This window comes from Rhinolophus sinicus, chromosome 6 (genome assembly GCF_057876585.1).
Source record: "Rhinolophus sinicus isolate RSI-liver-muscle chromosome 6, RSI-T2T, whole genome shotgun sequence".
Classification (NCBI taxonomy): Eukaryota; Metazoa; Chordata; class Mammalia; order Chiroptera; family Rhinolophidae; genus Rhinolophus; species Rhinolophus sinicus.
Genome location: NC_142506.1, coordinates 66516880 through 66640761, shown reverse-complemented (window position 1 = coordinate 66640761; position 123882 = coordinate 66516880). Strand labels below are relative to the sequence as shown.

The 123882-nt window shown below is 38.6% G+C and overlaps 3 protein-coding genes across 5 annotated transcripts; all 3 read left to right on the top strand.

The window, feature by feature from the left end:
- Positions 1 to 31686: 31686 nt before the first annotated feature.
- Positions 31687 to 62116, top strand: ZBTB41 (zinc finger and BTB domain containing 41). Of its 2 annotated transcripts, none has more exons than XM_074317072.2 (11): positions 31687 to 31845; positions 32480 to 33723; positions 39003 to 39210; positions 39932 to 40001; positions 41351 to 41498; positions 45878 to 46007; positions 49247 to 49342; positions 50901 to 51007; positions 52426 to 52531; positions 54564 to 54652; positions 55889 to 62116. In XM_074317072.2, exons 2-11 carry the CDS (start codon positions 32601 to 32603, stop codon positions 56542 to 56544), a joined length of 2733 nt encoding a protein of 910 aa, XP_074173173.1. In that variant the 5' UTR covers positions 31687 to 31845; positions 32480 to 32600; the 3' UTR covers positions 56545 to 62116. The 2 variants fall into 2 exon arrangements, with proteins under 2 accessions (XP_074173173.1, XP_019606493.2); XM_019750934.3 differs by lacking the exon at positions 31687 to 31845 and adding an exon at positions 31868 to 32260.
- Positions 62117 to 63582: 1466 nt separating this feature from the next.
- ASPM (assembly factor for spindle microtubules) lies at positions 63583 to 103416 on the top strand. Its single transcript, XM_019750944.3, has 28 exons — positions 63583 to 64069; positions 65886 to 66029; positions 66194 to 67688; positions 69005 to 69109; positions 69490 to 69636; positions 70936 to 71181; positions 71456 to 71523; positions 73556 to 73697; positions 74251 to 74381; positions 74869 to 75044; positions 77137 to 77282; positions 77367 to 77452; positions 77876 to 78097; positions 79012 to 79219; positions 79334 to 79476; positions 79575 to 79703; positions 83255 to 83449; positions 89092 to 93399; positions 94456 to 94622; positions 96076 to 96172; positions 97320 to 97529; positions 98504 to 98653; positions 99323 to 99514; positions 99990 to 100182; positions 100323 to 100477; positions 101788 to 101964; positions 102443 to 102612; positions 103162 to 103416. The coding sequence occupies exons 1-28, from the start codon at positions 63794 to 63796 to the stop codon at positions 103259 to 103261; spliced, it is 9978 nt and encodes a 3325-aa protein (XP_019606503.3). The 5' UTR covers positions 63583 to 63793; the 3' UTR covers positions 103262 to 103416.
- A 7245-nt stretch (positions 103417 to 110661) lies between these two features.
- Positions 110662 to 122482, top strand: F13B (coagulation factor XIII B chain). Of its 2 annotated transcripts, XM_019750942.3 has the most exons (12): positions 110663 to 110841; positions 112603 to 112803; positions 113595 to 113780; positions 114525 to 114701; positions 115043 to 115219; positions 116832 to 117011; positions 117099 to 117284; positions 118170 to 118352; positions 119594 to 119794; positions 120494 to 120676; positions 121011 to 121224; positions 122203 to 122482. In XM_019750942.3, the coding sequence occupies exons 1-12, from the start codon at positions 110778 to 110780 to the stop codon at positions 122234 to 122236; spliced, it is 1986 nt and encodes a 661-aa protein (XP_019606501.3). In that variant the 5' UTR covers positions 110663 to 110777; the 3' UTR covers positions 122237 to 122482. The 2 variants fall into 2 exon arrangements, with proteins under 2 accessions (XP_088655303.1, XP_019606501.3); XM_088799177.1 differs by lacking the exon at positions 114525 to 114701 and having other exon boundaries at positions 110662 to 110841.
- Positions 122483 to 123882: the final 1400 nt, after the last annotated feature.

The window sequence follows — 123882 nt, the reverse complement described above, 5'->3', positions numbered from 1 at the left end:
CTTCTGCGGAATCTTTATGGCAGTCAACACTTTCCCTCCAGCACTTGTGCACAGAAAGTTTACATGTTATCAGGAGGGTTGATTTGAGAGCAAATCTTTTCTGTTCCCTGTGGGAAAACTTGGCTAATAATCATCCTTTTGCTTGAGATGTTTTTCAGATGCTGGATATCCTCTCACATCTTCAAATGCATGACTGGCTTCTAATTGTTCATGTCACTTCCTGATAAAAGCTTTCTCTGAATGCCTTTCCTACACTCTTACTGTTTTATTTTCTATGACACATATATCTCAAATGTCCTTATTGCTTTGTGTATATGTCTGTTTGTTTGTTTCCTATTTTGTTCATTAGAATGTGAGCTCCATGCAGGAAGGGAAGAGACCTTGTCTCTCGTTATTTCCTGGATCTGTAACGTCACCTGTCTCACTGCAGTTGTTTGATACGTACTTATTGGAAAGAAGGGGGCCAATGTCACAAGAAAAACAGGGACCATGTCGGGCAATCACGGGGTCAGGGAAAGTGTGCCAGGAAGAGCGTCATTGAAGGAAAGGTACTTGAGATAGGGTTTTAAATGAATGCAAGTGAAGGAAGGGTGTTATTTGAAGAAAGAAAAAAAGCTTGAAAGGTATTGGCATTCTGTCACTAATAAAATCACTGTAGGTAGATTTGTAATCTGGTCACACACACCCCATCACGTTGTTTACATGTACACTTGGAGTTGTTTTCAGTACTAGTTTTGGACAAGGTCAACTAGCAAGCACACCCTTTCACTAGGTCCCCTCTGTGGTGGATGGCGTCATTGGCACCATTTCCACCAGTGGCTGCCTGGGTTCCTGGGCATGTTTGAAGGCGGGATGCTAACAGGCCCTACTGGAAATATAGCCCGTGATCTCGGCCTATTAACTGATGCATCAGCTGACTATACTAAACACACAAAGGCAATTGCTTGTCTGAAAGGAAATTATATTTTTCAAACATAAAGGAACTACAATGTATGGACTTATTAAAAACAACGAATTAAATAAAAGCAGACGGAAGTAAGGGTTATGCTTATTCCAGTTAAAATGAAAAATATCTGCATATATTATCATATTGTACCTATACAATATGTGTACACTCAGTGGACAATAAAATAATTTTCATAGTGGTAATACCTTTAGAACAAGACTTAAGTGGACACACACGCAAAGCTGTCTAAGACTATTTGAAATTATAATTGGAATTTAGCTCCCAGGGAAGTGGCCATAGAGAATTTCATTTCCAGGTTTAATAGGAGACTTAGACACAGGGTGAGAAACCGCTGGACGTGAAATGGAACTGACATTTTCAGACCAATTTATATAGTCTGCCAAATTGTTTCCTTGCAGTAAAGTTTGCCATCTACTGGATATTGTAAGAAGTTCTAGAACACTGGGTTTCGGACTTTCTTTTTTTTTCTTTTATTAAGTGCAGCAGAAATCCTTCCAGGAAAATGTCACGAGTAATCCCAGTACACAAAATTGGAATGTGGACCAGGTCAGCTTGAGGAAGGGAGGGGCCCATGCAGCCCGGTCACTCGGCTTCCTGCCCTTTCTGGGGACATCTCCAAGGAGCCCTAGGGGTTGACAATAGCAATTTGAAAACCTCTGTTCAAGAGAAAATGAAGTATTTTGTATAGTTACTGTAAGCAATTCTTTTGTATTTGCTATTTTGGTATTGTTAGTGCTAAAAAATATATGTATACATTTTAATATAAATATACATATAAATAAATTTTATATAAATATACATATATGTATATATGTATATATATATATATATATATATATATATATATATATATATATATAGAGAGAGAGAGAGAGAGAGAGAGAGAGAGAGAGAGAGAGAAGCAAAAACTATTTTGACCAGTTTTAAAGATGAGTGCCCAAATGTTAAATGTTATTTAGTGTGTGTGTGTGTGTGTGCGTGTGTTTTCTAATAATTCCAGTTACTCGGAAAACAGCCATAGTGATAATGTACTCATTTACAAGGGGAGGATATTTATTCAGAGCAACGAAACATGACAAGGTGATTTCGGGGAAGAGCATTTTCGGGGAACAGTTTCTCAATGACTATTATAAATAGTATTTCTTCCTCTGTCCTTGATGGTTTCAATGCACTAATCTATAAAATAGGTAGGTAATTCTCTGATTTAAAAATCATCCATGAAGGAAAAGTCTGAAAATTTTGTCAAATGGTTTTCTATTGTCAATGTCAATATTTTGGGCAACATTTGCATAAGTCAACCATAGGAATTTTGCCAGAAAGAGAAGGAATAGTGCAGTGGAAAGGAGCAAAGTCCTTGAGGTACTGCCACTCACAGCCTCAGTTTCCCCAGCTGCAGAAAAGGAGAGAACAGTAGAATGAACTTCTTAGGGTTTTTTTTTGAGAATTCAGCCACTAAATTTAAATGCTTGGCAGACATACGATAAGTGCTGAGTAAATGTTAGCTCTTACTGTTGTAAGATACTTCAAGTTTGGGGTTCCTAATAGAAAATTTACTGAATTGGCATAAAATACAGCAATAACAGTAATAACCAAAAAAGGTACAGTTCACTCACACATTTTCACGGCAGGAATTTTATTTTAGGAAACAAAACACAAACCCATGTCCACCCTGATGTAAGATGCTTGGATGGACTAATTCAACATGCCACGGGCATTTTCCCCATAAAGTACCCAGACTTGCTCGGAATCAAACGAAGATAAACGGGGATTAGACTCAGAAAAGATCTGTTCTCTGGGGTTTGTTTTTCACAAGAAAATTGTTAACGTCTCACTGTGTAGTTTGAGAGCCGTGTAAAATTTTGGGTCGGAGGGAACTACCTTGTGAAGTGAGAGCTGTGACAAAGGCTCACCTGTTCAGAGGACCTGATGTTTCTGTCTCCACACAGCACCTCTGAAGGCAACAAAGGCTCAGGATGTGTGTCCAGGGTATTAATTGTCACAAGCATGGCCCTGGCCTCCAAGAGTTCCTTGTGGGTTACTTGCATATGTGTATGTACACGCGTATCAATAGCCATTGACCCTTGTTTAATTTTATATTTTCTATTTACCTCTCATCCCAACCATTTTTTGTCTTTCCCTGGAAGGTACTGCCTCATTCTCAATAGATAACTCTGACCAGCTCCACCTCTGGTCCTTGTTTTCACTGAGACTGACTTTAAGCTTCAAGTGTAGCCTTTCTTAGAAGAAAAGGAAGGGGGTGGATGGGACTATCCGTTACTGCTCATGTCTGGGTTACAACAGTCATTGGTAATAGGCCCCATACTTGGCTAGATCAAACTCTCCCCAGTGGCCTCCCCCAGGTCGGATAAAGCTGGTTGGTCTCATTGCTCTGAGGCATGGACTCAACTGTGTTTTCCTCAGACGGTGGGACGTGGGCAGGGACCTGGGGAACTGCTGGCTGGAGTGGAAAAGAGGGAATGCTAGCTGTGGTGTGGAGTGATTTTTTAAGTGTGCAAAGGCACAGACCCTTCTACTTAATTCTATCTTTCATATTCATTTAACCCGATTTTGCCTAAAGAAAAGTGGGAGAGGAATAGCGGCGTGGTGGACGTAAAATGTGATATCCCCAGCCACACCTACTGAAATGGTTGCTGATATTCTTTCTTATAAAAGATCTTTTTCCTACAGATGAGTTAAAAAATAAGCATTTGCCAGTGAGTCACTTTGTTAATCTTTTTATTTGCACTTTTGTTTTGCTTTCATTCAAACAAACTCTAGTGTCTTTACATAGACTTTTTGTTTATATCCTTGTTGTTTTTAAAATTTAACATACTATAGTATTTTTATATTTCACTAAATTACATCTCAAAAGCCATTGCTGGTTTTTATAAATTAAAACAGCCATTGCCTTAATAAAGAGGACTAATTCAGCTGTCAAAGAAAAATGTACTCTTTATTCAAGATGTGCTGTCTCCTCAGCTCCATTCAGAAATGCGGCAGATTGGATGGCCCTGGACATATCGGTCAACCACCTAACAATTTCAATCGTAGTTTGGATTTTTGAGCAGCCACTATTTGGGACCTTCCTGGTTTCAAATCAGATCCATAATGAGCTGCTTTTAGAATCAAATAGAGGGTATAAAGGATGTTGTTGGCGTTAGAGTAGAAATGTCCAGATCTAAGAGTTTCCATTTATAAGGGGTAAGTGGCTGGTTGACTTGTCTTTAGCCTGACTTTCTGCGGAGAATGAAACTTAATTCCAGGGGAGCCAGCGGGGGGAGGAATGTGTGCCGGCTGGTGTATCTGTATGCAGGACTCAGTCAAAATGGTTTGCATGTGGTGGTGGTGGTGGTGGTGGTGGTGGGAAGGGGGGGGGTCACTATGGGGGGAGGTTTGTTGAATAATGAATGAGTGAGCAAGGAAACCCGAATTCTCATTTAAGCCTAGCTGTGAAGTTCTTCCTTTCACCTCTTTTGATAAAATCAAGCGAATCAGAGCAAATCATCAGGTCAGTCACTTACTTTGATGTCTGGTGTGACAGGATCCTCAGGGAGCAGTTAAAATGAGAAGGAGATGGGTTCTTTTAGACCATTCTTTTCCTCTGCATTCCTAGGGCCTCTAAAAAACTAGGCACTCACTGTCTTTTGTGTAGTTACTTCTACATACGTGGTCTTAAATACTAAGGTGAGGCCAGTTTCATGTAATGGCAAGAGTAGAGTTTCATGGCAAAACAGTGGTTTAGATTTTAGTTCTGCTATTTGCCATCTCTGAGATTTTAGAAAAATCAGTGTCACCGAACACTGGAGTTCTCGTGAATAAAGGAGATAATCCATAGCCATATGCATCGCACTTAAGGCCAGGGACTTCCTAGCGTGGGTTCAAATCCGGGTTCCGCCACTTACTGAGTTTTACGCAGATACTTCACACCTCTGTGCCTCTGTTTCCATTTCTGTAAATATGATACCTACTCATAGGTTTATTGTGGACATTAAGTTAATGTACATAAAATGCCTGACAGAGCCTGGCAGAGAGTGAGCATTACAGGTCGTTATTCTTGCTGTTGTCATATTGTGACGATCATGGGGGCGAAAAAGATAAAATACATAAAGTGCTTTGCAAAAATCTAGAATAAAGTCCTTATCTAGCCAATAATATTTATCTTTCCTTTCAGTGCAGTGTCCCTAGCACGTATGTCTTGGTAGTTGTGTATTGACCAGCAAAGTGCCGTGTATACAGTTGGTGCTTGGTACCTGTATGTTTAATCAATGAATGAATCCAGGGAAAATGAGGCTGTCCATTGGAAAGAGACTTTGCGTTTGGGGAGGCCTGGGAAGCACAAGGTTATGGTCAGCACACGTTGTCTGCGAAGATTGTGGCCCAAGTTCCTTGGTGCCACCAGTCTGTCACCATCCCTGTTCTACTCTAACCTCCTCTGCAGAGGGTCCACAGCCTCACTGAGAAACGTTCCCATAAACGTAGTACTTTCAGCCCTTGTATCTGATTGGCATTTTGCGGGATGCTTTTATATACAGTCGTCATCATTATCACAGATGAAATCAAGGCCTGTTCCTCCAAAGATTTCTTTGGCTCTCAAAGCCTCCCCCCCAAGAATAAGAATAAGCACCTCTGGGTCCTCAGGTATGCAACCCACACACCTAAGCACAGGGTCCAGATTGGATCAGGTCTCTGTCACAATGGTCAGGGTGACAACCACGTGTGTGCTGCCCCAGGCTGCAATCACACCCACTCACCTCATAGAAGAGGCCCCTTTGTCATCCTTAGGACATGACTAAATGATGCAAATGGTGAAGGTCATTTTAACTAAATGTCATCATTGCAAATTTTAATGAGGGTCTAATTACATTCGTTTGACATTAAATTCATTTAAAGCTATTCAGGCATGGATCGCTGGCCTTATTATAATCTGTGTATATACGCAAATGATGACAGGCTTTTCAAAGACCCCTTTTACTTAAGGAATAGACTTACATTTGACTAGCTCCTTTGCCTCTAGCAAGTTGAAATCCCCACAGGAAAGCTAAAAACATTTTAAATGAAAAATCAGTTTTCTCCCCACTCCATAAAAGCACCAGTATTTTAAGTGATCAGTGATCAACAGATATAATTTCAAGAAATGTAGCTACACAGCATTTTTCTTTTAAAAAGGGGCCTGAGAGTTTTCATATTTTCTAGAATTATTAAAATGTGAAGTATATTATACAGAATTAATGTTAAGTAAGTGTATACAATTAAGGTTAAAGAAAAAAAATTAAGCAAAATTGATGAAATAATTAAAAACAGCCCTTACAAACTTTAGCCCATTGCACTGTGCACCAAAATAGTATGGACGATATAAGAATGAAAAAAAAAAAGAATAATTTAATTTTTCAATTTTATTATTGATATTATAAAAATGCCTCCAGTTTATTGGTTCCTGGGGATATGTGCATAACCCTTAGTGTCTCATTTAACCCTGTAGAAAAATCATGGGGTTGGGGGGTATTATTATATCCATTTTAAAAGTAAGGAGCTCCGGTTCAGGAATGTTAAATAACTTCCCCCAGTTTTATGCAGCTAATATGTGACAGATTAGGGTGCCAAGACGACTTCAAAACATTCATTTGGAAAAAAAATCCAAATACAAAAGAGACAGAATCATAAAAAAGACCTTGCATGTTTCCTTTTATCTAGATCAGCAATATCCAAACTTTCTTGTTCAGACGAACCAGCGAGGGTCTCATGAAATGGCCGAGTCGGTCGGCAGTTCCAGGGTGAGGCCTGAGATTCAGCATTTCTGATCCGCTCCCAGGGACACGGTGCCCATGTACATGGTCCAACGACTACACTTTAAAGACAAGACTCTGAATCACTGTTGTCGAATGGAAGTATCTGAGCCGCAGCATGGAATGGTGAGTCCTCCAGAACAGAGGAAAATCAAAAAGTAAAAGCAAACAAGTACAACTCACTTAAATAACGTATTTTATTTAACCAAATATTGCTAAAACATTATCATTTCAGTGCGTAATTAGCATTAAAAATGGATGAGATAGTTACAGCACCTCTCCGTCCCACCTACGCCACGCGTGACCAGTGGCTGCCCTCTTGCACAGTGCAGATTCTGACAGCTTTCTCGTATTTGGGTCCAGAGAATAAAGCCTAGAAAAAAAATAATGTGTGGTGATAGCTACAAGGAAGGTATTAGTCCTCCAAGCTTTAAATGCTCTTTAACTGACATGCGTCCCGTGGTTGCCATGAATGAAGACATTTCACATGTTTTCTAAGAGTTTACTCATTATGATGTATATTCAAACTGTGGGCACGTCCTTACAAGCCTAATGCAAAGCGTACTTCTTTCCATGGATCCTGCCCACATCGCTGCATTCCTGTTGATCTCCTGGCCCAAACAGCCCCAGAGCTTATGGTTGTTAAGACACAGCTTCACACGTATCTATGTGTTTCCTAACTTGGTCTCCGTTTCATGTATGGAGATCTGTCTTTACAATGAGCAAATGAGCTCTTTAAGTTCAGGAGCTACAATAATATGCGCTTCTTCAGTATATCTGCAGATTTGTTCTGTGGGTTTGGTTTCGATCACACTTGGAATATTAGCTCTTCAATGGGGCAGCAAATGTGTGCTGATTGGTGCTTTGCTGATTAATCGGCCTCCCCCCAGGAAAGTTTGTTCCGCTCACTTTCTGGCTCACTAGGCTTGCACAGAGAGAGGACTTGTTTCTGTCAGGTCGCTCTAAGTGCTGGGCCAGACTTGGGGAAAACCCGTTACTGTGTTTACTGGGTAACTTGGAAGCCATCGTGAATATATTTCCTTTTGTCCTTATTCAGCCCAAATCCCATGGCACCGAGTGCAGCAAGTACAATGCCATCATGCATTTGGTCTGGGTGAGATTTGGGAGCGTTGACGACTGGCTTCCTGCCCAGTGTGTCCGAGCACATGGCGTCCCCAGCGGGACGGTGGTGAACACAGACAAGCTTCAGCTCAACGGCACAGCCCGCGACACTCCTGGGAAAGGGCCTCATCTGCCAGGGACCCATCTGACAAACTCCACGCCACTATAGCAAGGGCATATACAGTGAACTCTACAGCTTCAGGACTGAGCACAGAATGCCAGGGAAATGAGAAGCGCACAGCAGTGGTTGGAAACCGCAAGGAGATGCGTGGCGGCTGACAGCCTTCTGAGAGCTGAAAGAGCACGTCTCATAGTGGCCATCGGCAGCTTCACTGAATAGAAATCAGTGAAAGTGTAAGGATAGCCCTACTGTAGAACACGCGTGGAAGTGAACTTCCTGTGAAGACAGAAGACATCGTACGCTCCATGAAAGCACCCTTGCTCAGTTATGCCCATCATCTTCTCTTTCAGGATGGCATGGCTACACCTTTGCATTGAAACTATTTCAGGGGGGAGGGGGGAAGTAAGGAGAGAGGGACAAATTTAAGCAAATAATTTATTCATTTCAAAGCAATACATTTAACAAATTAATATTTTGTTTCAATATGCAGTGTTTTTATTTGACATAATTAAGTTTTTAAAATGAATGACATGTATTATTCATCGTTGTGTATACCTCCAGTATCCAGCATACAGTAGATAATCGATAATTCATTATTGAACTGAACCAAACATGCTGAATTCCCATCTCCCTAAATTTAATTGATTGTATGACTGCGTTTAAGGTTTCCATATCTTTTTTTCTTGAAAAATTATATGAGCCTATCACCACCTACTTGGGTATCGTATTCCTATCATATATTCCCATTGATCTTTCAGTTATAATGGGGTCCTAAATGCCACACGTATGTATTTCATTTTCTTCTATATCATTTTTTTTACTTTGCTAAGACCTAATAAATTCAGAACCACTTCAGTAAAGTTCCATGTACAATATCCGGTAAATTATAAGTCAAATAGGAACCCTGCCTAATCCGAAGGGCAACAAACAATAAATATTCAGGCTCCATCGTTAGAGCAGGATCACCACCCATCAGTGAGCCCAACAGGTGTAACAATAGTGTGGGCCAGGTCGGTCTCTCTAGAGCAAGAGCCTTTGGGTGACCTATGAGAGAATTAATAGATGTTTTAGTGAGGCATATTTACTGACTTGCACATTTGGGGTAATACAATGAAAAGAGCAGCTTTAATACAGTTGTGATTTCATGATGAAGAAACCGAGTGAGCATGCCATCACTTATTTTCCAAAATGAAGGAGCCTAGATCCTGTCAGCTGAAGACAGGTCTTCATAGAACAATCCCAGTTTGATCTTTACAAAATAAAAATAATATTTTTAAGGCTTCCACCAAACAAACCGATTAATATCTATCCTCCAAGAGGACGCTAATTCTGTGGTGTAAAGGGGGTTGAGAGACCCCTGAAGGATCTATTTACCTCAGGTCTATTTCTAAAGCCCCCTATCATGTTGTTATAGAAACCAGTTGCTGCTGAAAAATCTCCCATTATGATTATTGCTATAGTAACCACCCAAAAGACAAGAAGCTAGTTTTTCTTCCATTCGCCATCTTTCCTCCTTTACCCAAAATAGTTTTGTTTCTAAATGCTTCTATGTGGCTGAAACAAAGGTGAAAAAAGAGTAAATAAATTTAGTGGAGAAGAAAAAAATGGGAGAGGGAGAGGGGGAGAGAAATTAGAGCACACTACAAGCAATAAAGAGACCCAAGGTATTTCACTGATACTTTACAGAGAAAAGAAATTATAATTAGACAACCAAACCAGCTTTTAAATTGGTGGCCAAATCTCTTAATTTCCATCTGTTTAGACTCAACGTAGTAAAAATTAGATGTAAAACATTGCCATTGTTCATATTTTTTAAGATACCATTGAACATTTCAGAGAATTTCCCAATAGAATATATGCCTTTGCATTGTGTTGTCTCTTCTAGTTTAAATCAAATTAAATATATAAGGTAATCTTCTTGTAATATTTTCTTATAAGATATTAAGTTGTAATATGGTATCATGTTTTTTGATAACCATTAATTTAATTAATCTCTTTCCCCATGAGCATGTAATCAATTTTAAAATTGTAATGTAATATTACATTTTGGCACTGTTTTGTGGAAAAGGGCTCTATATAAGTCAAACCTAGTAGAGTTGTTCTTTACTCTCTTGCCTCAGTTAATAAGTAGCAAATTTGTTAGTTGGATTTTATGGGTTTTAAGACCTTTGAAATAGTTTGGAATCAGAGTTTCTTGAAGGAAAACTCCTGTGCTGAGAAGATGACATGATGATTATGGCAATAGTGTTCACCCCAGTGAAGATCTTAGAAGTATCTAGGGTTCCTTCTTAGATCAAAACCGGAAGCAAAATATGTTGGGCAAGAAAAGGTTGTTGCCAGATCAAAAGCTAATAGTCAAATACATGAAGTCAGGATAAACTCAGTTCACTGCTGTTGACTTCAGGTTACCTCTCCTGTTGTCCTTTTAGAGTGTCTAGTACAAGGAGCAACTGTTATCATTATCTAAATAGTTTATTTGGAAAGGAATAATTTAGATCACTAAAAGGGAGTGGTGGCTAAAGTAAACCCAAAACAAACATAAAAATGCACCTAATTAATAACTCAGATAAGACCACAGTACTTTGTACAAACTGAACAACTCAACTCATTGTGCCTGAAGGTTATTTTAATTAAATACATTCTTTGGGGAAGTCTATGGCAAATATGGGGGGTGGGGGAGGCGGGGAAGGACAAATACAAGGAAACTGATTCAGCTGGTTGTCTTGGGGTATTTATATTCATGAAGTATAATTCCACTCTTAGAGAGTTTATATGAATGGAAAAACTAAATGATGTTAATGATACTTTTCTCAGCACGTGGATTTTTATAATCCTCAGCACTGCGTATTTGCTTCCCATGTGCTTGTTTTCACTTTGTTCAAACATAACTTTGGAGTGGAGAGAAGGAAATTCTCTGAAATTCTGTCTTTGGCTGAACTGTGTTGACATGATATTTATATTCAACCCCAGGCTTTTTCTAAAGTGGTTCCAACACAATAATCAACAGTGTATATGTGTCAAATAGTGTGTAACACAGATGGGGAATATTTAAAACCACTTTGTGTGGGATCAAAACCTAGTTTGGTATTTTGATTGAATCATCAGGTACCAAACGCTTTTCTGTGATTATTCAAACTAACTTAAAAGTCCATACTCTCTGTGATCATAGGCAGTGCATGTATCTTTCTTATCTAATCTTGAATCACATTCTTCATACACCTGAACATATTAAGCCAACTTGTTTTTTTCCATTTGTTAAGATCCTACTGAGTGTCTAATAATTTTAAGAGACAGCTGCCTTTCACCAATGTCCAGTTCTGTTCAAGACAGAATAGCTGGTATGGGACTTACTCTCCGAGTGTAAACAGTTTTAAAACGTGAGCAATAAGTAACGATTTTCAGGCATTGAAACAGTTAGTGCAGAACTATGATTTGTGTTAGAAACAAAATGAAACACCTATGATCTCCTGGTCTTTATGCTTGGAGTGACTTTAATGCTGAGAGAGGAGTACGATCAGAGAAGCTGCAATGTCTCTAAGATGAGATCAGAATCATGGACTGCAGACGCTATCAGAGTTTGCAGGTCAGAGCATCTGAGAACAAAGAGACACTCAGATGATGGGCCCAAAATGTCCGTTATTCATCATGGGTCTTTGGGAGGCTTACCAGAGATCATCTGCTGAGAGACTGAGACAAATGAAAATAGCAAGTATTAGACACTTGGAGTTCCAGCTCAGCCACAGAAGAGAGACTTTGCTGAACATCTCAGCACTGAGAGACTAGAAAGGCCTCGCTTTAGGAGTAAGGACCACACGATAGAAGAAGGAGGATGCCATAAGTTCAAAACCAAAATAGAACCACTTAGACAAAGACAAAAAAAAACAAGAGTTATAGACAAAAGAACTTTATAACTGCCTGCCAGAACAAAATTCCAAATCTCCTTCCAGCTTGCTCCATATTGTCAGTATCACCTTGGAAGAAGTTGTACACACATCTGGGACCCCAGCGTTTGTGGCTGCTGCCCAAGGGATGGGCCCCTGGTTCACCTGGCTCTGATAGGCAATAGGGTTTGCATTCATGAGTCCTAGGCTACAGCAAACAAAGAAACAGTTTTTAATGAGTGTAGCCCCCACCTCCTGCAGATTAATTAGACAAAGGTCAAATTACAAAGAAAGCGAACAAGAGAGAAAGAAAAGAACAAAGGAATAACGAACAACCAGAAAACAATTAACAAAATGGCAACAGTCAATCCATACCTATCAATAATTACTTTAAATATAAATGGACTAAATTCCCTAATCAAAAGTTCATAGATTGAAAAAATAAGACCCAACTATATGTTGCCTACAAGAGACTCACTTTAGCTTAAAGGACAAAGACAAAGAGAAGAGATAGAGGAAGTTATTTCATGTAAATGGAAGCCAAAAGAAAGCAGGAGTATCTATACTTATGTCGGACAAAAAGTCTTTAAGCCAAAGACTGTACCAAGAGACAAAGAAGGTCATCATATAATAATAAAGGGGAGAATTCATCAAGAGGATATAGCATTTGTAAATTTATGCACTCCACATAGAAGCACCTAAATATATAAAGCAAATAATAACAAATGAAAAGAGGAATAGGTAGCAATAAATAATATTAAGGGACTTCAATACCTTACTTTCAGCAATGGAGTGATCATCCAGAAAAAAATCAATAAGGAAAAGTTGGATTTGACCCATGCTTTTCTAACAGACAAATACAGAACTTTCCATCCAACACCAGCAGAGATTCCCTCATTACCTGTTATCATTTATCCTGAAGTATAGTTTGTACAGGAAAAGTAAAACAAATGCTTTATTTTTCCCTTTATTTACCAGTTTTCAACATGAGTTGGTACCCTAGTGTTTATCTCTGTCTTCTTCGTTTGTAGGAGCTCTTTATCTGTTAAATATACTGTACTCTTGTCTGTCTTTTAATTTTTGAACAATGTCTCTTTTTTGGACAAAAGTCTTTAATTTTATATAATCAAACCTTGCTGTTATTTTGATTGCTCGCAATTACTCGGGAAGTCTCTTCCTTCCTTCCTTCCTTCCTTCCTTCCTTCCTTCCTTCCTTCCTTCCTTCCTTCCTTCCTTCCTTCCTTTCTGTTCTTTCTTGCTTTATTCTTTCTTGCTTTTCTATAATAATCTCATTTAATAAGTGTTGTTTCTGGCCAGAGGGACAGTATCATGCCTGCTCTCCAGCTGAAGTACAACATACCCAGTTAGTGTGGAAAGGGACACACACCCCAAGCCAGCCATAGACGTTTTTTGAAGAAATGTATATGGAAGCCCTTCTTTTGAAAACAAATGATAAGGTCCCTGAGTCTGGACCAGCAAGGAGCTTTCCTTGCTGCCACGTGGAGGAAAGCCTCGCTGAGAATGAAGACAACACAAACACAGGGAGGGACGCAGATCTGAGAGATGGACAAAAGATTTGGGAGATGGAAAGAAACCAAGTTGTAAGAGAAGCTCAATAGGAACAACCTGGAGGGAACAACCTGGAGGGAAGCAGAAAATCAAAATTCACTGAGACAGTTTCAGTGCTGTCTAGATGAGGCTCTTCGTTATGTAATCAGTACGTGTTTCCCCGGCGTGACCAGCTTCCGGTGAAAGTGGGCAGTTTTGCCTCCCCTCTGCACAGAATGTCTCGTGTGGTGGGCTGCTCCTCACTTTGCTGCCAGTCACCACCTCAAACTTCTGGCCTGTGACCTCTCAAGAAAATCTTGTTCCTAAACCGGAGCGATTTCAGTGTGGGTAGGAATGACCCTTCACAGTTTAATGACCTTCTCACACTTCAGTGATCTTCACCCCCAACCTATTTCAGCCACCAGCACTCAAGACCACAACTTGTCCCCATCTATCAATCCCACTGCACTAAATTGTTAAAGTCTGCTGTGATAATCACTGACCTGCAACATAATATGATTTGAAGGACAGATACGTTTAAATTTGTTCGAAGTGGAAGGGTTGTGACAGAGGCATAGGGAGAACCTTTGATTTCAGCCATGATCATTGTGTAAAATCATCAACGAAGAGGAGATATTCCAACCAAGCAGTGGATTCTCTTGTCTTTTTACAGCAATGATAGTGTTTTAGTGAATACTTGATGGATCCATTTTTAAAAGATGAATGCAATGATTGTAAGATTTTTATTTTCTTACTATGTGTCTGAGCATTTTACATACTCGAAAAGAAGGATGAACATCTCTTTCTTTGGCCTTTTCTGTTGAGTCAGCCAAGCCTGACGATTCGACCTTTAGGCTTTACAGCAGCCACTGAGGAGTAGGTAGAAATTTACCTCAGACGCAGGATCAACGAGAGCCCCATGTACCAGACTCAGCATTGTAACTCACTGTCATGGGGAACTGATGAAATGGAGCCTATTCACATAACCCTGGGGAGATGTGATTAACCAGTTTCATGAATGTGGCTCAAAGGGTCTCAGAGCAGATGGCTTCCTCCAGCTAATGTGTCCAATCACCTTGGTTCCTTGCGGCTACACGCACCCACTGTGCAGAATGATTGGGGTCCAAGGCCTGCCTGGGAATCGTGAGACCTCTGCTGTGTTGTTGTTGTGTGTACCACAAGGCTTGTCCTGCCAACTTTCTTAAAGATAACCAGACTTGGTGCTTGATGAAGCCGATCATGAACCTTGAGTTTGATTGTGAATCTGAAGTTATGACCACAGCTCCTGGTAGAACAGGCTGGGCATTGCACATACGTTATTTTATTGAATTCTCACAATATTCCAGTGCAGTTGGCAATAATCACCATTTCCACTTTGCAGGCTAGTGTTTTGACTAGGAAGGCAATATCACCATATCTTGCCAGGAAACATATTAACACAGATAAAAGTCTGCCTCCTTAAACAAAATGAGACTTCAATTTTAGTGTCTTAACTAATAAAAATATTGTACAAGACAATAAATCAAATAATGACAAAATATTTATTTAGAATCTGTCAATAAAATCACCCATTCAGAGAAAGAAAAAAATTATTTGTGTATAACTATGGGTTCACAGTTATGAGGCCCTTAAACAAGGAGATGCATACTTTAGGGGTTACACAATCATCTCCTTAAACGTGGACTGCAGCAAACACTGGGAATTTTCATATATATTGCGTTGAAATTACGAAGTTCTGTGCTGAAAAATGTATAGTAAACGCAGTTCTCCTTGCATTTTTATGTGCCTTATTATTTCTTTTGTGCCTTTCTCCTCTCACCTGTGCACCTCTACGTAACACTTCCTTACTGCATATGGCCCAGGGTTCACTTTAATTTTCAAGGAGAATGAATAACTACTTCAATAACAACTTTTTTAAAAAACAAAAACATCACTGACAAAAAAGTCCTCTCTCTGTCTCTTTCTGTGTTGCAATCAGGTATTTTATTGTTCCGTTACTTGAACTTGGACTTGCTTTTCCTCTAATTGCCTTCAGGTCCCCAGCTATAGCATTGACTGCTATTTTCACCTGCTTAGCTATACGCTCAGCTGTAAACCGTACATGTCACTATCTCGCTGGTACAGCCACAGAAGGTGACCCGGAGTACACGACATTGTGTGCTCATACCAAATGGGTTTGCTTGGCAGCAGCTTCTCCAGGTTTCGCCCTGTTGATACTCAGACTCAACAGACACAGATCCGAGGCCCCTTTGAGAAAAACACACACTGCCTGTCTTCATTGTAAACATGTTCGGGAGCCACCATCCCTCACAAACCTAGAGCTGAGGCCATGCTGTCTCCTCTGATTATCCAGGCTGCCACACATCTGACAAGATTATCCCAGAAACATGACTTCTGTGTGTATGTGGGCATTTTGGGGAGTATAATATCTTCATTTGTAAAGCGCTAGCACATACAGTAGAAAGGAAGCCCATTTCACTCTGCAAAAGAGATGCTTTGAACCATTATTCTTTGGGAAAAATGTCCCCTTGATAATGAGACTGTGAGCAAATATTGGAATACAAAATTCTTTAAAAATGGAGATAAATACATGTATCGGGAAGAAAACGCATTATAGCTTATGGTGAACTTCCTTTTAGAGTATGTCAGTGATAAAGTGTCAAATCTGTTTTGTAAAAGTGTAAACAACAAAATATCTTATTTTCTATGTGGCCATTTCCATCGTCTGCCACACAGAAACTCAAAGGGTTAAGAAAGAACATTTTCTATAGCTAAATACTTATTGGAAATCCCAGAATCAGAAAATTGTTCACACCAACCGTTTAACCCAGGACACTTGCTGGTGCCAAATTTGCTTCTTTTTTCAAGCATTGTGTCCCACAGAACATGCATGACATTTGAACTATGTGCAAGAAATACTTAAAAGTCAGGAAAAGTACCAAAAGCTCAATACATGGGAAAAGCTTACTTTTTATGCAGATGAGCAGTGAGAAACTGAGGTTGCAGATGAGAAGGTAGTTAATTTTCTTCGGCGCCGTGGTCTCATTTAGAGGACATGCTGTGTGTGTTGCTGTAGTCTGGTGCCAGTCCTGCTCCTGACCTCTGAGTGACTCCGAAAGGAGCGGGTGCCTCTAAGTCCCCAGGTGCCATCTCAGCCCCTGGCAGCTTAGATGGAAAAAGCACTGGCTGCTTCTTAGCATCTTACTTTCACAGGGGGATGGGGTGAATTTTCAAACCTGGTGCAGAGTTGTTTCCAGCTGGACTGGATTCATTCTCCCTGAGGCCTTTTCTTCCATGAACAATGGCTCCTCAAAAAGATCTACGTCAGGTTAGTGTCTCCGGTCAACTCTAATACAGGAATTAATTTCTGAGGACTGTCTTGGCGCACAATAGTTATGATCTGACAACTACTAAGGGGACACCCTATGTGGCATACATTAATGTGCATCTCCAGAACACGATTCACAGACGACGTCAATGTTTCTCATTTCTCACAGCGCAGCCAGATTTCTGGGGTGGATACAACAGACAGAGTCCTGGAGATTATGTAGGAGTAATTTCTTCCACAAGCCCAGGACCCGTTTTATCCCCTGCTAATGAATGACATGTACATACTTTGGGATTTCCTGACTTTTTGTTTTACTGTAAATGTGGAATGAAAACACATTTGCTTATTTTTTATATATGCTTATCATACAGACTACAATATTTTTCTTCAGATTACTTGTCCAAGCCCTTAAGATTATATTGTTTTTGGACATTTCATGGAAACATCTATTAGTTAAAATCGGAATGCTTTATTTTCTGACTGGAGAATACCCTTTATCCACTGTTAAAACTAATTGTTCGTTACACTTTTTTATATGACAGATTTTACGAAAAGCTTGATAGCTCTGTCAGATATTTATATATTTTGAAATCTTTATGTTTGCTGCACATGTATCTAAATGGGGAATGATATTTTGATAGTTAGCATTAATGTTTTCTGCTAATGTTAATCTCTCCTCTACTCCCAGGGGATTTCCCCTGCCATAGTGGAGTTTATCCCTTTAAAATTATTTATTTTTTTACAGAGTTCATGACAGTTATTATTTTTAAAAGATTTCCCCCCATTGTGTAAACCATTTAATTTGGGCAGTTTAACAAGCAGAGTAAAAGAAAGTCAGATTAGAGAGACATTTCTCATCCTCGACTCTAATCCCTGTATTTTACCAGTTGGAGAACTGAAACTCACAGCAGTTATACTATCTGCCTGGGGTCACCCAGTGAGTTAGTGGCAGCAGTAGGACCAGAGTCTCCCCATTGGTTTCTAGAGCATTCTTTCAACAAACCCTATGGATTCCTTTTCCATATTTATTCTTAGATATTCCTTCACCTTTTTTGCAATAATCCCACTCGGGGCAGTCCACATCTTGGACCAACACAGTCTTCCATCTGTACTAAAAAGGCCTCCAGGGAGAGATAAATAGACAGAGCACAGAGGATTTTTCAGGCACTGAAAACACTCTGTATATGATTAGGTTGGTGCATAAGTACTTGCGGTTTGACAGGTTAAAAATAATTGCAAAAGCGGCAATTGCTTTTGCACCTACCCAATGCAATGATGGATACATGTCATTATCCTTTTATTCAAACCCACAGAACGTACACCACCAAGAGTGAACCCGAAGGTGACCTCTGGACTTTGGATAATTATACTGTGTCCATGTAGGTTCATTGTTGGTAAAAAGGTACCATTCCTGGGAGAGATATTGATTATGGGGCTCTGCCCGTGGGCTTAGAAGAGAAATCTCGGGACTTACTCCTGACGTTGTTGTAAATCTAAAAGCGCCTTTTAAAAAAGTCTTTAAAATATGAAACAAGAAGGCCTCCACCATGGACCTCAAAACTAAGGCAGCGACACCATAGAAAGCCAGTTGATAGACTGGAGGGGAAATTAACTGAAAAAAAAGTCAGGCTTGGAGTCTGAGGGTGTTCGAACACTTTCTATGAAGTGTGTTTAGTTAGGAATGTCACAATGAGACAAAAAAACTTCGATTTTTCAAAAGACAAAGGTATCAAAGATAATAAGTGGTTGGGAAAATGTTTATACAAAGAATGCCTGAAGGAATGGTATATGCTGAGCTTAAATATAGGAAAATTAGGGGGATATGGCCATCAAACAAATGACTGAGTGGCTCCTCTGTGTCAGATTTGGGGCCATTCAGGAGACCTTTACTAAAGATGTGGTAGTTAAGCTGAGTTTTCAATCATAAGTACGAGTGCAACACATAAATAGAGGGAGAGTGGTCTTGAGGGCATTTCAGGAAAATGGGACACATGTGGAGACATTAAGGGATTGGGTGGGTCAGGAACTGCAAATATTCTGATGTTGCAGGAACATGAGCATGAAGAGGAGATGTCAGCTCCTGAGACTCAATAAACCACAAAATCAAGGTGGTTTAAGTTTCACTATGAAGGAAGGAAACCATTCACGATCAGATTTGCATTTAGAAAGAGACCCCCTAGTGGTAATGTAGGAATGGTCGGAAGAGGGCAGACTAGTGAGAAGCATGGGAACCAGAAAGAAGGGTTTCCTGCTGCTGTAGCCCTCAGGAAAGATGATAAGGGCCTGAGCGGAAGTAGAGACGGTGGAGAGGCAAAGAAAAATCAGAACAAAAGTCAGCGAGGGGGCTCTAAGGGACCTATGTGGGGAACAGGCAGCAGGAAAGCTACCGTTGTTACCAGCGTGGGTACTTGGGCGCATAGTAAGGCCACTCACAGAGATGAAGGTTACTCAAGGGTTTCCAGACAAGAAGCTGCAAGCTCTCCCGGGCAGGTCAGCCCATTGATATATATACTCATATACTCTCTGTGGCATCCTCTTTATCTATATACCGAGATGTCACGTAATAAGGTAAAGCAATTATTGGCATATATGAACTCCCTTTATTGAAACCCTGTAATTGCCTTTAGAAATGATTATATTTCATTTAAACATATCTGAAGACACCTTTTAAAAAGCTAATTTACTGAGGTCATGTGGCCCTGCTGGTTCATCTATGTCCCGACTCAGAAAGTAAAACCTAGAGGCCTTGTTGCTCCGTTTCCTCATTCAGTGGTCACCACCGCAGAGAAGTAGAAATAGCAACAGAGCCTGGGATTTGAAAAAAATTCGGTTCACATCATCAATCATGGTGACACTCCTAAGAAGAGAACACGACCAGTTCTGCGTAGTTGTCACCAATGACATCGACATGCATGTCTAAAATCCTTGGTGGACTACAACCTTTAACACTGTATCTTGGTACAAACAATGATCGCATAGAATTTTGTGTGCATTGCTTCACGCCAAGGGAGGGCCGCCAGGAGTGCGGGGAGATGTGTGGGCAGACCTGGTCTCAGGGACTCTGGGTTACCATCCCGGCAGAATCCTCACAAGGGATGCAAGCCTGCAGAAGCTTCCAGAAGCTTTTTATCAAATCCACGTGCTGTGGCTTTCGTCCCATGAATTATGCTCAAATCTGTACATCAGTGTATCTAGCCTCTCTGTGGAGAAGCAGAAGCGAGGTATGTGAACTGGGAGGCCTGAAGACTGCTAAGAAGAGACTTGGGCTTCAGATCAATAGTTGCCTGAAGCTTTTTCACCATTCGCATCCCTGGGTCATTTGGGATGAGCTCTGAGAATATTTCTGTACCCAAGTCCTTATTACTGTAAAAAACTCCCCAAACCTCAGATTAACAATTGTAATCTCACTGGGATTCTCTATAACTGGTCATTGAAGCTATTATAGCACACAGAGCTGCTATTTCTTTAAAACCTTAATAGTTTTAGCAAATTAAACCATAGCCTTAAAAATTCAAACCCACTAAGAAAAAAGTTCAAAACAAACTTTAGAGGGAATTTTAGTTTACCAAGCGATTCTTTGCTTTGCAAATGAATAAACCCATACACTGTTTTCCTCCCCAAAATGTTCTGTGTATCTTTTTTTCTTTGTTGTGAAACAAATTTTGTGCGAAGCATCACAGATGTGAGCACTCACATCTAATTCTTTTGTTGTAGTGTTCAAAATCATTTGTCAAGTCCCAGATATATAAAAGGTTTTGGGAAAACAAAGATACGTTAACCCAATCTCTCAATAATTTTATTTCCCTTTGGGAAAGACACCTGGGTGGCTCGGGAAGAGGGGTGAGTTGGAGTCTTTTCATGTCTTTTTATACTTCCCCTTTTTCATGTTGAAACTTATAACTGTAGTACTTATTTAAAAATTCAATTAAGAAAAAGTTTCATGATTTATTCTGAGAGATTGGTTTTGTCTGCAGCCTGTAATCCCATTTTGTTTTAAAAAATAGCATTTAGGTTTAATCCTGTACCAGAGTCTAATCATTAATGAAGACATTTCAATCAATAATGAAGATCCAAATTAGAGTTAAAAATCACCAACCTGTGGGTAACTCATACATTGGCAGACGTGTAGGCAGTGCTAACTGTATCATACTTTAATCCTCACCTGATTGTTTTTACCATTTATTTTAACATCAATTTCAGCAACATTAAAATATAAGAATAATAATTTTATTATAAGAAATAGAGAATTTTTAAGGCCCAGCCAAGTCTCAACCCAGTAGGCCTTTTTCCCGTCTCATTGATCTTCTTCCCTCTTTTGGTGTTTTTCTGTATTTGAAATATTTACCACACAATTTGGAGTTGGTTACAGTAATCACCGCTTACCCCAACCTTGAATATTAGGCACTATTGTCCTATTTTACAGATCATGAAACTAAGGCCAGAGTATTTAGGTAATGAAAAGGATTCAAAATCAGGTTAGTCTGACTCCAAAGCCTGCGGGATTCCCTCTCTGTTATATTTTGTTTTGTATAATTTCTAATTATTTCTTTTGCTCAATTTACAAAAAGTTAGCAGTAAGCCCTTTGCAGGTGGGGACATTGGCAGTGCTGATTTTTGCCCTTCACAGCCCCAAGTGCAGCTCTGGGAACTTAATCATTCTTCATAAAATGCTTTCAGATGACAAGGGCATGTTTTGTTGAAAATTGCGACATTTGGGAAAAGAGCCATTAAATACACATTTATAATTATAATGTGAAAATATCCTTTCAGGCTTAAAATATGCGATTTTGATTGACAGTAATATAGTAATCCTTTTGGTGTCACAATATTTAAAAGTGAAAATATTTACAAGAGTTTATAACACAATTATTACATGGTTAATAGCTGAGTCTAAGCCTGTGCGTATATGATTTAACATTGACCGAAGCACTCACTAGTGGTCAATTCGATTATTTAAGGTGCAGATTCACATGATGGTTGTTTTGCGCAAATTCTGAAGTTGAAACTGTTTTTCTTTAACATGCAAACTTCCCCTGAGCATATTGCATTTTCCAGACCAAACAAACTTGATTCCTATAAGACGCTGGCTGCTCTCAGGGGAGTTCCTGGAATCTATGGTGTGTGATACAGCACTGTGTACTGTTGATGAATTTCTCCACGAAGAACATGTTTTCTCTGGCGTCCCTGTGGTTGCCCCCACCAGGGGGCAATTCCACTGTCACTGATGAATGCTTGCTGGGTCAGACCTTGTCAGTGTGAACGAAAGTCTTGTGATTAGTATTCTGTACCTTCTTAGTAATTAACCTTCTAATCATGGAATCTGTCTGGACTTAATAATATTCTAACTGCTAAGTGCCCTTGAAAGTTTAGATAAGTGGAAAATGGAACCATTGCTTTTTTTTGTTTTTTTGTTTGTTTGTTTTATTCCCTTGCATCATGCCTTTCAAATTTTAGTTTTGGAACTGCGATGTATGACTCAGGATTAGTTAGAATTGGTCAACATCATGACAGTGACAACCTAGATTCTAGGATTCCAACATGCAAACAGAAGCTACAAACACACAAAAACATGTATACTCATAAGAAGAAATATTTTTTGGAAGCATTCTAGCTTCTTGGGAAACATTGTGACAGTAGGAAAAAATGTGTCAGACTATTTATGCCAGACTTTGCTAGAAAATCATTGACGTGAAAGAGTATTTGCACTAACAAGAGTTTAAAAAGAGTGATTTTGAGGTCAGTGTTTAAGAAATTATTCAGTATAAGCTGAGTAGCTTTGGGCTTACACTCAAGAATGTGTATATTCTGAATTGTGTAAGGATTTATTTGTGATTGCTCCAGACCGATGACATGTTTCATTAAATCTAAGACATCACGGTTGTAAGCTGCATCTCATTTTATATGTCACTAAGAAAGAAAGAAATGCTGCCTGTTAAATTACGACAAGGTATTGACTATAAATCACATCAGAGATGTCAAAATGTGCAAAAAAGTACTTCTTAGGCTTAATGAGCTAAAGAATTATATTAGTTTTGTAAAAATTATGAATACTAGGTACTAGCAGTACAGAAAACCTTCCATGGCAGCAGCGTCTTTCCAGACCAACGTTTCCACCAAACCTGTGTTCGTTCACCAGGGCCTAAAACTGAGAAGAGGCTACCTGACTTGACACGTCCTTCTTTCTTTTAGTTTTGATGAAGGAGGTACTCTGCTCAGCTCTATGAATAGAAAGCTCTGCTAATAATAATCCATTCCCTCATGGAATCCAGGAGTTAGCAGATTTCGATAATGGATCAGGCAGTAGATATTTTAGGGTTTGTGACCCTCACAGTCTCTGAGGCAACTACTCAACCTCAGCCATTGTAGCGCAGAGGTAGCCATAGATAACTAACACTTTGTTTATAGACACTGAATTTGAATTTCATGTAAGTCTCAGGTGTCATGAAATTTTATTTATTTATTTATTGCTCTTTTTTCAATCACTTAAAAATCTGAAAATATTCTTGGGACCCCTTCCAGGAAAAAGGAGTAGACATTGTGGGGACAGAGTCCCAGAGAGCAGTTTCCAGGCTCTTGGCCTCACATAGAAAGGTGCTGGAGTAGATGGCCATCAGCTGTGACTAGTTGGCCATTGGCTGTGGCTATTTGGTTGTCAGCTGTAACCAGTGAGCCATTGGCCACTAATATAACTGCCGTGGCTACATTAGCAGCAAAATGGGGGCTAAGCAAGAAGATGGTGGCCGAGCTAGCAAGAGCGGATTGTAGTTAGCATGGTGGATTGCAGCTAGCAAGTAAGGTTGGTTGGCAGAGACAAGTGGACAGCGGATTGCGGAGTGTGGATTGTGGATTCTGTGGCTCCCGCTTCCTGTGTCTCCAACCCAGGCGTCAGCGAGGGTATAGTGGTATGTCTCCCCTATCTATGGCTCCGTGGGTGTTCCTTTTTGGCCTCACCATGTCCTGTGTTCTTATGCGGGGAGCAGGACCAGAGACCCCACGTGACACCCTGCATGACAGACATCCTTTTCCCTATTCCTTTTGCTAATGAAAATGAAAAGCCCCAGCCATTATGTATAAAGCAAAAGTAAGGAGGCTGAACGACAGAAGAAAGCAGACTGGCTGATGAACTCAGGACTCAAAAAAAAAAAGAAAAAGAAACGACATAATAATAAGCTCTCTGGGTTTGGGGGGTTTTGCTTTGGCCTCATATATCCCAGACTTAGAACTTAGTCCATATATCCTAGAATTAGAAGGAGCCAGCAACTCAGAAATACTAATGGATATAGGCCCCCCCCCAAAAAAAAACACAAAAAACCTCCAGTAAAAGCCTGATGTCTTTAGCCAAAGGACTGTGAAAGAGACAACCTAACAAGACAGAAAACTTTTAAACAATAACCACTCAACTCCAGCCAAACACCACAGGGAAAAAAAACAAAAACAAAACTGTGGCCCCAGCTCTACCCGGTCCAGCAAAGGCCAAGCGGGAGGCCTACACTTCCATCCCACTGGGCTGTAACGAGTCACCCAACTCTGCCCCTGGGTATTGATTAGCCAAGAAGGCTCAGAGGGAATTGGGACTTGCAGCCACTAGGGGGCATTGCCAATGGAGACTATGGGGAGGCTGGATTTCCAACCACATTCCGCAGTTTGGAAGCTCCCCTCCCACTGGGCTGCTGTCCTGGGAGCCCTACCGGAAAGGTAGGACCTTTGTCCCTCGCCTGGTAGTGATGAGGCCACGCCCACTGCCGTGGGTCAGTGGAGGCTGCATGGGAACAATAATAGGACATTCTTTTTCCTCTTAGACCCGGAGGAACACCACTCTTGTGTGTCAACAGGGACTACCTGAGGAAGCTGGGCTTCTACCCCACCTGGCAGTAGAGACAATGCACCGGCACCTTTCTCATGCACGGGGCAGGTCAGAGGCAGCCGGCTAACTCAGAAGGTTTAAATAACACCCAGAGTCTCTTCACATATTATGCAAAACTCCAGGTTTCAATTAAAAAAAAAATTCCTCATTGTAGCAAGAACCAGAAAGATCTCAAACTGCATGAGCAAAAATGTACCAGCAAAATATTGCTGCTCCGTGACTAACAGGGAAGGAAAGAAGGGCTGCTGGGGTAGGCAATTGAGGGTCTGTGCCACAAGCTCATTCGTCTAAGTCGTAATTAACAGGAGTTGCAGCACTTCAGACCAAGCAAAAAAAAAAAAAAAAAAAGAAAAAAAAAGAAAAAACAAACCAAAACAAAACAAAAATCCCCACAGTATTTGATAGACATCCTTGAGATATTAACTTACAATGGAAATTGCCTATCTAAGTGTCTAAAATAAAAATCAAGACATTACTTGATGAATAGCAGTGGTTGGCATCAATAAGTTTAACACTGTTATTAAACAGTGATAAAGTCTGGACCACGGAGTCAGGCCACATACGTTGAGTCCTGGTATTACCTGTATGAACGTGAGGAAGTCACTTGACATCTGAGGTTCCTCACCTGGGAAATGGGGAAAATGGTATCCATTTGCTGAAGTGGTTGAGAGGATTAGGTAAGTTAAAAATGGAAAGTTAATCAATATAGAACTCTGCCTGACACCTCGTTGGTGTTCAATAAATATTGGTTGTTACTATAACTCATAGTGTATTAGTAGTTTATCTAAGGCACACATTATCTAAATTTTATACTATATAAAAAGTATACAACTAAAGCATTTTTTCAATTAAATGTATATATTAGTTTTATGTTATTAAAATTACTATTAATTTTAGACCACACATTATGACTGTGTATAAAGACTAATTATAGGAAAGTGATCTATATTTTATAATTTTAAATACATAGACTGCTTCAGAAAACAAATCCAGAAACTTCATAATATTAAAGGTAGAACTGTATTTATCTTCATTCAAAATTATTAGGATACATTTTTATAGTATTAATGACCAAGAAAGTCATACATGGTATCCAAAATAGGAGAATAAAAGAATAAAATATGTTCAGCCTATAAAGCACTTGTTCCTAATTAAATCATAGGTACATTATAGAATAAAGCCCAGGTTCCTATTAGTGACATTTCATTTATGTTGTTCCACGAAATCTGCTTAGCATCCTACATTAGTGTCTTGGAAATAATCATCTGTCTATTATTACTTATAAAGTATACTCATTAAAGGAACTGTGGAAATCTTGATCCACTGACAAATTGGGAAAAGAAATGTTTATCCAGAACATTTAGTGTGTTTCTGCACGGCAGGTTTGATATAATCAAATGTGCCTCTACCTGAAAAAATTTTACTGCAATTATGTTTTATGACCGACACTGATGTATGTCTATCACTGCTCGTGTCCTGTGGGCTTTCAGGAAGTTGCTCTGAATATCAGAGTCCATTATGTAAATAGGACATTAAATGTTGGGCAAGCTGAAAAGCCCTTTAAAAAAGTGTTGTTGTTTTTTAAATAAAAAGTAAAATCAGGCGACATGCAGATACATATATTGAATGTTTTCTAAAATACTGTTCTTGACTATATTTCACATAGCGACATTTTAGATCGATCCTACCATATCATCAGACAAATGTTTCATTCTACTTCAAAATGTATATGTTTTTTTCAATGTAAAAGACGTGAATCACTGTTAGTAAAATTATCATTTCTTTCAGAAAGAACAGAAAGACTGACCCCATCTCTCTCTGTTTCATTCTGCTTTGGAAGCGTGAAAGTGGACACTAACCGGATGTGAAAAGAGGTATGTTTTCAACATATATCAGTGGGCTCCCAAACCGAACTCGTTCCACAATATTCTGTGCCAGTTACCCCTTGCTCTAGCTTCTCCAGTTTCTTGTGAATCAGTGGCACACTATCAAAATCAGGCCGGGGACCACCTCAAACTGAGGTCCTTTTTGTAACATATCTCTTTGTAATTCCTCTGTCCTCGGCTTTCCTCTCTCCTCTGCAACATGGCCTCTAAAACTCTCTTCTATTTCCCTAATTCTTCCCTAGTCTTCACCTTACATACACATCCCAGGCAAACAAAAGCCTCAGAAAACACCTGTGGAATCTGCAGCCAGCTTGGCATTTTCCTGTCAGGTAAAGTTTGTTCTCATCCCTCTGAACACCTTCCTCATTCTAATTCAATGCTTTCATGTTGCCGGTTCCAAGTTTTATTTCTACTTCTATGTTGTTTATTTACTTCACTCGTTTTACTTATTTATAAATGTTTTCACTTCATTTTCCTTAGTTCTACTTTTTGGTTATCTCTTTTAAAAATGTAACTCTCACTTTCTAAACTTCTATTGGTTTTATTTTTAACCCATTACTATTTTTTTATCCCTTTCTTTTCTTTACCCATGTTGTCACTTTTTAACTTTTTTCTTTTCTTCTTTTTTGTAACCTCTCCATGCTAGATAGTAGTGGAGAACAAAGATAGAAGACTGCCTCTTACTCGTAGGTCTAGTGGAGAAAAACAGATATTAATTTTTGAAAGCACAAATAAAGTTATAGCGATGTTAAGTGCTACAAAGGAGAGATGTTTTTTATGAGACCATATGACCAGGTTATTAGCCTAGTCAGAGAAGTTCACAAAAGCTTCCCTAAAGAAGAGATGACCTGAGGCCTCAAGAAAACAGGGAAATATGCAAGGGCGTGAGTGCCACGGAGGGATGGCAGTACAAAAAAACCGTGTGACACAGGAGAACGCGCAAGCTGATTTGCAAGAAATAAAAAAGGGCCACTGTGGCTGAGGCACAAGGTAAGGGGGTATATTTAGAGGCAAGTGGGGTTAGGGTCATACAGGTTTTGTTCAGAATTTTGACACATATCTTAAAAACAAAGAGACAGCGTTCAAAAGTTATAGCAGCGGTGAAAGGTGGTGTAGTGAGATTTACATTTGAAGTCTTCCTTCTCTACACGTTAGCCATGGGACATGACTGGGCAAGTTTCTCAACTTCTCTTTATCTCATCTGTGAAATGGCAATAAAAGAGCCATTGTAACATAGTTTACAAACAGCAGGGATGATGATGACGCTTTGTGGAGCATGTACCTTGTGTTAAACACTGTTCTCTGTCTCATGCCTGGCCTGTTTCGATCCTATTCCCTTATTTTTCCTATTCCTAGCTCCCTTATTTTTCAAATGAGCAAAATGAGGTACAGAAAGCAAGTGACACAAATGTAACAGCTAGTAAGTGTTAGATACCTGCTTCATAGGATAGTGTGAAGGTTAAAAGAATTGATGCAGCCATGTGCTACATAATGACCTTTAGATCAACGATGGACCTATTAAAACGATGGTGGCCCATCAGATTATCATGGAGCTGACAAACTCCTGTCGCCTAGTGTGTTGTCTTAGCTGTCGAAAAGTAATGTCACAGCACAACGCACTACTCACGCGTGTGACGCTGGTGTAAACAAGCCTACTGTGCTGCCGGTCGTATAAAAGTATAGCTGAGACAACTAAGTACGGTCTGTAATACTTGATAACGGCAATGAATGACTATGTTCTGGTTTACGTATTTACTAAACTAGGCTTTTTATCCTTATTTTAGAGTGTACTCTTCGTACTTATAAAAACAGAGTATTTTAAGTCAGTCGTCCTGGTACGCCAGCAGTAACCTCATACATCTCGTGTTTATTGCAATTCCTGATTACATCCTTTTGTCGTGTTTTGCGCAGTAACAGCCTCTCCAGGCTTGCAGCCCAGGAGCACCAGGCTGTACCTTGTGCTCTAGGTGTGTGGTGGGCTGTGCCATCTGGCGTGTGTACGTGCCTCTGTGATGTTCGCACAATGGTGCACTTCTCAGAACGTATCCTCGTTGTTCGGGGCACATGATTATATACTCGAAGTGGTGATCACGGAATTTAGGACACAGTGAGCATTTGGCAAGTATTCAGTTTTGTACTGGAGACCCAGTTTCAACTCAAAACATGTTGGATTTTTAAAAACACTATACGAGGTTGAATTCTAGTCAATGACCATTTCTTTTTCTTTTGGCTAATTTGGTCATACTAACTTTTAATACCTTAAAAATCACTTTATTTCCTTTTTCAGAGGCCAAGATAAATCTACTAGCACTTTCGGCTCACTTAGGTCCTTAGAGAATCATCAGCTACATGGGCTTTAATCTTATAAAACCATTATGAGGTTATAACTGCATTATCTCAAAGACATATATGCACTCCCATGTTTATTGTAGCATTAGTCACAATATCCCAGGTATGGACATAACCTAAGTGTCTGTAGGCAAATGAATGGATAAAAAAAAAAGTGATACAAATATAACGGAATATTATTCAGCTTTAAAAAAGAAGGAAATACTGCCCTTTACAATAACATCTATGAACCTGGAGGACATTATGCTAAGTGAAATAGCCAGCCAGCCAAAGACAAATACTGCGTGGTATAACACATATGAATTCTTTAAGAAAAAAAAATTCCCTTCAGCTTTTTCTAATCTTAGGTTAAATCCATCCATTGTTCTTAATTTTGCCTATTGTATTTTCCTATTCTAGAATTTCTATTCGATTTCCATTTCTTTGTTGAAATTTTTAACATTCTCTGTCAATTCCTTGAACATATTACTCATAGTTTATTTGTTGTTGTTTTGGTCCAATAACTTCATTTTCTTGATCTCCTGTGGATCTGTTTTGTCTCTGACTTTATTGGAGATATTCTTCTTGTGTGTTTGATTCCATGCTGGATATTATATATTACAAATTAACACGAGTCTGGATGATGTCATCTTAGTCAAGATGGGATTTAGTTTTGCTTCTGGCAGACAGGCTGGGAGAAGCAGCAATTCCTGACTGCCTTCCTCAGGTAAGGCCTAAAAATGTTAAAGTCTTCACTCCTGTGATGGGGATGGGTAGTCTCTTTCTGGTACATTCTCACTCATAGATTTGGCCTTTCAGAGTCGGGGCTGAAAACATGGGTGTTTACTAAGGCCCTACCTTTGTCTGCGGTCCTTAAATTTACGTTTTTATCTCCCTGCCTCCTGAGTCTATGAAGGATCTGCTCATCTCACCAGCTTCTCAGCTGCTGCTTTCCAACCAGTAACTGCTTTTAGGGAGAAGCTCCCCCAAATGGCAGGGTCACTTCTTGGAGCGCCTTTTCCTTGCAGGTCATAGCCTCACAATCCCTCACACACAACCTTGGTGGCTATCCTGTGCATTCCAAACAGAAGCTTCTCTTAAAGAACTTTTTGTCCTCGCTGTTTTCAGCAGAATTGCTTTGAGCTCTTTGATACACTATTACTGATACTGGAACTCCTCCATGCACGTTTCTTAGAAGTTAAATTTTTTTTTTTAAAGACTTTTTTTGTGTGTGTGGGGGAAGGGGAACAGGACTTTAATGGGGAACAGTGTGTACTTCCAGGACTTTTTTCCAAGTCAAGTTGGTGTCCTTTCAATCTTAGTTGTGGAGGGTGCCGTTCAGCTTCAAGTTGTTGTCCTTTCAGTCTTAGTTGTGGAGGGTGCAGCTCAGCTCCAGGTCCAGTTGCTATTGCTAGTTGCAGGGGGCGCAGCCTGCCATCCCTTGCGGGACTGGAGGAATCGAACTGGCAACCCTGTGGTTGAGAGCCCGCACTCCAACCAACAACTGAGCCATCCCAGAGGCAGCTCAGCTCAATGTGCCCTGTTCAATCTTAGTTGCAGGGGGCGCAGCCTACCTTCCCTTGCGGGACTCTGGGAATTGAACTGGCAACCTTGTGGTTGAGAGCCCACTGGCCCATGTGGGAATTGAACCCGCAGCCTTCGGAGTCAGGAGCATGGAGCTCTAACCGCCTGAGCCACTGGGCCGGCCCCAAAAGTTTAATTTATATGGGTGATTTAACAATTTCTTTTCCTGAATTCTAATTTCTGGTTAGACTGTTTTTACTATTATTTAGAAGTTTGTGTTTTGTTATAGTCCTTTTACGGTTTCAATTTGAAAATGTTGATCCATTTGGAATGTCTTAATCCAATGAGAAGTTTATATATAACTTACTTTTATTTCTGAGGCCCGCCTCTTCATGTATTCTCATTTACTTGGCAGTCTTTTTTTTCACAGACTTGAAATTTGACTTTATATAGAAAATTCATCCGTGAATTTGAATCTCTGGGCTTTTTTTTTATTGTCTCTGTTCATGTGTCTGTGAGATTCCTTTTATCTTAATGACTCTACTTATGATTGTTATGCAATTCTCTGCATGCATTTAAAGTGTATAATTGGATCAGTTATGACATATGTGTACACTAGTGAAACCACTACAATCAAAATAATGAACACACGTTTTCTTGTGCCCTTGTTGAATCTGTCATATTGAAGGATAGTAACTTATCAACATTATGAGTCAGTTAAGTTCTCAGACCAGCATTATGAGCATCACCTTTGCATTAAGAAATGCGAAATCTTAGGCACTGGCTCCAAAAGTTGTCCTTGTGGATTTTTCTTTTTGTTTGGCTTCCTTTCCTGTCCTTCCAGCCATATACTTGTACGTACGTTTTCCCCACGTTGTCGGTGTAAAACAGGAGGTTAAAGAATAATTTTAGGGGCAACTGCGGTAGCCGTGAAAATCAGAAAAGTCATAAAACGTCAACATCGGTTCTTTGGACGCAAGGCAGCGTTTGGGGACCGGCTTGGTCTGTGGCTGCGGGGTTGGTTACAACCTCTTGAAAACACCAGTGAGGATGAAATCAGTCTGTGCTCTTGCGCCTCTGCCCGTTTCTACTCAGCTCCCCAACCGTCCCCCCGTCTTCCACTCCCCAGCAAGGCTTCCAGCAAGGTCTGCACGGCTTCAATCCCAGCAGGCCACCAAACCACAGCGAAAACCCGGAGGAACAGATTTGGGGCGTAACACGGGTCCCCAGCGGGCCAGGAGGGCCCACGGAGCATGCGCACAGGGGGGCGCGCGCACATGCGCAGTGGCCGGCGCAGGGCAGCGCTCCGGGCTCCGGGCGGCTGGGCGGCGGCGCGCGCGGCTGACGTGTTCGGTGGCTGCGGCGGCGGCGCGGCGCTGGGAGGAGACCGCGCGGAGGGAGGGGGGCTGAACCCGGAAGTGGGTCGGCGCTGGAGCGAGCGCGCCCGGAGTGGAGCTCAGGCCGGGAGCCAGCGGGCGAGCCCTGCGTCCCCGGTAATGGATCTGTGGGGCGTCCGTGCAGGGGACGCTGGGGCGGGAAGGGGAGCGGGTTGGCGCGGGCGAGCGCCGTCTCCGCCCGGGCTGGGCCTGCGGGGGCGCTCGTGCCTGCGTCGGTGTCCCCCGGGTCGACCCCACGCCGCCTGCCCCGCGCCCCTGCCGGCGCCGTCGCCCCCGGGTGGCGTTGGCCGACGGACGCTCCCTGTCCCTGAAGAGGTGTGCCCGGCCCGCCCCGGGGAGCACGTCCTCGGAGAGACTTGGATTCGCGGCCGCCGAGGCCTTATTGTCACCGCCGAGCGTCCCTAAGCCGCGGAGGTCGCCCGCCGCCACCGGCACCCTCAGCGCCCCGGGAGGCGGCCCTCCCGCTCCTGCGCCCCGTGTCCGAACCCTGTCCGTGCGCCGGGCCTGCGAGGTGTGCGCCGGCTTTCTTTCCAGCGGCCCTTTTGTTGGTTGTCCTCTCGAGCCCGGCCCTCCTTGTTCTCCGCCCGCAAACCTTAGCCTCCAACGCGTGGAAGCCGTGACTTGATCACCCTTTAGTTCTAGTGTGGGAAGGGGTGGTTGGCACATGCCGTGCACGCTGTCGGGTGGCTTCGGCGTGGAGTTGTTTTACGTGGTTCTTACTGTTTTGCAGACGATGAAACCCTCGGGCACGCCCCTCCAGAAGCTGTTCCCCGAGACAATCTAGTTGTTTGTCCTGTCTGCACCCCTGAAGACACTTATGAAGTTTCTTGTTCTGAAATCGTCGCACTGCAATGAAGAAAAGGAGAAAGGTGACTTCACATCCTGACGAGAAGATCCATCTGGGCTACCATAAAGAGGCTTCCGAAGGCCATGTCGCAGGGGAGTGTGAGCCGGTGACCTGCACTCACTCGGCAGAAAGACCGCCCCATGAAGCTCTCCACTGTTACCAGGAACTACCTCCCTCTCCAGATCAGAGAAAACTCCTGAGTTCTTTGCAGTATAATAAGAATTTGCTCAAGTATTTAAATGATGACAGGCAGAAGCAACCATCTTTCTGTGACTTACTTATCATAGTAGAAGGGAAAGAATTTAGCGCACATAAAGTCGTCGTTGCTGTTGGCAGTAGTTATTTTCATGCGTGTTTGAGCAAAAATCCAAGCACTGATGTGGTCACCCTGGATCACGTCCCACACTCAGTTTTTCAGCATTTGCTTGAATTTCTGTACACGTCCGAATTTTTTGTGTACAAATACGAAATACCTCTGGTTTTAGAGGCTGCAAAATTTCTGGACATTATAGACGCAGTGAAGCTGCTCAATAATGAAAGTGTTGCCACTTTTCAGGCTGAGCTAACTGAAAAGTCATCACCAGAAGAAACACTAAGTGAGTTAACTGGAAGACTGTCAAATAATCATCAGTGTAAATTCTGTAGTAGACATTTTTGTTATAAAAAGTCCTTAGAGAACCATTTGGCTAAAACCCATAGGTCCCTATTATTGGGGAAAAAACATGGGTTAAAAATGTTGGAGAGAAGTCTTTCCACAAGAAGATCCAAAAGAAATCGGAAGTGCCCTGTTAAGTTTGATGACACCAGCGATGATGAACAGGAAAGCGGTGATGGGTCGGACAACTTGAATCAGGAAAGTTTCGATAAGGAAAAGCCGGACAGAAATGATTCTGAGGATCCGGGGAGTGAATACAACGCCGAGGAAGATGAGCTAGAGGAGGAAATGTCCGATGAGTACTCCGACATTGAAGAACAAAGTGAACCAGAGCAGCGGGACGCGGAAGAGGAGCCCGAGGCTGCTGATTCCGTAGGAAGTATTCACGCGGGGCTAGCCCCCGTGGTCATTCAGAACAGTAACAAAAAAATACTGCAGTGTCCTAAGTGTGATAAAACATTTGACCGAATAGGTAAGAAAAGCGAGCTTGATTTCTGTCTCTAATAACTTTACTTTTCAGGGAGATATAAAGCGAAACTTGGGAAGTAAACTTTAAGAAGTATTCAGTTAGGGTGGATATTTGATTTTTGATACATATTTTATCCCATTAGTTTAAATTTAGTGTGATTCAGGAATTAAGTATTTATATTATCTTTTCTCTTTCTCATGTCCCAGCAGTAGGTGATGGATAATTAGTTCATGCATTTGGTGTGAAAAACTCCAGAGTGTTATTAATTATGAATGTAGAGCTTTGATTTATATGCTATTTTAATATCACAATTAAGTGCTATTTTGGGGTCATTATGGAAAATCGAATTATCTTGTATTAGATTTAATTTAATAATTTGTATACTGTTTCCCCCTGAGCATGGTAACATGTGAGTTAGAAATAGTCATTTTTCCGGTATCTAGTATTGTTAAGAATTGGGATGTTTCAGATTAAACTAATGCACAGTTGAGAATAAAACTGTAACTTACTTTTGTAGGTGGAGACTTCTGGAAGTGTCCTAATTAGTAGTATTCTTTGGTTATTATGATAATGAATAAATCAACTTTTCCTTTATTAGAAATGTGTGTCTAGGAAATGTGGTCTATCATCTTAAGTTAAAAATATGCAGTGACTATTTAATTTCAAGAGAGCTAATATTTGCAATAAAATAATTTTTGGAGGTCTCCTGAACTTTTCTAATGTGACCTTTCAAATTGCAACAATTAAACTATTTCCATACAAATCAAAGTTATGAAATTGTGAAATATATTCAACCACATGTAAAGGAGCATGTAAGTGCAATTAGACCTTGTAAAATTATTAATTGAGTTTAATATATCCCCATGTGTCTTGCAGCGTTAAGTTAGGTATGTCAGTTAGGTAGAAATCAGTTTTATAAGGTATTGGTAATCATTTGCTCTCAAAATGTGCAATGATGTACACGATGGCATACCAGTGGTAACCTCTTTTTGCTTTTTTTACGCCTCTGGATATTTTTCACTCCGAATCAGAATACTTTGACAATCCAATGAAATAATTCACTACTATTTTTACTGCGAGGCTGTGTGCACACATGAATAGTACAGCTTTTCTTGAGTAACTCAGTCAGTCGGAAGAGCACATGAATACCAGTAAGTTTGTTAAACTCAGGCTGGATAAATGCTCTTGTAGAACCATAAACAAGTATAATGAGGGGTGAAGAGACAGCATTTTGGATTGAGAAACCCGAGAACATTCCATCTTTCCAGTAGGTTCTGCTCAGACATTGTGTGCTTAGCACATGCTTCCTGTGTTCTTCCTTAATTTGACCTCATTTCACTTGAGATGAGTGAACAACGGGTCAGTTCACACATGGCGTCGGAGGCCCAGCACGTAGATCTCAAACTGTGCTATTGAACACTAGGCCAGTGAGATGCTTTCTGAGAGGGGTTCTATGTTCAAGTCAGATTGGGAAAACCACATACTGTAATTCAGAGTGTGTATTAACGCTGTCAAATGCTGTAGGAAAGAAACCTGTTCATTCTGCTTGGCCTGGCATTTCCTCAGAGCATTCTGTTACAGGACACTTTGGGGGTACTTCTTTTAATATCCCAAGAAATTCAACTTCTTTGCACATAATTTAGGAAAATACTGCTCAAGATGAAGATCCTGATATACTGAGGAATGTGTTTGGCAGCTTTTTGGATCAAGAGCAGCCCAGCTAATTGTGGGAATAATAGATCACATTGTAGGCTTGTTTCCAGCCTGCCTTCCTGAGCCTTTCTGACTGTTTTAAACTATACCCCTCTTATTCACCTCCCTCTTGCTTAGCCTCATTGGGGCTGCTGGCTTTAACCTAGTACCTAGAGAGATTGTCATTGAGGTTCTAGCCTTCTGTTAAAAAAAACAGGAGCTGCGGGGCTGTCAGACTGCTTGCGCTTTGAATCCAGCTCTTGGGCAAGTTACTTAGTCTGTAGTTTATTTCCTCGTAGGTATAGTGGGGTGATGCTAATATGATGCTAATAGTACCTTCTCCTGGGCATTATTATGAGGATTGAATAGTTCTCGTAAATCACTTGAAATGTGTGGAATTTACAAGGTGTGCAAGGCATGCTAACTGGTCTTATTACTTATTAATCTGGTATAGCTGGGTGGCTCTGCTATGCCAGATACTGCTAAACAAATATGAAATGACATATTCTCTGTCCTCAAGAATCTTTGAATTTAATGAGTACATATAAAAACACAATTACATTGCACTAGAGATAATCTTATCAGAGTAAGTATAGAGGACTGACGGAATCAGGAAAGACTTCACAGAGCAGGTAGTGTTTGAGCTGAGACCTAAAGATTAGGGAGGGTGGAATTTACGAGGCAGGACAACCAACGTGCAGACATCCAGGTGTCTGCTGTGTTCTGGAAATTGCTGAGGGGTGGGCCTGGAGGGATAATGAAAACCACAGGCGATGAGGATGGCAAGTAAGCAGAGGTGAATTCTGAATGGTTTTTATGCTAAACCGAAGAGTTTAGATTTTATCCAGTAAGTAAACAGGCACACACACACACACACACACACACACACACACAACATTTCAAGGGCCATTTTCCATTAATCCTTCTCATATCTCTTCCATGCCTTCCTTAAGGCTTAAAAATGTCCACCTAGATTTGTGCTTCTTTATCTCATTAGATTGTGAGCCTGAAGGTTTTGTATCTTACTTTTGGTTAGTATCCTTTGTGATACCCCAGGGCATGCCAAATGTTAAGGTTTTGGTAAGCTTTTTAATTGAACTAGGCTGAAAGGTTGGTGTCTGACTTGACTTTGGACTTGTAAGAAGCCACTTGGGCGTCCTTGTAAGCGTCTAACTTCGCTGTCTGGGAGTGGGTTTAAGAGCGATCATGATGAGCTCTGAGGAGCTTGTCCTGGAGTCGGGGCTGCTGGAACCATGAGCTCCACTGTGTGTAGTCACTAATTTGGTTCCATGACTGTGGCGCTTCTGTCCTTTCTGATCTATTTAATAGTGGCTTGCAGTGAGACTCCGGATCCAGTTGTATTTTTCCCTTGGCCACCAGCTGCCCTCCGTGCAGCCTGTTCTCATGCAAATAAGAGTCCTTTGACCTTCTCCCCGTGTACCAACGACCTAGTGGGTGGGAGGCGAAAATAGGGAGAAGATGACAGATGGGATGAGAGAGAAAATTTGGATAATTTATTTTTGTATTGTTCCTACTGGGAACTAAATATTTCCTTAGATTAAATGTACAAGTCTTCCAAGAGGTAGAAAGTGTTTTATTGCTTTGTAAAAAAAATGGGACTCACTAGACCATCCTGACAGAGATTCCATTTGGTTCTCAGGGGAGGAGAGTTGTAGCAGTGGCACAGTTCTCTACTTGCAGGTTACATGTTTTAGTTAAGTACACTTTAGGGATTGCCGCGTGAAGAAATTCAAGGTATGATTGAAGATTTAGCAATACCAGGTATACCGTGAGCTAATTAGGTGATGTTTTTCTTTATGAAAACTGTATACAAAATCTGATGATGATCATTTTGCACGACCGATATGGGGGAATAATAAATTCTGAAGCACAAGGTCAAGTTTTTCACATGAAAATATCTTTAATTTGTGTCTCCTGATCTGGGGCACAATTCATAATGGGATTCAGTTCAGAAAAATGCTGTGGATGTCCTTGCTGACCATTATTTGTTTTCTGTTGGTGAGTAGGACTGTTTGGGCCTAGTAGTCTGTGAAGGAATACTGTTTTTTTTGCTTGAAACTTTGACAAGTTCGTAGTGAATATTTTGATTTATGCATTTTTATAGAATTGCTCCCACCCAGTAAAAAAAGGAAAAACAGATGTAGATGTTGACCGTTCTGCTGAGGGGTACCCCCGGCCCCCTCCACACACAGACCTACCAATTGATTAAAAGATAGGAATTCTTTGGAGATTAAAATTTTTTTCCCACTAGCCCCCCGAGATTTATCTCATCCTTTTAGGTCCAGCATTTCCTCAGAAGCTGTGTGTCTTCTGTTGAGAAATTCAAATCCATGGAGATACCAGGCCCTACTATGCCTTTGTATGTAAAATTTGAATTAATAACCTAACAAAAACATTTTTCTCTTTTAGAGATTCTTAATGTGATAACAAATTATTCAAATTTATGTATTTTAATTGGACTCTGCGGATTTTTTTTAATTTTGGTTATTTCGATTTAAATTTCCAAACTTTCTATTTCATTTTTCTTGGTTAAATCTTGTGAAGTCTACTGGTCTGTGGGAAAATGGGAGTTTAATAGTCAAAAGTGGTTTTGATCTTTAATGAAATTGCCACATTGATGGTTTTTAATATTCCATTACATGTAACAACATTTGTTTGCAAGCAAGAAAGAACTTTTTGAGTTTAAACAAAGGGAAAATGCTACTAATTGTTAATTTAATATCTTTCCAGCAAAGTCACTTCATAGAAAATAAAAGATTTGGTGAAAAATTTAAACTTTATAACATTTTTATTAAGTTGCTGTTCTGTTCGCTTGGACACACAAATCAGGAGGTTATGGCACAAGAGGGTTGATAAGTTAGCTTTTAGTCTTGAGAGTCTGTTAAACATGTACAGTCAATCCCCAGTTCAGAATGAGCCTGTTCCAAAAATCACTTACAAGTTAGTCATTTAACATCAGACTGTTTACTTTTGACTTGTTTACATTTTTACCACAAATGTATATTATACAATATACATAGTTACAAATACATGCTCATACCTAAATTGAAGCAACAATTGTATGAAACTAGTGTGACTGCGCTCTTGATATTTTGTATGCAATTCTATCCCCCCCACACCACCCCAATACTAGTTACAACCCAAGGAATTGATTCTGTGAGCACCAGTGACCTTTAGTTTGTAGAATACTGATTTAAACCATGATGTAACTTAACTCTTATTTTATAAAACCTACCTGTTATTTGTGATGTCTGAAAATGCATTCCGGATTTCACCTTGGGACAATCAAGGGCACTGTTCCCCCAGTAAAGTCCCAGATGAGATGTCGCCCCTTGAACACAGTTGGGGAAGTGGTGACCCACGTTTTTGAGGAAAGGTGTATTTGGAGCAGTGAACTCAAAGCAATAAGTCTTTGAGGTTTATCAAAGTTATAAATTTAGGTAAACTTTTTTCTCGGTGTGGGTGTGTATATTAAATAGGCTTAGTCATGAGATTTTATTCCACTGTCAAATTGCATTCACTGCGTGGCAAATGTACTGAATATGATTTTAATTTCTCTCCTTTTATAGGGAAATATGAGAGCCACACACGTGTTCACACAGGTGAGAAGCCCTTTGAGTGTGATATTTGTCACCAGCGCTATTCGACAAAGTCTAACCTAACTGTTCACAGAAAGAAGCACAGTAATGAAACAGAATTTCATAAGAAGGAGCACAAGTGCCCTTATTGTAATAAACTTCATGCAAGCAAGAAGACTTTAGCCAAGCATGTAAAGAGGCAAGTATTATCTTGCTTCCGTAATGTCCTTTATTGTGCCTTCGAATTTAAATATGTAGTAAGCTGAAAACACACGTGGAGTGCTGGCCTCCAATGCTCTCACCGCCTAACATTTTGCAGACTATCAATTTATTAAGAGCAGCAAATGTTAGTTTGATCACACATTTTATTAATGCTGTTGAAGTGAAGTTTTTTGGTGTAGAAACAAGACCCATAGTCTATACTACAGAAATTTAAGATATAGCATTTGGTTAGCCTATTTTTTTTGTCTTGGGTTTTGGCAAGTATGTTTTCAAAAACTACGGTTTTAGAATACTAGGAAACGTATTCCTCATGCTGAACTTCATCTTTAGTTGATAAAATAAAAATGTTTGAGTGCAAGAAGATTCAATACAGTTTGCATATTTAACTCTTAAGATATTAAGTTTACTGAAATCTGGACTAAAAAAAAAAAAACATTGAAGAGTATCTGTGAATAGCTAGGTCCATGAATGTATTCAAAACATGTTTAGACTTTTCTTTGACTATTTCTGCATAAATTTTGGCGTACACATTGATTTATTAAAATGATGTCACTATATGTGTTCTTAAAGTACTCACCTGTGTCTGTCTCTGTAAGAAAGGAATTAGTGCCTGGCTCTTGTAATCACTGTCAGCAGATTGTATGGGTTATTAACTAAAATAATAATTTCCTAATCATCTCTTTATTTTTCTTTTATAGATTTCATCCTGAAAATGCACAAGAATTTATTTCCATTAAGAAGACGAAGAGTGAAAGTTGGAAATGTGATGTAAGAGCTTTTAATTTGTAGTAGAAAACCAAACTAAATGTAATGGTACCTTTTGGGAAAGTAATTAGATTTTAAAGTAGTATAAACTTAGCTCACTTTTAGACCTTTCTTTTATACAATGATATCCTAATATTTTTGTAAATGGCTGGTATGGGTTAGTTTTTAGATGATGAGAAATAGAAATCCTCGTTTTTAATTTTATTGTAATCACTATGCCATGTATGAGGTGTGATCAAACAATACGGTGAATGTTTAAATAAACAAAAATTTATTACAGTAAAAGACACATTGCCATTAATCCCCCTCAAAATACTTCTCTCTCACTTCGAACACACTTACCTATCGTTCTGGCCACTTTCTGAAACAGTCCTAGAAGTCCTCTTTCGTGAGTGTCTTTAATTATGCTGTCGTGGCTGCCTCAATGTCCTGAATCATTTTGACTTTGGGGAAGAGGCAGAAGTCACACAGAACCCAATCCGGTGAATAAGGTGGATGAGGACACCCCATAATGTTTTTATTTGACAGAAATTGCCGTATACCAGAAGCAATGTGTGATGTGAGCATTGTCATGATGGAGGATGATGTGCAGCACACTTTAAAACACACCTTCTGTCAACTGTAGCTCACACCCAACTGACTGCACTGAAGAAGTTGAAACTTGTCACACACTGTTACTAAGATTGGACGTGCCACTTCCCATATTGAAGAGCCCTGCCTTTCCATTGGATGGCACTTGGCAGCAGCATTCACCGTATTTTTTAATCACACCTTGTAGTTGTGTATGTAAACTGTGACATTACTATTGCACAAAGTGTAAAATATTATCATTTCCCCTCCATTTCTGGTTATCTGTTGCTCCATAACAAATTACCTCAAAACTTAGAGCTTTACACATCATTTTATTGTATCTCACCACTTTATGGATGAGTAATCTGAATTTGAGGCAGGGCTTTGCTGTGTGATTCTTCTGTTTCACATGGTTTCAACTGAAATCAGTTGTTTTCAGCCGATGGATGGTCTGGTCTGGTCTGGTTTGGGGACACTTCCGAAGTGGCTTAGTCACACAACTGGTGACTTGGGGTTGGCTGACATCTGGGAGCTTAGCAAGGATGGTTGGCTGGGCCTTGAGTCTCCTCCACTGTGGTCACTTCATGCGGCTATTTGACCTTCCATGGCAGCTGGGCTCCAGGAAGCCCAGGGGAACCGTACGGGGCTCTTGAAGCCCCAGAGCAGCATGCCCTCCACATTCTTTCTGACCACTTGAATTTATGTGTTTATTTCTCAACATGAGCTTTGCATTTTAATTTTTCGTTCAGGTTCCCTTATATTTTATGTGCGTTTTCTTTTAGATTTGCAAGAAATCTTTTACTCGCAGACCGCACTTAGAGGAACATATGATTCTACATTCTCAAGATAAACCCTTTAAGTGTACCTACTGTGAGGAGCACTTCAAGTCACGGTTTGCACGGTTGAAGCATCAAGAAAAGTTCCATCTGGGTGAGCAGACGCCCTTTTCTGAAAGCGGTCGTAACAGTGGTTGATCAGCCCCATTGCGCTGTCGAAGCATTAGGAGAAACAGGTCATGCAAACCGGGCCGAGTACCGATTTGCCGCAGGTCCTGGAGGTGATAAACACGTCTGTCTATTTACTTGTCATTTTTTTAGTGGTAGACGTGTCATGGTCATAAATTGCATTTATTTACAGTTGATGGTTGGATAGGTTGGTGAGTGCTTGGGATATGGCATTTTTGTTTTGGAAAAAACTTAAGTTTTCAAGGAGTCCAATAAATCTGGTGTGTTTGGAATTCAGTATTGTATTTGATGAATTCTCTCCCTAATGTTTATGGCCCAGGTGGAGATTTGTGGTCTAGATGGTAGTGCAGTTAGGTACATTTATGACAGTTACATATAAATGTAAAAAAAAAAAAAAAAATAACACCCCCAAAACTCTGTGCTGTCCACAGGTTAAAACCAATTAACTTTAATTAAAAATAAAACAAAGTCGTAAACGTGGGGATGATCTGACTTTCAGTCACTGGGGACCTGAAAAATGGCACAAAATCCAAACTCTTCGTTTCATAGGTGGGCTCAGTAGCAGAGGCTTTTAAGCTTTTTTTAAGGCAATATCTGAACCAATAATGTCATATAACTGACAAAAACCAATGCAGTTTTGAGCTGTATTCATAAAAATGTATTGTTCAAAATTAGGAGGTAATCATCTCACTGATTTTAAGTTGATGTGGGGTATCGCATTCATTTCTGGATACCACATTCGAGGTGGATATTAACAAATATATATTCTAGAGGTCGGTAATTATAGTGACATAGGGTCTTAAAATTATTTCATGGAAAAAGCTTTTGAAGGACTGAGAAATATTTTGTGTGGGAAATAGGGAGATGTTTTGTCTGGGAAGTGACAGACTAGTTAAGTGAGACAGAACAGCTGTCTTCAAATACTTTCCAGGCTTTACTGTGTAGTAAGGAATCCTTAATCTTTGTGATTCTAGTATATAAGACTCGTGTATGCTAGAAGATTATTTTTCTTTTTTGCTTATCTATGAATTTAGTAAGTTCCATCATGGTATTTCATCTGAGCATTTCTAAGAAGCCAACATGTGGAAACAGGTTTTATAATTACTGTTATTTATATACATATTTAATATACATGATTAATATAATATTAATATAACATAATATATAATATACATATATAATATATATTCTATTGTATTAAATATATACTTATTATATGGTATTGCGTATGACTAATATAAGACCTATAGTTGGAGGCTTGTGCACGATTGCATTTTGCATGTGAGGAATTTCTTTAGACAGTAGTTCCAGAAAAAACATTTTCTATTGGGGAATTTGTGGGCTTCATCCAATTTGAAATGAAAACCATAGGTTATCTGTCCCACTTTGTAGAAACATCATAGCAAAATACAATAATTTTTATGATTAACATACTTGTTTCCACTTCCTTTTGTCTTCCTGATTTTCTTTTTCAACTGTTCTTTAATACATCATTTAATAAATAAATAGACATCTGAAGAACATTGAATGGAAATTCTAAGGTATAGGCTTAGTTTCAATTTAGAAATTTTTTTGAGTATCGGAACTTACAAAATGGAGTAACTTGTGTGGCACAATAGTTACTTTCCTGTCAATGAAAGTAGATAAGCAGATGCTGAGCCAATCAGCGATTAGAGTTGTTGAGGAGGGCATTCCTAAAAAGGTGGTTGAACTAGTTTTTTATGAAATGTTATTAAAAGATTATTTTTCTATCGTGCTCCAGGGTATCAGTAAGGGGAGGTATTCCAGAAATGCTAGGCAGGCAGGTTTAGCCAACCTGCTAACTAATGTCCTGAGGAAACTACGCTCAGCATTCCCAGTAGTAATTATTCCTTGAACAACTGGAACAACCGAAACCATATGTCCACTCTGTTAGGATCTGTACACACTGTTCCTGCCAAATTAAATTACCGTCCATGGGCAATCAGACTAGTAAAAAACCATTCCATTATAATGTTAGGCCCACACAACTATTTTATAAACGATTAGTTAATTTGTATAATATTGAATACAAGTTGACATGTACTAGAAGAAAAGTTTAACAGGTGTAGCATGATGTACAGGTAGTGGGAGTTAGGGGGCCTTCTGTCCAGGCTGGAGACTGTGAGCTGGGACAGCCTCATGGAGCTCTGGCTTCCGCGTGTGGGAAACAGTTTGATCGCAGGCTCTGCGGTGCTGTGGGGTTAAATGAAGTCACACTTCTCAAGGGCCAGATGTAGGGCCAGGCCTGGCTTGCTTTGCTTTCTCTCTCTCTGGATACGTTACATTTCTAGTGTTATAATTGTTAAGGTTCTCCAACCTCCCAGAAGTATGGTTTGTGAAATAATATAGTCGCTTTGCATTTTTGGCCATTATGAGAAAAATATACCAAGTAGAATTCTGCTTCATTTTTATATGCTTATGTATCGTGTGTGTGCATTATATATAATCATGTATGTATTCAGTTTCCTTTGTACCCATCTCTGTACATCTGGTCCCTTGAATCACCATATACTTTAGACGACTGATTAGGTCTGGGCTGGGGCCCAAGAACGTGCATTTCTCACGTTTCCCAGGAGATGCTGATGCTGCTGGTCCAGGTACCACATACATGAGAGTTACTGCTTTTGGTTATCCAACAGCACCCATATATACCACACTAGGATTATACTGAACATCTGGGAGAGATACCTAAGAAATACAACAGGAACCTGTGGGGGAGAAGAACTTTTAATGTATCTCTATTTGTAAGTGTGAAAGTTATAGTTTGGCTTTAAAAAGTCAAATCTGCTAATTCCATCCTATCTAGAGAGTGGACATGAAAATCTCCTTTAGTTTAAGTTCCCAGCGTAGCTTCATAAATAAAAGTTCAAAGAGGTTTAGCTGCAAAACTGGGTGTCCGTCATAGAAGAAAAACATAGGTGGTATTTTCTTTGAAGAGCCCTGATAGGTAACTGGCCACCCACGTCTCGGAGAGAGGCCTCCTTTCTCCTTCAGTGGGTGAGACCTTCATGGGTACGTATAGTTAGTCTCACTTACTCAGAGTTTTACGGTACACATTACACTCTTCGCCCGACGCACACTTCCATAACCTGCTCGCCTTGGACCTGTCTTTGCCTCATCTAGTCATTTTCAACTATGTGAAATGCTGACTCCCTTTCTCAACTTTTTTTGGGGGGCAGGGAGTGGAAGAGGGATTTTTCATAGTACTTTCTTTAACACTGCTAGAAACGAGTTAAGAATCAACGAATACTTGTTGAATGAGTTCAGGAATAAATAAAAGACTCAGATCGCATGGAAGATGAAATATTAGAGACTGTAAATGAGAATATGTTAAAGATACTTGATACAATGTACATTTTGAGGTCATCTCTCATTTCTAGTGTGCAGAAACGTGCTGAAGCCTCATCCAGAACGAATGGTCGCCTCAGATATGTGTCTGAATTCCAGATGTGTCTATATGCCATTTTCTTTGCTCCATTGTGCTATTATAATCAATTCTTCATTAAGAATTCCTTTTTTGGTTTATTTTTCCAAGTTCTGAGACATCTTTTTTCCAAATACACAGCTTCCTTGAATAATATATTTCCAAACCATGAACTCTCTTAAGTCCTCTGTTTATTCTTCCCAAGTTTTTCGTTATTTCCTTGTCCCAAAAATCCAGCATGTAACATTTTTTACTTTGTTCCAGTCTTATTTCAAACTGGGAATTGACCATTTCAGTTTATTTACTCAATTGTTTATCAGCATTTATTACATTAGATGTCAGGCCCTATATCAGCACTAGGGCTATAGAAATGATTGTAAATCTGCCTTCTAGGAAGAAACGATCTAGAAGGGAAGAGGAAACGTAAATAAATAATTGCATTGTGTTATTATATGTGCACTAAGAAAAGTAGGCATAAATGTATAATGTACTGTAAAGGAAAAAAGCCAGTTCAGTCTCCTTCTGTGTAGGGAAAAATCAGTTCTTTCTACTATGTCTTTCTTCCCTGGGAATCTCCTTTCTACTCACACAAAACACTTCCCTTCTGACACTTCTGTCACCAGATGTGTGTGTGTTTCCCTCAACAATGAGCAGGTCTCTGACACCGGTTGGGTGGCCTACAATTTAACTCAGTTCTAATGCTCTCTGCCTGGGAACAGTGTCAGATCCCACAGATTCAGGGCTCCATCCCACAGGACTGCCCCCCAAACCTCAGATGTCAGGCTCAAGTAGTTGGTCCCCAGGCCACCCACCACTTTGTTACCTCTCACATACATGTTAAGTGTAACTTAGTATGTACTCCTTAAACTTCACGCGCACCCTGTTCTTTTCCTTTTTAGGTCCTTTTCCATGTGACATTTGTGGTCGCCAGTTTAACGACACCGGGAATTTGAAACGCCATATAGAATGTACCCATGGTGGAAAGAGAAAATGGACTTGCTTTATCTGTGGAAAATCAGTACGAGAGAGGTGAGGAATTATCCACACACCCAGGAAAATCCTGCTGTTGTTGTGTAGGAATAATTAATGAATGTAGTTTATAAGGATTAGAGCAACACAAGATACAAGATACTTGAGTTATGCTTTAATTTGAAATTTAAGGGTAGAAGAAATGATATAATAAAATCTTATGGAAGGTGGAGTCAGGATTTGCACCTGTAGGTGGTGAATGTAACGTAGATACCATTTTGTCTCTTTCTGAAACCCCACTAGAAATCCAGGAAAGGTTATGCATCTATGTATTTATTTCCAAGATAGTAAGTTACAAAGACAGGGAAAATAGAAAAGTGACAAGAGCCACACAGGTTTGGCAGATCGGCAGCTGATAGATCAGTGATAACTGACTGACTTAGCAGATCTGAGAAAGACAAACCCTGCTGTGCCAATGGAGAAATCCAGAACCCAGCGCACATCACAGAATCCACAGACAGTGCAGGAGCTGGCAGCACTGGAACCTCTGGAAGCAGGTGAAGGAGATGGAACAAGGGCTCTAGAGTAAAAGCATCTTGAGAAGTTCGTCACTGGATTCTCTTCCACCCGCACAGGCCGTGACTGCTGGGTACCTCCCCTCTCCCATCTCGGCAGAATCTGAGCAGGAGTGAGCCTTGTTGTTGCAGGACTGGATGCATTCTGAGTGCTGAAAGCAGTGAGCCCTTGTCCCTGCTGACACCTTGGCTTTTAGATTTTATCCTCTAGGTAGCAGTTTAGATATCAGTTGTGGAAAATCTGAGCAACCCCAGGGCAGATAGGCCCGCAGATCACCTACAGTGACTCACAGTCATCGGAGCCCACCCGTGCTATTGATCTTCCCGTCCAGTCTTTTGTCTATCACAGATAATCGTGAGCAGATAAAGACACAGAAGGAAATCCTTTAACATGGAAGACAGATTTCAACACAAACAGAAAAAACAAGCAAAACTGGAAGGGAACAGATTATGCAAGAAAAATTGAATTTGCCAAAAAGAAGGAGTAAACAGTTATTAATATCCCCAGTTAAAGATCTAGAATCCATTAAACAAGAACAGGATGTTATAGTATGAAAGAGTCACTGACATAATAAATCAGACACCAGAAATTCAAGGCATGAAAGACAAAGGAAAAGCCTCAAAGAAGGACTGAAGGACAAAGTTGAGGGACTCTCCCAAAAAGTAGACCGAAAAGATGCAGAAATATAAAATAAAGATTAGAACATTAGAGGACCTGGTAAGAAGTTGAGAAAAAAGAACAGAGAAAATGGGGAAAAATCACTGAAATAACTCAAAAGATGATTTCCCAGACTGGAAGGACGTGAGCTGATGAGCTGCCAGACAACCGTGATCCATCACGTGGTTAGGACCTCACGAGAAAATAAACCTACTCCAAGGTGCACCAGTGTGGTAATTCAGAACACTGGGGGGCAAATGAGGCTTCCGTATGCTTCTGTTTTTTTCTGGGGAAAAAGCCACATACACTGAATCAAGAATTAGAATTACTGAGATCTCTCCAAACAGCAGCACCAGAAGTAAGATGATGCAGTTGGACATTCAAAATTCTGCAAGAAAATGATTTCTAATGTAGAGTTCTGTTCCTAATCAAACTGACAGTGAAGGCCAAGGATGATAAAGACATTTTTCCTGATGTCCGAAAATGAGCCTTTAAGGTTCTTCTCCTGAAGCAACTAAAGGGCATGCTTCACCAGAATGAGAAGCGAAACTGTTCCAGAGGAAGACAGAGGCTGCGGGAAATAGGAATTCTGACATGGGAAGGGGCCAAGGGGGTTCACGGCAGGACGGGCACCCCAAGGTGTCAGGAGTGCTGGGTGTCAGCCCACAGCAGCGGTGGTAGTGAGTGTGACACGTCAAGACTTGTGTTGTTAGGGTTGTTGTGCTTCCTGCTCAGCTTTTCAGAAACATGCGCTGTATTGTTTCGTGACATACACAACACAGGTCGCAGAACAACAAAGAGGGAATGCATGACATAGGTGGTTATTTCTGAGAGAGGGGGATTGGGAGGGTGAGATCGGGGGAGCCTGCGGAGGCCGGTTTGGTGGAGGGAGTTCCGTATCTTGCCCTGCGTGTGTTTAATGCTATTCTGTGAACAGTATGCGTAGATTTTATACTCTTCACTGTATTCAAATTTCCTAATTAAAGAAAATTAGAAATGCCACTTTCTACCAGGTGGATATGGTGGCAGAATAGGAAAATCAGTGCATTATATTCATCTGAAAATTTGTATTTACAGATTGATAAAATATAAAGGTTATCTTATGCATCATAAACTCTTTTTTCCCCTTAAAGGTCTTTCAGTAAAAACAAAAAGCAAACAAACCAAAACCATAACAACCTTTCCATCTTTTAACTTTTAATTACGTACTAGGTTGGGGTCTAGGAATAGTTTTCCGGCTGTTTTCCACAAAGCTGGGTGTACCTGCAGACTCCCGGTGACGCGCTGGGGGCCTTGTAGAAGAGCGCCACCTACTGGCAGAGAACTACCTTTACTTCAGAATCAGCCTTTATGCTCGCTAGATAATGGGACTGAAGTAACTGCCGAGTGGGACTGACGGTCAGAAGCCCGCCAACATCAGACACATGCCTTTTACTTTCTTTCCCCCAAATAACTTTGTCAGCCCTTTGAAACCCTCTGAATGGTAGAACTACTGCCCATGCTCGTGATGTATTTGGACCAGCAGTGGTTAGTTACATCCAGGGAGGGTCACAGGGCTGGAGGGGCAGTGACCATATCCTTGATATGGTTTCCCTTTTCCACATTGGCATCTGGAAGTTCCAGCTACCTGTAGTTCTCTTTGCCTTGAAACATTCTTGTTAACAAGTATTGAGCACATGTTTGAAAAGATTAGTACTGATCACCTGGATTCCCTATTTAGTATTGTGCTCTCGCCATCAAAATTTGCATCCGTTTTACCTAATTCAGTAGTGACAATTGAGTATTTTTATTTGTGTTTCTTGAAAGTTTGCTTCAGCTAGATAGTTAAATCTTTGAGCAAACCAATGGCAAAGGAGGCCAAAGTTAAATTTTTTTGTTTTAAAGGGGAGACAAAACAAGCATGTTTGTGTGCAGGCGAGACTGATCCTAGGAGAATTGCCACAGGGTGTGTTAGCTTGAATATCTTTAGGGTGGGCATTTGGGACATCTGTGTTTAAGGTATTCATTGGCATTAAAAAAATCTTTAGTTTAAATATTTTTTTGTTTGTTTTGTTTTTTAAACACAGAACTACTTTGAAAGAGCATTTGAGAATCCACAGTGGAGAAAAGCCACATCTCTGTAGTATTTGTGGGCAGAGTTTCCGTCATGGGAGCTCATACAGGTGAGTCAAGCCGTGTTTTCCTTACATTCAGATAAAATTCCGTCTCCATTTTAATTCTGCCTTATCAGTGCTCTAGTTTGTTGAATTAAAACATTACTTAGCACTTATGACCGGCAAAGTTGTGCAAACATTTATAGATTCCCCTCTACATTACAACTTTTCATATTTTAGCCTTCATTCTGTGGCTATTTTGTGAAATGTTTTTAAACATTTCCTCAGCACCAAGTTTGAATTCTGACTCTCTAAATTGTAATCCTTTAAAGATCTATTTCATTACTTCTCTTTGAATCAAAATTCATTACAAGTCAGGGGTTCTAAACTTAGTGTGTTTCTTAACTCTTGATGATCGAAGAATACTATGCTATAAAAATACGGCAAAATTGAAAACTCCGGGATCCCCAGTTTTAGAAAGTCTTCTATTCACTATTTGAAACTTACGTAATTAGTTTATAACTGAATCCCTGACCACATTGGCAGCTTCTGAAACGTTATTGTTTTCTGAATGAGTAGAAGGAGACTACCTACTGTGACATTTGTGTATAATTTTACTTTTTATTAGTGCTCTTAAGAATTTTAATCTTAAGGCCTTCCTGTTTACCTTTCCATTTATTATTTCCTTTTTTTTTTTAAGTTTAAAGAGAATGTTTCCCCTTTACATGTCCATTCAGTTTCTGGTTTTAGTTATGGTAGAATCAATACCTATTTGGGCAACTTGAATGGGAAAACTAGTCATTTCCCTAGGATAGATAGATAGATAGATAGATAGGTATACGTCTCTCTCTCTCTCTCTCTGTATATATATATATATGTATATGTGTGTGTATATATATATATATGTATATGTGTGTGTGTATATATATATATATATATACACTTATATATATATACACATACATATACACACACACAGACACACACACACACACAGATGAAGGGTTGTGGGATAATAATTCAAGTGAGATTAGTTTTAATAATTTAAACCTTGTATAATCCGTCCTCGGGTAGCTATAAAATGAGCCATATTTTGTTTGGTTAGTGTGAGGACAAGTAGTAAAATGTAATTGTCAGGAAGTTGACTGCTTACAAATGTACTAAATGCTAATAAACTATCAGTCTGTAAGTAGTATCAGTTATCCAGAGGGATTAATTCAGTGGCTGAATCAGTTACCATCCTTGTATGATTGTCACTGTGCACTTACCCCATTTGTCTGATTCTCACTCTTTCCGGATTCACTCCTACCTTCGCTGACTCTGAGGCTTGAGTGGTCGGATAGGACTCGAGACACTTGGCAGGTTCACTGAAGTGGGCTTAAGATCTGAGAAGTCAGGAAGGAGTTTGATTCAGAGGCGGTGAGCCTGCACAGACGCTGGCGTGCTCTTTTGATAGGAACCCTGGAGTCAGGCAGTGAGCGTGGGAAGGACTCGGAAAGCCATAGAAACGGCACCCGTAATGTATGAGGCTGGTTGAGTAGCCAGCCGTTTTCATTGTTTAGAGTTAACCAGGACTTTTCCTTCTGTCTCGCCATGTTCAGTGACCTTCAGTTGTTTTTCTTTATAGACTTCACCTACGAGTACATCATGATGACAAAAGATACGAATGTGATGAATGTGGGAAGACCTTTATTCGTCATGACCACCTCACAAAGCACAAAAAAATACATTCAGGTAGGGTGGATTTTGTAGGGATGTTTCCAAAATCCTCTAAAAAAGCACCTGAAAAGGTGCTACATCATGTTTATGTCGGCTGTAATTTTAACAATTTGGTGTATGTTGCTCACCCCTCTATAATACTGGTTCTAAAAATGTTTTTTAAAAAGCTGTCTGAAAGGCACATAATTTTATGACATTTTTTTTGTTCACTGTAATTTTAATCATTTGGTTGCTCTTTATGACTACAAAGTATATTTTAAAATTGTTTTAACAAATTTTCAAATTTTGCGTTTTGCATATTATTGCAGATAGGTGCAATAATTTTTGTTGACACCTCCCTAAAGGGAGAAGCCAAGATAATATCGTTTTGATTGGATTTGAGAGAAGTTAGAAAACCTTTGGTGTTGGAAGAAAACTGATCGTAATTGGGTGTTAAGGTTTATGTAATAGTGAAGTTTTGAAACCCTGTCTTTGGAAAAGAGTGCCTTAGTAATCCTGATCAATTTCAGATCTTTATAATTTTCATATTCTGGGGATTTCTTTCATATTTTCCTCTCAGATTGATGTTCAGGAAGTGCTAAGAGAGCCAGCTATGTGAGCACAATAATGGGAAAGCACCATCTCTGAGCCCAGTAGAACAGGTGATTATTATTATTCCTCTCAACATAATTTAAGTATAAAGTATGTAACAGGTAGTGATGATTTCCTTAAATGACCCCAATGGCAGCTTGAGTTTCTGTTACCATTTTTAAGAGATGTTAAAGGTCTTATGACTTTTTCACTGGAACTTACACATTTTCATTTTTAGGTGGAGAATTCTAAATTCCTAATTCTAGAGGCTGCATGGTTTAACTGCACCCTGGTATTATGTCAAAAAAATGATTTTTAGAGACTAAACCTTTGTAATTGGATATAAGAATAGAGATGAGAAAGTGGACTCATCTGAAATTTTCCTTTATATTTGTATTTTGGCTCATTACAAAAGTAAGAAATCTCCACAGATGAAAAATCTTTTAAAAGTAAAGTACAAAGATCTGAAAGTGTTCGGGTCCTTCTTATAATCAGTACAACAGCCTCCTGCTGATTCAGTGTATGTTCATTTGAAGTGTTTGCTATCCAGACTCATATGTCCCAAAACAGTCTTGAGTTTCAAAGTGGTTTCACTTATCTTGCTCTCTTAGTTGAAAGGTAAGATCTGGAGTCTACAGCAAAAGTCTCCTGAGATGGGGAAGAGAATTCCCCATCTATGAAAATAAGCATAGATTGACTGAAGAAAGATATTTGAGTAAGGGATATAAAGCAAATAGCCCAGAATAAAGGGTGGCTTTACTTTCCTGGTATATTTCTCACCATGTTATCTTCCTGTTTGATAATTTTTTCTGGGGGGAAAAGACTGAAATGCATATTATAATCAAAATGTTTGGGTCTTTAAGGTGAGAAGGCTCATCAGTGTGAAGAATGTGGAAAATGTTTTGGTCGTAGGGACCATCTCACTGTCCATTACAAAAGTGTGCACCTTGGAGAGAAAGTGTGGCAAAAGTAAGTGAAAGAGCCAAGCTCCTCCTTGTTCCTGCTCAGGATAAGCCTCCGTTGGAGGAAAGTTCCAGCGTGCCTCATACCTTGTTTCCGTTAGTTGGGGTAGGTTAGTCAGCTCTCTTTCTCCAGCTTCTCTGCAGACCTGAAGGAATTGAGCAAAGCGTATTATTGTCCTTGTTTTCAATTGCTTCAAAGGCAAGGAGGTTGTAGATCTTGAAGTTCATGGCTAATATAAAAATCTTGGCATTCTTTGGTGAATTCATTTATGTTTGGTCGCTGTGGCTTTTTGAGTATATAAATATACTGCCTAGGTATTACATTTAATAAGACAGCAGTTATTGGAAAATGTTTGTAGTCTGAGTTTAAATCTCTTTCTACCACACTGAGCATTTAAAATGGTATTTTACTTGAAGGAGGCATGCATTGTGCTGAACATCAACTTTGTAGTACACTTTAGATATCCAAGTTCAACTGAGGTTAGTTGTTGAGTGTAAAATATTCCAAGAAGTCCTGCTCTGGGACTAGGTATTGGGAGTAAGTGCTAAATAATAGATATGGTCTGAGGTGCCAAGAAAGCAAGTTTAATAGCACCGAGCATGATCAACAAAATACACAGTGTATGTAAGTCCAGGAACTGGCAGACTGATTTGAAGACCAGTAGGAAGTGTTGATTCGTAGTTTACATTTCCATGTATTGGTTTAGTGCTTCCTCCATTGATTTTGTTCAGTGACGTGCTCATTGAATCAGGGTCTTCATTGTAGTCACTAAACTCGTGTGTTCATTAGATACTAGGGACGCTGCTAAGTGCTGGGTTGTAGAAATACATACACAGGATGCTGTCCAGGAGAGGAAGTAGGACCGCACTGTGCCGTAGGAATGGGTGGAAAACGGAATTGCACACTCCCTTGCTCCGGAGACTAGAACATTTTTTTTCTCAACCCCTTTATACCATTAAAAATTATTCAGTACCTCAGGAGCTTTTGTTTATATCAATTATAATATAATATAAAAAGTATATTATTGTTTAAATAAATTATATAAATCATTAGAAATTGAAATGAGAAAAAAATGTGAGTACAGTTCATTAAAAATAATAATATACCCATCACATTCTAACATGAATAGCCATTTTGTAAAAAATACCTAGTTTACAAAACAAAAAAAACTATTGAAAGAGTGTTTTACCATTTTGTAAATCTCTTTAATGGTTTAATAGCTGGATTGTCATATCTGCTGTCATGTGTTATTTTGGTTGCAGTAAATGAAGAAAACGTGGCCTCACTCAGATACATAGTTGGTAAAAGAAGTAGTATTACAGTAGCCTTCTTAGATAACTGTGGATGTTATCCTTTGCTACTACATTAAAACCAAACAAGTGGTAGTTCCTTAAGTATGGCTCAAGGTGGAATCTGAAACAAGGTTAATGAAGCTCTCCTCCTCTCACATTCAGTATCTTTGTCTGGTCCTTTGAATGGGTGTTCTACCTACATATGCATAACACTGAAACATCATGCATTTGTCATTTGGAAAATAAGCGTTCACTGAGTTATGCAGATTTTCCAAATGGTAGCATATTTCACAGGACATGGTCAGCAAATCACATTTGCTAACACAGCCTCCAGTCTCAGAAAGGAGTACTGTGAGGCTGTCAAGATCGCAAGTTTTCCAAAATTCTTATATTAGCTTGAAAGCTCAAATTTTATCATTCATAATAAATTTTTATTGTCAATTTTTATTGTTGAAAATTATTTTATTGTCAATTATTGTCAAAAATATTTGTCAATTTTTCCCTTAAAGTGACAGGTCACTTCATTTAATTTCTGAGAAAATATCTGTCAAATACTCAAGTCTGTACCGATAGTTTGTCTTTTGTTCTTTCCAGTAAAATGGTATTATATTCCATGAAGAAAGTGGCTACTTCAGCTCATAGCTCAGTCTCACAGGTGCTTTTCTCTGAAATGTCATCGGACTTTTATTTGTGGTATGCTGTTTATTAAAACTGCATTGAAAAACTCTAACCTTTTATTTTTTTAGATATAAAGCAACCTTTCATCAATGTGATGTTTGTAAGAAAATTTTTAAAGGCAAATCAAGTCTCGAAATGCATTTTCGCACGCATTCAGGTAAAACTTAATGGGTACTTTCTGAATATTTTTGTGCAATTATTCAGGAGTAAAATATGGACATTTAAACTTTGTAGTTCTTGGTTAAATTGCTTTGTTTTTTTCCTCCATTACGATTTTTACTCATTATATTAAAGTTGATGTTGAGAATGAGCAATAGTCTGGTCTTCTATTATATACACTTCAATACTTTTGACTGTCATTTTGTACAGTTTGGGAAAAATTTTTTCCATAGGGAATTGACTCAACTTTTAGCTCTCACTTTCCTCTTTCTGTGCTTCCTCTAAATCTGTGTAACTCTGAAGACATTTACTTTTTTTGAAAAGAGTAATTCAAATATGACCTCATTGTCTTGCTTACCAAGTTAACCACTTACAGTTTTCCTTTATACAGTCAGTCGTCATATATAGGTAGTTATAGAATGGTTTGCTTCAGCTGCTTTCTGGAAGTTGTCATTTTCTAAATCGATTATCCCCCCTTGGTGCTACTGTCATGTTTTGCAATACAGACTATGTTGGAATCTTTCTTACATGTTGTCATAGCCCTTGTTTGACATCTCATATAAAGTAACAATTTTTAAAGCCTTAACTCATTTATGCATTTATGGCTGCTTTGTTTTTTATTTAGTTTGGATTTTTGTCAAGCTGCTTTTCTGGAACAGAAAAATAATTGGTTTCATAAATATTAGAATGAGAAATAACTGGATTTGGGCAATTTCAGTAGCAAATAATTGCAGTAAAGAGTTTGCCACTGATACAGTGTTCCTGTTAAAAACAAAAATACACCTCCCTCCAAATGAACACCTCCTAATTTATGGGGTACACAAATAGAGGCTATAGTGGGAGGAAAAGCAAGCAATAATACTAGTAGCTTAGGTTTATTAGACACTTATGCTCTGCCAGGTACAGTAGGCAGTATTACTTCGTTTTCTCATTAATCCATTCACCAACTCTGTGAGGTAGGTACTATTACTATTCCATATTACAGATGAGGAAACTGTGTAGAGAAGTTGGTACCTTGCTCACTTTTGGCCAGTAAGTGGTATAGCCAGAATTCAAACATAGATCTGTCTTAAATGTTTGAGGCCATTTTCTTTACTGTTTTATGATAACATATAAGAGTATTACTGCTCTTACTAAGTTTTTGTAAATATTCCCATGGAGAATATGCTACTTAAAATCTTTGTCTTGCCAAGCGAGCGCATTCATACTCAATTTCGTTTTTTTACTCATACAGGTGAAAAACCATACAAGTGTCAAATTTGCAATCAGTCTTTTAGAATTAAGAAAACCTTAACAAAACACCTGGTTATTCATTCCGATGCCCGACCTTTCAACTGTCAGCACTGTAATGCAACGTTTAAGCGGAAAGACAAGCTCAAGTACCACACTGACCACGTGCACGGCATAAAGTCTCCCGATGACCCTCTGGGTCCTTCCGAGGAGAAACTCGTGTCCTTGCCAGTAGAGTACTCATCTGATGATAAAATCTTTCAGGCAGAAACAAAACAATACATGGACCAGCCCAAAGTGTATCCGTCGGAAGCCAAGACGATGTTACAGAACGTGTCGGCCGAAGTGTGTGTGCCGGTGACACTGGTTCCTGTTCAGATGCCCGACACTCCGAGCGATCTGGTGCGTCACACGACCACCCTTCCACCCTCTTCTCACGAGATCTTGTCGCCACAGCCCCCGGCCACTGATTACCCGCGAGCAGCCGATTTAGCTTTTCTGGAAAAGTACACTCTGACTCCTCAGCCTGCAAATATAGTTCATCCAGTCCGACCTGAGCACATGCTCGATCCTAGAGAACAGTCGTACCTGGGAACCCTGCTGGGCCTGGACAATGCTACTGCTGTACAGACAATTCCTAGTAATGAGCATCATTCGTGAGGAAGTGGACCCATTCCACAGACATTCCAGTTTTGGATGGTTATGTGCTAATGGTGGTCCAGCGCTGGGGGCCTTTCAATTAGGAGGGCTGCTGTTTTCTTCATTTTCTCTAGTTTCTAGATTCTTCCGAACCGTCTCAAATCAAGAAAAGTATGTATCTCTGTTTACAGAACATAAGAATATTTGGACACATTTTGAGGTATAATATTTGAAGTGAACATTTTTGTGATTTTAAAAGATTATTTAGTGCTAATTTTTAATTATATCTCCAGCTTTTCAAAATTATTAGCTGCTGACATTATGAGTTTTTATTTTTTTAATCATCAGTGGAAATTTGATTCTTTAGTCTCATTCCTCTTTTCTCCCTTCCCCATCTTCCAAGTTCAAGGACCATGCAGCCTTTAAGAAAGAATTTATGAGACGATACTGATGATTTGGAACTCTTCCTTATCCTAACATAAGATTCATTGTTATTTCTTCCAGATTTTTAAAAACTGAAATTAGGAATTTGATTTTATAAGACAGTTTTGGATACTTCTGTGTTGTTTTTCATCTAGCCGTAATTTCAGGTTATCATTATGTGGTCTTTTTGACAAACTCAAAGCCAGAAAGCTAATGTATGATTAGCTTGTTCAATGAAATGTAGAACTGAAATAATCACCCAAATGATTGGTTTTTGCCTATGCTTCAATTATTATAAATAAGAAATGCAAATCTAGGTCTATGCATTAAATTATACTCGTTGAAAATGTGTTAAAAGCAGGATATGACAGTTTTAACTAGGCATGTTTCAAGGTTAACTTCACCTTCTGTGTTCTGCCCTTTAGTTCAGAAACATTAACACTATACAGCATATAGCTTCATCTCACCAAGGGAGGGGCAGTGATAGCTAATTCATGACATTTCATTCACAAGCTACTTTTGGTCTCATTGATCTTGGCTAACTGAAACTCAAGGAAACAGATATTGCATACATAAATGTTAGAAAAGATGCCAAACAAATTACAAAATTCGTGTCGAACTAAACTCAGTGTTGTTTACTTTCATTAAAGGGAACCACTACTTGTATGCAGATTTCCATGTAATCCAGATCTTTATTTTTGCTTTTCACATAAGACTAGTGTTATCCTTGATTTTTATTTTGGTATGAGAGAAAAGTTGAGCACTTGGTGAAAGGAAATAGCAGTTACAGCAAAACCTCACTGATTAAAACTAATTGAGGAAAAAGTCAGTCAGATGATAGGTAATTATAAAATACCTTTAAAGATGTGCACTTTCCATATCTTCAAGTCAATTTAAACTTAAACTAGGATAATGTTTCCTAGTGGAGCTGCTTGAAGGATTAGACTAGGCAGGGTTGATTTTTTTTATTAGCATGTCATATTTATGTAAACTACTGGAAAATAGCAATTTTAAGAGTTTTCTATTTCCGTTTTGTTTACACTCCTAATTGCTTTAAGCACTTTTTTTGTGTAAACTGTAAAGTCTGGCCCAGCCCTTGTGAAAAAAGTCACAAATAAAATAATGAAGTTTTAATGAATAAAACTTAACCACTTAATAATGGAGAAACATGTTTGCTGAAGCACTTAAGAAATGAAGGTACTTTACAGGAATGTTCACCATACTAGTGAACATAAAACAAAAGAAAACGGTGTTGAGAATTGAGGCATTTAACCAAAGTAGCTCTTATAAATAATAAAACCAACTTGACTTTTGCCTCATTTATTAAGATTTTGTTATAATTATCCTAGGACCAGTAGATCTAATTGTATATTATTTCTTCTTTTTAAGGCACTCTTTTCTGTGGAAATGTTATATCTGGGGTACTTAACATGATTGAACTTGACTCTATGAGGTACTGTTAGTCTGCTGGTCTTTCAAATTGACTTTTAAAAATACGTATCTTTATGATTTTTATCATAAAGAACAAGACTTTTAACTAAAAATCATGCTATTACGAGAAGAAATCATGCCTAAAAATGAACCCTGCCTAAGCCAATGTAGAAAAGTTTGGACTTATAAAAAGGCAGATGGTACATACATGTATGTGTATGGTGTATTATATGGTAGCAGAAAACGAGGGTGTTGCATTTTCACATTGAAAAGAATACATTGTTTTTTGAAGGTAGTTACTTTAGGGTTCTTTTAATAATAATCTAATGCTTTAAATACATGATTTGATTGTAGGAATTGGTTTACAGTGTAGAACTTTTCTGGAATACATCTCTTCTATAAAGTGAAATTTAAATATATTTAGTTATTGTAAATAATTTAAACTCATAGTGGCTTACTGTTTTAGAAAATGCATTCACAGCTATCTCATTTAAACCTCATACCCAGCTCTGACATAGAAAGGACAGGCTGTATTCCCATTTTAGAGATAATGAATCTGAGGTTAATTAAGGTGAAGGACCCAGTTAAGCTCGCATCATTTGTAAGTGGCCAAGCTGCTATAATAACCAGGGAGAGAAATGTAGCGTACTAATGAATGCTTACCATGTACCGGGCACTACATTTTCTCATGTAATCTTAAATAGTCTGGGAGGTAGAGAGTGTAATTCTTATGAAGAAATAGTCTCAATGGATGAACAAACAAACAAACAAAAAATCTGCCTCTAATTTCAAATTAGAATATAAGAAATTTTAAAATTGTGAAAACCTCATGGATTTGGGTAAACTGAATGTATAAGTTTTTGAAGTTGGCACAAAAAAATATGAAATGAGGCCTACTCTTTTCAGTTAACCTTTTGTAATATTTGCTTTGAAGTATTTGGGACAAAAGTTCCATTAACTCTAAAACTCATTAATTCTGTATCTGTACTTAAATTTTGCATCTTGCAACTAAGTTTAGCCTCATTCAGAACTTATTATTTTATGAGCATAATTTATTGTTTTAAATTTATTTTTAGCTGATAGCAGTTAGCACTTAAATATGTAAATTGAATAATTTATTAAGTATAGAAATTTGTTAACCTAATCAGTTTTTACTTAAATGCACCAAAGATTTTTAGTAGGTATTAAAATAGTTTAAAAGAATTTAAATTCTTTGTTGTTTGAATAAATATTTGTCCAAAGAAGCACAGTTGAAGTCCTACAATTATGGATTTAAAAGAAAAAAAATCATTAGTGTGAATACTAAGATTGTTTGTGTTTATATGTATAAAAATAAGAACAGGAGAAAATACTCTGGGAATAGTCATACTGACAAATTAATTACAAGTAAGAATACTCATTTTTTCTCAGTTTAATTGAATGTTATCTTTTAAGTGGACACTATTAAATGCAAAATAATAAGCTTATTTTTTACACTACACTATTAAAATCAGTTTGCCTTAGAATTTTTTTTAAGACAAGGTGAAGTTATTTTTGTAAGAAACCCCACCTATTTTTTGCGGCCTAAAGTACCATTTATGGTTAGGGTTTGTTCTTTTTGCCAGCACGATTTAACGAACTCTGAAGGTATTAAGCTTAGCATACTTTTAAGTAATTTAGTCATTTATAGCTGGGAGAAGAGGAGTTGCAAAACTAGGGTTTTAAACTGGTGCTTTATTAAATGACTTTTAAAAGTGATGGTAGGTCATGAAAAAGGAGGTACACTAATAATTTTCTGTCAGCCTTTGAAGTGTCAAAGGCTAATAAGTAAATATCATTCATTGCTTTTCATTCTATAATTGCAAACAAAATAAAAACACAGTTAAACTGGTATGTTTATAAGTTTGAGTTTTCTTCCTTCCAGATCATTCTACGGTTTCATTGATGAAAAGTCAGATTTGGAACATTAGCTCTTTGTCGTGTCCTTCATACCCAGTCTTTTCTGGATTGAATCTTTGTGCCTTTTCAATGAGTTGTAGATGCTTAGAGTTGATTCTGCTGGCTAGATCGTACTGGTTAATAAGTGGTTTTGATTTTGTTGTTGTTATGGCTCTTATGTTTGTGTTGCCTGCTGGTCAGGCAACACTTATTTTTTTAGGTTGCTTTACGTTTATGTAGGGAAATTGGCACTAAGTACTAGTGTGAATATTTGTTTTTTTGTTTTTTAATCTCTGCTAGGCCTTTATAGTCACTGTAAAGCCACTCTGGGCCTGTCTGTACGTGCTTATTAGAGGAATCTGACAAGTCAAATAAAATGAGTAGTGTGTCTGCCTCTCCGTCTCCTCCTCCCCCTCCTACCTTTTTTTTTGAATAATCAGTTACCATAACCACACAGTTCTACACTGAATGGCTTCTTATTTCAGTTTGCCTAAAACTGAACCAAGAGGTGATGGTTGGAGATGAGTTTCCTTTTAGGAGCAGGATCCCAGTCAACATACAGAACTTGAGTTGATGAACTCAGGAAAACTTAGGACTTGTGAAGTTGTGTTTGGATCACTCTAAGAGTCAGTGCCAAATTTAAAATGACTGAAAAATGTATTCTTTCATAAGGAACAGGTAACATTTCTAAAACTTTAGTAGTATAGTAAATGTTACTTGCTGTTAGGGTGAATAATGGATAACGAAAATAATTTTTCTAAACAAGTTTTAGGAACTATAGGCAATTTTTCTTTAGATCCTCCCTTTTTCTTTTGCACATTCCTCTCTCGGTAAAGTCTATAGTGGTTTTTTTGGGGGGGCATCACCCTCTTTATTTCCTCCAAAATTATTTCTACTTAAAGATACTTTTATCCTGGCATATTAGCATGCTTTCTGCACTTCTTTGGGAGCATTAATAAGATAGGTGTAATAGAATTAGGTAGTGTGGAAGATGAGAGAAAGAGCTTTCGTAGAGTGCCTATGATTTGTTTACTCTTCATGTTTCAACTTGCTGTGTATTGATCTTAAATCTATGACTATTGAAGAATCCCCAAAGAATTTAAATTTAGCCTTTGCAGCCATTATATAGAGAAATTAAGAATTATATTCAAAGAATAGAGGTTATACAAAAATGGACATACCTTTTCTTTTTTTTCAAATTCTTTGGTAAAGAAGTAATTTCAGTGCTTGCATTCCTGTTGGAAATTCTAAAACCTTTCTTGAATGAAAAGCATGTACACTTAGGGTTACTCCGCCTCTTTGCTTGGTTTCCTGCTTGCATTAAAGTTGGACAGTGTACAGTGGTGTAATTACAAAACTTGTTCCTTCCAACAATCGACTTTTCTTATCCCTATAGATAAAACTGTTACAAATGTTGAGTGTGGCTGCCAAAAAACGAGTACAGAGGTGGGCACTGAGCTGCTCCAGGGTGTGTAATAAATGTTCTCATTTAGGGGATTTATGCTGTACATTAAAGTTGAAACGGTTTTGAACTTAGTTTTCAGTCTCAAATCATAAATTTTGCTTTGAATCATTGAGGACATGTTTAAAAGCAGTTACAAAAATATCTGAAATATCAGAATTCGTTATTTTGTCAACTGTATGTAAAGTATCTTGTCAGTTTTATAGATATTTTGGCTGTCTCTTGTGTTTCTTAAGTACAAATGTCTTTATAGAAAAATTCAGTTCTCTGTGAAGACTAGAAAATGTATTGTATATTGAACTAGTTCTTTGTGTTATTTTGATATTTAAAATAAATACAAAGTTCTTTGGTCCTCATAAAGCATATCAAGGTTTTATTGAACACATTTCACAGCATGGGGATGTGGTGCCACCTTAATAACCGAGTGCAAAGACCATGAACAAATGGAAAACCAAGGATTCTGGGGCACATTTACTTACATTTTATTTATTTCTCGTAATCTAGATATTATTTTGAAACATTTCACATGTTAAATATAGAAACCATTAAACTATTTAATGGTTTTAAGTGGCTAATTAATATAGATTCAAATACTAACAGTGACTGCTATACCGTGTTGCGTTGAAACAAACGTTTCCGTGACTTATACTTGCAATGTTAATTTGATGAACAATATTCACAGTATGAAATAATGAATATAAATTAAGTGTCTTTGAAAATTATTGTAATTCATACTAACAGTTTTGTTTAAGAAAAATTGTGGTAGTGTTCTTATCAATCCTAAAGGATTCAAGAAACCTCTATAACAATTTTATTTAAAAATTAAGGAAACGGTTCAACTTCAGGCCAAATTGGGTGTTAGTGAATATAATTTCATCTCTCACCCTCCTCATTTTGTTTATCCACCCAGGGACTTCTTTCTACATATTCTGTTACCCGTACCCATATCCATGCATTATTTTTGAAGTTTCCTGCAGCCTTTAGAGACAGTATGAGATAGTGTGTGAGAACAAGATTAGAGCCAAACTCCCTGGTGTGGCACTTCCCAGCTGGCTCTGTGCTCTGTATTGCTCACCTGTAAAATACAGGTAGGTGACGGTACTTACCTTACAGGGTTGAGATAAGTATGTAACGGGCTTAAAACAACCGCTGGCATATATTAATAGTAATAGTAATATACAAGCTGTAATCATTATTACTACCTGCCTACAGCGAAAATGTATTTGTCAAGGGGTTGCCTGTCAGAACCATCACGTGTGAATTATCGGGAATCTCAGCTTTCATCTGTTCATCTAGTTTTGCTATCAGTATCCCGAAACTTACCGAGCCCCTAACTGCGGTCCGTCACTGAAATAAGCACTTTCACACAAACTATAAATTTAACTGTCTTCATTTTCTTCCATTCAGCCCAGGAAACCCCGAAAGAAAAGCTACTGTAATATAATTCTGGGCGGGGTATATTGAATAAGAGGATTGCTTACGCCAATTTTTGCCTACTTAACGGTTTTACTTAAGGTTGTCCCTGGCAACCGCCACGATTGCTGCTTTTCTTGTGGAAATGCTGCCACTCTCCTCCCCTCAACGCAACCTGTTTACAAAATCAAAAGGCGAATTTCAATTGTAAGCGATGGGTTCCAGGATGTCGCAAAGACCCCGCCTGGGTTTTCGGCCCCTCCGCCCAGAGCGACAAGCGGCGGAGCAATCATTTAAATGAAGCGCTGTCGCCTCATTGGCTCGGTACCGCTGCTCACTGATTCGCCCTTCTGCTTCCTGATTGGCTCTGTGCGGAGGTGGGCGGTGCCGCGCGTGCCCATTGGTGGAGGAGGGAAGTTTAAACCGAGGCAGAGCCCACACCTGTGTTGAGTTCCCTGTCTTGTTTGCGAGTTCGTGGGGATCGTTTGTTTTTTTTTGGTGTGTGAGCAACTGGAGGAGAAAGGGAGGTGAGTTCGCTCCCGCGACCTCCGCAGCCGCCCCTGAGGGAAGCGCTGGGTGTCCTCGGGGTCCCCTTCCGGAGCGGCTTGCGGGGCTCGAGCTGCCATGGCGACGCGGCGTGTGGGACGGGGCTGCGGGGATGAAAGCCCCGCGGAGCGGAGGCCGCCGGCCAAGGCGGAGGCGGCATCCCCGCCGGTCCTGTCCCTGAACCACTTCTGCACGAAGCCGTTCCTCTGCTTCGGGGATGTGCGCCTGGGCGCCTCGCGGACGCTGTCGCTGGCCCTGGACAACCCCAACGCCGAGGAGGCCGCCGTGACGCTGCCGCGCCTCCCGGCCGCCGACCGCGGCTTCAGCGTCTGGCCGCGCGCCTTCGTGCTGCAGGTGGGTCGTGACGGGGGGTCGCGCCGCACTCCTCCGCTGCCATGTCGCCACCCTCCGGGGAGGGGTGCGGCTCGGGGAGGAAACCCCCAGACGAGGGGCTTAGCGGATACAGTCAGATCCTCCGCTCACTCGGGGGAAGCCCTGGTCCCCAGCCCGCAATAGGGGCGTGGGCGCTGACAGCGGGTCAGTGCGCATGTGCGTCAGCATCCTCACGAGCGTTTCGATGGACTATTAAGCAGAGAAGCATTTTTCGTCGGCTTGAGGCGTTGCGAGGACTCTTGCAGTTCTAAAGTGATAGACGACACTTGACATTAAAGTAATAGGCGGCACTGTACGAATTAATTAGCGTTTTTGCAGATTGTCAGCAGTACTTTGGTTAGAGCAGCGTTTTTATTGCTTCGTATCACTCAATACGCATTTCAGTTTCCTTATGTATCAGGGAAACCGACTCCCTGTAGAGTCAGGGTCACGACTTATTCAGGTGGAATAGTGAGCTGCGTTTGGGAAACATCTACGGCCGAAAAATGAAAACAGCTCTTCCGGGTTGTTTTCCACCCTATGTGCGGTGGGTTATTGTCTTGTTCTAGTGTAGCTTTGACGGCGAACGAATCATTTGATTTTTATGAACGTTGTTGCAAGAAGTTCCCCGGGCAGGTTTTCTGCATGGCGTTGGCCAGAGTAATGTTCCCATCATTGTCACCAACACCCAGAGAAGCTAAGTTCTTCTTTTCACTGCTGTGGCCTTTCCGTGGAGAAGAACCTCTGAAAGTGTGAAGACCAAGCTGGGGGGGCGGGGGGCTGATTGCTTGTGTGAACAGGGGCTGTCACTTAGGTCACCGGCTGGAGTGTAAGCAGCCCTGAACCTGCCCCTCCCCTCTAGTGTGAATGCTGGCTTTTCTTTCCATGGCAAGATGGGTGTTGTCCTCTTTTTTTCGTTGTATGGAACTAAAGTTTTTCTGTTTGTTTTAGAATTTACTCTTTTATAGAATAAAAGTTCACTGTTCTATTTTCTAAAACCAGGTGTTTCTGATGTTTGATGGTTTCTGCTTTAGAATAAAACTTGTCTCTTTTTTTGACCTGAAAAACAGCAGACACAGGTTTGTTCTGTCACGTCAGGGTTTTGCATTTGGCAAATTCCCGCCAGGCTGTGGGATGCAGATGTGAGAGTCTGTACCCAGGAGTCAGACTGCCTGGGTAGCAGTAAGACATGGGCAACATACTTAAAGCTTTCTGGACCTTGATTACTTCATCTGTAAAATGTGCATAATCACACAACCTCCTTCCCAGGGATGTGAGGATTAAAGGAGTTCTGGAAGATGCCTGAGACTGGAACGTTCGTGTTTAACAAATACCAGTAATGATGGTGGTGTGGACCTGACAGAAGTTTGTGGGAAAAAGAAATTTAGTTGATCCTCTTTATATTTTTTTTGACAGAAGTCTTCATAATGCAAATTCTAATATATTTGAACTAGATGTACTGTACATATTCTAAAGAAGTAGAAGTATGTGATTAGATTTTAAAAAACCATTGATAATCAAAATGATTTGGTGACTGTCGCATTGCTTCATATACAATTAAGATTTTGTTATAATTTTATTTTGTTGTGAACCTTGTTATCATTAGTGGCTTTTTTACTTATGATGAAATGAGATAGGTTAGGAAAGTATATTTGACTTGTTAAATGTTATTATGGTGTAGAGTGTTGGGTGACTAACAATTATTAATCTTCTGTATTCTAAGACATATGTAGTATGTTTTGGCTGTTATGCATCATGACTGTTACAGTCATTCAAAAATGTGTTCTTTTGATTATAGCCTAAAGAAAAAATTGTTATTTCTGTTAATTGGACACCATTAAAACAAGGCCGAGTGAGAGAGATTGTGACATTTCTTGTAAATGATGTTCTGAAGCACGAAGTCATATTACTAGGAAATGCAGAAGAGCCAAAAAAGAAAAAGGTAATAAGTTTTAATCATTTTGTGATTTACTCAAAAAAAAATAGTAATATGTAAAAAATTATTTTGCTAACAGCCTTGCAGTGAGCGACATACATAATATTCTTTATTAGAGGTAATATTCAACAGCTGTCAGCTGAATTTATATGTTTTCCTTATTTTTGCAGAGGAGTCTTTGGGATACCATTAATAAGAAGAAAACTTCGGGCTCTTCAGGTCATGCGAAGAAGATTTCAAGTATTCAAAATGTTAATAAAACATTTAGTGTTTCCCAAAAAGTTGACAGAGTTAGGAGCCCACTTCAAGCTTGTGAAAATTTGGCTGGCAATGAAAGCTTTTCCCCAACAGAAAATAATTCTTTAATCCTTGAAGAAAATAAAATACCCATATCACCTATCAGTCCCATTTTCAAAGAATGCCATGGTGACACTGGCTTGCCGCTTTCTGTACGTCGATCTACCACCTACACATCTCTTCATGCACCTGAAAACAGGGAACTGTTGCAGTTAGAAGGTGCCGACATTTCCAAAGATTTTAATTTTAATGAGAAAGTCATAACTGACATTTCCTTTAACTCCATGAATAATATGAATGGCCAAATTGAAGAGGATAATAAACTTACTCTTACTCCAAACTATTCTTCAACTTTGAACATTACACAAAGCCAAGGAAATTTTCTAAGTCCAGATTCCTTTGTAAATAATAGCCATAAAGCTAATAATGAACTAGAATTAATGACATGTATTTCACCAGATACATTTATGAAAGATAATTCAAGGCCTGTGCATTTGGAATCAAAATCTGTACATGAAATTTATCGGACAATTTTAAGTCCAGATTCTTTCATAAATGATAACTACGGGCTAAAGAAGGATCTAGAATCGGAGATAATTAATCCAATTTTATCCCCTCATCAATTTGTAAAAGATAATATGGCACATATATGTATATCTCAACAAACATGTAAATTATCGCCATTATCAAATGAAAATGCTCAGGCCTCACAGTCTCCTCAAAGGCAGAGAAAAAATGAAGTTTCACCATGTGTTCCTGAATGTCAGGGTTCAAAATCTCCCAAAGCTATGTTTGAAGAACCCAAAGCTTTAGAAATGAAGGCAAATTGTTACAGTTTTACAAAACAAAATCAGCCTAAATTTTCTGCAGTTCAGGATCTTAACGGTTGTAGCCACAATACCCAACATCACAGACGCCCGATACTTTCTGCCACTGTTACTAAATTGAAGCCCACTTGTACCAGAGAAAACCAAACTGAGACTAACAGACCAAAGGCAAAAAGATGTCTCCACAGTGTAGTGGGTGAATGTGAAAAAGTGACTGATAATCAAGAAGGGAAAGATGCTCTTCATTCGCATCTCCCAGTTATAGATCCAGTAGGAAGTAAATCTGAGGGTGGTAAAAACGTAATTACTCCTTCCTCAAAGACAGCTTTCGTTGCTCGTAAAAGGAAGAGTGAGGGAAACAGGGAGGGTGGAAATGTGATGCTTGCAGTTACAGAACATGCAGAAGTGCAAGAAATCAAAACAATCCATTTTTCTCCTGTGGAGTTTAAAACATCGACTGTTAAAAAAACCAAAACGGTGATGACCCCTGCCTCGAAACTTATTAGCAACAGAGAGAAATTAAACCTGAAGAAGAAAACTGGTGAGTTGTTTGTAAAAATTTTAATGAAAGCTTACTTATAAAGGGCATATTTTCTGTTTTTTTGGGTTTTATAAATTTGCAATTGATAAGCTTGAATTAATGTATACTTTTCAGTTACCAACTTGCTTAGTGGAAGATGGGACAAATGTGGGGCTGAATTCTGAAATAGTTGTGATCTTGTTCTTATTTAACCTTGATTTTCTGTTCGTCATGGTTTTTCTGCGTTACTTTTGATTTTTAAACATGACTGCATTAAAATACTTACCTTGATTACTGAGCTTTTGACGCCCCGTCAAGTGTCGGACCCAGGAAAGTACTTCACTTGCCTCCCCTTAGTGAAGGCCTATACTCGAAGGCCAGGGAGGTGTCTGGTCTCCATACTGCCGTCTGATGGAATGCGGGAGAGGTCTCTGCATGCCCTGTGCTCCTGGCCACATCCTTCTCCCTCTGCCATTAATCAGGAATGAAGACAGGCCCCAGAGATCTGCATTCCTTTGGGAAAAGCCTCATTGTTCCTTCCCCCATACTCACAGCCCTACTACCACAGAGTCAGGCCTAATCCCGTCATGCCCTTTCAATCCACACTTTCAAACCACACTAGTTATTTAACAGATGATTTAAATGAATCCTACGACTCCTAGGAAATATCACACATCTGTATTTTTATCTCATTTCTCTTTGAACAGACCAACTATTTACAAATATAGAAACAAGGACCATCCAAAAACAGGCAGCGGGCTGTATTTTGCGTGTGGGCTAGTTTGTTCTCCTTTGCTTTTATTCTTTGTCTGTAGTAGCAGTATAAGCTGCACTTCTATTCTGGTTATTTGCCACTGTGGCTTTTAATGCGCTTTTCTTTGAAGGTACGTCCTACAATCTACCTCAGTCACCTGGGTTAGGAATCTGGAAATCATGGAGTTATCTTTCTCCATCACTTTCCTAGTCAGCTGGTTCTTAAGGCTTGTTGGTTGTACTATTAAAATAATTCTCTCTAATTTGTCTTCACTGCTTCTGTTTTAATTTAAATTCTCGCAGCCAACCTGGGTCACAACAATTGCTTCCATTTAGCGTTCCATTTCTAGTCTTAACCCCTTTCATTCCATTACCCTTTGTTTCCTAAAGGATTGGAAGTCTGTCACTTCCATTGTAGCTTTTATTGGCCCCACCAAGTCATAGCCTAATGCCTGGCACGTAGTGTTTGCTTACTTTGTGCTAAATGGACATGATCATGGAGAACCCAGATTTTAACTTTAAATCAGTTCATTCAGGGAATTTGTTTTCTAATGCTGTTATTCTGCTTTGTAATCTTTTTTTAGAGTCATCAGTATACAAAACTCCTAATTCTAAAACAAACAAAAGGAGAAGGCGCATTGTCCCAGTGGCGCAGTCTAACTTGACCTTCATAAAACCATTAAAAACAGGCAAGTGTTTATTTTCTTGACAGTCTTTGCAGAACTGACATTGAATGAAACACTGATTGTATTTCAAATGGAAATGAATTGTACTTTGTTGTTGTTGTTAAAGTGTGTATTCAGATAACAATGAGGATATAGTCTTAGACTTAATGAAACTGACTAAGTGACTTGGCATTTTTAAAAAACCAGGAGGTACTGCCTTAGTTTCCCTTTTTGCTTTGATTGCATTTCGTACCCCAAAATGCTTTGCACTATTTCCAGCAAGTGGAAAAGGAACTACTGTTCCGTGTTTTAGGTGATTTTGCTAGTAAGAACAGTCTTTTGCTTTATATTATATAGTAATTTAAAGGAAAATTTCATACGCAGTAACCTAATTGTATTCTTAGACATTCCTCGACACCCGATGCCATTTGCTGCCAAAAACATGTTTTATGATGAACGCTGGAAGGAAAAGCAACAACAGGGCTTCACTTGGTGGCTAAACTTTATATTAACTCCTGATGACTTCACTGTAAAAACAAATATTTCTGAAGGTAAACATTAAATTGATATTTAAATAGTACTCTTGTTTTAACAGATAATGTTTAACATAAACTTTTCTCCTTTAATTATATATATTTTATTATAGTTAATGGCATTATTCACTAAATCCTTGATATAAATGCTAAAGATTGTGTAGGTGAGAATTTTGGGGGGATTCTCGACTAAAAGTACTGAACTTTTACTTTTTCTTCTTTCCATTTTTACACATCAGCCAATTCAATTTCCAGGTGAATTATTTTAATGTAGATTCAACCCGAGTTAACAGTGAAACATGGCTGCTGAGAAATCCAGTTCAGAGTAGTGTAGCTGCATTAATGAAATATAATGTCCTGGGGAATACATTTAAGTCTGTGTGGCCTGATCACTTTATGCAGAGTGTCTCCACCTTCTTTTTTATTCTTTTTCTTTTGTCTCTCCTTCAAGTACCTTAGTTTAGACATTTGTAGGCAAGCTATAGAATTACGAGAGACCTGAAAACCAGTTGCTATGGGGAGTTTTTAAACATCTCAGTGTTTCCTAGAAAAGAGAAGACTTAGGTGCAGAACAAGGAGGAAGCACGTTGTCCTTCGAACATTCGAAAGGTTTTCTCCTGAAAGAAGGAAACGACCTTGGTGCCCCTGCTCTCCCATAGACGTTACAGGGATTGATTCAAGTCAAGAAAAGAAAATCCTTGTAGATGCTTCACTTGTCCAACCATCATATGGGCTCCCTCCTAGGTAGTCACTTCTCCATTGCCTCAGTGTTCAAGCAGACTGCTCAGTGGTTTTTAAAGAATCGTGTATGTAGGGTTTTCACATCAACGGATCTTGGATTAGATGATCTCTTTAAGGTCACTTTTTCCCCCCAGAGTAAACAAAGCCTGTTTTACTTCTCTAGAGAAAATTTAGTTTATAAAAATTCAAATTGTATTTCAAAGTTCAATTGATTTAAAAAAAAATCACATTCCTTTTTATTGTATAACAAAGATGGAAGCAGAGAACCCAGTGAGGCTGTTTGGTCGGCTTAGAGATGATAATGTGTGAACTGAATGGTAGTGGTGGAGGTTGTGAGAAGTGGTTAGACTTGGCGCACCTTTTGCAGGGAGGGCCAACAGCTTGCAATGACAGGTTAGCCTAAGGCACGGAGAGAGTGGTGACACCTTTATTTTGAGGTGGAAAAGGGGAGGGCAAGCTTGGAATGGGCCCAAATAGACTCTGTTTTAGCCATTTTAAAGTGCATTCACTGCTAGATTGAAGGGTATATTAATGTACTGTTTAACCAGAAACATTCTTCCTTTTGTTTTGACCCAGTAAATGCTGCTACTCTTCTTTTGGGAGTGGAGAGTCAGCATAAATTAAGTGTTCCCAGAGCTCCGACAAAAGATGAAATGTCTCTCAGAGCTTATACTGCTCGGTGCAGGCTGAATAGATTACGTCGTGCAGCGTGTCGTTTATTTACTTCTGAAAAAATGGTGAAAGCTATCAAAAAGCTTGAAATTGAAATTGAAGCTAGGCGATTAATTGTTCGAAAAGATAGACACCTCTGGAAAGATGTGGGTAAGACGATTATAGAAATCTAAAGATTAATTCTTTAAAAACACTGGAGATTTTGTATTTCAGAGTTAGATATATACATGATTTGGCTTTGCTGCTTAAAATCTCACATATTTAAATATGCCCATATATATTTGAGTGGAAGTATAGTTTATTTAAATTAACTTTTTCATATTTGATTATCCTTTCTTTCCACTGATGTCGTTCCATGAAATTTTATTTATTGTCTCTGTTTGATTAATGGTCTGAGCTTTATTGCTTTTTATCTGTGTTTCAGGAGAACGGCAGAAAATTCTAAATTGGCTGCTGTCATATAATCCTTTGTGGCTACGAATCGGCTTAGAAGTAAGTATACCTTTCAGTTTCTGAAAAAAGGTTACTTTTCAAATTATATACTTTTAAAAAGTAGCCTTTTAAAAAAAATTCTGTTTTATTTATTTATTTATAATTAAGGTTTATTGGGGTGACAATTGTTAGTAAAGTTACGTAGGTTTCAGGTGTACAATTCTGTAATACATCACCTATATATCATAGGTGTTCACCACCCAGAGTCAGTTCTCCTTCCATCACCATTTATTTGATCCCTTATATGGTTTCATTTATAAAATCATTTGGTTAGCTTAATTGATCTTTCAGTTTAAAAATTATGGTGCTTTAATAAATACTGATTAGGTAACTAGACCATGCTGTTATATATTATTGTCATTTCATTTTATAGCAATTTTCCTGTTAGTTTCTTAATTTGGTACTGGATATAATAATAAGTATAGTAAGCTCCTTTTTGAGCATTCACAAATGACAATACCAGGCTGTTTTAAATACATTTTCAAATTTAAAACTTTACAAAACCCATTGAGGTATGTATGATTATTTTCACTTCACTGACAAAACAGAAGCTTAACTGGTGAGTGACTTGCTGAATGCCAGTAATTGATCAGGGTTTGCATCTACACCAGTCTGATGCCATTGTAACCATTCTGATGGAGCACAGCTCATGAAATTGAGTTTTTCACATGGTGCATAGTAGCTCTGTAATACTTAGAATGTTAAAACTAATTGAGTTAGAAACATATTAGTAGTTAACTGTTAAAAATATGGTTTTGTTTAAAATTTATGCCGTGTTTTCATTTCCTTTAGTCTTTTACTGGTCTAATTTTATATTTTCTTTAGCCTTTTTACCTTTGTCACGTAGAATATCCTATTCAATTTATTCTAGGTTTTGGAGTAGAACAATCTTTGGGATTGAAAGGAATCTTTATAATAATCTGGCTTTTATTTATCAAGAAATTGAGACCTGTAGAGAATAAGTAATAAGCCCATTAATGTCACATGGGTTGGTAGTGTCCTTGCTAAGATTTCTTAATTCATTGAATTGAAATTCAATTTCTTGTTTCTTTCAATGAAAGGTTAATGACAAAATTACATAGTAACTGACTCTGCTTCGTATGTCAGATAATTCTGGAATGTCGACTAAGTAGTTGAACCTGTGCTCACTTCCGTTCATGTTCCACTGCCCAAACCAAACACAAATGAGGCAGGAGTATATTATTCTCCCACAAGAGTCATCCAAGTCTCTGACAGTTGGTGGGGGTGTGTAATCGTCTTACAGGGAAGGGAGAGGTGAATAACTGGACAAAATGTTTGAATTCACCACCAAACCTTAGCTTCTGTGAATGGGCCTGGCCTTTGAGGATTTTAAGAAAGTAGCAAAGGCCAAAAAAATAAGTAAATAATGATAAAGTTTCTCTATTTTGGCAGGTATTAATACTTTTCCATGCTTTCGTCCCTCTGTTTTGTCAGTGTACAGTTATAGAACATAATTTTATACATTTTTAGTTTTTTTAATTTGTTTAAAAATCATAATCATAAGCATAGTGGCATTAAACTGACTTCATATTTAAATTATTATAAACAGATCTATACTTCTCAGATTATTTCCTTAGATGATTCACAGATGGTTTTTAACTTTTCTGTTAGAAAATTTAGAATATGTAGGTTTCTGTTGCATCTTCATGATATCCTTACTGGGACAGTTATAATTAAATTTGAACAACATACCTACATTTGAGAGTTCTTTAGCTTAAAGGAAAAAAATGAAATGCAAATATTGCTCGTCAGAAGATTTTAAAGAATTTATCTAAATCCTCAGCTTTTGTCTTTTTCACTGTAAAGTATACCATATACATTAAGAAAGGCACAAAACATATATGTACAGTTTAAAGGCTATTTATTTGGCAGCTATCTGTGTCACTTCCACACTATTTAGGCAGTAGAATATTGCGAGTTCCCTAGAAGGTTGTTGCATGCCTTTCCGTATTTCATCCCTTTGCTTCTCAGAGATAACATAGTCCTGACTTTAGGTTCAATTTCCTTCCAGACAGTTTTTGGAGAACTTGTAGCTTTGGAAGACAACAGTGATGTCACGGGGTTGGCCCTGTTTATTCTGAAGCGCTTACTTTGGAATCCTGACATAGCAGCTGAGTACAGACATCCCTCTGTCCCTCATCTGTATAGAGATGGTAAGGAACTTGCCCGCACTGCGTTCCCCACCCTGCATGAAGGGCTTCTCGTGCTTCCTTTCTCTGAAAATTTTACCTGCTAGAGAAACCAATATATACACAGGGTCCTCTCTCCACTGCCCTCCCGCCTCCCACCCCCGTCATGTCCTCCATCACTGTAAGTACTTTTATCTGCTTGTTGTCTCTATCCACCCTCTCCCCTGACGTGGCTCTAAGCCCTATGGAGATCGTATTTGCTTTAGTTTGCTCTTGTTTGTGTGGCATTTAGGATGGTGCTGCACGTAGTAGGTGCTCATTAAGTGTTCTGAACTGAATTGCTTGGTGTCTTTGTGCCTGTGTTTCCATCTGCATGGATTGGAAATATCCCGTGGTGTGTGCCCCATGCGTTACTGTATTAAATGGATTGAATCATGTAAAGCACTGAGAAAGGCAGGTGGTGTTATTGTGTGCTCACTCACTCTGTTTACTAACACATTGTTATCATCGTCATATTTTATGGTTCAACCAGCCTGTCACAGATAATATTGCTATGTTTTTCTGCACTTTATTTAAGGTCATGAAGAAGCTTTGTCTAAGTTCACTTTGAAAAAGTTATTGTTGTTGGTTTGTTTCCTGGATTATGCGAAAATCTCCAGACTTATCGATCATGATCCTTGTCTCTTCTGTAAAGATGCCGAATTCAAGGTATGTTTTTCATTTTATATATTACATTTTATATTTGAAATTTAAGACTTTTGCTTTGTTTTTATTGTATATTTTCTCTTTACAAAATGTTTCTCAAAGAAGAGAATGCTTATCTAGTGAGTCCTTTCAGTAGTTCTAACACTTTACCAGCACATCACCCTATTCTTAACTTGGATTTGAGAATGAACAAAACTATGCTTTTGAGGAATTAATCTGTGGGGAAATTTCTTCCCTAATTTCGTATATTAGCAAATTTATGCTAATTTTTAGAATATATTATTAATTATGAAAAAACTTTTAAAAGGTTTGAAATTGTAAATATATGAGGTTTACATTACTACCATATGATAGGAAACTAACAATCTTTCTATACTACTGTTAATTTTACTTTATTTCTATATGTACAGAATGATTCGAAGGATTTTTTTTTTTTTTGTAGACAAATTATACTATTGGACTATAATACCTGCAACTTGTTTCTCCATAGGCTAGTAAAGAAATTCTTCTGGCTTTTTCACGAGACTTCCTAAGTGGTGAAGGTGACCTTTCCCGTCACCTTAGCTTATTGGGATTACCTGTTAACCATGTTCAGACACCATTTGATGAATTCAATTTTTCTGTTACAAATCTTGCTGTAGACTTGCAATGCGGGGTGCGTCTTGTGTAAGTATAAGAAATAGAAGTATTTTACTTAATAGAACAGACTAGAATTTTCTGGAAAACACTTTTCTGTATTTACAAAATCTTTCTTGCTCTTTCATGTAATAAAATTAATTTAGGATTTTAAAAAAATTTGAAATAAACATCTGCGTCACTTTTGGAAAAATGGAATCTATTTTAGGCCCAGAAACCCTGTCTCTTATCCGCATTTTTGTTCCCTACTAGCATGTGACTAGGGTGAGTCAGTAGGAACTACTGATGCTCTGGAATAGGAGTTGAGAAAAGCAGGAAACTAATTAAAATATCAGACATTTAGATACCACTTTATGTCTGCAGTGGTTCCATGAGTACTACATCATTTGCTACCAGTGTTAGCAGTATTAACCTTGTTTTACACACGAGGAAAAGTAAGATGAAGACGGACAATGGCTTGCCCAAGTTTCATACTGTGGTACTGGGGTACGTCTCAGGGTGTCTGGTATCAAATCATACGATATTTCCTTAGTAACAAACTGGAAGCCTAAAATGGGCTTTGGTGTGCGTACAGTGAGTGTCCAGTTCCTGTTTCGGAAGGAGTGGCCGGTCTTCAGCATGGTACTCGGTTGGGCCTTTAGGATTTCTGGATTGGAGACATTCGTCTTATTCCTAGGAAACTCTCTAGTTTGTTATGTTTAACATTTGTGATGAAGGAATCCCTAGATTTTTATGACTCTGCAGTTTTTCAAAAACACAATGCATGTCACTTGCTTCCTTCTAAATTAAATTTCTGTGAATTTTCTTGTCTTTTCTAATTATATGTTCTCACAAACAAGGTAGGAGTGTTTTGAACTTTACTGTAGCTTTCTGTCACTTGAACAATTTTTATATATAGGCTACAGCACTTACTGAAAATGTTTATTTCATAAATCCAAGCCATCCCATCTATTTTCTGGCCAATAAGAATTCATGTTTTTAGGCTTTTCCCACCTTTCATAAGGAGCACTGAATGGTTGTGTGTTCGCTGCTGTTTTTCTCACAATGGAAGACATTTTTATGCTTTCACAGGAGTTACCGAGGACTTAGCAGTGTTGGATGTTGATGCTTTATGGCTGTGCAGGAACTCTCCCTAGTCAAAAGATTCAGTCTTGCAAACCAAATTTCCGTTGCCTGAAGTGTTGGTGAAATGGTCTTAGATCTTTGCAGTCCTTTGCAGGTCCCTGGGAATGGCTGACCCACCAGTGCCGGAAGTGACGTCAGCGGAGGTGACGTCAGTGTGCAGCTGCACAGGCGCTTGGTGCCTTGAGACGGTGGAGGGCCAGAGTGGCCCGAGGCTGCTCTCTGTCTCTAACCTTTAGAAATACCGGTCTATAAACAGTTCTGCCTAGCTTCAGCCCTATTCAGTAATCAGTTGGGGCCTGCTTTTTCTGTGGGTTGGCAATTATTGTCTAGTAGATAAAACACTAGTGACCTAGATGTTATTAGGGGTTTGGATTTCAGCTGTGGTGTATATGTCTGTGTAAGATAGGCACTCAAGTAATTCTGTGGTAATCTGGTATAGATTTAGGAGAGTGGATTTGGAAACTGAGGAAACGGGGTTTTCCTTCTGATCATAGTTCTCTCTATACCAGCTGTTAATATAATGACCGGGGTGACTGACTTAACTCCTCTGGGCTTTGGGTTCTTCATCAGCAACATAGGAGATGATAATACCTGCTCTGTTGGGGGATTTGCCCCGAGGCCTAAAGTAAGAAAAGGATGGACTTGCTTATGTGAAGGATGCAGTAGGCCCTCAAGAAACATCCTGTTGCCTTTCCTTTTAACGCCCTTTCTATATAAAACCCTGTTATTTTGTTCATGTGTGTTTTTGTGTGTGTATGTCTCATATTTCTTTCTTATATTTGTTTAGTGACCTCAGTTCCCAGGCTTATAATGAGAAATAACTATTTGCTGACTATGGAGCAACAAGGTTTTGATAGAGTGTTTTGGAGTCATTCTAACCTAAAACTCTTTAAGTTGGGGGGATTTCTGGGGGTGATAACTATATTTAAATGAAGACCATTTTTCTTACGTTTTTGATATAACAATCTCATCTGAAAACCACTTTTCTGTTTGTTAGGCGAGCCATGGAACTCCTCACACAGAACTGGGATCTCTCAAAGAGACTCAGAATTCCCGCCATAAGCCGTCTGCAGAAGGTACACAATGTCGACCTTGTCCTTCAGGTTCTGAAGTCACGAGGAATTCAGTTAAATGATGAGCATGGTGAGAGCTGAGCCACACTTTCTCTTGTTGGTGACAACATTTCAGTACCTGTATTGTGCTGAAGGGCTGTCTTTTCATTTGCAGGAAGTCCCATCCTGTCTAAGGATATTGTGGATAGGCACAGAGAAAAAACTCTCGCATTGCTTTGGAAAATAGCTTTCGCTTTCCAGGTATTCTATATACATTTGGTACATTTGCACTTTTTATCCGTTTGTCAAATCAAGACTAACACTTGTAACTACTACTTACTAGACCTTATTCTGTCCCAGGAACTGTGATAATTGCTTTCTATGTATTACAGTTTAATCTTCACAACACTCCTATGAGGTAGGTGTTACCACCACCTCACAGGTGAAGAAACTGAAACTAAAGGTCACATCGCTGATAGGAAGTAGAGATGAGATTGGAACCAGGCTGGTGTGACCTTAAATCCCATCGACCTAACACCACACGTTCCATCATGTCTGTGTAGACTCGTTTTCTTAAAAAAAAAAGTGGAGACTTGAACTTCTGTGGGTTAAAAATAATATATAAAAAGATATATTAACCTATTAAAGGACAAAGTTATTTATCTTTTTTTATGTCTGTTTCAGGTGGATATCTCTCTTAATGTAGATCAATTAAAGGAAGAAATTGACTTTTTAAAACTCACATGGAGTATGAAGAAAACAATGTCTGCACTCTCATGCCCCTCTGATACTGTTCTCAATAAGATAAAAGACAGAAGGTTGAGTAATCCCTTTGAACAATATAGTGAAAGCATAAAGCTATTGATGGATTGGGTAAATGCCGTTTGTGCCTTCTATAATAAAAAAGTAAGTTCTTCGTTTTTGTTTTAGCCCAGTATCTTTAAATGTATTTTGGTTAAAGTCAATTAAACTTAATGCATAAAATTTTTTTTGCATTTTTAAAAATAATTCAGTATATATGTATACACACACACATACGTATAAAACCTCTCCAAACTTTTATCCAGTGAGTGAGGGCATTATCATATACCATGTTATCTAATCTAAGATGTCACCAGTTGAATAAATCATGACTATTTTATGAATCAGTAAGAAAGAAAAAATGCCCTAGTTGGGGGTGTTAATAGGAGACCCTTGCATAGAACTGGGGCACCAAAGGATCACAGCCTTATAATAAAGGTAAATGCAAATAAATCCACAACCAGAAAGGAACAATAGAAAACATTACCACTAGGTAAAGGGAAGAGGAAAAACATCTAAGTTGAGTCTTTTATAATCACTTGTTAGATTGCTGCTGTATTTCTACATGAAGTACACCTCCAAGTGTAAATACATGAAAATGAGTTGTCCTGACACACATGAATAAAATATCTGGTAAGGAGAATAAAACGTGAAAAATGATATAGAGTACATGTAACTAAATATGGTAAACTTATACCCTGAACAAGTATCATTAGTAAAAAAATGGTAAATATATGGATGACCCTCCATGTTTTAATGAAGTACCAGAGAGCTACTGAGGGCTCTAGGGAGAATGTGCTCCATGCCTTTCTCTCGACTTGGTGTTAGTGGCAGTCCTTGGCGTGCGTGGCCTATAGAAATAAGTACTCTGGCCTCTGCCCTCCTGTGCCATTCTCTCTCTGCCTGTCTCCGTGTCTCTCCTTTTCTTATAAAGACACCACTTATTGTATTAGGAACCCATCCTACTCCTGGATGACCTCATCTTAATTCATTAAATCTGCAATGGTCTTTCCAATCAGGTGGAGAATTTCACAGTGTCTTTCTCAGATGGCCGTGTGTTGTGTTACCTGATTCACCACTATCATCCGTGCTACATACCTTTTGACTCCATATGTCAGCGTACTACTCACACCGTGGAATGTGCACAGACGGGGTCAGTGGTGCTCAATTCATCCTCGGAGTCTGATGAGAGTTGTCTGGATGTGTCTCTCAAAGCACTTGATCACGGTCAGTCCCTTTTGGTTAATTAACATAGCATACTTTTTTTTTTTTTTTTTTTTTTTTTTGCCATGTCTGATTTTTGACCAGAGCAGTTTAATCTGTCTTTTACTTATATAATAGAAAATACATCAGAACTATCCAAAGAACTCCTAGAAAATGAAAAGAAGAATTTTCACTTGGTTAGGTCTGCGGTCCGAGACCTTGGTGGGATACCTGCTATGATTCATCATTCAGATATGTCAAATACAATTCCAGACGAAAAGGTAAGTAAGAATTTGTTCACCAACACCTGAATAATAAGTGCTTCAGAAGGTGACAGGAAGTGGACTATTCTATTTCCATCTTTTATGTTTTCTCCTAGGTGGTGATTACCTATCTGTCATTTCTTTGTGCAAGGCTTTTGGATCTCCGCAGAGAAACACGAGCTGCTCGACTCATCCAGACAACCTGGAGAAAGTTCAAACTAAAAGCAGATCTAAAACGCCATCAGGTACTCCTAAAAAAGGCAAACATTAGGATGCAAGTGGTAGTTCCTAAGATGCCTCTTGATTGATTCTCGATACGATTTTTACATTTTACTGATGTTTGAAATTATTGAGGAAATTTTGATAATCACGTGTGCTTTGAGTTGAGGATGGATATTTCCTCCTAACTCCCGATGTTTCCTTCATTGGACATATCTTCCTGTCTCTAGCCACCCTTTCACTTTGTGTGCTCTAGGCTAAGTGGAATAGCTTATCCACTTTGTAAACTTGGGAAAAATAAACTGGAGGTGCCTGACTCAGCTCTTCCCTCCTTCTTCTTGGAACCTAACTTGCCTCCAGGGAACAGGAGTTTTCCATTAATTTTTCATGCTGTGCTCTGAAGGCGTGAGCTCAGCTGGTGCTGCCTGGGCCTGTGCGTCAAGTGTCTGATAGTGCGGTTCAGTTAGCCGACATTTTGTCTGCCATGAAACTGTCTTCCAGTTGACCTTTGTTGTTTTAAAGTAGTAGTTTAGTTTCTATTGTTTATTTCTCAAAATGTTTAGGAGGTAGAGGTAGAGATGTTATTGGGCGCTGAGGTAGAGATGTTATTGTTTCCCTTTGTGGACCCAATAGTGTGAGAATTTGCATTAACATAAAATGAGTGTTTTCTTGAGTTCTGAGAACAGTGTCATTTTTAATAATCTGAGAAATAGTCTCCTTGATCAAGTTGAACAGGCTATTTTAATCCTTTTATCTCTATGAAACTATGTTTATTTATTTATTTGGAGAAACCAAACCAAATAAAATAAGCAGCCATGCTTAATAAATTTTATCAGATATTTCAGAAATATGTTCTATCCGATATTCGTCCTCAGTTTTGAATTACAGTGCATTTCTGATAAAGTTCTTAGTATCTGTACAAAACAGCTGCATTCTGGCCACTCTTCAACATACCGTGTATTTGCTCATCCTGTACCAGACTTGGAAAGAACGCTGATTGAAATAAGTGCCCTCACCCCACTCAGTCTTGGTAGGAAACGGAGAGACTCACACAGCCACTCTTCTCTGTGGCCTCATATTCTCCGGCCTTCGTTCCCCTCTTCCTCTCAGACATTCCTTCTTGCCCACATGTCTCTTGGAGGATAACTTTGTACTTCCAGAGGCTTCTAGGAGAATTGTTTTAGGAAAGTTTTCAGGCAAGACTCTCCTTTGGTCAGTTCTCAAGTTACTTCATTCTTTTTATATGGCATTAAATGAGATTCAAAATTCTAAGAAACAGGTATCAATCAGAATGTTTCATGTGGTTTTTTTTTTTTTAATAATGAAATCTGCTTTGTTTTCTGCTGAAGATAGCCTATTATTAATCAGATATTAACTGCAGAGTTTTCTTGATTTGTTTTTTTGGTTTTTTTTTTTTTTTTTTTTTTTTTTTTTGGTGTGAGATCCTTTTCCTTATTCCCTTAGTTCAGGTAGTGGAAATTTCCCTTTTATGAAGACCACTGCTTCTCCTTTCTCCAAGTGCTCCTTTTGTTACAGAATTGTACTGTAGCACCCAGGTACTTCATTTGCTATTTGGATCATTAAGCAGTAGCTTCCCTCTATATTCTAGTAGAAATATTAAGCTAGCAAGCATATAGACATTGCCCTGGCGTAGCTGCTCTTCAGCTTTTATAGTTTGCTTTCATGTTTCTGGTGTGAATCGCAGTAACTCCATTGAGAACAAAATGGCTCTGGTGGTGCCACGGAAGCACTGGTCAATGGCCACCCTCACCCGGTGAATGAGCAGGGTCATCATCCAAGGGTCCCCTGGCACATCGTACCTCATAGTTGTTCCTGTCAGTGAGTCGACACAAACTCTGAAGCACAGAACATTCTTGTATTTGGCTCATACACAGGCAAAATAAAAGTAAGTTGGGAACAGTGTAGGATTGAAAATGATGGCATGCCGCCTGACTCAGAGAAGAGGCAGCGACTGCGGCCTGGGGACGGCTGTCATTGCCAGTTTCTGTAACATTGGCTTCTTTGGACTTATCTGCTCTCCATCTGGAGCTTCTCTAATGTCACAGAAAATGGTTTCCTACTTACTTTGCTTGAGACTGAGATGATTTACAGACTGGGGTAAGTTTTAGTTGACCTCAGCCTGCTGTATCTGAGAATGCCCCGGGCCCTCACAACTTTTGACTCAAATGCTACTTTTGAACTGCACCGTATTTTTTTTAAGCCAATGGGGGGTGCTTTTATTTTCACCTGAATTTTTAAAAATTGTGCTAAAGAACACATATCATAAAATGTACCATCCTGTTTTTAAGTGCACTGTTCAGTAGCTTCATGGAGACCTGACACTGTTAGATAGAGTTCCTCAGCCTAATTTTAGAATCTTCCCAGTCTTTTCTCACTCAGCAGAGTGAGCCACTGTATGGCCCACACGGTTCCTTTGTATTTGCTTCAGTCCACTGATTACCTCTTTCCTTTGTCAGAATCTCAGTTTGATCCCTTCCCTAGTTGGCTGTGCTCCATGCTCTGTAGTTCCCACCAGAGACACCAAGAATTGATTACAATTAGATGATAATTAGACTCTGTAGTTAGTCTGTGTACAACCCACAAAGGGTCGTCAGACATGCTCTAACTTGGTTCTTGCCACCAGAGGGAACAACTCGTATTCTAGTTTCCAGTTCAGGTGAACTGATGTAACCTAAATCTAGCCTTGAAGGGCATAGCTAAGTGATGAAGAATATGAGCTCTGAAGCCAGGCTGCATCCTGCGGTGGCCTGACAGTCTGTGTGCTGGGCCGCCTGGCCCGGCCGGGTGCCTGGTGGTCACGAGCGTAGTTGGGGCCTACTCACCTCTTCTTGTGGTCGAGGTAGATGAATTACTGTTCATGGAGTGTTTAGAATGGTGCCTGATTCCTGTAATTATTGAGTAGATGTTATTACTCATCACGATTCATTATGAGAAGTAACAGGTAGAGAGATGCAGGGTCCTGGCCTCTTCGGCCATGACTGTTGGGAGGCCCTGATGCTAGTCTCACACCCGCTATTCTCTTCTGTTCGCTTAAGCCTCTGTGCTTTGAAGCCACATGTGTATTCTGTGCAAAAGGGGTCTTTTGCTTCTCCCTTTTTGTGAATTCCTTTGTTCAAATTGTAACAAAGCAATACTATCTTATATTGTAAAGCATTTTATTTAGTTTAGCATTTTCCTTTTCTTTTATATAATCCATCTCTTTTTTTAAAAGTTAAACATGAATTCACTGGACCATAATCTGAGAAACACATCACATTTAAGTTGCCTTTATATTAACTACTGAGGATCTGTGATGTATCAAACATGTCTGTGATATTTCTTAACGATGATATTTCCCAGGAGTGTGAGTTTCATTATATCATTATATCTGCAAATCTACCTATCAGCCATTTCCACATGCCTGGAAGTATCTGTACTACAAAGAGGGGTCTGGGTGTGTTTTATTTCTAGGATCAATTTGATTAATATTTAACAGATGATTTTCTTACAAATAATAATTTAGGGTCTTAAGTGATTGTTTCATTTATGTTTGAATGTGTTTTGTTTTGTTTTTTAGGAGAGAGACAAAGCTGCAAGAATTATTCAATCAGCTGTGATCAATTTTCTAACTAAACAACGGTTGAAAAAGAAGGTTAATGCAGCATTGGTCATTCAGAAATATTGGCGAAGGCTCTTAGAACAGAGAAAACTATTAATGTTAAAAAAGAAAAACCTAGAAAAAGTTCAGAATAAATCAGCATTACTCATTCAGGTATAGTATCCTGGAATTTTTGAAGTTTAAGAGTTTTAATGACTCTAAGGAAGAAAGTGAAATACGATAAAGTTTTAAATTATTATATTTTCGGCTTCTGTATTTTATCTTGCACTTTAACAAATATTTCACACCTCCCACTACCTGTGAGACTCTGCTGTGTCAGCATAATGTTCAAACAGCTGGAAATGCCTGCTTTCCTCTGGGGGAGCAAGCAGTCCAGTTCTACCCTTTTTGCAGTTTTATTTTAGAGGTTTTCAGTCTCTGCTCAGTGAGACATGCTGGCATGCTGTGCCATTCTACTTTGTACATCCATGTACCAAACCGAACTCTCTTTTGTCTTTACTGTGAACCCTGGAAACTTCACTTTGGGGATTAATGTGCATGTTTCCTCTGCAGCCCACTTAAATGGCACGCAGTGGAAATTTTGCTTATAATTAGCCTATAGAACGCCTTTGTTATTTTTCTATTTAGTTACAAAAATGTTAACATATCTACTTTATATAGTAGACATACTTCTTACATCTCTGTTAGTTTTGATGTTAGATTCTATCTTACTAACATCAGAGAGGCTAGTTACTATTTAAAATTGCACTGTGTAAATATCATTGAAGTGTCACCCCATAATTCTCTGTTTTATAAATTTGGAAATTTTTGCATCTGACTACTGCTACTAATTAATGAGGGACTCTGATAAAATAAATGATCTTTCTTTTTTTTTTAAATGTTTTTTTAAATGTGAAATAATACACATAGAAATTTGCACAAAACACAAATGTAGAACCTGACCTACTAGTTTTTCACAAAATACCCATTTAACCACCACCTAGGTCACCAAGTAGAATATTGGCAGCCTTTCAGAAGCCATTTCTCAGTCAGTTAATTTTCCCACACCAGCCATGATCCTAATATATACTAATCATGCATTTTTCCTCACGTATTCCTTAAATTCTGTAATTTTGTCTTGCCTCTTTTTTGAGACTGGCTTTGTTTTTGCTCACCATAATGCCTTGAGACTCATCCCAGTTATTGGCATGTCTCAGTAGTTTATTCCTTTTTATTGCTGAGTAGTATTCTATTGTATGGATGGACCACATTTTGATTAGACATTAATTTGTTGAAAGACAGTTTTGTTCTCAGTTTTAGATAATTTCATTTCATTAGGGTAAATATCTAGGAGTGGGATTGCTATGTCATTTGCTAAGTGTATGTCTAACTTTGTAAGATATAATCCAACTGTTTTCTAGTGTGGCTGTTCGTTCCATTTTGCTTTCCCACTCCCAACGTGTCAGAGTCATAATTGCTCCACATCCTTGCCAACACTGTGTTGTCTTGTTTCTCAGCCATTTTGATAGGTGTGAAGTGGTGGCTCATCTTGGTTTAATTTACATTTCCCTAATGGCTAATGATGTGTCTGTTCTCAAATGCTTGCTTGCCTTCCATATATCTTCTTTGGTGAAGTATCTGTTGAAATCTTCTGCCCATTTTTATTGAGTTGCTTATCTTACTGATCTTGGAGAGTTGTTTCTATATTCTGGATACAAGTCTTTTGTGAGTGATTCACATCTATTTTCTCCCAGTCTGTAGGCCTTTTACAGAAGAAGTTTGCTCATCCCTGATCTTGGTGAATATTCTGTGTACTTAAAAGAATATGTATTCTGTTATTGTTGGATGGAGTGTTCTATAAACGTCAGTTAGAGCCATGTGGTTGATGGTTCTTTTATATCCTTACTGAGCTTCTGTTTATTCTTTTACTAAGAGAGCGGTGTTGAAGTATCCAGCTGTAACTGTGGGCATGTCTTGCTTCTTTCAGTTCTATCTCCATGTATTTTGAAGTTCTGTGGTTAGGTTCATACACAGTTGAGATTATTATGTCTTCTTGGTAAGGTAAATGTTTTATCATTATGGAATGTTCCTTTTAATCCCTTGTAATTTTCTTTGCTCCGAAGCCTACTTTGCTTGCTAGTAACATAACCACTTCAGCTTTCACTTGATTATCATTTGCAGGGCATATTTTTATCCTGTTTTTTAATTAACTACTTATGTCATCATATATGATGAAGTCTAGACAGCATATAGTTTTTATATTTTGAAAATCTGTCTTTTAATTGGTGCTTTAGGTCATTTATATATCAGGTATTAATTGATATGTTTGGATTTAGGTCTATCATTTTATTGTTTATTTTCTTAATATTCACTTTTTTTTCCCTTCATTTTCTCTTTTGCTGTTTCTGTCTTTTCAATTATTTGAACACTTGTTAGTTTTACATTTTAGTTTATTTTGTTTCTGACTATATCCCTTTGTACAGGTTTCTTTTATTTTTTTAGTAGTTCTAGGGGTTACAGTATACATAACTTTTAATCTACTTAGAATCAATATTTTATCACTTGAACTAGAATATAGAAAACTTATCACTCTCTAGGTCCCTTTGGGCCCCTCCCTGCTTTCATATTGTAATGGTCTTATTACATCCACATACAGTTAAAACATCAGGCGGTGTTATAATTTTTGTCTTCAATCATAATAAATATTTTAAACAACACATGAAGATTATTAATGCAGAGATTTATCATTTCTGTTGCTTTGCTTTCTTTTTTTTGTATTATACTACATTTTTTTGCACTTTATGAACCAACACTGATACATTATTATTAACTAAATCCATAGTTTACACTAGGGTTCACTGTGTTGTGTGGTGTTTGACAAAAGTCTTGCTCTTAAAATCCTCTGGGCTCCACCTATTCATTAGTCACCCCTCCCCAGCAACCACTGATTTTCTTACTGTCTCTATAGTTCTGCTTTTTCCAGAATGTCATATAGTTTGAATTCATCAGTATGTAGGCTTTTCAGATTGGCTTCTCTCACTTAGCAATATAAATTTAAGATTTTTTTTACATCTTTTCCTGGCTTGATAACGCATTTCTTTTTCATCACTGAATAACATTCCATTGTATGAATTTACTGTTTTTTTCATCCATCCACCTATTTGAAGGATATCTTGGTTGCTTCTTATTCTGGACAATTATGAGTAAAGGTACTCTAAACATTTGTGTGCAGGTTTTCTGTAGATGTAAGTTTTCAACTTCTTTTGGTAGGTATCTAGAAGTGTGATTGCTTCACTATGTAATAAAATTATGTTTCTGTTTGTAAGAAACTGCAAACTGCCTTCCAAAGTGGCTGTACCATTTGCATTCCCACCAATAATGAATGAGAGTTGCAGTTGCTCCACTTCCTGGCCAGTATTTGGTGGTGTCAGTGTTTTAGATTTTTGCCATTCTAATAGGTGTGTATCGGCATCATGTTGTTGCTTCACTTTGTAGTCTATGCCATATGATGGTGAGCATCTTTGTATATGCTTATTTACCATCTGTCTACCTCCTTTGGTAGGAGTTCGGATCTTTTGCCCATATTTTAATTCTTACTGCCTATTTTCTGATTTCTTATCATTGAGTTTTAAGGGTTCTTTGTATATTTGGATACAAATCCTTGATGAAATATGTATTTTGCAAATATTTTTTCCTAGCCTGTGGCTTATCTTTTTGTTGTGTTAAGTCTTTCCAGAGCAGATTTTTTTAAATTTTAATGAAGCCCAGTATCAATTTTTTTCTTTCATGGATTATACTTTTGGTGTTATTTCTGAAACGCCATTGCCAAATCCAAACTCACTTAGGGATTCTACTGTTATCTCCTAGAAGTCTTATAGTTTTACATTTTATATTTAGATCTGTTATCCATTTTAGTTAAGTTTTGTGAAAGGTAAAGAGTCAATGTTTAGATTCATATATATATATATTTTTTAATATGGATGTCTACTTGTTCCAGCACCATTTGGGAAAAAACAAAAAACTATTCTTTATCCATTCAATTGTTAATGATCTGTTGACTGGGTTGTATGGGTCTATTTCTCGGCTTTCTCTTCTGTTCCGATGATCTGTTTGTCTATTATTTTGCGAATACCACACTGTCTCCATTACTGTAGCTTTACAGTTAAGTTTTGAAGTCTTCCAACTTTGTTTTTCATCAATATTGTGTTTGCTATTTTAGGTATTTGTCTCTCCATATAAACATTAGCATTCGTTTGCTGGTAATCCGCCTAGTTGGGTTTAGACCACAAGTTCTGATCAACCTTCAGTGGGTACGGCTTCAATGTCAGTTCCATTTTCAAAGCCTTTACAGTAATAATTATATCAGTTCCATGTGTGTATCACCCACTGGCCAGTCTGGAGTCCAGGTGGTGGTCTGTCTCTTAACTCAGTTCTCAAAGTCTAGTCTGCTATTAGATCCACGCAGCTTCCTGGTGACCACAGGAATTCATAAACAACATAAAGGGATTGCTTTCCTGAGCTGTCCCTTCTCTTTAATCGTCCTGGTCCTCTCCTGTTCCTTAGGGCTGCCCTGTTTGGTCCTCTGGCCAGAAAGCTGAAGCTTTAGTTATGCTGGAGTGTCCTGTTCTTTCCAAAACCATTTTGCATAAGTAAGCTTAACTTTACTTGGATAAATGTTTTAGTTACTTACACATGTCTTCATAGTAAGAGAAGTAATGTGTTATGCACATCATTTCTCGTCAGGTTGAAGGGTAGGAACAAAACCAAAGTCGACACGTAGTGGAGGGATAAGGCTGTATCTATTGGGAAAAAAACCTAGACGGTCAGCAGGGTGTACATGTGTTTTCCCTACCTGCCCTCACCTGTGGATCGGGGTGTGTGGGCCAAGCACAGATGCGTGCAGAACAGGAAGAGCTATCAAGATGGTGATGCTAGCCTCTGTAGTGCTTCCCTCTTATGTAAGGAATGTTGAGATGCAGCAGGGAGTTTTCCCTAGGGCCCATTCCAATCTTATCACTGTTTGGAGTGTTTTAGCCAAAGGAATGGTTTTATTGCTAGAAGAACATCCAGAGCTTGGTGACCAGTAGCCAGGGGCCATTTACATACCTGCAGCCAGAATCAGCTTGAGACTTTGTGTCTCTTTCTGTTGAGCTGCCATATTGCTGGGTTAAGTGAGGAGTTAGGGAGTGGGGTAGTGTGGGAAGGAAGCAGTCTGGTTGGTTTATCACTTCTCAAGTCTTTCTAGAATTCTGCTTTTTAAACATGTACCTGTAATTCCTAAATTTGGGAAAAGGACGTAATTGTATTTCTAATGAGTAAATAGTCTCACTTATTTCTCAGATTCCTGGGTTTATATTACCAGGCCTGTAATGTGATGGTATAGGATCCCTCCCATAAGTAGTTTCCAATCATTATAAGATAGTTTAGTCATCTTGATGAAAGGGGGATATAAGATTCAGAGATAATATTCATAGGAAATTACGTAGAACCAGTAGATAGCAAAATATTATAGTTTTATTTTGACTCTTCTAATATGTTATTCTAATTTAAAATAAATTTGCTTATATTTCTTACATCTCTGGAATACAAATGCAATGTAATATCAGGAATGAGAGAAGGATTTCTGAATTGGCTACAGCTGTGTTCAGGTAGAAACTAAACTACATACAAAAGAGACAAATGTCTTTTTCAAAAATATATTGTTTTTCTAATGTGTTAGTTTTTAAGCATAATGTTAGAAAAATTAATACTTTCAAAGATGTTACGTATAGAAAGTTATGTCTCTTTTACTTTGTGTCCTTTCCTACCTTTTTCAGAAATATTGGAGAAGATATTCCACTAGAAAAAAATTTCTGCAATTGAAGTATTCCTCAATCATCCTGCAATCGAGGATAAGAATGATAATTGCTGTTGCTTCTTATAAACGATATCTTTGGGCTACAGTTACAATTCAGAGGCATTGGCGTGCTTGCTTAAGAAGAAAACAGGATCAGCAGAGATATAAAATGCTAAAATCATCAACCCTTATAATCCAGTCTATGTTCAGAAGATGGAAGCGACGTAAAATCCAATTACAAATAAAAGCTACCATAATATTGCAAAGAGCCTTTAGACAATGGCATATCAGAAAACGAGCTAAAGAAGAAAAATCTGCTGTTGTCATACAATCGTGGTACAGAATGCACAGAGAATTACGGAGATACATTCATATTAGATCTTGTATTGTTATCATCCAGGCAAGATTTCGGTGCTTTCAAGCCCAAAAGTTATATAGAAGAAAGAAAGAGTCTATACTGACTATCCAGAGGTTCTACCAGGCATATCTGAAAGGGAAGACTGAGCGCACCAAGTATTTGCAGAAACGGGCTGCAGCCATTCGACTACAGGCTGCTTTCAGGGGAATGAAAGCTCGTCATTTACACAGACAAATTAGAGCTGCTTGTGTTCTGCAGTCATATTGGAGAATGAGACGAGAGAGATTTCGATTTCTGAACCTTAAGAAAATTACCATCAAATTGCAGGCACACATAAGAAAATATCAGCAAGTACAGAAATATAAGAAGATGAAGAAAGCCACCCTTGTAATTCAGATTCATTTTCGAGCTTACATTTCAGCCAAGAAAGTTCTAGCATCTTACCAGAAAACACATTCTGCTGTCATTGTTCTACAGTCTGCATATAGAAGGATGCAAGCCAGGAAAAAGTTTAATCACATCCTCAGATCTATTGTAAAGATTCAGTCATACTATAGAGCTTATATTTCCAGAAAAAAGTTTCTGAGCCTAAAACATGCTACCGTAAAGGTACAGTCAATTGTCAAGATGAAACAAACTCGCAAACAATATTTACATATAAGAGCAGCTGCGCTGTGTATTCAGCAGTGGTATCGGTCCATAAAAATGTCTGCACTAGAGAGAGAAGAATTCAGGCAGGTGCGGGAATCTTGTATAAAACTGCAAGCTTTTGTTAGAGGCTACCTGGTTCGAAAGCAGATAAGGTTGCAAAGAAAAGCTGCTATTTCACTGCAGTCTTATTTCAGAATGAGAAAGATGCGGCAGCACTATCTGAAAATTTGTAAAGCAGCTGTTGTCATTCAGAATTACTACTGTGCATACAAAGCACGAGTCAATCAGAGGAAGAACTCACAAGTCAAAAGAGCAGTTACTCGTCTGCAGGCAGTGTACAGAGGTTATAAAGTACGCCAGCTAATCAAGCAGCAATCCATAGCAGCTCTGAAAATTCAAACTGCTTTTAGAGGTTATAGTAGAAGGATGAAATATCGGTCTGTGCTTCAGTCTGCTCTCAAGATACAGAGGTGGTATAGGACACACAAGGCTGTTTGCGATCTGAGAACACATTTTTTAAAGACAAGGACAGCCGTGATTTCTCTCCAGTCTGCTTATCGTGGCTGGAAAGTTCGGGAGCAGATCAGAAGGGAGCGTGAAGCTGCAGTGAAAATTCAGTCTGCTTTTAGGATGGCCAAGTCCCAGAAGCAGTTCAGGGTGCTGAAAGGAGCAGCGTTGGTCATCCAGCAGCATCAGAGGGCGTGGAGTGTGGGAAGGAAGGAACGTATGGACTACATTGAGCTCCGCTGTGCTGCAGTGATGCTCCAGGCCATGTGGAAGAGGAAACTAGTGAGAAGACAGATTCAAAAGCAACACGAATGTGCTGTCATCATACAGTCCTGCTATAGGATGTATGTGCAACAAAAGAAGTGGAGAGCCATGAAAAGAGCTGCCCGTCTGATTCAAGTGTATTACAGGGCTTACAGAACTGGAGGGAAACAGCAGCATGTGTATTTAAGAACCAAAGCAGCCGTAGTGATTTTACAGTCAGCTTACCGAAGGATGAGAGTGAGAAGAAAAATAAAAGAGCGCAACAAAGCCGCAGTCACTATACAGTCTAAATATAGAGCTTACAAACGCAATCAGAAAAATGCAGCATATAGGGCTTCAGCTATTATCATTCAGAGATGGTACCGAAATATTAAAATTGCAAGCCATCAACGTAAGGATTATCTTAATTTAAAGAAAACAGCAGTCAAAATCCAAGCTATTTATAGAGGTGTTAGAGTAAGAAGACATATTCAACATATGCACCTGGCAGCCACCTTTATTAAAGCCATGTTTAAAATGCATCAAGCAAAAAGAAGATACCATAAAACGAGAAGAGCAGCTCTCGTAATACAAGTAAGATATAGAGCCTATTATCGGGGTAAAACTCAGCGTGCAAAGTACTTGGCAATTCTGAAAGCTGTTAATATTCTTCAGGCCAGTTTTAGAGGAGCGAGAGTTAGGCAGACGCTAAGGGAGATGCAGACTGCGGCAACACTCATTCAGTCACACTACAGAAGGTACAGACAGCAAACATGTTTTAATAAGTTAAAGAAGGCGACAAAGACAGTACAGCAAAGGTACCGGGCCGTGAAGGCAAGAAATGTACAGTTTCAAAGGTATAACAAATTAAGGCATTCTGTGATCCACATTCAGGCTGTTTTTAGAGGGATGAAAACTAGAAGACATTTAAAAGTTATGCATTTAGCAGCAACGCTTATTCAGAGGAGATTCAGAACTCTGATGATGAGAAGAAGATTCCTGTCTCTCAGGAAAACTGCTCTTTGGTTGCAGAGACAATATCGTGCAAATGTTTGTGCAAAGCATCACTTACACTTTCTACGGTTACAAAAAGCCGTCATTAAAATCCAGTCGTCATACAGAAGATGGATGGTAAGGAAAAAGATGCAAGAAATGCGCAGGGCTGCTACTCTCATCCAGGCTGCTTTCAGAATGCACAGAGCACGTGGGCGATACCAGGCCTTGAAACTCGCCTCAATCCTAATTCAGGAACATTACCGAGCCGGCAGAGCTGCAAAACTGCAAAGAGAAAATTACGTGAGACAGAGGCACTCTGCTGTGGTCATTCAAGCTGCGTACAAGGGAATGAAAGCGAGACAGCTTTTAAGGGAAAGACACAGAGCTGCTCTCATAATACAGAGCACATATAGAATGTACAGGCAGTATGTTTTCTACCAAAAGGTTCGGTGGGCTACAAAAGTAATACAAGAAAAATACAGAGCAAATAAAAAGCAAGCCCTTGAGCACAAGGCACCCAAGAAAGCAACGACCTGTATTCAGGCAGGTTTCCAGGACATGGTCTTAAGGGAGAGTGAGGGCGAGCATCAGGCTGCCATTATTGTTCAGAAGCATTTTAAAGGCTTTAAAATGAGGAAGCGCTATCTCCACCTCAGAGCAGCGGTGGTTTTTGTTCAGAGGAGATACAGAGCACTCACTGCAGAGCGTCCCCGAGCAGCGGTTCGCGGCCAGCCTTCGTACCGGGGCTCTAAGGTGCGAAGTGATACCCAGCACGCGCACCTGGCTGCCACCTGCATCCATTCCTTCTCCAGAATGCACGGGGCCAACACTGACTTCCAAGCGAGGAGAACTGCCGCTGTTGTCATACAGAATTATTATAGGTCATATGTCAGGGGAAAAATGGAAAGAAAACGCTTCTTAGCAGTTCAGAGAGCTGTACGAACTCTTCAGGCCGCTTTCAGGGGCATGAAAGTAAGACAGAGACTGAAAACCATGTCGGAGGCCAAGATGGCGGCCCCCGCCGAGCGGCCAGCACCACCGGGTCATCCAGCTGGAGCTCAGCATGACCCCGTTCACAGCTCAGCCACTGCGCCGCAGAAGCACCCTGACGCCTCTCTGCTCGCTCCTGCACAGGAAGCAGAGTGGCATTCTCCAGGTCAGACTGCAGTGACAGTCCAGAAAGCTTCTCGTGAAACGGTCCCAAGAAAATTGGCAACACCGAGGTGTGCTGCCCTGCGAATTCAGTCCTTCCTTCAGATGGCTGTGTGCCGAAGAAGATTCCTTCAGCAGAAAAGAGCTGCGGTCTCCTTACAGCAGTGTTTCCGGGCCTGGCGGGCCAGGAAGCAGTTCTTACTGTACAGAAAAGCAGCAGTGGTTCTACAGAATCACCACAGAGCTCATTTGTCTGCAAAACACCAGCGGGAAGTGTATTTACAAACTAGGAGCAGTGTTATCCTTCTTCAGGCCAGCATGAGAGGATTTCTGCAGAAACGGAAGTTGCAGAAAATGAAAGAGAGCGCCTTAAAAATCCAGGTATTTGTGCATTGAAGTATTAGGCTTTCATCCTTTCTTTGACCAGTATTTGTTAGAATTTATAAAATGAGTTCAAGCACGTCATAAAGACTAATACTTAGTTTACATGTCCATTTCATTTGCCTTCCAAAATGGAGCGTTTTTGAGAGTGGGAAAAGGGCTCAAGGATAATTTACCCAAAGCAGCACAGAACTGGGGTTCTGGATAATCACCCTATGCTTCGTGCATTTTGCTAGGTGTTTGTTATAGCATTCCTGGAAGCATTTTGAGAATATGGTTTGATTAATGGGAGTTCTCTGTTTGGTAAAATGATTAAGTTGAGGTAAAGTGATATTTGGCATAATTTAGGCCAAATGGGATAACTTTATTCTCTTACTGATCTGTTCATCAGCACTTCTAAGGCTAAATAGACATATGTACTTTATTCAGAGTGTTGAGCACTTTTGGTTTCCCTTAAAGCATTTTTATTTTGTTGGAGAGAGGCCAATCCAGGAGCTGAATCTGGGTACTTCAGTTATTTCTAGTCTACCTGTGATAACCTGGGCATTAAACCTAGGTGTATGTGATATGTTGGTATCTTGCTGGGTTCCTGTTAAGCTTAGAAATAATGTTTTCATTCAACAAAAAATGGCAGATGCTGGCAATATGCCAAGTACTATAGTGAGCGATAGGAATAGATGGTCAGCTATACTTAGTTGCTGTCCTCAGAAAACTTAATTGAGCAAGGAGGAATAATATAATCTAAAATGAGAGAGAGCGGAGAAGGGAAGCCTAACATTTCTAAATATTTGTTAGGGTTATACCAGGCTTAGCTGTTGGCCAGCCACACTATGGGTGATGGAGCACGTAGCGGGTGTTCACTGTGGGAAACACCCCCTTTTCCCCAGGGCCCGTTAGGCATCAGGCCTGCGTGAGTCTGATAGAAGAGTCATGACTATATTTCTACCGTTGATTTTGTCTGCTTAGCCTTGTATAAACTGTCTTGAATACTGATTTTTTTCAATTTACAAAACCCAACATTTCATTGCATATGTGTTATATTTATGTGTTTCATAGGCTGCGTGGAGAAGATATAAAGCCTGGAAATATGTGTGTAAAGTGAAGGCTGCCTGCAAGATTCAAGCGTGGTACAGGTGTTGGAAAGCACGTAAAGAATACCTAGCTATATTAAAAGCTGTTAAAACCATTCAAGCTTGCTTCTGTACCAAACTAGAGAGAACACGGTAATGTCTCAGAGCTATGTGGGAGAGTCTTCATATAAGTCTTTATATAAAATAATACTGCTCATTGATTTTTATTTTAAATATTTGCTATGCTTAATATGTATAGTTCATTTTGTTGGTGTTTTCTCCATTAATGAAACAAGATGTATCTCTAAGGCTGTCTTATTTTTTGAGATAGAGCCTTGATGCTGTCTATAATTTAGTAAAAAGTATTTACTTGAACTTGATAAATTAGTTCAGGTTCAAAGGGATGAAGGTAAGGACTGAGGGGAGGGAGGTAAATAAAATAATCTAGTAAATCTTGGTTTTCCTTTTGTGCACTTGTCCATTTGGTTTGCTGATTTAGCTACTGGAAAATTTTGTTTTACTTAGTTTCTCTCTCTCTCTCTCTCTCTCTCTCTTCACTTTGCACTATTCCCTGCTATACTCTATCCTTAATGATGAAGTCCTAATTACTAAATTGTTTCTTTTGATCGTATTTCCCTGCTCCTAGTTCATTTCTTTTAAGCACATTTTCAGAAGCTCTTACCAGATTATCTATGTTATTCTTTATTTCATAGTATACGAACTTTCCTTCAGTCCCCAGAAATGATGAAGCATTATCAGTCACTGCTGGTTTGAAAGTTCTTTTTAGGAGCGCACACTCGTGTTCCTTGGTCAGCTCCATGGTTAGATGCAGGGCTGATCACCTGAACTTGTAGTTTATACTCAGCTGTGTGAAAGGCCAGAATCTAATATTCCTGCAGCAAAAAGCTGAATTTTTCTCATGACACTAAGCTTTATTTTCTGAGAAATGTGGCAACGTGCCTTAAGTTAATCTTTCTGCCTTTTCCACGTTAGCAAGAACAGATCAAAAGCCTGACCATGCTCAGTTTTTATCTGTTATCACTATGTTGATGCCTAAAGGTCAATCTCTAGCCCTCATGAGGTTTTAAATTTTTCTCCAATTCTGTTTACAGATTATTTCTTTTTAGATATTTTGTTGATGTCTATCTTTTCTTTCAAATGCGTTTTCATTTCTCATTTGCCTTATCTATGGGCCTTATCTATTCTAATCTCCCTGGTTCTCTTCTTGACCACCTCCTGTCTGCTCAAAGGCTCCCTTGCAACATGCACTCAGATTTTATATTCTACAATTATTTACCACCCTCTCCCCCCGCTTTACCTGGGCTTTGTCTGCATCTGGTTAATCATACTATCCTGTTCAGATTTCTTTGTCATTCTGCAACTTCATATTTCTTGCCCACTGGAATATTGCCAATTGCAAAACTTTTTTTTCAATGTGTGTGTGTGTAAAATTATGATTGCTAGAACTTAAGTATATTCTTCCACTTTGATTCTCTCCATTCTTATATTGTCTTTATCCTCTACTATATAAATGGAGAGGGGTCAATAAGTACTTATTAAATAGATTAAAGTAATTTGAAATTGCTTTCTAATATCTACATTTTAGGTTTTTGAATGTGAGATCATCAGCAATTATCATTCAGAGAAAATGGAGAGCTAGACTTTCTGGAAGAATAGCTCGTGAACACTTCTTAATGATGAAAGTAAGTCTAAAAATAAATGCGGCTCATTTGCGAAGAACTACTTTAGGACAGAAAACAAAAAGAGTATTTTTAAGAACTAACAATACATTATTTCAGACACATCATTGCCGTCAATTAAAACCTATATTTACTCACAAAAATACCATTTGTGAATATTTTTGTTTATGTATATGTGCATTTATAAAATATTCTCAAACCCAACTTTGAAGTAACTTAGAATAAATAATTTATTTGGGAAAAGTGTTAATAGATAAAACATTTTGTATAGTTTAAGTGACACATTTAATAACATACTCTTCAAGCCACAAGTGGTGATCTATTTAAAATATTTAACATCAAATCTTTACAATAGCTACAATACCTATGGTCTTTTATTAAAGAAATGAAAATTAACAATTTTACTTTTAAATTTTCAATTGCGTGTAGTATGCACTAAGATTCTAGCCATTACTGTTATTGTACCTACTGTATATTTACTAATTTGATCCTCCTCAGAACTCTGAGGTGTAGTTATTGGAGTACCCGTTGTGAGGTCTAGGGGAGGTAAGGTCACTTACTCAAGCTCATTCTCCTCGTAGGTGGGGAATCGATGTTGTGAAACAAACCTGGCTTCCCCTTCAATTCCTGTACTTTTTACGTGTCTTAGAATCTGATTGTCAGGATGTCATATAACAGGAATCTAAGATGGGCCTGTAGTATGTGGTGGTTCTTGAAGCACCACACAGTTTCCCTCGCAGCTGTTCACAGGGCCCATTGCGTTCTCTGTTGGACCTAGCGTTTTTATTAAATGCTTTGTCCTCTGGTGACATTGGCCCTTTCCCCTCAGGTGACATTGGCCCTTTCCCCTCAGGTGACATTGGCCCTTTCCCCTCACTGTGAGAAGTATCAAGAGGGTGAGAGGGAAAGGGCACCAGGTGTCTGGCTACTGACCCTGGCTTGCGCCATTATCCAAACTTCATTCTTGGGTTAGAAATTATACGCCGTCACCTTTTCTTACCTGTGCAATATGACATTCTTAAGCTAAGAATGTGAAAAGTGTCGTTGTTATGCTATTTCACTCTACATTGAGAAACTCCAGAACCTCCAGTGGATTGCAATTATTATTTCTATCTAATCAGACCACTTGTGATTTTTTTTTCCCTGGTAGAGACATCGAGCTGCTTGTTTGATCCAAACAAATTTTAGAGGATATAAAGCAAGGCAGCGATTCTGTCGGCAGAAGTCTGCCGCTTTGACCATACAGAGATATGTCCGAGCCTGGAAGTCTGGGAAGAGTGAAAGGACAAAATTTGTTGAATTAAGAAAATCTACAGTTGCTCTACAAGCACTGGTGCGGGGTTGGCTAGTGAGAAAAAGAGTAAGTACTTTTAAGTAGAATATCTCCATCTTAGAAAATTCAAATATTTGATGTTAAATAGTGTTAACAAATTTTAGATTTTGGAGAATAATTTCAGAGCGAATATAACCTTTCATTTGAACTCTCAGCTTCTGTAGAGCCATGTACCCAGATCACTGGTTGCTGTAGAGTTTTGTTCTGTGAACCTGTTTCCCACAGAGGCCCACCAAAAAGGCAAAGTCAGTTTTCTCTTGTGTAATGAAGCTTAACAGAGGGACTGAAAGAAGTCTGAGGGAAGGAGGGCTCCATGTGTGAAGCAGGTGGTTGTTCCAGGGGCCTTTTGCTGCCACCAAGCAACTCTGAGGTGTTGTCACCGCCATTCCCGTGACAACTTCCATGTCTGCAGCCCAACAGAGCCCTTCCTAGGGTGTTCATGATGCTTCCGGCATCAATACATGAAACGCTGGCAAAGACAAGCTAATTACATTTGAAGATCAACTGGAGAAATGTTTTGTATTTTCTTCATTAAATATAAACTGGAGGAGACTTCTCCAAGAGTTGTGCTGGACCTTTGCTAGACTGATACTGGAGAAATCAATTCAGATACTTTTGTCTGATTTATTGGCACCACCTCCAACAGTTTTGCTTGGAATACTGTAACCTTTTTTGGGCTTCGTATTCATATGCTTCTCTCGTAATGACCACATTTAAAGCCTTAACTCGATGTGATTGGGTAGTCTAGTTAAATTAAGTGATATTGTTCTTTAGTAAAGTGCCCAAAATATAATTTTGCTTTTTATACCTTGAGTTATGGGTTACAAAAGTGGAAGTATTGTATAATAAAGGATTATAATCACTTTCAGTTACAATGTGAATAATTTTCATAGTTAACAGTTAATTATTACTAATTTATATAATTTGACATTGAGAATATACAGAAGTAAATATTGATTGAAGGTCACATATGTGGTTATTAATTTTTTTGTCTCCTTTAGATTTTAGAACAGAGAGCCAGCACTAGGCGTCTTCACTTCACAGCTGCTGCCTATTACCACCTGTCCGCTCTTAGAATTCAAAGAGCATATCGACGCCGCCTGGCACTGAAGAACGCTGAAAAGCACGTTAATTCAGTCATCTGTATTCAGGTTAGCTTTCCTTTTGCAGTGAAACGATAGGATATATTTTTTGATATTTAACAAACAATTTCCAAGTACCTTATGGTAAGGCCATAGAAATTCACCCTTTGGCCATAAGGTTGTTGGGATGATTTGATGCGTTAGGAGTAGGTTGATGTTTTGTGACACAGAACTAAAGCTGTGAATTACTGTCTGAAGTCATGGTACTCATTTATGCTCCGACGAGCGAAGGCTGAGGGTCCCTGCCTCTCTCTGTCCTTGCCAACACGTGTGTTGTGTGCTTTTTAAAATGTGTTCTTTATTTCATATACTTTGTCCATTTTTCTTTTGGGTGCATTTTTCTTTCTTTTGCACCTCAGCGATTAGGTGCATGTTTGTTCTTTTTTAATGCTCTGTAGGAGTTCTTTCTGTTTGTGCATGTTAACATATATTTACACACAAAATATTGAGTGAAGACACAAATTGCAGAATGATACATGCAGCTTGATAGAATTTATGTAAGTGGTGAAATGAAGGCAGTGCTGTCTAGGCTCAGTTTACACGCAGATGCACCCACGTGGCCTGGGAATGGAGGGGTGATTTCCAATGTTCTGTTAATTAATGTTCTGCTTATTTAATTTATGTGTACTTGTTTGTTTTTAAAACACTGAAGTTAAAAAGAAATCATGTTTTAAACAGAGATGGTTTCGAGCAAGATTGCAGCTTCAGAAGTTTATGCAGATATATCATAGCATCATAAAAATTCAGCATGAAGTTCAAGAACGTAAGAGGAAGCAAAATAGGGCGGCATCAGTAATACAGAAGGCTGTACGCCGTTTTCTCTTCCGTAAAAAGCAGGAAAAATTTAGTAATGGAATCATTAAAATTCAGGTAACTGAAAATATTTTGATTTTAGTTCAAGACTTTGGTTTGCAATTCATTTATATGATAGCCAACATTTAAAAAATGCAGTCACATACTTTTTAAAAAGCTGAGAGTAGCAAGTAGGGTAACTTCTAAACAGTACGTTACCGTAATTTCATTGCTAAGCCCTTGATTTTCCAATTCCCTGGAGGAAGCCTGTGATTGAGAGAAGAAAAGTATATTAGCATTTTAAATGGAGTTATATATCTTTGGTCAGTGAATGAACTCCAGTTTATATACAGGAACATCACATGTATTTTGTTTTAGAAGAACTGATTTTGCTATTTCTTAGAACCTGGAGTGAGGTTTTAGTTGCAAAGTATCTGATCACGTCATATAAATTTACTGAAAATATTTACTTCGTGAAAATAGATACGAACATCTATAAGTTCAAAACATTGTGGATTATAATCTTAAAATTCCTGAGTTTTATCTCTTTAAGGCACTGTGGAGAGGCTATTCTTGGAGGAAGAAAAATGACTGTACAAAAATTAAAGCTATACGAAGCAGCCTCCAAATGATTAATGGGGAGATTCGAGAGGAAAGCAAGCTCTACAGAAGAACCGCAGTTGCCCTTCACCACCTGCTGACGTACAAGCACCTTTCAGCTATTCTCGAGGCTTTAAAGCACCTCGGTTAGTTCGTTTGCTTTCACAATGTCTTGTAGAAGGTTTGAAATGCAGTTTTACCTGAGTGTACAGAGAATATTTTAATGATACAGTATTAGCTAAAACCTCACCTTGTTGCTGTGAGTTTCTCTTTTTTTGCCTTGCAGAGGTAGTTACTAGGTTGTCTCCACGTTGTTGTGAAAACATGGCCCAGAGTGGAGCGATTTCTGAAATATTTGTTTTGATCCGAAGTTGCAATCGCAGTGTCCCCTGCATGGAAGTCATCAGTTATGCTGTGCAAGTCCTGCTCAACGTCGCCAAGGTAGTTCCCACGTCAGGGAGGAAAGTGCTGCACTGGCCAGGACACCTGGCTCAGCGATTAGGTGCATGTTTGCTCACCACTGCAACCCAGATCCCAAGTGAAAATCCGTTCATGTGCTGCAAGAGGCTCAGGGGAAAAAAATGTTTAATCTGTTAACATCATTGTTCCTGGAAACACTATTTTTTATGAGTTTATTTCTTCTGTTTTTATAATATTAGTAACAGTGATTACTAGCATTTATTGACTACTTATTTGTTGAGAACTGTCTCTAAGGTATTTCATACTATTATTCCGACTTTATAGAGAAGGAATAATTTTTACATAGGTTCCTCACCTGCAGACTCAGGGGTGGTCAGTGGTAGAGCTGAATTTAGATCCATTTCTGCCTGCCTCTAGAGCTGGTGTCTTTACCCACTGCATTGTATCGAAACGGTAGAACCTCCTCTACCCATGTCTGGCAAAACGTAATAAAGATACTGCTATCACTTAGTTACCCTGTAATACTCTATCTATTGGGATTTGGACTGGTAGCCTCTGTCTGTCCTGAACTCTAATGCATGCAATTAGTGGTATTGAGATGACAGATTTCTCTTCGCCATCCCATCCCTCAGCTCCAACTTAGAGCACGTTACCCCACATTTTGTTACTGAGAAGTAGTGGTTAAGAAAACAGACTCTGAGTCCAGCTTGCCTGGGTTTGCATCCCAGCTCTGCAGCTCCCTACAGGTTACTTAGCCTCTCTGGGCTTCACTTTCTGTATCTGTCAAATGGGTGCCGTAATGGTATCTGCCTCAGGAGGTTGTGAGGATTAAAGAGTCAACAATTGAAAACTGAGGCAGGAGAAATATATTTTAGACTTACTAGTATCAAATATATTTTATTTTAAAGCAAGCTCACCTCGCGCTCAAGAAGTGTGCAATAGGGGAACTAATCAAAGGTTCCGTTTTCATTATCTTACCCTATGATTGACTGTCACAGACAAGCTATCTTTTCCTAAAAGGTTCTCACTAAAATGGCCTTGGCTTTAAGCTTGTTTTATTGACGTCAAGGTGTTCACTTTCAGAGACTATAGATTTGATTCATGTTTTGTGAAAATTTAAAGTAGTTTGGGAAGAAAAAAATTAAAATGCAAGTAGGCCTGTAAGATGGATTGAGAAATGACAGTGCAGTAATAGCACAGTCACCTTATTAAGTCCTTTGCCCTGGCTGCAGACGGTCCCAAAATTTGGCTCTACGCTTCCTGTTTGGTTGGGTTGTTTCTAAGGACATATGTGTTTGCTATAACTTGTATCTCATTCTGTTCTCTTCAAGTATGAGAAAACGACTTCCGCAGTGTACGACGTAGAAAACTGTGTAGATACACTGCTGGAGCTTTTGCAGATGTACCGAGAAAAGCCTGGTGATAAGGTTGCCGACAAGAGCGGAAGTATTTTCACCAAAACCTGTTGTCTGTTAGCTGTTTTATTGAAGACAACGAATCGAGCCTCTGTGAGTGCTAATCAGTTGGTTTCCATTTTAACGTCACTCTCGCCGCAGACTGAAGAATAGGCTTGGGAGAGCATGTGTGGACATAGGGAGGCGATTAAGCAGGGAGGCAAGTGTAGCCATGTGGTGGTCTAGGCCAGAGGTTGTACTTGACCTGGGGTTGTATGACTTTGGGAACTTTGAAGAGGGACGCTCACAAGACTTGGTGACTGAATGCGATGGTACTGACTCTGATATTTGCCTTTTCACTCAGGGAGACCTAAATGTACAATTCTTAGTACCTGCCTTCTTTATACTTGTCTTACAAATTAGCATGTAATTTAAACCAGTCTAATCACTGAACTGAGAGAGCTTGGTTTTTGATTGTTAAAAGCTCAGAGGTTTACTACATAGTGTGAATTTATTATGATTGATTTTGGTAAAATGGAAGGAATGCGAAATTTAATTACTAGTTTTAATAAACGTGCATTTTCTTTTTTAGGATGTTCGAAATAGGTCCAGAGTTGTTGACTATGTTTATAGTCTCTACAAACTAACAGCTCGTAAACATAGAATGAATACTGAAAGAATACTTTATAAGCAAAATAAGAATTCTTCTATAAGTACTTCCTTTATTCCAGAAACACCTGTACGAACCAGAGTGGTTTCAAGGTAAGTGGTGGATGTGTTCTAAAGCATTATGTCACTGTTCATTCATTCATTCATTCATTCAAGAAACATTTATTGAGTACCTACTATAAGCAATATATCGTGTTTAACAATGGAGAAACAACGTATGAACAAGAGTAGAACCTGGTGAATCTAAGGGAGATGATCTCAGTAAATAATGGAGTAAGAAGTCTGTAGCTTTAGCACATTAGGTCTGTGGTTCAGGGCAGAAGAATCAGTCTAGACATTTAAATTAGGGAATCATTAGGCAGCACTGAAGGCCTTGGCGGTGAATGCGATCACCAATGGGGAAAAGAACACACAGAAAAAGTGCCACCTACCACATTGCTGAATATCACTATGGTCCCCTTCAAAGTCCTCCCAAGTATGGCAGGGTGCAGCTAAATGGCATGAGCTGCAGGGAGCAGGACCATCTCCCAGTCTGGAATTAGGACAGTTGTGCTCAGGAGTAACCTCACGTGGTGGGGTAACACGGGTGAGGGTAGCCCTTTAGCAGAACTTTATTAATGGGAGGTTTTGTTCTTTTCACAGACTTAAACCAGGTTGGGTTTTGAGAAGGGACAACATGGAGATCACAAGTCCCCTGCAAGCTATTCGAATGGTGATGGATACACTTGGCATTCCTTATTAGTAAATATAAATGTTTTCAGTGTGTACAGAGAAAAGAAATAGTAAAGCCAATCATGAATGTGTGAAGTGTTTTGGCTCTTTTTGTAGAACTCCTAAAATCTGACTTTGTATTAAAATCGAAGAAATACATGTACTGAATAAACTGTTTTTACATTCTTCATTGTTTCTTTTATTACTTAATAGCTTAATGCACGTAAGAAACTGGTATGTCACAAAATGATTATAACACTGTTATTCACGTCTATTATCTTAAAATATTATGTTAGTTTGAATATCATATTCCTAAAGGGAATAGGATAAGTTATTATCTCTGTTTTATAGATAAATCGAGGCATTTTTCTAAAACAGATGTTGGCGATTTAAGGTTCTGATAACTTACAAGTGAGAAGAGGACTAAATCCCGAGGCCTATGGACAGTCCCCATGTGTGTCCCTGACAACTGGACCGTCCAGACAGGTACGTGACCCCAGGGCAGCGGTGAGAGCAGCCCGCCCCTCGTACAGTAGCAGCCTCGCTTTGCACTGACGGTGGGAGCAAGGTATCGCTTCTAATAGACACTTGTTCCACAGACCTGAAAACGATTTGCTGTCAAAACCAACACTTGTTATTTTCTGTGGTTTCTGTACCTTTGGGTCACTGCCACCAAACGGAGCCCGTGTGCTCCCGAGACTCTCGGAGCCTGATTCCAGTGGCTATTTCCAATCTGCTGGGGTCCCCAAACATGTCCGTAAATGGAAGCCATAAAAATGTGTCAGTGTTGACGATTACTCAGTAGTAGCTAGAAATAGAGAGACCATGTAACTGCTTCATTTACTAATTTTTTAGAAGAAGGATTTAACCTAATTAGTCTGAAATAGTCTGGGATTTAGTTAGGATACATCTAAAAATTATATTGGTATATTAGTGTATTGAAATTAACTCGGCATAAATTTTGATGTTGCTTTCGTGGTTTTTCTTGCAGTAAGGGTTTTAGGAACTGTTGGTTCTCAGTATTTTCCAAACACTGGTTTTCGTTGACCCTCTGAAGTGCTCTTTTCCCCCCCCTCTTATTCAACAGAATTTTAGTATGAACTGTATTTACTCTGGTAGGTGATACTGCTAGGATGTAATCAATCTGCATAAATTGTTAGGCATTAATCTCCCCTTCAGTGGTTACGAGTTAGCATTTACACAAGAAATATTTCTATGACGTCACACATGCAAGATGACTTCCACGTGTTTAAAGTTGTTCTGTTGTTGAAACTCATACTAAAACTTTACATAATACCTATTTTTATAGGAAGAACATTTCTCCTAAATTTATGTGATGAATCCATATCAGGATTCTGAGCCTTCCTTAAAGCTAAAGGCGTGTGTGTGTGTGTGTGTGTGTGTGTGTGTGTGTGTGTGTGTGTATGTGTATGTGTGTGCGCGCGCGCGTGTGTGGTGGCAGGACTGGCTGAGAAGTAATCAAGCCTTTTACTTTAGAAATCACTATTTTCTACAGCTATTATATTAAAGAAGGAATCTAAATGCATTAACTGCAATCTAATTCTGTTTTAGGTGAGTTTATTCATGGTGAAGTTAGGTGAGTTTCAAATTAACCCTCTTGTTAACTGTAATAACCCATATTTCCAGTAGAGGTCATGACGACCATGTAGTGTCATTTTTAGTTTAGTTGTAAATGTATAATACAAAGCTGTAATTTTTGTAAATAAAAGCCATTGCTTTTACATTCTTGGAAAATTTTATCAATATATCCCTAATTTAGATTGTTATTCATACCATATTTTGGCTTCATCTTGAGAGGAAGAAATTCACGTATGTTCTGTAGTTGAAGTTGGTCAAATTTTTCTCAATTGGTAGGTGATTTTTTTCCCCAGGTGTATTATCTTTATGACTTCTAATTTTTGTTTTTAGCAGTGCAAGCCTAGTACTTTAAAGCTATTACTGATTAAGAAAATCTTTTGGATAGCTTGTTGCTAGTAGCTAATGGTGCTAATACACTTACTTTTAATTTTTATATTTTTAACTAGTCCTTGATTCATGGTGTAAAGAAAAAGTGACAATTTAATGTAGTTAGTTCTGCTTTCAACAAAGAGGGAGAATTCCAGTGAAAATACTTTGCTTGTAACTTCTTCATAAAACCTAAAAATAATGCAGAGAAATATTATTTACAATTTGTTTTTGAGAACATGTGAAAAAATTTCCAACCTATGTAAAGGAAGAAGGAAATATACCCAAAGCCTTCCAATTTCCTGAAGTGCTTATGGAAAACTACCTAAAGTAGTGAGTGCTTCTGGAGCTGGCCTAAGTTATGGACCTTTTTAAATAAATTTTATAGAAGCCTATTTCAGAGAGAAGTCTCAGAGAATAGAGTTTTATTCTGTGAGTAATATTCCATTATTACTGCAGAGAGCATTTGTATTTGTAATAGTGATAGCTCTTTTTAAATTACGATCTAAATGAGAACAAAATGAAATTTGATCTAAACTTTGTCCTAACTTTGCCAAAGTATCTTTAAGTGTCAGACCCGTCAAACACGGTTTGAGTGTTTGAAATAAACTCTTCTTGCTATTGGTCTTTGCAATGGATATTTTTTAAGGTACATTAAAAGAATAGCCCAACACCTTTCTATTTACCTGGACAGTGTCACTCAGCGTCTTCCTTCTACGGTGACTTTCTCTTTGAAAATGTCCAGGTTTACCACCACTTTCCTGAAAGACCTTTCTGTCCCATCCACATTCCTATTTGCTCTAAAGCAAACGCTGACACAGGACAAACAGACCCAGGTAGCTTTCTACGTGAAATCCGTCTTGGTTCTTGCCTCAGAGTCAACACGCACACGTTTGCTCTAACAGCCTCCATCCTGTGCGCTCTGAGGATGCTGTTTATTTCCGGTCACCTGGAAAGGAACGGATACGGGAAACCCCGATCACAGATTGTGAGCCAAATAGTCTCCTCAGATGTCTCCGGCTTCTGCTGCAGCTGATCCAGTAAAGCCATGTGCAGCCATGATTGCCCTGACTAGGCGAATGACAGATCCAGCAGAAACTTGGTTTCTGCTTTATAACCCTCACTTCCGACATCCGTTTCTTCTGAGCATGTGTCCACTGAGCGGAAACTACATCAGTACAAAAGCCGTGGTGTGCCTGAGTCTTGGAAGTGCTTTGGTGTGTACTGAGGCAAACTCGGCAGGACATAGAAAGGAGTGCAGCGAGCCAAACTTGTCATTATTTCTCCCTAAAGTGCCAACTTGGGCAAAATGGGGGAAGAAATGATACTTTGTGAAGCATGCATAATGCCCATGGAACATATTCAATCATATCGTTGAAAAGAAACTTTTATTACAGTTGACTTCAAAATCTATATGAGGAAAGATTTTAGATTTTTATTATTGACAGGGTTGAGAGATGAAGGAAAAAGGAAAGAGAGAATGACACGTTTATAATTCCATCTTTGTCACCTTTTAATTTTTCCACTCAATGTATTACTGCCCTTTTTTCCCCCTGAATTGGATATAGTTCCTTCAAAAGTGCTTATGAATGTTGGCTTAGGAATTTGTCTCTAAAACCATTTTGAATAGTGACTTTTTTAGGGATCAACAGATCATGGAGTATCAGCAGAATTTCCATAACATGCTTGAGGTAGCTTCCGTGTTCACCGTTATTTTAGAAACGAAGAAATGTAAGTACAAACAAGATTTTTTTTGAGGTCACAGTCTGGATACTGAGATTATAAATCAAAACTGAGTGACTCCAAAGTCTTTACTCCAGCCTGTAGTTTATCAACAGTATATACACAAGTAAAACTAGATGAAATTTCTGAAAAAGACTAAAGTGGGAGGACTAGTCTTAAATGCTCACATATATTCTATGGCTAGTAAAGCTACAAGGCTGGTGCTAACGTCGTGACGAGAGTAAATAAGAAAACAGAATAGAGAATCTAAAAGACCTCAAGTGTATACTGGACTCTAGTGTATGAGAAAAGTGGAAATTCCGATCAGTGGCAATAAATGAATGATTTGAAAATTAATTGGCAACTCTCTGGGAATAAATAATCTTGTTAACTGACACCATTCACAGTGATTTATATTCAATTAAAAATTAAAACGAGTACTATAAGAAAACTGTGTTAATATTGTTTTTTTAAAAAAATGACTTTGCATTGATTGTAACTATAACACAAATCCAAAACTCCTGAAGGAAAAGATCAATTAACTTGCAAAATCTACCATAACAAATTTAAGAGATACATAGCATACCAGGAAAAAAATGCATACAACTCAAAATCAGACCAATTCCATTTTCCTTAATATATAAAAAGTTCATATAAGACCACATGGATAAGAACAAACAGTTTAATAGAAAAATGAACAAAGAGCATTTTAATAACATTCAAATGGCTTTCAAATCCATGTAATAGTCTTCCATCTCAATTGTAGAAAAATGTAAATTAAACTATACTGTGATGTTTTTACTTATCAAATTGCAACCATAGAGTGTTTAATAACTGTTTTGGGACTCGGAAAACATCCTCTTGCACTATTGGGAGAGTTAATTGCCATAATTTCCACTAGAAAACTTTAGCAATATTTATCTGTTTTATAATCACTTAGATTCATGTGAGCAAAGTGACACATGCAGTACTAGACATCGCAGAAATCTCAGCAATAAGAACATCTTGTAAGCAACTTTATTATTCAAAAATAATGAGTTTGATTTAAATTATATGTCCATATACCAGAAGCCTATGCTGATCTGAAAACATAAGGAACCCATTTACACACTGCTATGGAGCAACCTCCAGTATATACTGTTATGTGAAAAGGAGTGAGTTAGAAAGTGCAGATTTGTTTGTAAATGGCTAGAACAACTCTGGGAGAGGGCAAAGTTACTGAGGGCCTTCTTTGCCTTCAAGAGAGGGGAACTGGGGCCTGAGAGACAAGTGGAGGCCAGTGACCTTTCACTTTCTACCCTTTGAAGTTTGTACCATGTAAATATGTTGACTTGAAAAAATAAACATTTAAACATCATGTTTGTTCTTACCTAGAATGAAAGAGATTCTTCGAACAATTTTTGAAACAGTAAATATACTTTCTCATTTTGTTAGGTTTCTAGATGTAGTATACTTTCTGTATTTACTGAAATTAGTAAATGCTAGTAACTTTTAACTGATTAAAAATTTAGATATTTAATTTTGATATCTCAATATGTATTTTACTTTTTAAAAAAAGGACTTTCTTTGAACTTTGGCCCTTACACTTACTAACTTTGTGATCTTCGACAAGCCTCTTCAACTTCAAAACTCTCTAAGTTTCAGTGCATTGTTTTGTAAAATTGAGCAATAAAAAGGAATGAAATACTAGGACACACAGCAACGTGGATAAATCCCAAAACATGCTGAATGAAGGAAGTCTAACTTACAAAAAAATGGGTACTTGTATATTTCCAATTACATGAAGTTCTAGAACAGATAAATGAGATGATCGGTGGAAAAATTGGAGCACTGGTTGCCTGTGAGGGGAGTGGAGAGCAGTTTGCCTGGGAAGGAGCAGAAAGGAATTTTCTGGGACAACGGTAATTGGTAGGGGTTTGAGGTCTACTGGTGGATGCATTGCTCAAGACGCATAGAACCTACGCTTAAAAGCTGTGTTTTTCTGGGCGACCAGATGGCTCAGTTGGTTAGAATGCGAGCTCTCAACAACAAGGTTGCTGGTTCAATTCCCGCATGGGATGGTGGGCTGCGCGCCCTGCAACTAAAGATTGAAAATGGCGACTGGACATGGAGCTGAGCTGTGCCCTCCACAACTAGATTGAAGGACAACGACTTGACATGGAGCTGATGGGTCCTGGAAAAACACACTGTTCCCCAACATTCCCCAATAGGAAAAAAAAAAAAAAGTTTTGTGTTCCTTTGCAAATTTCATATCCAAAGAATCATCTGTAAAAAACACTGAGTTCAAGTTAATGACATATTTGCATATGTATTTATAGTGACACATAAATACTTGCAATTCACTTTGAAATGTATCGAAAAAAGATGGACGGATAGATGAATAAATATGTGAGATTAAAAATATAACAAGCTGTGAATAGTAGAATCCGGGGGAGGTTATATTGAACCATTTTCAAATTAAAAGACAAAAACGTCTTTGGAAATGAGCAGAAGCCAATTATATCCCTAAACCGGAAGTCACCCAAATGTGCATGAGCAGAAGGGACAGATGCTTTGAGGCGTAGCCACATGGAATACCACACAGAGAAGCCACTATCTACAGCCCAAAATATGGATGAATCTCACAAGCAAAAGGTTAGACAAGAAACAAGGCATTAAAAAAAAATAGTATGATTTTAGGCATGGAATATAAAGCAGGTGAAACTGATCTGTGCTGTTAGAAGTCAAGATACTGTTTTTTGTTTTTTTTTATTTTATTAAATTTATTGGGGTGACAATTGTTAGTAAAATTACATAGATTTCAGGTGTAAATTCTGTATTACATCATCTATAAATCCCATTGTGTGTTCACCACCCAGAGTCAGTTCTCCTTCCATCACCATATATTCGATCCCCCTTACCCTCATCTCCCACCCCCCACCCCCCACCCCCACCCCCCTTACCCTCTGGCAACCACTAAACTATTAGTCAAGATACTGTTTTAACACGCGGTGGGCGTAGGCAGTGACTTGGAGGGGAGGGGACTGAGGAGTCGGCGGTGCTGGTTTCACAGACATGTTCAGCGTGAGACTCCACTGATCTGTACCCTTATGTTGTGTGCACTTTACATATGCTGTATTTTAATAAAAAGTTACAACATTGAAATGATAATAGTTTCCATGTCACAGCATTATCCTGTAGTTTAAACCCATTAGAATGCATTAAACTCCAAGGGCAGTAATTTTGATCTGTTTTTTTTTTTTTCATTGTGCTGTACACAAAGCCGAACGTGACTTGGCACGTAGTGGACACTGAAAACGCCAGCACCGTGCTTACTTATCACCTGCCACTGAATACAAACTCTCTAGAAGTTAGACGTTACGATATAATATCCTATCATTGTTCAAGCTAATTAAGGTCATTTGTCTCCTTAAGCAGCGCCGTCTAGACAACATCATTGTTTAACATCAGGTGTCCATTATCTCGTGTTCCTAAGTTCATCTCTCCATTGGATCAATGGCAGGGAAAAAAAATCGATGGCTACAGTGAACTTTACTCTGTGGATTTACAAGAAGGGATTAAGTTGAAAAATTACTTGGGTTTTATTGCAGTCTGAGTTAATTATTTATGCTGCTGCTATTGTCGTCCTTATTGGTTATCATGTTCTTGTTGGATTCTGGTATGAAAAGCATTGTCCATTAACCTAGTTATGTTATTTTAGTATTATTCAAAAATCTTTTACCTGAAATATAAGGCTTGTGACAAAGGGACTTAAACAGATGTTGTAAATAATTAACTTTTCAGCAGAAGTATTGTGTACTTAATGAGGAGTCCCCAGGGCTTCAGAATTGTTCGAATCTTGATTAAGCGCACCGTTGAAGATGAGGTCGAAAGTCTTGGCTTTTCTTATCATATTAATCATCTCAGGAGAACTCTACGCAGAAGGTAAAATTAATTCTTAATATTCCTTATTCTCTAAAACCTATAAAGGGAAATTGTAGCATTCGTTCAATTTGAGCTTTTAATACAGTCTCTCATTTTTACGTATCAATTTTATTACAAATAACAAACTTCTTATACATATAGTTTGTTAAAATATTTAGATATTTTTCCTTTGGGCAAAGCTACTAAACTCTTCTTATAGCAACATAACTGAGAAAAATAGAACAACTTCGAAAACCCTTTGTATTTCTAGGTTTTGGGGCACAGAAACCACAATCTAAATATTTTAAACGGTTTTCAGACTAGCAGTACTGTCGTTTAGAATTTCTATTTCGTACTAGAATCCATTTCTAACACTTCAAAGTTTGGACAGTTTCCATTCTCTGTTCATAACGTGAGAGCTTAATGTGGGAAATTTGAGAAAGACCATAGAGCATCAAGAAGATTTTTGACTCTTGACGCTTTTTTATCCTACTTTTTTATCCTAATTTATTCACTGGTTGAAGCCATTCAGTAGTGATTTGTAGGAGGCCCGTATAATTGATTACGTGAACAAGGACACTTTTGAGAGTGGAAGGGGCTTTATTAATAATTATGTGGGACGACAGGTGTCAATCAAGACTGTTTAGACAAACCAGTACCTGTGGTGTCCATGACCACTGGAAATGTTTATAGCAGACAGTCTAATGTGTGACATGAGTGTGAGAGTGAGGCGGGTGTGACTCGTTAACAGTGATATTAGGCTGTAGGGGTAAGAAACCAGTCAAGTCATTCAGTGCCAGCAAGGCTGAGTATGCAAAACAGGAAACCACAGCAATAAGACTTTTCTAAAATAAACACCTCAGGGAATCTGTTGAAACAGAATATCCTACGCATTATAATTGCCTTTTAGTCAAATAGTTTACTATAAATTTTCTACCAAAAAGAGGTATGCAATTAAAATTATGAAAGTAAAATAAATAGAATACATCCTATGTGATACATTTAATTCTACAATAAGATAATACTCGCATAGTTTCTTTAGTTTTATTTTTCTGTCTATACAGAGAAAACCCAGCTAATGTAGTTGTCTATTACATATACCATGAGGACATTGCAATATTCTAGCAAAACTTCTCATTCTTATATGGTTGTAATCTTTCATACAAACAAAAAAGCTGCCCAAAGACAGGGACCATGATCTCATATTCCCGTGCTTTCCCCACCCCCACCCTGCGTTTGCATGTCTTCAGGACTCCATCTGTTGTAGAACTCTGCTGTGTAATATGGTGGCCACAGCCATACATGGCTACTGAAATGTGGCTAATCCTAACTGGGATGTGCTGTAAGTGTAAGATCACAGTGGCACACTGACTTAGAGAAAGAACAGAAAATATTTGTAATATATTGGGGTGAGTAAAACCTATTATTAAAATTGACTTTAATTATTCCTTTCATGAATGTGGCTACTAGAAATTTTAAAATTACATTTGTGGCTCACACGATATGTGTAGGAGAGAGTGCTATTTTATAAGGTGAGAGAAAGCTTCCTGAGGAAGTGGCGTGCCCAGTTTTCATCTGACTGTTTGGTGCTGGGGTTGCCTTCAGCTTAATTCTGATTGAAAAGGATTGTCACAGAAGTACTTTCAAATTTTAGGTAATAAAAATAAGTACTAGGTAAAGTGTCTGCAAACACTTTGAAATGACATGTATTTTTGCCTAGACACAAATGTCCTGGGTTTAGATACGTTTTTCAGTTTTCAGCTTGATATTTACTCATTTCAGAGAAACCCTGTGGTCTTCCTAGTGTGGAAAACGGAAGACTTGCCCCGTATTACTACTCTTTTGAAAGTTTTTACTTTCCAATGAGCATAGACCAAAAATTGTCATTTTCCTGTTTGGCTGGTTATGCAACTGAGACTGGGAAACAAGAGGACAAAACCACGTGCACAACAGAAGGCTGGAATCCAAGACCGAGATGCTTCAGTAAGTTGGTGGAATGTGTCAACATAATCTCTGTGATACTCAAGTAAATTAATTAATAAATATCAAGGACCATTAGAAGATGGCAGGTGGTTAATCATTTTGGTAGATACGAACAAAATGAGTGGTCCACTGTCCTTTTTACAAAATACAGGCAAATTCTGTAAATAATGTTTCTCATTAAAATGTTATTTTCGTTATTGGTTGTTAATATCTCCCTATGAATAGAATACAGATAATTAATGAAATTGTTATTTGTCACATTGCAAGGAACAGAGACACAATTGAGTTTCTTTAATTAATGAGAAACTTATACAGGTCCTTGGGCATAGGAGCCAGATAAACGCTTGATGTCTGAAGAATTATTAGTTAAGGATCCGTCAAGTACAAATGTGCTTTTGTTTATGTTAAAAATCGTCCAACACTGTAGGCTTAAAATAGTAGGAAGTAAATCCAAAAAGATTCCTCCTATTTTCCATTAACGATGGTCAATGGAATAGCTCTGGCTATATTTTCTAAAAGTTGGTGTGGTAGAGTAGAAATGACTAGTGGAACTGAAATTAGTAAATATAATACAAAGACTGTCAGTGTCAAATTGAATCAATGGTTGAGGAAATTTGAAGCCGAACTTGGAGGATATTTCCAAAATTGAGTATAATCAAGGAATTGTTGAGTGAACACTTTTGTCCTTCAAATTTCAGGAATAATATTAAACTTTTCCCCTAGTTTTGCTACTTAGTAAAAGAGAAGCTTAATTTCATCAATGTAAGCAAAGAAATATTTTTTTCCCATAGAAAAATGTATTAAGCCTGACCTGATGAATGGTTTCATCTCTGATGCCAAATTATTATACAAATTTCAAGAGAACATGCGTTACAGTTGTGCTTCAGGATACAAAACCACTGGAGGACAGGATGAAGAAGTGGTTCAGTGTCTCGCTGACGGATGGTCTTCTCAACCAGCCTGCAGGAAGGAGCATGGTATGTGCCCAAGCGTCATTTCCCAGACCATAAAGGCTTATGGGGCTCCTGCTTTCATTTCTTAATGGGCATTTCTATTTCATGCAATCCTTTTTTTATTATGTCTGCAAATGCAGGACGTTATTGTATGGTTTTTCTCAAATGCTAGGTGTTTCCTTAATCCAGGGGTTCTCAACTCCCACCACACACTCGTCCAGCAGGTCTGACTTTATACTAATAATAAGAACCATAAAAATAAGAATTAGAGTGGAACAAAAAAAACTTAATAAACCTGTTTCTTGCCACATACGTAAATTACTATTATTTTTTTTTTTTAGAGAAGACATTGGGGTAATGTACATTATTTTATATTGTAAACCAATATCAGATATACTTAAAAATTATCCAATAATTTGAATACACATGCTTTGTTAGTGATTTGTTAGTTTGTTTAAATTATACAAATCCACAGAGGGCACATAATCCAAAAATTGTTACCGCACACGCCTTCAGTTGCATTGTGGCTTTTGGTCAAATACACTAGACTAGGATGTTAAAACGAGGAAACTGGTAGAGATAGGACACATGGTGTGTGAAGAAAGGAAATAGAGAGGCCAAGGCCAACTTTGTCTATTTTGCATCTTTGCCAAGGGTTGATTTGGTTATACAGCCTAAGGTTTCATGAAAATACACGTGGAGATTTCTATTTACTATTTCAAGTTTAGTGATGAAGTTCATAAAATAAGTAACTTTAATTTCTGCTAGAGACATGTTTGGCTCCAGAATTGTATCATGGAAATTATTCCACAACACAGAGAACGTTCCAAGTGAAGGGCAAAGTGAGATACGAATGTGCTCCTGGCTACTATACAGCTGGAGGAAAGAAGACGGAGGAGGTAGAATGTCACACCTATGGATGGTCTGTCACACCAAAATGCACCAGTAGGTTCTCATTTTGAAGACAATCGACTTCACTCTGAAAATTTCCTCTCGGAAGTGTATATGCGTTGTCATGCTAATATGTTCCCTTTTCATCCTTTTATTTTGTTTCTGGTCTTAATTGTGTGGATAGTAGGTTTTGATCATTGAAAACTCTCAAATAGGAAAGAATTTCTTTCAGCTCAGATAATTAAATATTAATTGGCAAGCTTTTAGTATGTGTAATGAAATATAGCCAATTTTCTAATTTCTATTCCAAATGTGACATGTAAGTGGTAGGTGAATTTTTTTCTATCAGAAAAGTAACACTTCTTTGTATTTTTTGTTTGTTCTTTCATTTTTAGAATTAAAATGCTCTCCTTTAAGATTAATAGAAAATGGATATTTTCATCCTATAAAGCAAACCTATGAAGAAGGAGATGTTGTTCAGTTTTTTTGTCATGAAAATTATTACCTAAGTGGGGCTGATTTAATCCAGTGCTACAACTTTGGCTGGTACCCAGAATCTCCTGTATGTGAAGGTAACTTTTAAAATTTTACACATGCAAGCAAAATATCATGTCTTAATAGTGTCTCTGATGGTATCGAATTCTTGTCCTGAGTGCTACTTTTTAAATTAATATTGTCTTTTAAATCAGTGCTGTTTTCAGCAAACTTTAATATAGTTAATCTGAAGAAATCTTAAATTTTGTACTAGATTATAGAGTTGCTATTATCTTTTCAGCTTCTTAAGAAAATTTCATAAAATTTACATCTCTTATTATAATGAATAACTGTTTTGTTGGTAATTACTAGATCCAATTGTCTGAGGCTTCCCTTTGGAAGGGAACTTTCTGATGTGGTCACTTATTTCCTGATGTAAAAATACAGTCTTCAAAATCGTGGGTAAAGAGCAGGAAAATCAACAGAGTGTTACCCAGTGTGAATGTGAAAAATGAGGTTATCTAGGAAGAGCCATCCTAAAATGTAACTTAACGATTGTGGTTAAGGTTTTGTCACTGGGTGTGTTGAAGCAGGTGGCATGATTCCCTGTTAGGAGACATCAAATCAATAGTCATTTCATCACACCGAAGTGGAGCCTAGTCTCACAGAGGAAACAGATATGGAAAAATGAAAAAGTAATTGATACAAGGTGACACATGGTATAAGAAAATCAGGAGTGAAGGATTTAAACAGCAATTAAAGATGTTTACGGAGATGATGGAGAATATTCGAACTGGGCCGTAAAAGATAAACCAGAGTTTTGAGGATTGGGAAGGATGGGGAGACGTCAAAGCCTCTGTTTACTCTGTAGTGTAGAAAACTGTGTGATTATTAACAGGAGAAAGGTAGGAAAGTCGAAGCTGGAAGAGAGCACTGAAGATGTGAGGTCGGTGCTGGGAGGACCGGAAGGGGGAGCCCAGCAGGGGGGTGCAGTGGGACTGCACGGAAGGACCATGATTCTGCAAGTGCACCGAACGATACTTTAATGTTTGTAATTAATTAACGTGTTTGTTGTAAAAATTTCCAGCCTTGTGTCATAGTAGAGAGGGAGATTGTTAGCAAGTTGTCTGTGGTGTGTTACTTCAAAAAAAAGAGACAGGCTCACCTGTTTCCTATTCCACACTCCCCCTGCCCCCATTCAAATTAGTCAGCTGCCAACATGCCTATTATTTTCTCTAGTAAATCCTCAGTAGATGTGGGATGGGCAGTGTCGTAAGGTGAATAATGCCGCCCCACCCCCCAGCTACCTGTGTCCTAATTCCTGGAACCAGTGAGTGATCCCTTATACTGCAGAGGGACTTTGCAGATGTGATTAAGGATCTTGAGCTGCGAGTAACATCTAGGATGATGTACCTGGGCCCTAAATGTAATCCCGAGCATCCTCCTAAAAGGGGGCAGAGGGGGATGGGACTACAGAAGAGGGAGTATGTGGACAGGGCCTCATGAGCTCATGCATCCAGTCGTTACTGTGTTCTGTTGGTTAGAAGCAAATCTCACTTCCTGCTCCTGGGGATGGGTGACCATCAGGAGGCGGGGGTTTGGGGAGTGACCCTAAAGTCTGTCTGCCCTACTTCTTATGGTACTTGGCACAACGGATGTAATTGTTTTTTTGTAATTATATGACAAAATATGCTGATACTTTTCCACAAGGAAGAAGAAATCGATGTCCTCCTCCACCTCTGCCTCTAAACTCCAAGCTTCAAACATATTCAACAACCTATCGTCATGGAGAAACAGTTCGTATAGAATGTGAACTGAATTTTGAGATACAGGGATCAGAAGAAATACGTTGTGATAATGGAAAATGGACAGACCCTCCAAAGTGCACTGGTTAGTAACACCCACATCAGCTTTCCCGAAAGGGAAATCCACTTGTGTGGCTGAATACTCTCTTCTCTTTAAATTGTCCCTTTTCAGAGGAAAAGGAGAAGACAGTTTGTGAGGAGCCACCCCGCATTGAGCACGGTGCAGCAAACTTACACGCTAAGGTTTATTACAATGGGGATAAAGTGGAATTTGCATGTCAACGTGGCTATCATCTGCGTGGGCCAAAAGAAATCACCTGTTTGCGTGGGAAGTGGACTGTTTCCCCCGAGTGTGTTGGTACGTGTGGCACAGTGGCAGTAGCTAAGCCTATCGCGTAAACAATTTTTATTCTTTTCATTTCATTGGCATACTTACAGCAAGAGATCACTGCTTAGAAAAGATAGAAACTCAGCTTTGTGTGTGTGTGTGTGTGTGTGTGTGAGGATAGGGAACCATCTGTAGAAGTGAAGCCAACATAAAGAATTGGGAAACAAAAAACACCGTTTTGAATGTGTCTCAGTGTTAGACACTCTTATTTGACCTATGTGTCTCTGTAACTTCTGAGCTTTAGATGACAGCATATAAGTGAGGACAAGCTTCATTGGAGAAGACGAGTAAGGACATGCTGGGTTGAGCTACTCACCATCAGCTTCTGGAGGAATCCCCACAAACATGTACTGAGGAGATTTATTGTGTGAAAGCAAAGCTATTAGAGATGCTAGAGACATCAGCAGAGGAAGAGGGACACTCCAAGGAGAGAGAGAAATGGGAGTTTTCATCCCTGGGTTGACTGAGATCCGAGATGTGGAGAAACAAGACGGAAAAAAATAAAACTGGATGATGATCATGGGCAGGTTTAGAACTGAGCATAACGTTTAGGTTAAAGAGCAGTGTTTACCTTGGTATCCATTTTAGGAACATCCTGATCACGATTCCTTCACAAGCAAGAAAAGTGGAAATACTCATCCTAGTTCTGAGGCAAAACGCTGGCTGTTTAGTCTTCGTAAATTTTAAAAGTATTAGAGCTGAGTAACATTTCTCTAGATTCTGGTGAATTTAGAAATTAATTGTCCTAAACCAGGTAGGGCAAACATTGAGGTACTATCGTATGGGGGACTACATATATTATATCATTCTGTTGTTGTAAGTTCCTATTAAGTTGAAAATAACCTCTTTTCTTAGAAAATAATGAGAACTGTAAGCCTCCACCCGTGATAATAAATGGGGCTGTTGTTGGTGGATTGTTGGCAAGCTACACGCCCGGGTCCTCCGTGGAGTATCGGTGTGATGAATATTACTTACTGAAGGGAGCGAAAAGGTCTCGTTGTCAGCAAGGGCAGTGGTCATCCCCACCTGTTTGCTTAGGTAAGCAAGAGAACACATTCGATTTTTAAAAAAGTTTTTTCCCCCCAGCTTTATTGACACAACTGACATATAACATTATGTAAGATCATGGTGTCCAATGATAATTTGATTTCCCGTGTATAGTATTGTGAACTGATTACCACAGTAAGCTTACTTAACGTAGCCTTCACCTCCCATAACTACCATCTTTTGTTATTTATAATGAGAGCATTTAATAGCTACTCTCTTGGTAACTTTCAAGTATATGAAACAATGTTGTTAACTCTAGTGATTTGTTCCTTAGAACTTATTTCTCTTAGAAAACAGGACACATTGAATGTCTTTTGCCATCGTGTTTGTATTTTTGTGTGATTTTTCATACAATGTTTTATAGCATGGAAATAATGATTTTATAGGAATCTTTTTTCCCCCAAGTGTTTCCCTTATTATTTCTGTAAGCAGAAAACCTCCAATAGCTATCTAGTTCTTTTCTTAGTACAGTATATTAATAGCTTTCCTCGCCACCATTTTTTATATCTTGTTGAGCAAATAAAAACATGTTTGTAGTTACTCTAAATATATTTTAGATTAAGGCATGGTATAACTAATGCTGTTTCAAATAGAGAACTGAGGCAGCTACCTACATAATTACCTAAATTGAGATAACTGTGAGAAAACAATATTCAGCTCTCATTTTTTACCTTTGCTAGTGAGAGTTACATTTAAAGTAATGGAACTGGTCACTATAGGTGCAATTAACTTGTTACACTGTGACTTTTACAAATGGGTAATGGCATGATCAACTTCTATAAATTAAAATAAAAACCTTTTTATTTTAATGAAATGAAAGTCATTAGAAATAATTAGCCTTTTAAACTACAAAACAAAGGAATGTAATAACACTGTAATAACTATGTATGGTGTCATATGGGTACTAGACTTAACAGGGAGATTACTTCTTAAGGTATATTAATGTCTAATCAGGTTATACACCTGAAACTAATATAATGTATGTGAACTATAATTGAAAAATAAAAAGATTATAAAAAATTAAGTGGTCTTAATTTATAAGAAATGTTTAAATTCAGTTGATAATAAAAAGTGCATACTTTAATATGTATGTGTGTGAGGAGCTTTGACAATGATAAATGTTAAATATAAAAGAATTGTTTTCTATGTCTGTTATCATTTTTATTTTAAAAATATATCAGTTTCATATTTGCCAGATGAGTAAACAATTAAAAGAACATTTTGTGTTACAGAGCCATGTACTGTTAACATGGAGTACATGAACAGAAACAACATAGAGATGAAGTGGAAGCTTGAAGGAAAGGTCTTACATGGAGATTTAATAGATTTTGTATGTAAACAGGGCTTTGATCTAGCTCCATCCACGCCAGTGTCTGCATTATCTGTGCAGTGCGATAGAGGAGAAGTGAAATATCCTGTGTGTTTGAGAAAAGGTAAGATAATGGTGCTTCCTCAGAATAGCTCAGGGGATCAGTGTCGTCACTTGGGTTCACAGTAGAAGACTCTAAACCATTTATCGTCATCTTCTAATCTATAAAAGTGGAAATGAGCTGATGAATTTCCAGTCAACACATACTTAAATAGGATGGCTACGCTGACATCTTTTCATTCCAGTAAGTCAAGTTTATAAAGGGAGTCATCAGGAGGTTTGATGAATATCACCAGACTCTCAGAGCATTGATAGTCGTCTGGGAGAACCAACTAGTATGTATAACATTGCTCTCCTTAGCGCTGACTGGAGAGTGTTGTCTCAGGAAAGGGTGAGGTGGAGCACGAGACTTTGCTATTCCTAGGACGTTGGATTTTTAAGAAGAAAAAAAGGAAGAGAATATATACAGAAGCGTGGCTTCCAGAGGAATCTCATACACTGTCACTTCCAGCTAGGTAGAGGGGAAAAATAAAACCATGATTGTCAATACTTGGCTCATTTAAATGTGTATTTACATATTATGAGATTCAAATTGAAATAATAAATGTTGTAGTATGAAATTGAGAAATGCTGTCAATATGTAAAAATTGAGACGTGTCATAAATGCTTTTATATAAAACACCATTGTATTTCTGTAACAATTATGAAAGCACTGGATACTGATTATAGCAATTGACTGTATATTTGAACAATTATTTTTCAGAATCTAAAGGCATGTGTGCATCTCCTCCACTTATTAAAAATGGAGTCATTACTAGTTCAGTAAGACGCAGCTATGAAAATGGTTCCTCAGTAGAATACAGGTGCTTGGATCACCATTTCCTAGAAGGGCCTAGAGTTTCCCACTGTTCACAGGGAGTGTGGACCACACCACCATTGTGTTTAGGTACGTCTGACTGAATTGTGGCTCTAGTTAATGACATGAACCGTATCCTTTCACTTGCCATGCTCGTTGTGCTACTACAACGGTCACAGGACGCTTCACATGCTATGTTTGTGTTAGTTAGTGTTCCTATATAGTCAGACATCACCAAGAACAACAGAGAAAAACAGCAGGTTATTTTCTGTAAGTTCTGAACCTATTTTCTGACTTAAATATTAATTCTATCTAACTTACTTGACACTCTAATGCCTGGAAATTTGAAGGTCGTCATCACAACACAATGCTTCCTGGCAGTATCAAGATGTATCAACATAATTTTCTTCTTTTAATTTTTCAGAGCCTTGCACATTATCTTCTGTTGAAATGGAAAATAATAATTTACTGTTGAAATGGGATTTTGACAACAGACCATATATTTTCCATGGCGACTATATTGAATTTCTTTGTAGGAGAGATACTTATGTGGCTCAGTTATCTACTATTGGATCTGAACTTAGAGTGCGATGTGACAGAGGGCAGATAAAATATCCAAGATGTATTCAAAGACAAAGGTGAGACGAGGCCTGTGTCTTACAACTATTTTTTGATTGTTTGTTTTTTAGTCATATTGTTAGTCAACAGTGATCATGTTGTAAATTTCAGAAATATTAGGCTCTACATTTGTACTTTACGGTCATTATAAAGGAAAAAAGAATAATTTTCTTTTTTCTTTTTTTAACTAACAAAGCTCCTAGAAGTATTAACTAATTGAGAAAAGTTTCTGAGTTATCCAAACTGAAAACATTGTGTGTTATTTGATATTTGCAACACTGTGGCAATTTGATAAATAAATCCATTTATATGTGCCATATTTAAATGTGAAAAAGTTACCTATGTTTTCTGAGGTAGACAAAGTCACATATCCTTCCATTTCCCAGTATAGGTTTATGTATAGATACTAAAGATTGGAAACACAGTTGTATAAATCTTTGAAGTGATAGGAGAACATGCTAATAACAATGATTAAAATTATGGTCTTTATTATAAAGAACAGATTTCTATATAAAATTTGGACTCCCCTATTGAAGTGTTTCCCATATGACAATTTAAAAATACATTTTCTATTTGTTGAAGAATGGAAAATGATCTTTTTTTTTTTTTTAGAAAAACATTGAAATAATACAACAAAATGATGGGTGTAAAACTTTTATATTTCATTTTTAACAACTGTGGTAAATATCAGAATAGAAAACTTTCATATGCCATTTAAATGTTTTAGTGTATCTTTGATTTGTAATTCCTAACACAAAAAGAAATAAACAACTTAGAAAAATTATAAAAAAAAGTGTTAATGTAGTTTATAAAAGGGACTTCTGGTATAATTTTACAAGTGTGTTTTCATGCTTTTAGAAGTACCTAGTTAAACCATTGACTAATTACATGAAATATTGAAGGACTGAGGCTAATAAAAACTTGACCAGAAGTGATGCTTATTTTAAAAATCTCTCTCTCTTTTTCTCTTACCGCTCTATCGGCCTTTACTTACCAAGGATGCTGTTTTATCAAGAACCCGTGAGGACATAAAATGAATGGCAGAAAGAAGATTCATATTTCAACACATAAAATCCTTTAAGAAACGTAATTTTTAGAAGAAAAATGTTGAACTAAAAACTTACAAGTTTTCACTTGCTTGACGATTTGAACCTAAATTGTTTATAATGAATATTTTCTGTATCTGTAAATAAAAGCCAGAATACATCCTTTCATTTTTAGTTTGGATGCTTTCCCATGTAACCTATCTGTAAATAAAAGCCAGAACATATCCTTTGATTGCTAGCTTTCATTTCTAGTATCATTTCATTTCTATCTTCATTTCGAGTTTCATTTTGAGTTTCATTTCTAGGTTCGTTTCATTTCTAGCTTTCATTTCTAGGTCGTTTCATTTCTAGTTTCATTTCTAGCTTTCATTTCTAGCTTCATTTCATTTCTAGTTTCATTTCTAGGTTCGTTTCATTTCTAACTTCATTTACTAGCTTCCATTTGGAGTTTCATTTCATTTCTAGTGTCGTTTGTAGCTTTCATTTCTACGTCGTTTCATTTCTAGCTTTCATTTGGAGTTTCATTTCATTTCTAGTTTCGTTTCTAGCTTTCATTTCTAGTTTCATTTCATTTCTAGCTTCGTTTCATTTGTAGTTGCATTTCTAGTTTTGTTTCTAGCTTTCATTTCTAGGTCGTTTCATTTCTAGCTTTCATTTGGAGTTTCATTTCTAGTTTCGTTTCTAGCTTTATTTCATTTCTAGTTTCATTTCTAGGTTCGTTTCATTTCTAGTTTCATTTTTCTATCTTCATTTCTAGGTTCGTTTCATTTGTATTTCTAAGTTCGTTTCATTTCAAGCTACATTTCTAGCTTTCATTTCTAAGTTTGTTTCATTTCTAGCTCATTTGTAGCTTTCATTTTAGGTTCGTTTCATTTCTAGCTTTCATTTGGAGTTTCCTTTCATTTCTACTTTCGTTTCTAGCTCATTTGTAGCTTTCATTTCTAGTTTTATTTCTAGCTTCATTTCATTTCTAGTTTCATTTTTCTATCTTCATTTCTAGGTTAGTTTCAATTCTATTTCTAAGTTCGTTTCATTTCGAGCTACATTTCTAGGTTCGTTTCTAGCTCATTCTAGCTTTCATTTCTAGGTTCGTTTCATTCTGTAACCCTGCGTAAAAACAGTCTGTTTCCCAGCTGTTAGTTTCAGGGCCCACTAAGGGAAGATGGGGAACCACCCAGGAGGGAGCGGAGCTGGGGAGCCGCCCAGGAGCCCAGGAGCTGGGCTGCCCGGGAGCTCCTGGGCAGCTCAGCTAAGTGAAGGTGCTGTGTTCAATTTTAGTCGCAGGGGGCACACACAATACCCCCCTGCTGGATTGAACCCAGCATCCTTGTGGTTAGAGCCCGTGCTCTAACCACTTGAGCCACTGGGAGGTCAGCTCAAAGTGCTGTGTTCAACCTTAGTCGCAGGGGGCGCGGCACACAAACCAGCCCCTGCGGGAGTTGAACCGGCAACCTTGTGGTTGAGAGCCCGCGCTCTAACCAACTGAGCCACCCAACTGCTCAGAAGCTCACAGCTCAAGATGCGGTGTTCAATCTTAGATGCAGGAGGCACAGAACAAAAACCATCCCCTGCGGGACTCGAACCAGCAACATCGTGGTTGAAAGCCCACACTCTAACCAACTGAGCCACTCG

What these genes read in the sequence shown, in the direction of transcription:
- ZBTB41 (XM_074317072.2), top strand. Translation starts at nt 32,601, where the DNA reads ATGAAGAAAAGGAGAAAGGTGACTTCACATCCTGACGAGAAGATCCAT. An exon ending in TCAAGAAAAGTTCCATCTGG is followed by an intron (nt 41,499 to 45,877) that starts GTGAGCAGACGC and finishes TTTCCTTTTTAG; the next exon opens with GTCCTTTTCCATGTGACATT. An exon ending in GGAAAATCAGTACGAGAGAG is followed by an intron (nt 46,008 to 49,246) that starts GTGAGGAATTAT and finishes TTTTAAACACAG; the next exon opens with AACTACTTTGAAAGAGCATT.
- ASPM (XM_019750944.3), top strand. Translation starts at nt 63,794, where the DNA reads ATGGCGACGCGGCGTGTGGGACGGGGCTGCGGGGATGAAAGCCCCGCG. An exon ending in GTAAAGATGCCGAATTCAAG is followed by an intron (nt 74,382 to 74,868) that starts GTATGTTTTTCA and finishes GTTTCTCCATAG; the next exon opens with GCTAGTAAAGAAATTCTTCT. An exon ending in GTGCCTTCTATAATAAAAAA is followed by an intron (nt 78,098 to 79,011) that starts GTAAGTTCTTCG and finishes CTTTCCAATCAG; the next exon opens with GTGGAGAATTTCACAGTGTC.
- F13B (XM_019750942.3), top strand. Translation starts at nt 110,778, where the DNA reads ATGAGGTCGAAAGTCTTGGCTTTTCTTATCATATTAATCATCTCAGGA. An exon ending in AGGAGAACTCTACGCAGAAG is followed by an intron (nt 110,842 to 112,602) that starts GTAAAATTAATT and finishes TACTCATTTCAG; the next exon opens with AGAAACCCTGTGGTCTTCCT. An exon ending in AGACCCTCCAAAGTGCACTG is followed by an intron (nt 117,012 to 117,098) that starts GTTAGTAACACC and finishes GTCCCTTTTCAG; the next exon opens with AGGAAAAGGAGAAGACAGTT.